Source organism: Salvelinus sp. IW2-2015, linkage group LG36 (genome assembly GCF_002910315.2).
Source record: "Salvelinus sp. IW2-2015 linkage group LG36, ASM291031v2, whole genome shotgun sequence".
Taxonomy (NCBI): Eukaryota; Metazoa; Chordata; class Actinopteri; order Salmoniformes; family Salmonidae; genus Salvelinus; species Salvelinus sp. IW2-2015.
In genome coordinates, this window is record NC_036875.1 from 32,077,468 (window position 1) to 32,204,965 (window position 127,498).

At 42.3% G+C, this 127,498-nt stretch overlaps 1 protein-coding gene across 1 annotated transcript; it reads right to left on the reverse strand.

Annotated features, from left to right (window-relative positions):
• Positions 1-73,539: 73,539 nt before the first annotated feature.
• Positions 73,540-121,668, reverse strand: LOC111959601 (ras-related protein Ral-B). Its single transcript, XM_023981285.1, has 5 exons — positions 121,515-121,668; positions 76,547-76,769; positions 75,980-76,188; positions 75,554-75,731; positions 73,540-75,379 (listed from the first exon to the last, which is right to left on the reverse strand). The coding sequence occupies exons 2-5, from the start codon at positions 76,658-76,660 to the stop codon at positions 75,254-75,256; spliced, it is 627 nt and encodes a 208-aa protein (XP_023837053.1). The 5' UTR covers positions 76,661-76,769; positions 121,515-121,668; the 3' UTR covers positions 73,540-75,253.
• Between the last annotated feature and the right edge of the window lie 5,830 nt (positions 121,669-127,498).

Here is a 127,498-nt window from a genome sequence, read left to right on the forward strand (position 1 = left end):
TCACCTATGTCAAGCAACATGGATGCAGTGGGCAGGGAAATTATCAAATCACAAAGTAACTAAAACACCATACATCACATGGTTTCACAAATTATTTGTTTATCCTGTTTGGTTATTTTAACGTAATCAATATCGCCACAATGTTAGCTATATAATGTAGCCCTAATAACCTTGTCAGCACTGTTTATCAAGCTAGCTAGATAAGTAATCTTAGGTCATTTCAGTTGAAAATTTACAGGGTGAGGTCATGGTACTTTTCATTAAGGGTACTTTTTCATTAAATATACAGCTCTGTGAGCTACCAAGTGGCTAGGAAAGGCAAACCCCATACTATTGTGGAAGACTTAATTCTTCCTGCTGCCGCGGATATGCCTGAGACAATGCTGGGGGAAAAGGCCCAAAAATATATACAGACAATTCCTTCATCAAACAACACTGTTTCACGACGCATCATTGACATGTTTTGAAACAATTACTGCTTCGCATACAATCCAGTGAATTATATGCATTACAGCTGGATGAGTTAAGAGATGTGGCGGGCCTGGCACAGCTCCTGGTATATGTCTGTTACGTTTATGGGGGGTCAATTAAGGAAGACATCCTCTTCTGAATTTGACAAGTCAGTTTGTCAAATTTTTGCCCTGCTAGAGTTGCCCTAGTCAACTGTAAGTGCTGTTATTGTGAAGTGGAAACGTCTAGGAGCAACAATGGCTAAGCCGTGAAGTGGTAGGCCACACAAGCTCACAGAACAAGACCGCAGAGTGCTGAAGCGCAAAGTGCATGAAAACCGTCTGTTCTCGGTTGCAACACTCACTACCGAGTTCCAAACTGCCTCTGGAAGCAAGGTCAGCACAATAACTGTTTGTCAGGAACTTCATGAAAATAGGTTTCCAAGGCAGAGCAGCCACACACACAAGTCTAAGATCACCATGCGCAATGCCAAACGTTGACTAGAGTGGTGTAAAGCTTGCTGCCATTGTACTCTGGAGCAGTGGAAACACGTTCTTTGGAGTGATGAATCACGCTTCACCATCTGGCAGCCCGAAGGACGAATCTGGATTTGCCGGATGCCCGGAAAACACTACCTGCCCCAATGCATAGTGCCAACTGTAAAGTTTGGTGAATGAGTAATAATGGTCTGGGGCTGTTTTTATGGGTTGGGCTAGGCCCCTTAGTTCCAGTGAAGGGAAATCTTAACATTACAGCATACATTCTACACGATTCTGTGCTTCCAACTTACTTTGTGGCAACAGTTTGGGGACAGCATTACAATGCCCCTGTGCACAAAGCGAGGTCCATACAGAAATGGTGTGTCAAGATCGGTGTGGAAGAACTTGACTGACCTGCACAGAGCCCTGACCTCAACACCATCAAACACATTTGGGATGAATTTGACTGCTAGCCAGGGCTAATCGCCCAACATCAGTGCCCGATCTCACAAATGCTCTTGTGGCTGAATGGAAGCATTGTACGGATCATGTCAACATCATACTTTCAAAATCTTAGCTAGCAAGCTAGCTAGCTAGATAAGCAGTCATCCTCCTGAATCATGCTGTCAATCTACTGGCAAATCCATTCAATCCTTGTGATATGAAGAGAAGTTAGAGATAAAACATCTCGATGCTCTTCCGTCATTGGACAAACATTACACAGAAAGTTGGATATCGCAAATTAAACATTGAGTGATTTGGAAGGAAGCAGTAGCTAACTGTGAGCGTCGCAAATCAATCAGTATTTTGCTTCCCCTGCCTGCTAGGTATTTTCAGGTGTATTTTTGAGCCCATGCATGAAGGAGATGACAGGCTACAAAGGCATTATGACGACCAACCCCTTTGCGAGGGCAGCCTACATCAAGCAAGATCCAAAACAAACACCCTTAAAATGATAAAAACCTTCTTACGCAACACCATGGACTAGAACAGGTTGAATGCATTGGCCATGCTGTCAATCCAGCATGACTTCAAATTCATCCAGAGAATGCCAAAGTAATGCCAAAGTAATTGAAAATTTGTCCACAAGAAGGACCTTGGCTCCACCTTCCTGTTCAAGTGAGCACAGCTCAACAATGGTGAGTCAAAAAATATGTCTTCTATGCTGCTGCATCTGTGACGTAATATGCCTGGGAGATTTGTATACTGCAGTAACACCAGTTGTATGTTGTGTAGTAAGCTGTGTCTCACCCTAATAATTTGGACCCTCTACCCCTCAGAACATAACCTACTGTTCTGACTTGGTAGTGCACATGTAGCCTAGAGAAATGTCATCATCGAATATTGTAAGAGCTTTCATTGCCTGCTTATGTGCCCTCGTTTAATTAGCCTACTGTTCTGCCTTGCCTTGGTGTACAGGCAGAATACTGTGAGAATGGCCCATGTTCTGAATTCTGTTGTGGTCCATTTCAAAAGTGCTGAACGAATAGGCGTATAGGCTACGTCTGTCTCAGCTCACGTCTTAATCGAAATTACGGCTTGCCATTTATCCACTCATTGTTCCCTTACGCCATAGTTTACATCTCCATTGTTACAGTATATTGCCATCTCATTAGTAACTTATTCATCATTTTAGGCAATGTTAGATTGATGGCGTTAATTGCTTACTTTTTGTATTACAGTTAGCTCATGTGCTTTTCTCCACAAGGAGCAGCTACTACAGTGCCCTCTGTAACTATTGGGACAGTGAAGCTTTTCTTCTTCTTTTGGCTCTATATACCAAGTTTGGATTTGAAATCAAATAATGACTATAGGGTTAACGTGCAGACTGTCAGCTTTAATTTGAGGGTATTTCCATCCATATGGGGTGAATGGTTTAGAAATTACAGCACTTATTGTACGTAGTCCCCCCATTTTAGGGGACCAAAAGAATTGGGACAACTTCACTTATATGTATATTAAAGTAGTAAAAAGTTAAGTATTTGGTCCCATATTGTCACGAGCGTCGTATGAGAGAGACCAAGGTGCAGCGTGGCATTCACAAAAACAACAAAATAAACTAACGAAACGTGAAGCTATACAAATAGTGCAGACAGGCAACTAAACATAGACAAGATCCCACAAACACAAAAGGACAATGGCTGCCTAAATAAGATCCCCAATCAGAGACAACGATAAACAGCTGCCTCTGATTGGGAACAATATCAGGCCACCATAGACATACAAATACACCTAGATAACCCACCCAAGTCACCATCACGCCCCAACCAAATGTGTCATTTTGGAGTAATTTTTATTGTAAATAAGCATATAATTTGTTTCAAAACACTTCTATATTTAATTTTGGATAATCCTGAATAATGATGAGTGAGAAAGTTACAGATGGCAAATATCATACCCCCAAGACATGCTAACCTCTCACCATTACAATAACAGGGCAGGTTGGCATTTTTAGATTTTTTGCGGGGTATGACATTTGTGCTTCTGTATCTTCTGGAATATAGAGCCAATAGTAGAAAAAAATGTCCCTGTCCCAATAATTACAGATGGCACTGTGTATAATGTTGTTGGGTCTTTAACCATGTTTGCCAGTGACAGTCTTCTCATTATTATATTTTTGTTACAGAAAAAGTTCAGTCATAGTTCATATTGTGAGGGTTGTATTGTTTGCTCAATGTGCTGTCTGTGCGTCGGTATATTGTGGATCCTCGTAATTGTATTTTCCTTCCTTTTTAGACCACACAATAAAATACTTAAAATTGTGGACTGAGTCTCTCCCTCTCGCTTACTCTCGCTCTCTCTGTGGTGACTTAAAGAGAGGTAAAGGTAAGGCCTCAAAATGTTGCTGAATTTCTATGAACTAACATCGATCTGCGTTTCTGCCGCTGTCCATTTTGAAAGTGCTGAACGAATGGGCCTATCTCATCGCAGCTCATTTGCTTGCACTTGCTTATACATGGAGCTAAGTGTTGATGATATTTGAACAAACATGAATTTACAGAACATAAATGTAATAATGTTTGTGTATGGTTCAAAATGTTTTACACTGTATTGCACATCACGTATAATATGTTTGTGGATTTATTTTGTTTCCTTACAACTACATTTTCTAAAGACATGTCGTGCAAGTACTTTTTCCCAGCATTGACACTGGTGACCAGTGACCACCATTGAGAGACCCTCATTATTTCAGAGATCACCTCGTGCATATTAAACATTTCCCTACTAGAGAAAACAATGAAACAAACTCTATCTGCTTGTCGTGTCAGCCCTAGATCCTAATTACCAACACTGTAACACCAATAGAATCATGTCAGCTTAGACATAGAGCCCTTATGCTAATAATGATGGCAGCCATGTCCTGGGAGGGCTTGCATCAGTCAATAAGTGTAACGCTCACTCCGGACCTGGCAGCCCTACACACACACACACGCGCGCACACACACACACATGTGCTTTTCTCCACAAGGAGCAGCTACTACAGTGCCCTCTGTAATTGGGACAGTGAAGCTTTTCTTCTTCTTTTGGCACTATATACCAAGTTTGGATTTGAAATCAAATAATGACTATAGGGTTAACGTGCAGACGTTAACGTGTCAGCTTTAATTTGAGGGTATTTCCATCCATATGGGGTGAATGGTTTAGAAATTACAGCACTTATTGTACGTAGTCCCCCCATTTTAGGGGACCAAAAGAATTGGGACAACTTCACTTATATGTATATTAAAGTAGTAAAAAGTTAAGTATTTGGTCCCATGTTTATACACACACACACACACACACACACACTTACACTTACGTGTTTGACATAATCATACTTGCATGACACACACACGCATGCACTCACACACACTGGACCTGGCGGCCTTGCTTTTAGAACTAGGCTTCAAGAAGGACACTAATCTTCCCCTCATGCATCACGTCACTCACTTGTCCTCCACCGACACACGCAGGGAGATGCACACAATCATGCAAACAACATGTCCCAAGGTCATAAATGATGGGGTTCACATAGAGATTAGTTATGCGTGGTTTCCAGTGCCTTTCTCAGGTGTCTTGAGGAATGTGCTGTATGCCATACCAAAACAACAGAACTTATTTTATGTAATGCGAATACTCATCTAACCTCTCACCCTTACCCAATAGAGTAGGCTAAACATAATTTGAGTCAGCAAAGTAACTTACAACATGAGTAGCTATTTACCCTTGACCCCTCCTGTCCTGGTTGTCTCCTGGTCTGGTTCATCATTGTCAGATTGCTATTCAGCCCAATTCTGCTCTTTTAAAAGAACTGGGGTTAAAAAATAGCATTTAAGTTTGCAGGACAAAAATGAACATAAAATTTTTTCAATTGTTTCTTGTTTATGTTGACACACATTTGATGGAAGAGGAGAGCATGGAATGGATGGGCAAGCAGGGTTACAAAGGTACTGTAACGATCGTCTAAGGGAGGAGACCAAAACGCAGCGTGGTAAGTGTTCATTTTAAATGTAATAAATAAACTGAACACTGAAACAACAAAAAACAACAAAGAGAGTGAACGAAACGAAACAGTCCTGTCTGGTGTAGACACAAAACAGAAAACAACTACCCACAACACACAGGTGGGAAAAGGCTACCTAAGTATGGTTCTCAGTCAGAGACAACGATAGACAGCTGCCTCTGATTGAGAACCACACCCGGCCAAACACATAGAAATAGACAAAAAAGAACAAAAACATAGAATGCCCACTCAACTCACGCCCTGACCAACCAAAATAGAGACATAAAAAGGCTCTCTAAGGTCAGGGCGTGACAGGTATCGAGGCCAGTGTTGTTGTGCTGTGCACACCAGTCCTACTGTAAACGGCAAAAAGTCCAGCATCCCACAGAGACAGAGAGACAGAGAGAGACATAGCGGGAGTGTCCTGACCTCACTCATGTCAGATTGAAATTAATTGGTATTTTCACTAGATGTGGCCAATACAAAACAACAGAGCAGGGACTGGTTGGCAACGCAAAGATGTTGAGAACAAAAGCAACGTCTCCATCGCCCTTTCAGTCATGCCTAAAAAATGCTTTTTGTGTGTGTGTGTGTGTGTGCGTACATGGTGAGGATAAGCCACTATCAAAATGATTTAAGGGTCTACACCCACACAGTTAGCCAAAATTATATTTATTTTTCATGTTCTCTCCAACATAGAAGTGCTGTTGAGGTGTCTTTGATTTTACAGTTTTGAAATGGAAAGCCATCCACAGAAATCCATTTTGATACAATCATCAAATTCAACAAAGACATGGACTTTTTGTGTCCATAAATGAATTTGACAGTTGCCTGACATTTTCCATTAATTTTGTCATCAAAGGAATTACATATGATTACATTTTATTACAAAATACTAATCTAATTTGCATAATTTGCAAAGCCTGGTGCAGTTGTTTTAAAACACAAAGCAATCTCAAGTTAATTAGATTGGTTTTAACAGAATAAGATGACAACCTCTCAATTTATTCAAGGAATGAGCCATAATATGTGTTTGGCAAGCAGAGCATACAGTATAAAGAGTTTGCCATGAATGTGACAGCATCTTACAGACAGCTCAGTGTTGGGTAGAATTCAGTATTTTGAATTAATACTGTAATATCAGTAAGGTATGAAAGCAAGCACTGTGTAATGACACACAGTACAATACCGTACAATTGAGTGTATTATACTGTAAAAACGTCAATGCTACCGTAATTGAATTAATAAATGAATGAATGAATGAATGAATGAAAGGATGAATGAATGAAATTCATTTGGGGAGGGTTTTGTATTTCACAGTATTTTACTGTAATTACAAGGAATTGGTGTAAGCATGCTGGCTGCTAGGTAAAGTGTTTACACATTACAGTATATTAATGAATATTGGATGATTTGATTAATATATTTTACATTTCTAAAGGCCTTAACAAAGGCTTCCAAACTAGAAGCAACTGCAGGACAAAACAGACCGAATGGACATGGCAAAACGCTCAACCATTAAAGGTTTGAGACTTGCTGCCATCACAATCTATCCACCATAAATGTTATCTTAATGGTAAACTATAACCACATTAAGTTAAATTGGTGCAGCATTCTCACTCACGGGTCCAACAAATATAGCCTCGTACAAGGCATGCTTCAAAATATGTTAATGAGCCAGAAACAACAATACCATGCACCCACTAGAGGTCAAAGGGTTTTTGGCACTCCAAAGATACGGTTTGGTATTGTATTCTGTGGGTTGGAATTACAGTACCATTCGAAATACAGCAATTTCCCCACAATGCACCATCATTTACAGTATGCTGCAGTAAAATAATTTACAGTATGCTGCAGATAATACCTAAGATTACCGTATAAATTACATTTTTCCATCACAGTAATGTAATATCAAACTACTGGAGCGCTACAGTACAACGGAACACTGAGTTAAGCCTTCACCTTTGAATACTCAAGCAATACTGCCATGGCGCATGCCCTCGATAACAGATACATACTGTACTACACGCATGCATGAACACAAACACACATAAGCTCCAACACATGCGCACGCACACGCATGCACGCACACACACACACACACACACACACACCACACACACTTGTTGCATGGTTGGAAATGCACTGTGAAATGTTTAACTTACTACTGCCATCTAGAGAACAAGAGACTTGCTCATTTGCAGCTCCTTATAATTATTTTAATATTAATGGTGGGGAATAAATTATTGTGCTAACAATAACAGTGACCCCCACAATTTTTTTGTAATTTTGTATTTGATATATTTTGAAAACAGATCACCAAAAATAAAATAGAGTAACATATTGAATTACCCTATGGTACACTGTATGAAGTTTGTTTGACCATGAAAAGACAACGACACATCGTTATACTTACTACCTACAGTATATCCACATGTTATGAGAACAAAACCAATGACTGTTTCCCTGCCTGGCTGGATCAGTTTAGGTCCCTCTCCCTCTCTCTCTCCCTCTCCAATAAGCCACCTGGGTCCCAGAAGAGCAGAGAACCAGAGGAGCAGAGCTCGCACAGATGGAGCCTCAAATACAGCTCTTTGTGGGGACACACTCTGACCAAATAATGAACACCATCTTAGCTCTGTCCTGCGGGGGTGGACGAGAGGGGGGAGTGAGGGGGAGTGGAAGTGAGGGAGTGGATGGATGGATCGGCTGCAGACACACAGTGAGGCACATAGACACACAGAAACAGACGCACTCGGCGCAAGCACACATACAGACAGGCACACATAACAGACAGGCACACATACAAACAGGCACACATACAGACAGGCACACATACAGACAGGCACACATACACACCCTGGGCGTTAGAGACCCTGCTGATTGACTTAAGAGAAGAGGAGTGATGCCGGGGGCTGAGAGGAGCAGGTTGCTGGAGTGATATCCTGGTAGGCAGGTTGCTCAGTGACCTCAGGGGGCCGTGTTTGTGTGAGTGTGTGGGTGGGTGGGTGTGTGTGTGTGTATGGGCATGTGTGTGTTTACTGGGTCGAGACCAGAAGAGCAGATAGAAGAGGAGGGGAGCGTATAGCCTCTGGACACCTAACTTATGAGTAATGACCACTGAGTTGAGATTAAGCGCTATTGATTGGCTTAGCTGGAGGTGTCAGCATCAGCACTGACAGTAAGTCAACCAACCAACCAACACTCCCCAGACTACAACCCTCTACACTGTTAAACCATGCAACATGTTTCTAACCTAAACGTCAGTATTTAAAACATTAGGCATTTAGATTTGCCAGTAAGTGTTCTCATCTTAAACACAGGTGTTTAGAACGCAAGATTAAACATGATAGTCCGTTTAGTCATTAGAATTTGATGTGACTTTACATGCCTTTTATTCAGATCAGTGTTAGGAATGTCTGTCACCTTACATACATTTCAGCACAACTGAATAGGACATTTGATTCAAGAAATCTTTCAGTCGTGTGGTGTTGTTAGTCGACTGTGTTGAGTTCATTTCAGTTAACTCTGAGTGAAAAAGAAGCTTGAGGGGCCTCATATTTCCGAGCATTCTTTGTTGCAGGTTTCCTCATGCACATTGACTGATTAATTGATCGTATACTATACAAAGATAAATAACTTACAGGGTTTGGACCTCTTTTTACCAGTTTAGATGGTTTAGGTATTCTTGTTTGTTCAGTTCTTCACCCTATCAGACATTCATGGTGCAGGTTGTGGGTGATAAAATATTGAAATTGTTGAGTATGCTCCACCTGGCTGGATTCCGATAGGAATTACTAATAATTTTACAAACCAGGATATTATGAATTGCAGGTCTGATGTGGCCAATGAGCTAAGTTTTTCAGACCACAGTGACGAGTAACGCTGGGCCATAACTTAAGGCCTTATGACATGTATAATATGTGGTCATAAAAGTCAATTTATTTGGTTGTTCCAAAATTTAATTATCAAATCAATTTGGTTAAAATTCAAAACAAACAATTCAAGCAGTAAGTAAGTAATCCAATTTAAGCTAATCATATCAAAATTAAACAAGAAAAAAACAAAATCATCAGTATCACATAATTTATATTTCTGAAAATACCAGGTAGTTACTAAGGAAGTACATGGTAAAAAGATAATGGCACAGTAATAACCTATATGAACTACTTGTTTCTTTCTTTAGGAACAATTTAAGTATTACCTGTCACATTATGCTGGCTTGCGAAGTAATGTGTAATTCCTTTTGAAATCCAGTCTGAGTGGGAATATCTAACCTTGTCACGTTCCTGACCTGTTTTCCTTTGTCTTGTATTTATTTTAGTTGGTCAGGGCGTGAGTTGGGTGGGTTTGTCTATGGTTGATTTTCTATGTTGGGATTTTTGTGTTCGGCCTGTTATGATTCTCAATCAGAGGCAGCTGTCAATCGTTGTACCTGATTGAGAATCATACTTAGGCAGCCTGGGTTTCACGTGTGTTTTGTGGGTGTTTGTTTCCGTGTTTGTGTTTTTCACCACACGGTAATGTATAGGTTTCTGCACTTCGTTTATTTGTTTTGTAATTCAGTGTTCAGTTTTGTTATATTAAATCATTATGAACACTAACCACTCCGCGTATTGGTCCGATCCGTCTCGCCTCTCCTCATCCGAGGAGGAGGAATATGACGACTACCGTTACAGAAAAACCCACCAACAAGGGACCAAGCGGAGTGGAAAAGGGCAGCGACAGCAGCAACAGAAGACACAGGACTCGTGAACCTGGGAAGAGATCCTGGACGGCAAAGGACCCTGGGTTCAGCCAGGGGAATATCGCCGTCCCAAGGCAGAGTTGGAGGCAGCGAAGGCAGAGAGGCGCTGGTATGAGGAGGCAGCGCGGCGACGCGGTTGGGAGCCCGAGAGTCAGACCCAAAAATTTCTTGGGGGGAGGCACACGCGGAGTGTGGCAAAGCCGGGTAGGATACCTGAGCCAACTCCCCGTGCTTACCGTGGAGTGAGAAGGCGTCGTACTGGTCAGACACCGTGTTATGCGGTAAAGCGCACGGTGTCCCCAGTACGCGTGCTTAGTCCAGTGCGGGCTATTCCACCTCGCCGCACTGGTAGGGTTAGGTTGGGCATCGAGCCGGGTGTCATGAAGCCGGCCCAACGCATCTGGCCTCCAGTGTGTCTCCTCGGGCCGGCGTACATGGCACCAGCCTTACAAATGGTGTCCCCGGTTCGCCAGCATAGCTCAGTGCGGGCTATTCCACCTCGCCGCACTGGCAGGGCTACGGGGATCATTCAACCTGGTAAGGTTGGGCAGGCTCGGTGCTCAAGAGCGCGTGTCCTCCTTCACGGTCCGGTATACCCGGTGCCACCTCCACGTACCAGTCCTCCGGTGGCAGCCCCCCGCACCAGGCTGTCTCTCCGGGTTCTCTCCCCAGTTGCTCCCACCTGTCCAGCGCTGTCAGAGCATTCCTCTTCTCCAGCGCAGCCAGAGTCTCTCATCTGCCCAGCACTGTCTGAGCTGCCTGCCTGCACAGCACCGTCAGAGCTGTCCGTCTGTCCCGAGCCGTCAGAGCTGCCCGTCTGTCCCGAGCCGTCAGAGCAGCAGCCAGGATCCGCCCCTCAGTCCGGTGCTGCCCCTCAGTCCGGTGCTGCCCCTCAGTCCGGTGCTGCCCCTCAGTCCGGAGCTGCCCCTCAGTCCGGTGCTGCGTACATGGAGGGTGGTTGTTAGGAGGAGGCCACGGGGGCGAGTAAGGAGGCGGACAAAGACATTGTTAAGGTGGGGACCACGACCAGCGCCAGAGCCGCCACCGTGGACAGACGCCCACCCAGACCCTCCCCTAGAGTTTATGGTGGTGCGCCCGGAGTTCACACCTTAAGGGGGGGGGGTTCTGTCACGTTCCTGACCTGTTTTCCTTTGTCTTGTATTTATTTTAGTTGGTCAGGGCGTGAGTTGGGTGGATTTGTCTATGGTTGATTTTCTATGTTGGGATTTTTGTGTTCAGCCTGGTATGATTCTCAATCAGAGGCAGCTGTCAATCGTTGTCCCTGATTGAGAATCATACTTAGGCAGCCTGGGTTTCACGTGTGTTTTGTGGGTGTTTGTTTCCGTGTTTGTGTTTTTCACCACACGGTACTGTATAGGTTTCTGCACTTCGTTTATTTGTTTTGTAATTCAGTGTTCAGTTTTGTTATATTATATCATTATGAACACTAACCACTCCGCGTATTGGTCCGATCCGTCTCGCCTCTCCTCGTCCGAGGAGGAGGAATATGACGACTACCGTTACAAACCTTCAGAATGTTTTATTATCCGCAACTTGCATTCAGATTGTCTGCCAGGGTTTTCCCCCGGGGCCAATGTATAGTATGGTTTAATGTGTTATTTGTTTATTTTCTCCAGTTAGGAGGCATCCCCTGTCTCTATCTCTCTCACACACGCGTGTGCACACGCACACACACACACACACCATGTCTAACTCATACTGACAGACCTCCTTCATGGAGCTGCCTTTCAAAGGGTGTGGCAGACGGCCAATTCCTACGCACCCAAACACACAGACACGCAAACACACACACACAGACACGCAAACACACAGACACGCAAACACACACACACAGACACGCAAACACACAGACACGCAAACACACACACACACACACGCACACACACACACACACACACACACACAGGGCTCTTCACCAGCAGCGAGGCTAGCTGTCTGGTTGAGATCTAAATAGGTAATTATCTGACTTGTGTGAGCCGGAGAGAGGCAGGAAGGCCCACGTGACCAGCCTTAAACTAAACCCTCCTCTCGGCACAGGAATATTAATTGCCTTTCCAAGTCAACAGCCATTTTGAGAGTGTAACATTTGTCCATACCCATTTAACCCTCAACAAGCCGCAATATGTTCTAGCAAAGTTAATTTTGGATAGATACTTACTGCAGTCTACTTGTTGTAGAGAACACAGTCAGTAATACCTAACGTAAATGCACAATTCACTGTCTGTGTCTCTTTGGAGGTTATGTGTTTGCAGTACTTGGAATTTTGCCATTCTGAGAGAGAAAGAGGGAGAGAGAGAAAGATATAGAAAAGAGAGAGAAAGCTCATTTTATTAGTTTTTTCCAAAATTGTAGATTTTTTTCAACCAATCAAATCAATTAATAATCAAGTTCAAATATTATTTTTCAAAACAATCAAAAGATTTTTAAAAATGCATTAACAAAATCAATTCTCATCATATGGCTGGTTTTATCATGTACGGTGTGAAAGGTCAGAAATTGTTTCCCCATAATCACTAAGGAGTAATTGTTTTTCCATAATCAAATGCATATGTTAGATAGAGATCTGGCCATTTCTACCACACAGCAAATTCCCCAGTGTTAAATTAACACTGAAAGTGTGGACCCGTATAGACACTGAACAGTCTTGAATTAACACATTACAATGTATTTCATAATGCCTTATATTGACAGCTTACACTCAAAAAAATACTGGGTTGTTTGGATGACCTAACTGCTGGGTTGCAGGAATTCTTTTAAAGAGCAAGGTTGGTTTGTTGATGCTAGGTTATTGCGATAAGAGAGAAAAGATGACTGGAGGCTTGGTTTGCTAGGGACGTGGCTTTTAGGAAGTTGTGTTTGGCCACCCATGTGAGTAAATATCATTCTGGTTAATCTGTTCTGTTGAATTGTTATTATTTGTTACGGTTGAACATGACACCTTTTAGGCTTTAATGAAGCGTACAACAGTGTATGAGTTCTTTAAAAGCCTATGCCAATCCCAAAGTGATACTTTATTGCAATATGTAAATAACAATGTTAATATTTAATCTGGGATACTTTTAAAGGGAGGAGAGAGGATGAGTTTTCAAGTGAGTACAGTAAATCCAATCCAACCATTGCCCTGGATAATATGCTAGCATCACACATGCAGACTGCCATAGTGAAGGAGGTTTACACAGTGCATCAAGTATACTATTATGAGTGGAGCTTACATCCCAGCCCTCTGGAGAGATCGCAGCTAGTTGGTCAGAAGGCTCTGGAGGTCCTTGGACCAGTCTGTCTCTGTAACACCCGGAGTGAGACAGATAGAGGTAGTGGTGAGTGTGCTTGAAAGAGAGAGCCCTCACCCCTGACCTACCACTGGTCCAGGGCCTCACAGTCTCTCTGACAGGTAGTTACTCCAGGAGTAGACAGTTGTATGGTACATAGGGCTTCTCCACTTCTTTTGAGTGTAGTATTAGCTCTTGAAATGGTATAATACAATGTAAAGGAGAACTTTGTTCTCCGTGTTCCTGCTGACAACATAGATCCCGTCTATTTCTAAAATGTATCTTCTTAAAATCTGATTTTAAACCTGAGCCTAACCTAAACACACTGATAACCTTATACCTAACTTTAAATTAAGACCAAAGCAAAAGTTTGTTTTCACTTAATTTTCCTTGACCAATTTAGACTTTGTGGCTCTGGTAAATAGTGGAAACGCAACAGAGCTGACAAAAAATATGCACGCCATTTTGTGATAATGGTTATGACAAAATATATGGAATCCATGTGAATTTGTAGCTAAGCTATTATTTATATTAATGGCACCGTATATAATTTCACTAACAATTGCTACCTCGACTTAGAGAGACATCATGCTCCTTATTTGACTGTATCAGATACAGCCTGTGATTGAGCCCAGGCAAATTTTGGAGCCAAACTACTTAAAATAGGGTGATTAGCCTAGGTAGCTAGCTAGCTAAATGATAACCCTATTAATTCTAGAAGTATCGACTCTATTGCTTAATTCGAAAGTAGGCTTCACCTCCGAGTTACATCTGTAGGCATTAGCTTGCTAGAGAGCTAACGTGATCTAGCTAAGGTGAGCTAGCTAGCCAACGTGCATTGTTTCTGACATGCAACGATCCTGTTTATTTTACATCTGACAGATATTTAGCTACTGTAGCTACTAATAATGGTTTATGATAATTGCTATTAGTTAATTATCTAGCTAACTATACTGAACAAAAATAAAAACGCAACATGTAAAGTGTTGGTCCCATGTTTCATGAGCTGAAAGAAAAGCTCCCAGAAATGTTCCATATGCACAAAAAGCTGATTTCTCTCAAATTTTGTGCACAAATTTGTTTACATCCCTGTTAGTGAGCATTTCTCCTTTGCCAAGATAATCCATCCACCTGACAGGTGTGGTTTGTCAAGAAGCTGATTAAACAGCATGGTCAGTACACAGGTGCACCTTGTGCTGGGGACAATAAAAGGTCACACTAAAATGTGCAGTTTTGTCACACAACAAAATTACAAAGATGTCTCAAGTTTTGACGGGTGCAGCAATATCCACCAGAGCTGTTGATAGAAAATGTAATGTCTATTTCTCTACCACAAGCCACATTAAAAGATGTTATAGAAAATTAGGCAGTAAGTCCAACCGGCCTCACAACTGCAGACCATGTGTAACCACGCCAAGTCAGGACCTCCACATCTGGATCCTTCACCTGCGGGATGTCTGATACCAACCCCCCTGTACAGCTGATGATAATGAGGAGTAATTATGTCTGTAATAAAGCCTGTGAGTAGGGAAAAACTCATTCTGATTGGCTAGGCCTGGCTCCCCAGGGAAGGCCCACCCATGGCTGCGACCCTGCCCAGTCATGTGAAATCCATAGATGAGGGCCTAATTAATTTATTTCAATTGACTGATTTCCTTATATGAACTGCAACACAGTAAAATCGTTGAAATTGTTGCATGTTGCATTTACATTTTTCTTCAGTTATAGATAGCTAAGTGTAAAACGCAGCTAGCTAGCTAGCTAACCGACTAGGCAGTTATCAAAGACAGTCACTCGGTAACGTGCCATACTTTTCTGACCAACTAGACATTACGACTCCTTCTTGCCTAATCCCGTCTGTAGGTCTTCCAGTTTCAAAACAATTTGGCTGCAGTCAGGTTCTTCATTGTCAAAATAAACCTACTCGCACACTGCCATCTGGTGCAGCCTGGCAGTCAATGACTCAGCTTTCCAAAAGTATTCACCTGAATCTAACCCTGGACAATGTTTTATTTCATATTTTTATGGTGCACGTGCAGCCCAGAAGTATATAATAGAACATATCGCCGATTTACAATGTCGGATTGAAAAGAAAAGGTGACATATCAGATTCATACATACAGTTGAAGTTGGAAGTTTACATACACTTAGGTTGGAGTCATTAAAACTTGTTTTTCAACCACTCCACAAATTTCTTGCTAACAAATTATAGTTTTGGCAAGTCGGTTAGGACATCTACTTTGTGCATGACACAAGTCATTTTTCCAACAATTGTTTACATACATATTATTTCACTTATAATTCACTGTATCACAATTCCAGTGGGTCAGAAGTTTACATACACTAAGTTGACTGTGCCTTTAAACAGCTTGCAAAATTCCAGAAAATGATGTCATGGCTTTAGAAGCTTCTGACATAATTTGAGTCAATTGGAGGTGTACATGTGGATGTATTTCAAGGCATACCTTCAAACTAAGTGCCTCTTTGCTTGACATCGTGGGAAAATCAAAAATAATCAGCCAAGACCTCAGAAAAAAATGGTAGACCTCCACAAGTCTGGTTCATCCTTGGGAGCAATTTCCAAACGCCTGAAGGTACCACATTCATCTGTACAAACAATAGTACGCAAGTTTAAACACCATGGGACCACACCCGTCAAACCGCTCAGAGATTAATGTACTTTGGTGCGAAAAGTGCAAACCAATCCCAGAACAAAAGCAAAGGACCTTGTGAAGATGCTGGAGGAAATAGGTACAAAAGTATCTATATCCACCGTAAAACAAGTCCTATATCAATATAACCTGAAAGGCCGCTCAGCAAGGACAAAGCCACTGCTCCAAAATCGCCAAAAAAAAGCCAGATTTCGGTTTGCAACTGCACATGGTAACAAAGATAGTACTTTTTGGAGAAATGTCCTCTGGTCTGATGAAACAAAAATAGAACTGTTTGGCCATAATGACCATCGTTATGTTTGGAGGAAAAAGGGGGAGGCTTGCAAGCCGAACATCTTCCCAACCGTGAAGCATGAGGGTGGCAGCATCATGTTGTGGGGGTGCTTTGCTGCAGGAGGGACTGGTGTACTTCACAAAATAGATGGCATCATGAGGTAGGAAATGTATGTGGATATATTGAAGCAACATCTCAAGACATCAGTCAGGACCCATATCGGTCTTCCAAATGGACAATGATCCCAAGCATATTTCCAAAGTTGTGGCAAAATGGCTTAAGGACAACAAAGTCAAGGTATTGGAGTAGCCATCACAAAGCCCTGACCTCAACCCTATAGATAATTCGTAGGCAGAACTGAAAAAGCGTGTGCGAGCAAGGAGGCCTACAAATCTGACTCAGTTATACCATCTCTGTCAGGAGGATTGGGCCACAATTCACCCAACTTATTTTGGGAATCTTATGGAAGGCTACTCAAAATGTTTGACCCAAGTTAAATAATTTAAAGGCAATGCTACCAAATACTAATTGTACATCTTTATGTAATACATGTATCACTAGCCACTTTAAACAATGCCACTTTTATATGTTTACAAACCCTACATTACTCATCTCATATGTATATACTGTACTCTATACCATCTACTGCACCTTGCCTATGCCGTTCTGTACCATCACTCATTCATATATTTTTATGTACATAATCTTCCTCCCTTTATACTTGTGTGTATAAGGTAGTTGTTATGAAATTGTTAGGTTAGATTACTCGTTGGTTATTACTGCATTGTCGGAACTAGAAGCACAAGCATTTCGCTTCACTCGCATTAACATCTGCTAACCATGTGTATGTGACAAATACAATTTGATTTGATTTGAAATATTAATTGAGTGTATGTAAACTTCTGACCCACCGGGAATGTGATGAAAGAAATAAAAGCTGAAATACAGCATTCTCTCTAATATTATTCTGACATTTCACATTCTTAAAATAAAGTGGTGATCCTAACTGACCTAAGACAGGGAATTTTTACTCGGATTAAATGTCAAGAATTGTGAGAAACTGAGTTTAAATGTATTTGGCTAAGGTCTATGTAAACTTCCGACTTCAACTGTATATACAAATTTTTCCAAAGAGAGGAACCACACAGAATCAAATAACATACATTTAATTTTTCTGCCTGCAAGCAGTGGATGTGACACGGTTTTGATCTGGATGTCGCTGTATTAATATGCAATGGTTTACATTGATGACTGCTTGCAGCTAGCGATCAATTCTGCAATCAACTTTACCTAAACTACATTTTGGGAAATGGGTGGTGGGGGTGGGGGGGGGGAGTGGATGTGTTTGTGTGTTTGTATGTGTGTTTGCGTGCGTGCGTGCGCACATGAGTCTGCATGGATGTGTGTGATCAAGCCAATAAATGCTGTAAAGCAAGATGAAAAGAAGGGAAGGGAATGTATGAATATAGAGCATTTCCTTCACTTCCTCATTGCAGTCCCTGATAGACAAATAGGTCAACTTCAACCAAAAGCTTTCACCTGATCAGTAAATATCCATATTTTGTTTACACAGAACCTAGTTTTGAGCACAATAGGCTGAGCATGATCCCACACTGGAGATACCACAATCCTGGCATGAAGAGTCAGTATTAGTACCACAGCATGCAGTGTGAATCGAGTCAGGGAGAGTCAATGTTTTTAGGTATAGGGCATGGCCACTGATTCTGCTTGCCAAATTTAGCTTGTTCATCAACTACTGTACTGTACTGTACTGTAGCACCGGCTCAGCCTTCCCAGCCTGCTCAATGTTCGTCCCCTTCTTTCTTCTATCCACAGTTTATCTTCTACACATGAATAGGACAGATAGTGTTTACGTAACCTGACACTTTGTGGTCGTAGCGTGCCACCCCTCTCATCTCGATGGCCTGTTATGATGGATGGAGTGAGGTTACAGAGTGGACTGTTTTTCTTCTCCTCTGTCCCGGTCTCACTGTAAGCAGCAATAACTCTCCTACCTACAGTCTGCAATGTTGTCGGCTCCAAAACAGCATTTGATGAATAATGTATTCCAGTATATGTTCAATTTTCCAGCCCAGTCAGACATCAATGTTGCAGGAGAGGTTGGTTGTGTGTTACAGTATGTGTGTTTAAGCACACTGTAGAATCCATCATGTAGCATAACTGTACGTTAGAAAGGTAACCTGCAAGAATATAACTTTTCCTCAAAGATATTGCTCCCCTATCTCTTTCGGTTATCAACTAGTATATTCACAGTCCATAAACCTGATACTCTCCCTCCATCAGACTGTCAGGTAGGTAAACACACACACATATATTTTCCTTCTGTGTCAGTGTGGTGTAGAGACACTGTCTGACTGGCAACAAATGATCCTGCTCCAGGCAGCTCAGCTCAGCTCACTGCAGCAACAGCACAGCTGAAATAGCCAGCATACACTCAGTGGCAGCATGGCTGCTATTCAAATAGATTACTGTTCAGTTACAGTGGAGGGAGACAACTTTAAGATAGATTTCCTCTGTCATTCTCCACTCAGGCATAGTTTCCACTTCCAGCTTTCAGTAGAAAAGGTTTCACTGTAACTGTAAGTTTGCTAATTAAGCATGCACTGTGTGCTGCTGTTGTCCAAGATGCTAGTGGGGCATAACCACCTGTCTAACAGCTCACTGTGAATCTCTTCTTAGGTGTTGTTTGGAACAGCATAATTAGCCAGCTAGAGTAAACAGTTGTGGCATTTGAAGTATGAAGTTCGTTGAGGGGGGGGGGGGGGGGGTTAGAAAATATTCATCCAATGTATTACTATTATTATCACTGTAAAATGGCACATATTGTTATCATACTTTTTGGAACACAGTCCTTCATGAAAAAGGGAGGGGATATTTTCTTAATGTTTAGAGCGATTTGCAATTCAGGTGCTGGGAGTCAGAGGTAGAAGTGCAGAGAGTGTTCCCACCAGTGGCATTTTAGCATGTAAATCTTGATGATGCAAACTCCCCAAATTTTGGGGGATGCATGCCTGCAAAGCCGCTACACAACACTAAACAATACATTAATTGCACTATAACGGTGCCAAACAGTGCCCACGAACTGTTAGGGCCTACATAAAGCTGTCCCAAATGAGACATGGAGTGGATCCTTACCACCGCTACACCTGGCTATCAGAGGAGCCTTATCTGGCAGCGAAACAGTTCATGCAGCCTCATTTACTGCCTTTTAAAAAAAGATAGTTGATATGGCTGACTTGCTTAAACAAATGTGGTTTATACTGATAATTGAGATGTACAAACTATGGCATAAGGGGACGACGAGCAGATAAGAGGCAATCTGTAATTTCGATTAAGACATTAATGAGCGAACTAGGACGGACTTAGTCAATATAACTATTTCTTAATCACTTTTGAAAATGTACAGTGACAGAATTCAGAACATGGGCAGTTCTTACAGTATTCTCCCTGTACACCAAGTCAGAACCGTAGGATAAATAAAATGGGCATATAAGCATTCAATGAAAGCTGTTACAATATTCGATGATTACATTTCTCTAAAACAGGCACCAACAAGTCAGAACAGTAGGCTAAGTAATTAGAGTGGGAAAGGGACCAAATTATTAGGGTGAGGCACATGGGCTACTAACAGCTTACTACACTTGGTATTACTTTCTTAGCTACAGTATACATATCTTCCTGGCATATTACATTATTTATGCAGCAGCATAGCAGACAATTTTGGACTCACCTTGTCGGGCTGTGCTCACTTGAACAGGAAGGTGGCTCAGCGTTCCTTCTTGTGGGCACATTTTGTCATCAAAGTCTGGCATTATCTGGATTTACGGTGCTTTAAAGACAACTGGGAACTTTAAAAAAACAAGGTTGAATCATGACGTCAGTGATTTTCAGGTCTGAGCTCTAGAAAGAGGCCAGAGATCCTGTCTTGGAATTCCGAGTTGGATGACCGTTCAAAACGTATTTTCCCAGTTGTGTTGAACTCACTGAAGTCTGAGATTTCCCAGTTCAGAGTTTCCAGTTGTTGGATTGACAGCATGGCCAATGTATTCAACCTTTTCTGGCCCACTGTGTTGAATGATTATCCTTTTAAGCTTGGAAATGTGACCTTTAAACCCAGACTTGGACCACACACCCACTCCACTGAAAAGCAGGATAGTGATTGCTTTGCAACGCTCGCAGTTAGCCACTGATTCCTTCCAAACCACTTAATGTTTAATTTGCGATTTCCAACTTTTTGTGTAATGTTTATGTCCAATGGCCGATGAGCACCTATACATTTTATCTATAATTTATCTTCATATGAAAAGGATTGAAAAGGATTTGCCAGTAGATTGTCGACTTGATTCATAATGATGCCTGGTTGTCTAGCTTGCTAGCTAAGATTTTAGAAGTATGATATTGACATGATCAGTCCAATCAAAGCTACGGTAGATATAACGTTATTTGACGAAATTTTATCTGTGGCCAATGACCTTGAGCCTTCTTGGATGGGCACTTCTAATGTAACTCTGAGGCAGCTTCCAAGGGGCTTGAATTTTCGAGCTCTCCCCGTAGATTTTGCGGCGACTTAGTGTCCCCATGAGTGACACAACACTGAGCCAATCACGGAGCAACTAGAGAACATTACCAACCCCTACTCTCCATATTTTCCACTGACTGCCCCACCACCACAGAAAGCACTGAGCTAGGCTGAAACACCTGCATTTTGGAGCTGCTTTACTCAAGAAAGCAAAAACGAGACCATGTTTATGTATGCGGCTTTATTAACTCAAAGATTATACTTTTTTAAAAACATTGTTTGCAAACTGATGTGAGAGAGAGAGAGGGAGGGAGGGATGGAGGGAGGGAGGGAGGGAGGGAGAAAGAGAGAGAGAGACCAGGTATCTCTGGATGGATCTGGGGTTATTTATCTTATAGATGAGTTAATCCTAAAGCCTCTAGTCTAGATGTCTAACTGTGAAGAAGTAAGACGGAGGGAGCTGCTGAGGTACTGCAGCTTCAGCTTCAGCTTCATAGCTCTGTTCTCTTCATAGCCCTGTTTGTGCACATACACTTACATTAGTTCAAAAAGACAGGTCCTCTACTGTCTACATCTCAAAGGACACTGCTGTAATCAAAGTTGATCCCCCTATGATTTAAATACGCCTTCTGTTTCCCTCTTGGCAATATATTCAGCTTCACACCACTATGATGTATGATAAAGTGTGAGCTGTACTGTTGGGGTTTTGCAGTTGAATATAAAACAATAAATAAATGAGGTTCAAACATTCGGGAGCTCTCTGGTGAACCACCTGTGCATTGTTTCATAATGAATTAGCTAATAAAAAGCTATTTTTTTAAAGAGAACCAGGGGCTTCCTGTAGTGATGTTATGTTTGATACTCCGAGGCATGCGTTGAAATCGCTAAGCAGTTTACTTCGAAGCTTGTATAACTGTATCAGAAGCACATGATCAATGACATCCAACGCTTTGTTTCGTTGAACAACCACCTGATTGTTTTGGCATTGGTTTCGGTAGAAGACAAAAAAGCTACACTGTGCATGCGCTAAGAAGTGTGGGACATCATCTATAATAATTTGTTAGCTCTACATTATTTTGACCAGCAGGTACCACTAGTGTACAGTGTGTAGATCAAAGCCTCGAACAATGAACCTATTTTCGACACAATTGGCTGGTAAACATTAAGGCTTCAGGAAGCTTTGTTTCCCCATCACTAGTTAGTAAAACAATGTATCTGGGCTGTTGTTCCAGGAAAACCTTGGAACCACAGGACATTATTAAGAATGCATTAGGTATCTATCTGTATGCTGTAAAAAAGTTTTGTCAAAAACAGAATTTTGTACAAATATTAAAATCCTTTCCATCTGAGCTTGGTCTTGGGCTTTCCACCAGGCCTGTAAAATGTGAATCTGTCGGTATAGTCCTGGGACAGTTGTCAGAACAAAATGTTTTAATGCAAAATAGATGCATCCCCTATGGTTTTGTTTAAAATAGAGGCGAACGCCATTACCACAGCAGCTAGGGTTCAGTCCAGGAGCCAAGCCAACCTAAGATCAAGGGAGTTAGCTAAGTTATCATCCATGCACTGACTGGCTGCATTCTCTCTGCATTAAATACACACGAGGCATGAACTAGCACTACCCAGTCCCATTGAAATACAGCATACTGTATAAAGGCAATTTGATGTGGACAAATTAAATATTGATTTGTCATTGAGATCCAGGTTGCCTGTGATATTTCTGAGTTCTGCAAGATGTAAGATGCAGACCTGGCATTCCAACTGATTATAAGCTACTAAAGCCAAAGACTTACTGCTGCGCCACAGAGTTCTGATAATCACACACACCACTACAATTTACCATGTCCATTTGGTCTGTTTTATCCTGTAGTCACTACCAGTTTGTAAGACTTTGTTAAGGCCTCTAGAAGTGGTGAAGACCATTGGACTGAAAAAGGATGAATGCCACATAAACGTCTCTGTCAATAACATACAATCGTGGGTGGTAACTAAAAGAATTACTTACAGACAAGGCACTCTGGGAAATATGTGAATAAGGCTTTACACCAGTGGTCACCAACCTTTTCTGAGTCAAGATCACTTTCTGAGTCAAAATGCATGCTGAGATCTACTGCTCTGATTTTTTATTAACAGGACTTAAAAAATGTAAGCCTACGCAACATTAACCAATTAAAAACAGTACTGTAGCAATGAGGTTTGTGCAGTAAGCTATATGCCCAGTACATTATCACCGCATACTGGCTTTGCTTGAATATATCTGCCAATGCATTGTTGTTCGAGACATTTTTTTTAATTATATTTCAAAATTTGAGGTAGGCTATATGATCACACCGGTAATAGATCCATTGTAGTATTACTTGTGAGGCACAGCTGAGTGGGCATACATTTAAATAATTAGCTTTTTATTTTACTGGGCTGATAGTGCCTGCATCTGATGTTCAGTCTCAGTGGAGGGAGAGAACAGCAGACTGAGGGTCCGTCTCTCAACATCCCTCCAACATCCACTCTCCCTTTCCTCCACTGACGGTGTCCCTTTTTGGTCACTGACACTGACCAAAAAGGGACACCTTCTTCCAGCTGATGGCGAAACTCGAGTCGCACCGTATTATTTCCGCCTCATGCACAAATGCATGTTGTTACTCCTATGAACAGAGAAAGTGAAATATTCCTTGATATTAAAAGACTCATTCCGCTAATAACAACAACAACGCAAACCTATAGATACACTTCCCTACTCATTCATTACTGCTGCACTGCTTGTTGTAGCGCTGAGTGGAAATAGGAAGAACGCACATTTTATGGCTTATAAAAGTGTTGAATACAAAGTCTTGGCAGTGCTGAGTAAGAACTTAAACATGAACTCACTCATAAAAACATCAGTTCTTTGCTGTATTCGTTGACAGTCTCTCTCTACTCATGGTTTTGAAATCTTACAGTATCAATTTTGCCATAGCTTTCTTTTATGCCTGCTACGTTACTGCAGAGTCGGTCATCTGAGCGATCTGATTGGCCAGCGGTAGAATGGTACACTTGATTTCCTCTCCAGGCCCACCGGYAAGGCAGAGTTTGTACCTTCAGACAGATGAAATAGCAACAGTTTGCCTACTCGGCGCGCAGGGCAGCTGAATTGGCGGCACCTACCACCAACAGCCCGAGACTAATAAAGAAAAATAGGAATACAAGGCTTTATCGTTGGGTTTTTCACAGAAATGTTTGGCAATCGACTAGAAATGCCTTAGAGATGGACAAGTTGATCGCGATCGACCGGTTGGTGACCACTGCTTTACACGAAGCAGTGTGTTAATATAACACTGTTCCGGTGTCTATATTGGTCCACAGACTCAACACTTTCACTGTTGATTTAACACTCTCAGAGGTTTTTTTCACACTGGAGAATTTGCTGTGAATAATTTTACTTGCCACCGAGCTGCCAGTAAGCTATTGTCAAATTCATGGTAACCCCTTTACAGTTCATTCATAGCAGCTTTAATCATTATCAGGGTTGCTGAGACAGCAAATTATGCTGTGCTCATTAACATATGACATTGTCCTGATTTCTATCCTGATTCGCAGGGAATGCACATAGGTATGGCATTGGACCAGCCTCTTATAGCACATTGCAGTTAATCTATTCTACAAACAATATTTGATTTTCAACTACAGAATTGCATTAAGGGTCCCACCCACTCTATTTACTGTAAATTAAGTAATGAATTATAAAGAAAAATGTTGTCAACTTAATGTATATAATTAGCAAACTGGAAGCACCTGCTTCCTGCCAATTAGAGGAGTTAAAACATTAGTTACTTCATACAGTATATCTAGCATGGTGACCACAACGAATGTACCATACTGTATGGACGTCTGACTTCCACACTACCCACACTGCCTCACTGCTGTGCGACCTTTTCCATGTGTATGAAGAGGGGCCGTCAAGGTCAACAGCCTATATCACTTCTAATCCCAGAGTGACCCCTACAGCTACCCGTAAAGCACTTGAGGGATCTCACTACGGTGGAAGCAATTTGTCATGTTCACGAAGTAACTCGGCAATTACCCTGGTTACATATAGGTATTATGCATCATTGACTTCAAGAAACCCATCCAAGAACCTCACGGTCCCCAAAAAGTACCAAATTCAGACTAGAGAAACAACACTGGGAATTTGACCTCAAATATGTAATTTTTTATGGAAAGCCAATGAGGAATCAGGTGAGAATTACACAGCTCAGGCAGATGTACTCTCTCGCTTCATACCTAAACCATATCCTTGATTATATAAAATAGTGCACTCAGCAACTTTATGATTATTCTCTTCATGTACAACAGTATTTTGATCCATTATTTGGTAATTCTGTAGGGTCAACAGAGAGCCTAGAGACAGCTTAAAGTGAGACAAGACATGATTGTGGTTGTCACAGTCGGCAAATACAGCTGACGACGCTAGCCCAGCATGAACTCCTTACTGAACTATAAACTGGTGGCTTAGAAATAGGGAAAAATAATGAGAAAGAGAGAATGATGTGCTTTACGTGTTAATAATCCTTTGACAATAAACTGTAGTAATTAAACGAAGTAGAAAAATCCACAGAAGCTTCCATTTATGCCCTCTCCCTCTCTCTCATCTCTCCCAGTTTCTAAAATTTTGGCTCAGACCTGGGTTCAAATACTATTTGAAATCTTTTAAACGCTTTTTAGCATTTGCTTTAGCCTGCTTGGAGTGCCAGATGGGCAGGGTTTGCCATTGTGTGAATATTCTACTGGTTCCAGGCAAGCTCAATCAATGTTTTCAAGTAGTGTTTGAACCCAGTACTTCTTTGGCTCTCCAACATTCATCACATCACACATCACCTTGATATACACAATCAAGGTGTTCCTCTGTCCAGTGTCTGGTTCTTTCGCCCATCTTAATCTTTTTATTGGCCAGTCTGAGATATGGCTTTTTCCTTGCAACTCTGCCTAGAAGGCGAGCATCCCGGAGTCGCCTTTTCACTGTTGACGTTGAGACTGGTGTTTTGCGGGTACTATTGAATGTAGCTGCCAGTTGAGGACTGTGATATGTCGGTTTCTCAAACTAGACACTCTAATGTACTTGTCCTCTTGCTCAGTTGTGAACCGGGGCCTCCCACTCCTTTTTCTATTCTGGTTACAGCCAGTTTGCGCTGTTCTGTGAAGGGAGTAGTACACAGTGTTGTACGAGATCTTCAGTTTCTTGGCAATTTCTCGCATGGAATAGCCTTCATTTCTCAGTAAAAGAATAGACTGACGAGTTTCAGAAGAAAGTTATTTGTTTCTGGCCATTTGGAGCCTGTAATCAAACCCCCAAATGCTGATGCTCCAGATACTCAACTGGTCTAAAGAAGGCCAGTTTTATTGCTTATTTAATCAGAACAACAGTTTTCAGTTTTGCTAACATAATTGCAAAAGCGTTTTTTAATGATAAATTAGCCTTTTAAAATGATTAACTTGGATTAGCTAACACAACATGCCATTGGAACAAAGGAGTGATGGTTGCTGATAATGAGCCTATATACTCCTATGTAGATATTCCATTAAAAAGTCAGCCGTTTCCAGCTACTCTTTAAAAAAACAAGGTTATTTCTATCGGTAGTGTAAAGTGGAAGTCGGAGGTTTACATACACCTTAGCAAAATACATTTAAACTCAGTTTRTCACAATTCCTGACATTTAATCCTAGTAAAAATTCTCTGTCTTAGGTCAGTTAGGATCACCACTTTATTTTAAGAAAGTGAAATGCCAGAATAATAGTTGAGAGAATGATCTATTTCAGCTTTTATTTCTTTCATCACATTCCCGGTGGGTCAGAAGTTTACATACACTCAATTAGTATTTGGTAACATTGCCTTTAAATTGTTTAACTTGGGTAAAAAGTTTTGGGTAGCCTGCCACAAGCTTCCCACAATAAGTTGGGTGAATTTTGGCCCATTCCTCCTGACAGAGCTGCTGTAACTGAGTCAAGTTTGTAAGCCTCCTTGCCCTCACGTGCTTTTTCAGTTCTGCCCACAAATTTTCTATAGGATTGAGGTCAGGGCTTTGTGATGGCCACTCCAATACCTTGACTTTGTTGTCCTTAAGCCATTTTGCCACAACTTTGGAAGTATCCTTGGGGTCATTGTCCATTTGGAAGACCCATTTGCGACCAAGCTTTAACTTTCTGACGGACGTCTTGAGATGTTGCTTCAATATATCCACATAATTATCCTTCCTCATGATGCCACCTACTTTGTGAAGTGCACCAGTCCCTCCTGCAGCAAAGCACCCCCACAGCATGATGCTGCCACCCCCGTGCTTCAAGGTTGGAATGGTGTTCTTCCGCTTGCAAGCATCCCCCTTTTTCCTCCAGACATAATGATGGTCATTATGGCCAAAAAGTAAAATTTTTGTTTCATCAGACCAGAGGACATTTCTCCAAAAAGTACAATCTTTGTCCCCATGTGCAGTTGCAAACCATAGTCTGGCTTTTTATGGCGGTTTGGGAGCAGTGGCTTCTTCCTTGCTGAGCAGCCTTTCAGGTTATGTCGATATTGGACTCGTTTTATGGTGGATATAGATACTTTTGTACCTATTTCCTCCAGCATCTTCACAAGGTCCTTTGCTGTTGTTCTGGGATTGGTTTGCACTTTTCGCACCAAAGTACGTTCCTCTCTAGGAGACAGAACATGTCTCCTTCCTGAGTGGTATGACGGCTCCGTGGTCCCATGGTGTTTGAACTTGCGTACTATTATTTGTACAGATGAACGTGGTACCTTCAGGCGTTTGGAAATTGCTCCCAAGGATGAATCAGACTTGTGGAGGTCTACAAATGTTTTTCTGAGGTCTTGGCTGATTTGTTTTGATTTTCTCATGATGGCAAGCAAAGAGGCACTGAGTTTGAAGGTCGGCCTTGAAATACATCCACAGGTACACCTACAATTGACTCAAATGATGTCAATTAGCCTAAAAGAAGCTTCTAAAGCCATGACATAATTTTGGGGAATTTTCCAAGCTGTTTAAAGGCACCGTCAACTTAGTGTATGTAAACTTCTGACCCACTGGAATTGTGATACAGTGAATTATAAGTTAAGTAATCTGTCTGTAAACAATTGTTGGAAAAATTACTTGTCATGCACAAAGTACATGTCCTAACCAACTTGCCAAAACTATAGTTTGTTCACAAGAAATTTGTTGAGTGGTTGAAAAACTAGTTTAAATGACTCCAACCTAAGTGTATGTAAACTTCCAACTTCAACTGTATGTCTAAAGTGGGAGCTCCCCAACTTCCCTTGTTGCCACATTGCTCAATGAAACACAGTCTCCATTTTCATCATTGTGTCGAAGTTCTTTGTTTTCCAGCCACAGTATTATCTCCCAAACAATGGCATTTCCACAAATATTTCCACGGGTCTCGACTAGCGGGTGGGTGTTTGCATTTGCATGGATTGGATATAATACCTGGCTGCAAACACAGGCTTAGCATCTGTGAGATGATTCACAAGTAGGCCTGTAATTCAAATTGCTTTATTTGTTGGTGATTTAAAACGTCCTGAAATTATATAACCGCTTTCTGGTTCTGGGAGAAAATTCCATGTTATTGAATCCAAGGTCTTGCATATGATGTAGCACCTTTTGATAACATTTAAGAAGATTTTACTAACAAGCAGGCCTTTTAAATTGTATGCAATAAAAATCGAATACAACATATGACAGGTACAGGGACGGACCTGGACCAGAAAGCAGCCCCAGGCATTTGTAAAACACCAGCCAATTTCTTTCCTTGAGGCCCCCACACCCATTATTAGCCAGTTAAAGATCATTTAACGCTAAAAAAAACAAGTTAGACAGACCCACTGGGCTAAAAATGGACCAGCCCATCTAGCATTTGCCCGAAATGCCAGATGGCCAGTCCACCACTGGACAGTTAAGCTTAGTGCAACTGAACAATATACTCTCCATCCAGTTCCAAGCCCCAGAAACCCACAATGACTATGCACTTCCTTTCTGTATTGACAATGGTTATGCTGAATTTAATGCTAAAAGAAGAAGCTGACTTGATTTCAATTGCAAATGTTCAACAGATGGTTCTGAATGTATTCATTACAAAAATCTACTGCCTTCTCTGAAAGGAATGGACTACATAAACCATTGTTTTTGTTGCATAGTTACAGTACGTGTATTAAAACTTTATTTTCTGAGGACAAACTCCCCCTGACAGCCTGTCCACTAAAGTAAATAGATTACTTTAATCCTGACTTTACTCTGCATCACTTCACCATTATCTTGCTGAGACAACATCAACTTCAAAGAGAAACCATTGAACAATATGGATATACATACTGTTAAGGATATGTATTTGTCTCTTCCTCCATGTAGGACTACAGACTTATCTCAATAGATGTTCAGGACTAAACAGTGTGACACCTCTCTCTCTAGCTCAGGGGTCTTGTTTTCTCCATGCACCATTCACAGGAGGGTACTTGTCTCCTTCCTGAAACACTTCACAGGATGTGACACGGGCCCTTTCTCCAGGACAGGGAGCCAATCAGATCCACAGGGGGAGACTCACCCCGAGGCCAGATTTATAACAGACATCTCATGATGCAATGGTAATACTTCTATACAATATCCTCCTCCAGTGAAGTGAATGCTTCCATGGGCAGTAGTTTGTCAACAAAGACACTGTTCTTCAGCATTGTTATGGCAGGTGATGTTTGATTGAATCTAGCCCCTAGAGAGAATAGCTAGACCAAACATTTTCAAAAGGATAGAGGCATCTTTCCAAATAAATACATGTATTTTGACCACCTTATAACAACTGGCTCCTGGTGACCTTTATCTGGTCATACTAATAAATAGCCTAAAGTCAGAGGTAACCTTTCTGGATGAAAACATGACACGATTCAAATAGTTATGTATTTCCTTAAATGGTGTCTGGGACACAGACAGATCTGTCCAAAGCTTTTCAGAGTTGACACTTTCTCTCGGCACTGTGCGTTCGGTTGACAGTTTATCAAAACGCTGTCTGAGACAATACAATCCTCCCCTTTCAGACTTGTCAGAACATGGTAAGTCGACCCTGTCCTGTTCTGTTTTGTTTTTTCTAAAGCCTTGATCTATTTTCAGAGGAGCTCAAAGCCTTGAATTTTCATCTCTGAACCGTCAAGATACTGGGGGAAAATCATTTCAGTTGATGTAAGTATTGCAGAAATAATTGGAAAGAAAAGTTGGATGAAGAATATCTTAGTTGAATAAAAACTGTATTGAGCATCTGCCCTCTCTTAGATGAACAATCCTACTCTCTACATAGGCTACTGCAGTTGCATAGTGTCATTTTTCCAACAGGTGGGGCTATTGTCAACACAACACGTGCACTGCTTACAAATATTGCTAGCTTACGCCCACATTTCCAAACGAAATAGCCTAACTCCTGTAAATATTCAACCTCAAAACATATTGGCTATACTCACAAGCATGTGGGAATGGATGTTAACAGAGGAAAACTGGTACCAGTTTCTATTTTAGCCAACATTAGTCATGAGCTGTGCTGAAACAGCTGATGGCCTCGACACTGAGATGTAGTATTACTGCAGCGCCGACGCCAGAACTAATCAGTTGGTTGGGCCTTTGATTTCCATAGGCAGGCAGATTTTTTCACGTGACCTCCTATGTGTGCACGTGCTTTCATGTTCACAATTTTTTAATGGGTGTAATAGTAAAGAAAATAGGTATCTCATGAGTTTCAAGTTTGTGGAAGCTTACAATTTATCCTACCATTTTTACCGATCTGCATGCCAGTTATGAATATTTTTATATGCGCATTTTGGAGGAACAGTTTTATTTCAATAATATTGTTTTTGTTTCTCAAAATCATTGTCACGTTGTTAGTCATAAAAATCTCAAGTACAATTATTAACTGGCAAGAGCACCAGCCTCTGCTATGTGGACACATTCATACACTGTGATCTATTGAAGGCTAAAGAAATGAGAGCATAGAACTAAGAGATAGCCTATAGGCCAATGCAGCAGTAGACTGGAGGTGTGGCTTAGTAGGGGTGTGGCATTCAAATCGTTTTTATTGGCCACCTGTGAGAGTAAATTTAATTCCAGTTCATGTTCTGTTGTATTGTCATTACATGTTGAGTACTGAGACTTGTGTAGCTTTTAATTTAATGCTTACACAAGTGGTAATGCATATCCCAATGTTGGGAGAGTTACTTTCTGTCCTGTTCCAACTGGCTGGATCAAAATATCCCAACGTATCCCAACGTGTTCTGTTCAACATTCACCCAAATTGGGTTGTTTTTATCCAAGCATTTCTTTGTGTGAATATGTATTTCATCATGTTTAATTTTGAGGGCTTAGTTTTACGCAGTACAGGGGCCTAAAACTCATACACATCTCTTTTAACCAAAATCATGCCCATCATTATGATAGTTCCCAGCAGGCTCTTTTGCAGGTAGATCTTTTGAATTGTTTATTTCAATATCTATGTTTGTGCATGCACATTGATTGATTAATTTTATGCTACACAAAGATAAATAGCATACATTTCTAAACTAATCCAATCAGTTTGTTAGATTTTTTTTACCCGTTACTGAAATGTTTGTTCCAGTTTAAATGCCTTAGAATCTTAGATCATTTTCATCCACACACTTTATATTATAACTCCATTGTTATTCAATTATAAAGCAATTTCCAAAGTCCTATGTAACAACTATGTTGCTATTGTAATAATCAAAGTTACTACACACGTGTAAGAACTTTATGTCAAGTGTTACTGCATTACCTTGTGTCTCACTGATTATGAAAATATATGTGTTACTTCATTTTGAAGCTGCGAAAGTGGTCTACTCTAATGTTGAGATGACTCCATGTCCCTAGTATTTAATTCTAGCTATAGGCTATATTAAGATTAATATCTCAGAGCCCTCCAAACCATGTGATTATGATCATATATTGAGACTAATTCAACTGTTGTAGTTTTTGATTCTTCATGAAATATGTGGCAGACATCAACTAAATAGTTATTAGTCTTTTCAAATAAATTGCATATATTCAAAAACCGTTTTCTAGGAGGTATTCAAAATACTTTCAAATATAATTCGTTTTTCTGAGACACCACATTTGGATATCAAAGAAAATAGTTGCCTTTTAGTTAACTCTATATAAACTATATTCGACTACCTTGAGTATTTGAAAAGTTTACATTTTCAAATAAACTACAAAATACAACTCTTTTCTGCCCAGGTATACTAGGCTGGGGCATAAACATGTTTAGTATTTCTTTTGTTATGAACTTTGAACTTTTCTGAACTTTTGATCCTAAACCTGCTGTATACGTTATTTGTTTATTTGACTAATTCCTCCTTTTTAGAAAAGAGTGAAACCAATCAAGGTAAGTTATATGTTTAGAAATGACATGTCTCCTCCACAACCCCATAACATTAGCTGTTAGTGAAGGGATACAGTGGGTCACTACAGTATTAATGTTTGGATCGCTGTGTACAAGGGTCTTGTTTTAGGGACAGCCACTTAATTCAAATTTTAGAGAGAAGTGTGAACGAAGTTAGTTGATTCTAAGCTAACTGAAGAGCCGTTGAACATTTTAATAATTTACATCTTTTGACCTCACCTTACATGTACTGTATGTAAATTAAGTAATCCATAAAAGGCAACTCAGTAAGTAATCTTGAGAGCACAGAAAGCTAGTCATAGTATCAAAAGATATAACTGGGGGGGAGGGGAGCAGGTAGCGGGAGCGACATCCATATTTAATAGTGATTGTACAATATTTATTCATTCTGAGAGAAGATTAAGATAATATTAACATGACAAGTGGTTAGCTGAAACAACAAGATTATTTCCCGTCAAACATTTTTTTTAACTATGCTTTACCAGAATGCATGAGACACTGATCTATTCCAGTTTGATTATTCTGAGTCATTCTCTGTCCTCTTCCTCTCTGTCACTCTCTATCTTTCTCTCTTTCTATCTGTCAATATGAGTTGTGTCTTCTGAGCTTCTCATCCTCATCGTAATGACCCCCTCAGGGACTTGTGGAGCTAGCTGGCTGGCTGGCTGGCTGGCTGGCTGGCTGTATGGCTGGCTGTATGTATGTATGTATGTATGTATGTATGTATGTATGTATGTATGTATGTATGTATGTAATGCTGCTGGCCTGTTTGCTGGAGGAGGAGTTCACCCCTTCATGTGGAACAATAAAGGATTGTAACATGGTGGAGTATGCTGACTGACCAGCCCCTTGTTTAAAAGCTCTGATCCCACAGCAGAGACCTCCACATTAGGATACATTATTACAAACACCCTGTACACTGGATGGATAGCAGGACAAATATCTGACAGTACTGTTTCTACACTGTAAAATGTGTCTGGTTCACAACTGAAATATTTTAGTATTACAATTTTGGAATATATCATTAGTCACCAAAACCGAGGGAAGTCCAAGGGCACATACACCATCCACAGATGATTAAACAATAGACCTGATAAATATGCATTGTACATATAGAGCTTCAGTCTCTCTCATTCTGAGCACACGTGAATCAAGAGGGACAATTTGTGACATGAAGCTTTTAGTTATCCAGCAGTCCTGAGAGCCACTGTATCCTCCATTAATGATATGTCACACACCACATGAGAGACACTTCTTGAGAGACATTAGATTATATTAAACACTGATGACTCTGAAACAGAACTGCATCCTCCAGTCCCTCTCCCCGCCTCTCCCCTCCCCTCCTCTCCTCTCCTCTCCTCTCTGTGGATTTCCATGTTGATTAAAAACACATCTAACAGAGTCATTGGAAACCATTAGAATAATGTCTGTCCTGTCATCTGTCTGCCTCTTGTAAACCCCCTCTGACATCCCTCCAGATTGGATAGTTTACATTATGGTAATAGAGTCATCTTGTTCAGTATAAGGTTATTACTAAAACTAGTCATTACTGTTCTATCAACAGAATCATGACAGGGTATCATATTTTTGCTTTGAGATACAGATCCTGTCCACATAAGAGATAAATCAATAAAGAGATAATACACAAGATGCTGTGGTATATGTATTGCAAATATTTAGCCTCATGCCAGGCAACTCCCCTCTAGCTATGACAGTATTCATGATATACAGTACAACAACCTTTTACTTTTCTTACTTTTATTTAACTAGGCAGGATCGAAACAGGGTCTGTAGTGACGCCTCTAGCGCTGAGATGCAGTGCCTTAGACCGCTGCGCCACTCAGGAGTCTCAAGTGCATGCAGCCTCAATGTCCAGTCTCAAGTGCATGCAGCCTCAATGTCCACTGTATTTTCATCACAGAAAAAATAATTTTGCTAAATAATTTTGATTGTTATGGGTCATTTTGTCTAGCAATATTGAATCAACGGTCACTGTGTGTTTGATAGTCACCACCAGCTAACTTCACCATTCACTGTACCATTGGATCAACACTGTCTATATTTCAAGGTCATTACTAGGGTAGTACACCTGGACTTATGTCTTTCATCTTATATTAGAGGATTCCTGCTTGGCCAATTATTCCTCATAATTACCAGTGCATCTCTAGTGTACCTCTAGCGCACCTCTATGGATAGATTAACAGGGCTGAGCTCCCAGAGCTGTAATCAGGATGTTACTCTCTTAGTTTTCCCAACAAAAGAGGACAGGATCATGAATATGCAGCAGTAGGATGAGAGAATCCCCTCCAGCCCAGAAAAAAAGACACCATAAACTCTGATAATCTTCTTCTGCTCAGACCAATAGACAGACATAATCACATTCTATAATATGTTCTTTATCATCCCACATGAAAACATACTAGTTTACTATAGAATACTACAGTAATTACTATAGAATTCTGTAGTAAACTGTAGAATACTGTACTACACACTGTAGTATCCCTCAATCGTGTAGCGCTTACTATAGAGTGTTGTAGTATACTGTAGAATACTATAATAAATACAAATTTTATCCGGGGGGAAAAACACTGTAGTAAATACTTCAGTAATGTCTGCCAAAACACTACAGTCTGTAAAAATACTACACCTTTTTTAAATATAGTAAATACTACAGTATTTAATTTGCATATACCCTGCAAATTCCTCTTCCCATGTCTCAATTTCTGCTACTCATAAGTGAGAAACCTACATAACAAGTATGGACAATATATTGTGTTCCCTACAGGGCCAATCTGTGGAGTGTCAAGCTCAACCCCCCTGAAAACCCAGTGTGTTCGCTTCTACAGGCACACCAAAAGAACCAAGAAAGTGAATCTTAAACTGTATGGTCAGGCACTCCAGAATACCCCAATGGTCAAGTTCCTTGGGGTCCCATTCCAATAAAACATGTCTGGGAGTGCCCACATAGAGTGCCTGGAGAAGGGGGGAAGGAAGCGCCCGAGGAAGAAAAGGAGGAGACACACCCAGAACAACCATCAGAGTGTACCCGAGCTACATCCAGACGCTCTGTGAGTCTTCTATAATATGCTATAGTGATGGGTAGTTCAGCTCTTTTTACTGACTCAGATCGTTTCGACTGGTTCAGTAAAAATAACAAATCTTTCAACTCACTTCATTCATTTGATTCAGTAATGCCCAAAGCACGCAGGACCCCCTACCAGCAAACGATGAACTGAAAACTTGAAAGAGTCATGATTCTACAAGCCTCTCATTCACGTCATTCACCATGAGAGGCTTATTGGAGCTTTCATTTGTGACTGATACGTGTAAATGTGTGTTTTAAACAATGTAGCCTACATTTCTTAATTGCTAGGCATACAAATTTGATTATTTCCTCATACATTTGAAATTAGGTCTAGTCGTGGCCGCAACCAGACTAGATTGTGAATGACCTCTTGGCGGAATGCATGCTTGACTACTGTGAGGGTGATAAGCACAATATCGTTCACGAACTGCATCACCCCAAATGATTCGTTCTCGAGTAAAAAAAAATTGAGCAGAGACTGAGTGTATGTTTTGATAATACAAAGCTGTGTCCATCATAACATTCAATAATCAATTGAATTGCATTTACTCGTATACAATGCAATCAATTAACAGTTCTAAAAATGGATTTTTCTTCTTTATGCTGTTAGTGGTTGGTCGGAGCACCTCTCTGGAGCCGCTGTGCCGGAGGAACTTGTACTAAAGCCAATGTGGTTAGGAGGCTCAGTACAGAGGGTGTGATGCAATTGTGGAGCCTCTGGAAGCCTGCGGAGGCCAAATCGAGCACTGTACAATGTGCCGTGTGTAACAGTGTTGCTTCCGTCCCTCTCCTCGCCCCTACCTGGGCTCAAACCAGGGACCCTCTGCACACATCGACAACCATCACCATCGAAGCACCGTTACCCATCGCTCCACAAAAGCTGCGGCCCTTGCAGAGCAAGGGAAACAACTACTTCAAGGTCTCAAAGCACGTGACATGACCGAATGAAACGCTAACTATTTCACACCGGTTACACTCACCCCGCTTTTGACCTCCTTTTTCGCAGCAACCAGTGATCCGGGTCAACAGCATCAATGTAACAGTCTTCCTTCCGTCCCTCTCCTCACCCCTACCTGGGCTCGAACCAGGATCCCTCTGCACACATCAACTGACACCCTCGAAGCATCAGTTACATATTGTGCCACAAAAGCCACGGCCCTTGCAGAGTAAGGGAAACTACTTAGTCTCAGAGCGAGTGACATCACCGAATGAAATACTTGTCACGAACCAGCTCGAAGTTCTTAACAAAAAAGGGAGACAACGTGGAGATAAGGAATAACAAAATATATTTATTAACTGAAGGAAACTCAATACATTTAACAATGGTGTGTGTAGTCAGTAGTGTGAGTGTTTGCATGCACAAATGTAATAATGAGGGGTGTTGAAAGATGCCAAAGCAAACAAACAAAACAGTCACAACAAAAAAATGTCACAACAAATATCTATCAGTGTGTCTGCATGGAGAGAGTCTCCTCAATAAATGGGAAAGTGGTGCATTTATCCTTGGACACACCCGAGCCCAGGTGTGTCCCATTTCGCTGAACACCCTCCCGGCTCCACCCACCAACATCCTATTAAGGAAAACAAGAGCTAAAAAGAAAGAATTCGGCAGACAGAGTGGGAGGGTCGTCACAGACGTAACATAGTAAATGTAAATCCGGAACACTCAAATTAGTATGATATGTTACGTTTGGTATGGTTGCATAAGACAGATGGTTACTTAAGGGGAAAATGAAAGTAGGGTGGATGGGTGGGCGTATAACGCAAACGTCTAGCAACCTAAAGGTTGCGAGTTCATATCTCATCATGGATAACTTTAGCTAATTAGCTACTTTACAACTACTTAGCATGTTAGCTAACCCCACCCCTAATCCTGTAACCTAACTCCTAAACTTAACCCTAACCTTAACTCCTAACTTTAACCCCTAGTCTATCTAACGTTAGCCACCTAGCTAGAATTCCTAACATATCATACATTTTGCAAATCCGTAACACATTGTATGTTTTGCAAATTTGTAACATATTGTACATTTTGCAAATTTCGAATTGTAATTAGTAATATATACAAAATGGGTGATGGACATCCACATATTAATACATATGTTATGTTTCATATTGTATCATACTAAATGGATTGTCTGGGATTTACTTACAGAATAATACGAAATGGATTTATGTAGAGAATAATACAAAATGCTCTGAGACCAGGTTGATTGCATATGGATGCCCCGAAGCCAAGAAGCAAGAATGCTTTATGGCCACTGCAAATGTCGGATTGACCATGCAGAGCCTTTAGTCCTGCTGTAGTCACTCAGAAAAACGAATCATGACTGTCGAGTCAGTATAAGAGTCTTTCAAAAGGAACGAATTGTTTGCGAACTGAGCTAGTGTGCTACGCAAGCCTGGTGTAACTTGGGGAGGTCTCCTGTCAGAAAACTTGAGACCATTCAAAACCTTACCATCAAGATGGCATAAAGACTCCCCATCTACACAAACACACACTACATACATTAACTTTCAGGACTGAGAACATTAGAGGAGAAGATGACTGGTCTGGGGGCGCAGGTTTACCCTCATTGCGGTGGACAACCCATCTCTGAAGTCCATGATTCAGGAGGAACAGGCTGACCCACCCAGATTTTTATCCAGCAGCCCCTCTCCGTGTTTCTGAAATATTGTGCAACACTTTTAAAAACATTTTAGAGTGGACATATGATACATTTTATTATGATTTATCCACTCTTATTCCCGCTGATATTTGAAAGTTTTAACAACTGGTTTTTAACCCCTGGACCTACTTTAAACCATTATACCCATTAAAACTCATCTGTCCAGGGCTCGGTTTCCAGATAGTGATGGAATTTAGGCTTAGGAGTGTTTTAACAATGTATCTTTCCTACAACGGCCGAAGATATAACTTGTGTTTTCCAAAATAACGAAGCAGAGAGAACATTCGCTAAGTTTGTCGTTGAGGCATGTGTTGATACTGATAGGATCGAAAGAAAGAAATCACTGCTCTCGGATCAGTGTTCTCCCTTTCCAATCTTACCTTAACATTAGTATTATTCCACAAAATTTGCCCAAGAACAGCCAGAAGCAGGGCCAACCACTCTTAAATTGCACCTGGGCCAGCACAGGTTAAACACCTTCCCACTAACAAGATGGCAACCAGCACAGGTGTAACACATACTGACTAATGAGGTGGCACCAATTGGTGCACCCTAGCGCTATACGTGCTGAAGTCTCAAAAAATAGATGGAAAAACAAAAACAGTCACATTCATTCTGAAGTTATCAGTGGTCACAGAAAGGCAGATAATCATGTTGATTTTTGTGTATAGCAGAGATCTTCTGTGCATAAAGTGACGTGGAAGGGGAAAAAAGCATCTAACAACGTACTTATCTGTTCTACGAGTGGTCTGAGGCAATCATTTAATAACGAGCGTTACCAACATTTGAATATAAAAAAATATTTGATCAAACAAATCTATGCTACGTTTTATCTCTGGGACCCTCAGGATGACAAATCAGAGCAAGATTACTGAATATAAGTACATGATTTACCTTCAGAGGTGAATGTATCAAACCAGTTGCCGTGATAAGTGTTTTGTTGTTGTGCACTATCCTCAAACAATAGCATGGTATTTTTTTAGCTCTAATAGCTACTGTAAATTGGGCACTGTAGTTAGATTAACAAGAATGTAAGCTTTCTGCCCATATAAGACATGTCTATGTCCCGGAATTGTTTAGGGACACCGATCCCGTAGAGGACGATACAAACATAAAAAAACATAAACAACAACAACCACAAGCATTCATCCCACCACTCAAAAATTACAAACCACCACCCCCTTCCCAGTATCCTGAAGAACAAGTTTCCATCTCATACTTAGTTAGTTATTTACCCCCTTCACTAACCCAAGCCCCTTACCCTAAACTGGGTATGTACCCTCTACCCAACCCCTCTTCCTCCATTTTATTTTGTATTTTCTTTACAGGTTATAGAACATGTGCTATTTTAATATACAGTGCATTTGGAAAAGTATTCAGACCCTTGACTTTTTCCATATTTTGTTACATTACAGCCTTATTCTAAAATTGATTCAATAAAAAAAAATCCTCATCAATCTATACACAATACCCCATAATGACAAAGGGAAAACAGGTTTTTCACATTTTTTGCACGTAAAAACAAAACTGAAATACCATATTTACATTACATGTACATATTCACATTTTGGGGCGGCAGGTAGCCTAGTGGTGAGAGCGTTGGGCCAGTAACTGAAAGGTTGCTAGATCGAATCCCTGAGTTGACAATCTGTCGTTCTGAACAAGGCAGTTAACCCACTGTTCCTAGGCCGTCATGGTAAATAAGAATTTGTTCTTAACTGACTTGCCTAGTTAAATAAAGGTTCAATAAAAAAAAAAAAATCTAAATAATTATATTCTCAGGGCAAAAACAAAGCCATGAGGTCGAAGGACTTGCCCATTTGCTCAAAAAAACTTGGAGTTTGCCAAAGGCACCTAAAGGACTCTCAGAACATAAGAAACAAGATTCTCTGGTCTGATGAAACCAAGATTGAACTCTTTAGCCAAGCATCACGTCTGGAGGAAACCTGGCTCCTAAGGTGAAGCATGGTGGTGGTAGCATCATGCTGTGGGGATGTAATTCAGCAGCAGGGCCTGGGAGACTAATCAGGATTGAGTGAAAGATGAACGGAGCAAAGTACAGACAGATCCTTGATGAAAACCTGTTCCAGAGCGCTCAGGAAGGTTCACCTTCCAACAGGACAATGACCCTAAGCACACAGCCAAGACAATGCAGCAGTGGCTTCGGGACAAGTCTCTGAATGTCCTTGAGTGGCCCAGCCAGAGCCCAGACTTGAAACCAATCGAACATCTCTGGAGTGACCTGAAAATAGCTGTGCAGCGACGCTCCCCATCTAACCTGACAGAGCTAGAGAGGATCTGCAGAGAAGAATGGGAGAAACTCCCCAAATACAGGTGTGCCAAGCTTGTAGCATCATACTCAAGAAGACTGGAGGCTGTAATCGCTGCCAAAGATGGTTCAACAAATTACTGAGTGAAGGGTCTGAATACGTACAGTGGCAAGAACAAGTATGTGAACCCTTTGGAAATACCTGGATTTCTGCATAAATTGGTCTTCATCTAAGTCACAACAATAGACAAACACATTGTGCTTAAACTAATAACACCAAATTATTGTGTTTTTCTTGTCTTTATTGAATACATCATTTAAACATTCAGTGTAGGTTGGAAAAAGTATGTGAACCCCAAGGCTAATGACTTCTCCAAAAGCTAATTGGAGTCAGCTAACCTGGAATCCAATCAATGAGACGAGATTGGAGATGTTGGGTAGAGCTGCCTTGCCCTATCAAAAACACACACTGAGTTTGCTATTCACAAGAAGCATTGCCTGATGTGAACCATGCCTAGAACAAAAGAGATCTCAGAAGACCTAAGATTAAGAATTGTTGACTTGCATAAAGCTGTAAAGTGCTGCAAAAGTATCTTTTAAAGCCTTGATGTTCATCAGTAAGACAAATTGTCTATAAATGGAGAAAGCACTGTTGCTACTCTCCCTAGGAGTGCCGTCCTGCAAAGATGACTGCAAGAGCACATCGCAGAATGCTCAATGAGGTTAAGAAGAATCCTAGAGTGTCAGCTAAACACTTACAGAAATCTCTGGAACATGCTAACATCTCTGTTGAATGGAAGAAGCCACTGCTGTCCAAAAAAAACATTGATGCATGTCTGAAGATTGCAAAAGTGCACCTGGATGTTCCACAGCACTACTGGCAAAATAATCTATGGACAGATGAAACTACAATTGAGTTGTTTGTAAAGTACACACGACACTATGTGTGGAGAAAAAAAGGCACAGCACACCAACATCAAAACCTCATCCCAACTGTAAAGTACGGTGGAGACAGCATCATGCTTTGGGGCTGCTTTGCTGCCTCAGGGCCTGGACAGCTTGTTATCATGGATGGAAAAATTATTCCCAAGTTTATCAAGACATTTTGCAGGAGAATGTTAGGCTATCTGTCCGCCAATTGAAGCTCAACAGAAGTTGGGTGATGCAACAGGACAGTGACCCAAAACACAGAAGTAAATCAACAGAATGGCTTCAACAGAAGGAAAATATGCCTTCTGGAGTGGCCCAGTCAGAGTCCTGACCTCATCCCAAATGAGATTTATGCAGAAAACCAGGTAATTCCAAAGGGTTCACATACTTCTTCTTGCCACTGTACGTAAATGTGATATTTCAGGTTTACATATTTGCCAAAAATTCAAAGAAATCTGTTTTTGCTTTGTCATTATGGGGTATTGTGTGTGGATTGTTGAGGGGGGGTGGGAAACAATTTAATCCATTTTAGAATAAGGCTGTAACGTAACAATATGTGGAAAAAGTGTCACGATCGTTACAAGGAGTGGACCAAGATGCAGCGTTGTATGTTTCCATCCTTTAATTTAGGAAAAGAAAACTACAAATCAACAAAACGAACAAACTAAACGTGAAGCTATAAATAATGCTCACAGGCAACTATACATAGACAAGATCCCACGAAACACAAAGGGGAAATGGCTGCCTAAATATGATCCCCAATCAGAGACAACGATAAACAGCTGTCTCTGATTGGGAACCATAACAGGCCAACATAGACATATAAACCCCTAGATGACCCACCCTAATCACACCACGACCTAACCAACATAGAGAATAACAAGCTCTCTATGGTCAGGGCGTGACAGTACTGCCCCCCCCAAAGGTGCGGACTCCGACCGCAAAACCTGACTCCATAGGAGAGGGTCCGGGTGGGCCTCTACCGTCGGGGGCGGCTCCGGTGCGGGGCGAAGTACCCACTCCGCTCGTGGACACGTCATCGGAGGAACCAGACCGTGGCTCGTCGACAGAAGAACCGGACCGTGGGTCGTCGCCAGAGGAACCGGACCGTGGGTCGTCGCCAGAGGAACCGGACCGTGAATCATCGCCGGATACTCCGGACCGTGAATCGTCGCCGTGGATCGTCGCCGGAGGAACCGGACCGTAGTTCGTCGACGGGGACTCCGGACCGTGGTTCGTCGCCGGAGGCTCCGGACTGGGAACCCCCGCAGGAGGCTCCGGACCGCAGACCGTCGCTGGAGGTTCCGGACCGCCGACCGTCTCAGGAGGTTCCGGACCGCCGACCGTCTCAGGAGGTTCCGGACCGCCGACCGTCTCAGGAGGTTCCGGACTGTGAAACATGCACTATATCTCCATTAGGTTTCCTCAAGGAGAAAGCCTGCACTTCTGTATTGAAGATGACAAAACAAAAACACTACAGTAATGTCTACAAAAACACTAGAGTAAATACTATAGTATATACTACAGTTATTTTACTACAGTATTCATACTATAGTTAACTGTAAATACTACAGTATACTACAGTAAATACTGTAGTATTCAGACTTTAATCTGCAAAAAACACCACAGTGAATACTACAGTAGAGTCAGCAAAACACTACATTAAATACTATAGTATTTGTACCACATTATAATGTAGTATGTTTTCATATGGGATCAGTTTCTATACAGGTTCTCTGGCTCTCTGAATCCTAGTAAAAAGTAGTGTACGATCATATTAATATATTACATTGAAGTGAAGTGAAGCCATTATGAGTCCAAACAACTCACTAGACTAGACTGTTTGAAGACTACATGAAGGCCTACATTTGATCAGGTTCATGATATTTCAACTCTTATACTGTTGATGCCACTCCCATCATGCTGATACCCTGCCCTCAGGGGTCAGCAGAGGCAATGAGCGGAATCCGACATCTGAAATAGAGTCCCGGTGAGTGGATGCAAGTCCCAACAGCAAACTGTGCCCCTGTCTCCCTCTGTGCATCCCAAATAGCACTCTATTACTTATACAGTTCTCTACTTTTGACCAGCGCTCTATGGGCACTATATAGGGAATAGGGTGCCATTTGGGACGCATCCCCCTGTCCAGGTGGGTGACAATCTTCTATCTGACTCCTCACTATCTCCCAGTCTCATTCCCCTGCTGCTGTCTCCATCTCTGCTGCTATCAGTTAATGAAGCCCATGCTGGGGCTTTGCACCTGTGGAGCTCTGCTCAACCAATCTGGAGGATAGAGGTCACCATGTGGTGGACGGAGAAGGGATTTAGGATTCCGCCACCATGGACAGGGATTCAGCTCAGCTATCATTCAGAGCATCAGGCTTAGTGAAATCTTACATTATGCCCCAGTGTGTGTCAAATTGAAATGGTAAATATTATGTAACTATTGATGACATTAAACTTTTTGTTTATTAAGCTTTTCTTAACCTTTTGACATCAACATATGCTTTTTATAGCTACAGGAATTCCTCTCTCGCTTCTCTTGAGTTGCCAAATACATACTATGAAAAACATTGAAGATGGCAGCCAGTCGATGCATTCCCTAAGGTGCAGTGTTCACGAAAAACAGTAAGCAACAGGCTGACCTCTGTGGGGGAAAGGGCAGGCAGTTAGTTGACGATTGCCCATTCAGGGCTGTCTAGGATTGAGTCCCAGATGGCACCCGATTCCCTATATCGAGCACTACCTTTAACCTACACTGTTAACCGTTTTTGTAATTTTATCAGTAACTTACTGTATTAATCAACTAATCAAGTATGATACTGGATAAACTGAATACAGTGGATTACCATAGAATGTAAACTCCCATACATTTGTTTTACAGCTCCCTGTAAGACCTTTCTGTAATTTCAACAGTAAAACACTGTAGAATGCACAGTAAAATACCGTAATTGTGTTTTACAGTATTAATTATGTTGTATTGTGGGAAAATGTTGTGGGCAGGGAGTCTCTGGCTCATTAATATATTTAAAGACGTGCCTTGTAAGAGGCTATATTTGTTGCATCTGTGAGTGAGAATGCTGTACTCCCACAGAATATGGTAATATACTGTGATTTAGGAATTCTACAAACGGCGGATCCTGGCTGGACGGCTCTTGTCCTGAAACTCTATAGTAACTTACTGACCATTTGCTGCCAGTGATTTACTGTAATTCAGAAAACAGTACCATACTGCAGTTTTAGAGTGCCAAAAACCTTTTGAACATTAGTGAACATGGTGTTGTTGTTTCTTACACATTGAGCTCTCGAGTGGCGCAGCGATCTAAGGCACTGCATCTCAGTGCTAGAGGTGTCACTAGTTTTTGAGCGAGTCGCAACAAAATGCACGGGCTTCTGCAGCCCACATGACTTTATTCTGGTTCGAATCCAGGCTGTATCACAACTGGCTGTGATTGGGAGTCCCATAGGGTGGCACCCAGTGTCGTCCGGGTTTGGCTGGTGTAGGCCGTCCTTGTAAATAAGAATGTTTTTAACCCTTATTTAACCAGGCAAGTCAGTTAAGAACAAATTCTTATTTACAATGACTGCCTAGGATCAGTGGGTTAATTGCCAGGTTCAGAACGACAGATTTTTAGCTTGTCAGCTCGGGGATTCAATCTAGCAACCTTTCGGTTACTGGCCCAACGCTCTAACCATTAGGCTACCTGCCGCCCCTAAATTAATGAATGTATTTTGAGGCGTGTCTTGTAAGCAGCTATATTTGTTGCACCTGTTAGTGAGAGTGCTGTACCAATTTAAGTGATATGTGGTAGTAGTTCCATGACAAGTATATTTATACAGGAAACAGCTAAGTTTGACAGCAAGTCGCAAACTTTCAATGGTTGAGTGTTTAACAATGTCATTTTCATTTGTTTTCCCCTGTAGTTACTGTCAAGTTAGGAGCCTTTGTTACGCCTTAAAGGGAAGTGATATTAAACACCATTATGAGTTGGTATGCTGTAATATGTAATGTATATTTACCATGAGCAATTGCAGATGTCATTTTCAATACAATTCAGCAATAAAGTACTGCATTGCTGTTTTGCTATATATTTACTTAAGTATATTGTAAATTATGGTGCATTGTGGAGAAATATTGTGGGAGGTGAAAGAATCGCTGGCTTATTAACATATTTTAAGTCGTGCCTTATAAGTGGTTATATTTATTGAATATCCTGTACCAATTTAATTTTTTTGTGGTAGTAGTTATCTAACAATTAAATGTATATAGCGAGTAGAGTGGTAGTGGGTCTTAAACCTTTCAAACCTTTCGACTCATGTGTAACGGTTGTCGAAGTCGTTCTCCTCCTCAGACGAGGAGGAGCATGGATCGGACCAACACGCAGCGAGGTATGTAGACATAATGAATTTTAATTATAATAACGAATACGAAAAATACAAGACAAACTACAAAACAACAAACGACGTCAACAGACCTGAACATGCGAACTAACATAAACACGAAGAACGCACGAACAGACTAAACAAAACGAAACAGTACCGTGTGGTGCACAAACACAGACACAGCAACAATCACCCACAAACAAACAGTGTGAACAGCCTACCTAAATATGGTTCTCAATCAGAGGAAACGTAAAACACCTGTCCCTGATTGAGAACCATATCAGGCTAGTTAACATGAACCCAACATAGAAACACATAACATAGAATGCCCACCCAACTCACGTCCTGACCCACTAAAACAAACAATTAACACAATAACTAGGGTCAGAACGTGACATCATGTCTGTTTTGCCCTGTAATCACGGCCAGTTTGGAAGCCTTTGTTTATGCCTCTAGAAGTACGAGTGACATGAAACACAGAATATTTATTAATGTGCTGTAATATCCAAATGCATACAGCCAATCTGCTTTCTCTTACCCCTTGTAATTCGCTCTGGCATCAAGTTGCTGTGAATATCTCAGTATTGTATTGGCCTTATCCAGAGATATATAATAAGATATCTTGTAATGAAAATTATTTTGAAGACCAATGTATCCTTAACTACAACAACATTTTCAGGAATGGTTACAGAAACGTTTTACTTGCTATGACTGTGATATGATTTGTTGTATCAAACTTGGTTGAATGCACTGACTGTAAGTTGCTAAGGACAAGAACGCTCACTAAATTACCTAAATGTAAATTAAAACTCACAAGAACACTGGGCAATATGTCGCTGCATTGGCAATTCCAGTGTTATACTGTAAATTAGATTACAGTAATATTTGTGGTAATGTAAATGGATTGCCGTAAAATGTATTACAGTAGCTGTATTGAAAATGTATTACAGAAGTACCTATAAGTACATCTCCAGAGAAGGGATCCTCCCGTCCAGACTGAAACTCAACTGGCATTGCATTATTTTCTCTTTCTGGCTAATTTGTAGCCCGCATAGCAATACATAAACTTCTACTGACATGGAGAGAAAATGGGAACATTTAACGGGCTTTGTTTGTTATCATCTGTCCAGGTAGATTTGTTACCATCAGACCAATTGGACCTTGGGGTATCCAGGCTGGTGTCAAAGTACTGTATATCTATTTCACTTTGGAAAGGAGGGGTTCGATGGAAAGGAGGGGTTCGATGGAAATGATTGGCATTTGGATCTATGGCACATAGTCATCCTCCTTGTCGACCACAAACTTTCTCCAGTTGCTACGGTCACTAGCGAGGTTTGTTATTTGATATAAGGCACAAAGTAATTCATACTTAAAGTGGGACCACTGATCCTGCTCTCACAGTAGGCATCAACTTCACTGAGACCATTACATCATGGGAATCAGATAGGAGTGACATTTCAACGTTTTTCAAACCCCAACATACACAACAATTCTGTACATACTGTAGTCACATAGTCCTATGCCAGCAATACTGCATAAATAGAGCCACAGAGGACTTAATGTATTCCTGGTATACACGCACATGACTCTATACTCGCCATAGTGAGGCTGTATAACTGGCAGGGTGGAGGAGAGGCGCACACACACACACACACACACACACGGGGAGTAGCTAATCTAACATGAGGGAAAATGCCAAGTGTCTTATTAGTGGCTCAGTAGAGGTGGCTGGGAATCGATTGCTGACCTACTGGTCACAACCACAGCTCTCCCAGAGACTCAAATCATGGTTCTCACTCTCTACTATCCATCATAAGAACACAATTATGTTCCTCTCCCCCTGAACTCAAAGAAAGTTGCTGTTAAGTGATCCAAAAGAATGGGACAAGGATGTCCCTAATCTAGTTTGTTCCGTAGAGAGCTGTCCCCTTCTAATGCATGTCCTAGTACTAACTATAAGGAAGTTTTATGTATTAAAAAGACATGAATACCCCCCCCCCTTCTATATGAATCATTAGAGAGTCAATCAGCTGTGGGCTAATGAGGTTCCTAGGGAAAGAGTGTGAATCTGCTTCCCTGACACCTGCAGACTGTTCCGAGTGCGTCCCAAATGCCACCCTATTCCTTAAATAGTGCACTACTTGTCACCTTTGCCCATACTATGTAGGGAATAGGGTGCCATTTGGAAATCACCCTCAGTGTTTTTCTTAGTGCTTAGACATGGTTTAGCTTCATCATTACTTCTTGATTTAGCTTTGTCCATACCTGCACTGAGACAGAAAATGAGCTCAGAGATGCTCAGGCAATGGCTGAAGTGCATTTAAAAAAGTGCTGTCTGTGGGTGAAATACCTGCCTATCAAAAGCTAAGCAGGATTCCAAGAGTCCATCCCAAATGACACCATCATCCCTATTTCATAGGGCTCTGGTCAAACAAAGTTCACTGTAGGGAATAGGGTGCCATTTGATAAGCAACCTAGTAGTATTCCCTATGAAGATAAAAAATCCTGGCTGCATCCACCACTTCATGAGGTATGAAGTGAGGAAAAATCCATGCACTTTTAGTGATCGTGTCTGTTCCAAATGGCACCCTGTTCCCTTTATGGTGTACTGCGTGCCATTTGGGATGCACAGTGCACCCTGTCTTCAGAATGTCAGTTGGTTCGTTCATCTAAAATAATGCCAAATAGAAATAAAAGAAAATTAGGTTTGAGTACTTTTTACATGCACACTAAAAATTCGATATTTAACTGATTGTCAGTGGGCCGAGTATGGAATTAGTCATGTAAACACCTTAATCGGAGTTCTAGCTGTGTATTTCATCTGCACATGTGCAGCCGAGGGAGCCTCTCTCTTTAGTGCGAGTAAAGTGAGTTCGGAACACCTGAAAGTATGCAACTTAGAAGAAGTTTTCACATACAAACATTATATGTCCCAACTCAGAATCAAATAGGCTTCGCAAAAATAACATGGTCGCTGTGGTAGAATGTTTATTTTGATTAAGCGATTTTCTGCATTTATCAGGCAGCCTCATTTCATATCAGTCAATTTAAACAGGCATATTAGGGAAATAGTTATTTTTGGAAAGAATGTAAACATTATAATTGAACCAACATATTTGACTATCCACGATAACTGTATTATTATGTGCATGTAAACCTTATTGTCTCTTGTTCTTATCTATCTGATGGCAATTATAGCCAAGAACAACTAACATGGTATTATGACAAATGAATACAGGTTCCTCTTTATGTTTTTTCCACAAAAACAAATGATATCTAATATCATCTAAATATAGTTTGTGTCTGGTATCCATCTTTTCCTTTCCTCTGTCTGTCCAAGTGTTAGTCTCAAACACACAGTTATCTATTTAAAACTTCTCCATCACACTTGGGGTTTAATTGACAGGCTAGGATAGTGACAGGAAAATGTGACCGATAAAAAGCTTTGTGCGTGGATGTTTGAATTATGGTAGTCTCAGCTACGCTGCAATGTTAGTGGTGCTGTGGGTCATTTATTTTTATTCTACACTGAACTTTATATTTACTTGTATTTCTTTTCAAAGGAAATGAGTACAGAGTGCAATGTGAGTAGTGAAGAGCAATGAAGGAGTTATTGCTTTAAAGGCTGTAGTGCACTACTTACTGTACTTTTGATCAGGCCCTACTTGTCACGATCGTCTTGTGAAGAGAGAGAGGACCAAAACGCAGCATGTGAAAAATAAGACATCTTCTTTTTATTTTAAGAAGGAAAAACGAAACAAAACACTTTACAAACTAACAAAACAACAAACGACCGTGAAGCTACAAAACGAAAGTGCCACACACAAAGCTACTAACGTTTAGACATAGACAATTACCCACAACCAGCTAAAGCCTATGGCTGCCTTAAATATGGCTCCCAATCAGAGACAACAATAACCAGCTGTCTCTAATTGAGAACCAATTCAGGCAACCATAGACTTTCCTAGACACCTACACTGAACACTAAACCATCTACTCTACTTAACCCCCTAAACCATACAACACCTAGACAATACAAAACACATACTACACCATGTCACACCCTGACCTAACTAAAATAATAATGAAAACAAAGATAACTAAGGCCAGGTGTGACATAACCCCCCCCTAAGGTGCGAACTCCGGACGCAACAGCATAAAGTCTAGGGGAGGGTCTGGGTGGGCGTCTGTCCACGGTGGCGGCTCTGGTACTGGTCGTGGTCCCCACCCCACCATAGTCACTACCCGCTTTCGTAGCCTCCTCCAATGACCACCCTCCAACTTAACCCCACTGGATTAAGGGGCAGCACGGACTAAGGGCAGCACCGGACTAAGGGGACGCACCGGACTAAGGGGCAGCACCGGACTGAATGGCGGATCCTGGCTGGACGGCTCTGGCGGATCCTGGCTGGACGGCTCTGGCGGATCCTGGCTGGACGGCTCTGGCGGATCCTGGCTGGACGGCTCTGGCGGTCCTGGCTGGACGGCTCTGGCGGATCCTGGCTGGACGGCTCATGGCTGCTGAGCGTCTGGCTGCTCATGGCTGGCTGACGGATCTGGCTGCTCATGGCTGGCTGACGGATCTGGCTGCTCATGGCTGGCTGACGGATCTGGCTGCTCATGGCTGGCTGACGGATCTGGCTGCTCATGGCTGGCTGACGGATCTGGCTGCTCATGGCTGGCTGACGGATCTGGCTGCTCATGGCTGGCTGACGGATATGGCTGCTCATGGCTGGCTGACGGATCTGGCTGCTCATGGCTGGCTGACGGATCTGGCTGCTCATGGCTGGCTGACGGATCTGGCTGTTCATGCTGGCTGACGGATCTGGCTGCTCATGGCTGGCTGACGGATCGGGCTGCTCATGTCTGGCTGACGGCTCTGGCTGATCCTGTCTGGCGGAAGGCTCTGGCTGATCCTGTCTGGCGGAAGGCTCTGGCTGCTCCTGTCTGGCGGAAGGCTCTGGCGGCTCCTGTCTGGCGGACGGCTCTGAAGGCTCATGGCAGACGGGCGGCTTTGCAGGCTCAGTACAGACGGGCGGCTCATTCGCGCTTGGCAGACGAACAGTTCAGACAGCGTTGGGCAGACGGGCAGTTCAGGCGACGTTGGGCAGACGGGCAGTTCAGGCGACGTTGGGCAGACGGGCAGTTCAAGCGCCGTTGGGCAGACGGGCAGTTCAAGCGCCGTTGGGCAGACGGGCAGTTCAAGCGCCGTTGGGCAGACGGGCAGTTCAAGCGCCGTGGGCAGACGGGCAGTTCAAGCGCCGTTGGGCAGACGGGCAGTTCAAGCGCCGTTGGGCAGACGGGCAATTCAGGCGCCGTTGGGCAGACGGGCAGTTCAGGCGCCGTTGGGCAGACGGGCATTCGGCGCGTGGCAGACGGGCAGTTCAGGCGCCGTTGGGCAGACGGCAGACTCTGGCCGGCTGAGACGCACTGTAGGCCTGGTGCGTGGTGCCGGAACTGGAGGTACCGGGCTAAAGACACGCACCTTCAGGCTAGTGCGGGGAGAAGGAACAGGGCATGCTGGACCCTGGGAGCGCACATTAGGCCTAGTGCGTGGTGCCGGAACTGGTGGTACCGGACTGGGGACACGCATCTCAGGGCTAGTGCGGGGAGCAGCAACAGGACGCACAGGACTCTGGGGACACACAGGAGGCTTGGTGCGTGGTGTAGGCACTGGTGGTAAAGGGCTGGAGACACGCACCATAGGGCTAGTGCGTGGAGGAGGCACTGGTGGTACTGGGTTGTGGCGGAGAGGTGGCGCCGGAAATACCGGCCGTGCAGGCGTACTGGCTCCCTTGAGCACCGAGCCTGCCCAACCTTACCTGTTGTATGCTCCCCGTCGCCCGACCAGTGCGGGGAGGTGGAATAACCCGCACCGGGCTATGTAGGCGAACCGGGGACACCATGCGTAAGGCTGGTGCCATGTAAGCCGGCCCGAGGAGATGCACTGGTGACCAGATGAGTTGGACCGGCTTCATGACATCCGGCTCAACGCTCAATCTAGCCCGGCCGATATGTGGAGCTGGAATGTACCGAACCGGGCTATGCACGCGTACAGGAGACACCATGCGCTCTACTGCGTAACACGGTATCTGCCCGTACTCTCGTCTCCACGGTAAGTACAGGGAGTAGGCGCAGGTCTCCTACCTGACTTCGCCACACTCCCTTTAAGGCCCCCCCCCAATAATTTTTGGGTTGTACTCCCGGGCTTCCAGCCTTGCTTCCGTGCTGCCTCCTCATATCGCCTCCTCTCGGCTTTAGCTGCCTCCAGCTCTTCACGAGGGAGGCGATATTCCCCCGGTTGTGCCCAAGGTCCCTTTCCATCCAGTATCTCCCTCCATGTCCATGAATCCTGTGTAGGTGGGTCCTGTTGCCGCTTGACACGCCGCTTGGTCCTAGATTGGTGGGTAATTCTGTCACGATCGTCTTGTGAAGAGAGAGAGGACAAAAACGCAGCATGTGAAAAATAAGACATCTTCTTTTTATTTTAAGAAGGAAAAACGAAACAAAACACTTTACAAACTAACAAACAACAACGACCGTGAAGCTACAAAACGAAAGTGCACACACAAGCTACTAACGTTTAGACATAGACAATTACCCACAACCAGCTAAAGCCTATGGCTGCCTTAAATATGGCTCCCAATCAGAGACAACAATAACCAGCTGTCTAATTGAGAACCATTCAGGCAACCATAGACTTTCCTAGACACCTACACTGAACACTAAACCATCTACTCTACTTAACCCCTAAACCATACAACACCCTAGACAATACAAAAACACATACTACACCATGTCACACCCTGACCTAACTAAAATAATAATGAAAACAAAGATAACTAAGGCCAGGGTGTGACATAACCCCCCCCTTAAGGTGCGAACTCCGGACGCAACAGCATAAAGTCTAGGGGAGGGTCTGGTGGGCGTCTGTCCACGGTGGCGGCTCTGGTACTGGTCGTGGTCCCACCCCACCATAGTCACTACCCGCTTTCGTAGCCTCCTCCAAATGACCACCCTCCAACTTAACCCACTGGATTAAGGGGCAGCACCGGACTAAGGGGCAGCACATTAGGCCTAGTGCGTGGTGCCGGAACTGTGGTACCGGACTGGGGACACGCATCTCAGGGCTAGTGCGGGGAGCAGCAACAGGACGCACAGGACTCTGGGGACACACAGGAGGCTTGGTGCGTGGTGTAGGCACTGGTGGTAAAGGGCTGGAGACACGCACCATAGGGCTAGTGCGTGGAGGAGGCACTGGTGGTACTGGTTGTGGCGAGGAGGTGGCGCCGGAAATACGGACCGTGCAGGCGTACTGGCCCTTGAGCACCGAGCCTGCAACCCTTACCTGGTTAATGCTCCCCGTCGCCCGACCAGTGCGGGGAGGTGGAATAACCCGCACCGGGCTATGTAGGCGAACCGGGGACACCATGCGTAAGGCTGGTGCCATGTAAGCCGGCCCGAGGAGATGCACTGGTGACCAGATGAGTTGACCGGCTTCATGGACATCCGGCTCAACGCTCAATCTAGCCCGGCGATATGTGGAGCTGGTGTACCGAACCGGGCTATGCACGCGTACAGGAGACACCATGCGCTCTACTGCGTAACACGGTATCTGCCCGTACTCTCGCTCTCCACGGTAAGTACAGGGAGTAGGCGCAGGTCTCCTACCTGACTTCGCCACACTCCCTTTAAGGCCCCCCCCCCAATAAATTTTGGGTTGTACTCACGGCTTCCAGCCTTGCTTCCGTGCTGCCTCCTCATATCGCCTCCTCTCGGCTTTAGCTGCCTCCAGCTCTTACGAGGGAGGCGATATTCTCCGTTGGTGCCCAAGGTCCCTTTCCATCCAGTATCTCCTCCCATGTCCATGAATCCTGTGTAGGTGGGCCTGTCCGCTTGACACGCCGCTTGGTCCTAGATTGGTGGTAATTCTGTCACGATCGTCTTGTGAAGAGAGAGAGGACCAAAACGCAGCATGTGAAAAATAAGACATCTTCTTTTATTTTAAGAAGGAAAAACGAAACAAAACACTTTACAAACTAACAAACAACAAACGCCCGTGAAGCTACAAAACGAAAGTGCACACACAAGCTACTAACGTTTAGACATAGACAATTACCACAACCAGCTAAAGCCTATGGCTGCCTTAAATATGGTCCCAATCAGAGACAACAATAACCAGCTGTCTCTAATTGAGAACCAATTCAGGCAACCATAGACTTTCCTAGACACCTACACTGAACACTAAACCATCTACTCTACTTAACCCCCTAAACCATACAACACCCTAGAAAAGACAAAAACACATACTACACCATGTCACACCCTGACCTAACTAAAATAATAATGAAAACAAAGATAACTAAGGCCAGGGTGTGACACTACTACAGGGTTCTTGTCAAACATGGTGCACTATATAGGGAGCCATTTGGGACACAGCCCAAGTGATCAGGTTGTGAGATGAGGCAGAATTGATCCTGTCTCCTAACTCACGTATGTTCACATGCCAGCTGTAAAAGCCACTACCTAAGTCTTCTGGGGCAGTGAGAGGACTTGTAACATTGAAGGATAGAGGGTTTAAATCCTGCTCATAACTACAACTTAATTCCACTGTATAATCAATACTCTGCAAAGGGCCGTTTCCACACAAATTCACTATTCTGTTCTGGTAATCTTTTAATGATCATTAAGCATCTCCAACGCAAAGCCTTTGGTCCTTTTCATGTTGGCTAAAGACATACAGTAGGACAGTCCCTGGCTTGTGTTATTGATCAACCCTACACATTGACAAAATGTTGGATCTAAGGAAACCACTTCAGTTTTTGCTTTGTGTGGACATGTGACAGTAGCATAGCGGGAATCTATGTTGTACTCTGAAGCCAAAGTGACACTATGAATGAGGAGCTGTTGCACTGTCAAATATTGTTTTTTACTTTAATAATTGCTTTTAGATGCGAGCCTGCATGTCATATCTGTAGAAAACATGAAAGCATTCATTTGTGTCTAAATGTCTGCCCCTTCATTTCGAGTCAAATGCCTTAAAGCAAAGCACCCTCTTGAACTCTATTGCCAAGTGAGCAAGAAAAATAAACATCTTTATTTTTCAAAATGCCCAGTAAATTAGTTGATGTTTCATTTTATTAAGTTACTGTTCTATTCATTTTGGGCTTCATGTAGATATTAATGTTCAGTACCAATTGAAACTGACAATTGTTGGTTCATGTCTAGATAATGTCATCTTTAAATCAGGTAAGAGTAAGTACCAGCATATTTTAAAGTAGCCATAGTCCTACCGATGTAGTTTCAAAGTATGTCTTACTTTTCAATATAACATTAGTTTTCTGTTTCCATTTAACTTTAGCTGGCGTCTGTCTTCCAAAAAACAGAAAGTCTATGAATCAGAACAATCTGCAACCATCCTTCATTCAAAAGTGACCCTTCAACTCTAGCCTTGATCCATGATATATGATATCACTAGTAGCAGTACATCAATCAAGAGCCAATCTCAAGTCTAATTAGTATACGCCATCCACTTATTTCATTTACTGTAGGCTTCATTCTTCCTCAAATAAGGTTATTTTTTAATAAACCTTCACCTCCGTCAGTCCAAATGCTTTTTAACTTGTCAAACGCCCACATTCCCTTAATTAGTGTTTTTCCAGATCAAATGAGGCATAAAGTAGTAACCGCTGTGTGTGTGTGTTGCTAATAGGCTATTTCCACTAAATGAGTAATTACAGACTATAATGTCTGAATAAAAAAAGCTGAATATACTTTCAGATAAGAGATTGCACTTTGAGAAGTCATGACACGGTTCTGAGGGGCGTCATCATTGCCCCTGGCTAGGCTTGAATGACAGCTAGCAGATTGCCAGAGAGTGACCTTTTTGCATCAAGACCTTTTCAGCAGGCAGCCCTTATTTTTGTATTTTTTTTATTTTACTTTTATTTAATCAGGGGGGCCTGTTGAGACAATGGTTTCATTTTCAATGGTGCCCTGAGGACAACAACACGAACGTTCCAATAAAACATTTATAAAAAGAATACAGGTTACAATTTCAAAAACAAACATTTCAACACCACAATACATTTTTACATTGAAATCAAAACAAATGCAATTCTCATTTAACAGCTCCTCAACTGCGCACACGGCACCAGGACATCAACAATTAGGGAGTTCTGCAGGTTATTCCAAAAATGGGGGGCATTGAACCTGAAGATGGATTTAATTTGGTGGAGACCCAAGGAACCTCAAGAGTTAACCAACCCTGTGAACAGGTTAGGTATCTCAGGTTTTTTATGCTTCACTAATGAAGTTAGGTAAGTCAGAAGCTTGTGTAGTAGGGATTCGTAAACAAAAAGGGAATAGGGAAGTGATCAATGGGACTTTAATGAGGACAAGACAATCTTTTGATTCAGGATGCAGTGATGCGTATTAAAACTGTCACCTGTGAAAAAGAAAAGGTCTATAGTAGACGGCATCCAAAGGTTTTAAGAGTAGTGGCTGTTGCATTCTGGTAAATGGTGTCACCATACTCAAGAACTAGAATGAAAGTTGACTGTACAATCTGCTTCCTCCTGTTAAGCACAATGTAAGATCTATTGTAAAAAAAAGAAGCCCACTTTAAATCTTTTTAATTAGCTCATCGGTATGTTTTTTAAATGATAAATCCTTGTCAATCCAAATTTACAGATACCTATAGATGTGAACTTGATCGATGGGAGAACCATTCAATTAACAAATATGCAGTCCATCTGAAAATATTTTGTGAGAATTAGAGAACTACAAACACTACCAGTCATTAGTTTGGACACATCTAGTCATTCAAGGGTTTTTCTTTATTTGTACTATTTTCTACATTGTAGAATAATTGTGAAGTCATCCAAACTATGAAATAACACATATGGAATCATGTAGTAACCCAAAAAGTGTTAAGCAAATCAAAATATATTTTATTTTTGAGATTCTTCAAAGTAGCCACCCTTTGCATTGATGACAGCTTTGCACACTCTTGGCAATCTCTCAATCAGCTTCATGAGGTAGTCACAGGTGTGCCTTGTTAAAAGTTAATTTGTGGAATTTCTTTCCTATTTAATGTGTTTGAGCCAATCAGTTGTGTTGCGATAAGGTAGGGGGGTATACAGAAGATAGCTCTATTTGATTAAAAAAACACCCATCTGGTGTGTCAACTTTCGACTGGTACTGTTTAATTAGTCTTGCCTACATTAAGTACAGGTACGAAACTAACCAGGGCTTTTTGTAAGGCAACAAATTCAGATAGCAGCTCAAACAGCGCCTGGTCTGCAGTTGGGGCAGTGACATACCTAACAGTATCATCTACATACAGATTAATATTGCAAGTTTTAACAGATAGACCAACAGTATTTATATAAATAGCAAAGAGAAGAGGCCCCAATACCTACCAATTACACCTTTTGTAATTTTCAGGAAACTAGAGTTAACACCATCAGAAATCAAACATTGTATCCTGTGTGACATAATTCTCAAACCACTTGCAAGAAGCCTGATCAGGCCTATTTCAGTCAACCTTTGAATGAGAATGTGATGGTCAACAGTGTCGAAGGCCTTGGAAATGTCTTCGACATGATTGATGATTATTATGATCTAAGCAATTTAACACATCCTCTAAAACAAGATGATTATCAGTGAATATCTATCTGTTCATCTCCATACAATATGAAATACTGCACTATAATAACATTCAATTGAAATAAAAAACAAAAACAACAAACTCATTTTGGAGAGTAAAGCACGAACCAGAGGAGAAGGAGTTTTTCTATAGTCTACATTACAGATGTAATTTGCCATGATAGATGTTAATATTATTTAAGTAACTGTATTGAATGTCTTATATTATGTATGGTCCTTACTAATATAATTGCCACCTACCTTTCCGGGAAGAGTCAATGAATGCATATGTAAATATCCCTGGTTTCTCTCAGTCCATCACTATACCCGTGTGCAAAAGGCCACACAACAGCAAAGCAAATGGAAATGGAATAGACTGCTTATTAGCATGGAGATAAAAAGTGATCTTGTGTCAGGCCAAAGTCCCAACGCTATCCCCAAGGGTGCTACTGGCACTGTCTACACCTCAAAGCATATATACTGTATGCTTAGCCAGTCACAGAGAGGGAATCAGAATATCACTGGTTTACATGTCTTAAATAGAACATGCTGATGCATACATTTGAATGTAAATGTATCTTTGAATGTAACCGGTCATCTCCTTCACTGGATGTTACTAAACTCAGCAAAAAAAGACACGTCCATTTTTCAGGACCCTGTCTTTCAAAGATAATTCATAAAAATGCAAATAACTTCACAGATCTTCATTGTAATGGGTTTAAACACTGTTTCCAATGCTTGTTCAGTGAACCATAAACAAATAATGAACATGCACCTGTGGAACGGTCTTTAAGACACTAATAGCTTACAGATGGTGGGCAATTAAGGTCACAGTTCTGAAAATTTAGAACACTAAAGAGGCCTTTCTACTGACTCTGAAGAACACCAAAGGAAAGATACCCAGGGTCCCTGCTGACCTCTGTGAAAGTGCCTTAGGCATGCTGCAAGGAGGCATGAGGACTGCAGATATGGCCAGGGCAATAAATTGCCATGTCTGTACTGTGAGACACCTAAGACAGTGCTACAGGGAGATAGGACAGACAGCTGATTGTCCTCGCAGTGGCAGACCACGTATAACAACACCTGCACAGGATCGGTACATCCGAACATCACACCTGCGGGACCGGTACAGGATGGCAACAACAACTGCCCGAGTTACACCGAGTTACACCAGGATACCTCAATCAGTGCTCAGACTGTCCGCAATAGGCTGAGAGAGGCTGGACTGAGGGCTTGTAGGCCTGTTGTAAGGCAGGTCCTCACCAGACATCATCGGCAACAACGTCGCCTATGGGCACAAACCCACCGTTGCTGGACCAGACAGGACTGGCAAAAAGTGCTCTTCACTGATGAGTCGCAGATTTGTCTCACCAGGGGTGATGGTCGGATTCGCGTTTATCGTCGAAGGAATGAGCGTTACATCGAGGCCTGTACTCTGGAGCGGGGTCGATTTGGAGGTGGAGGGTCCATCATGGTCTGGGGCAGTGTGTCACAGCATCATCGAACTGAGCTTGTTGTCATTGCAGGCAATCTCAACGCTGTGCGTTACAGGGAAGACATCCTCCTCACTCATGTGGTACCCTTCCTGCAGGCTCATCCTGACATGACCCTCCAGCATGGCAATGCCACCAGCCATACTACTCGTTCTGTGTGTGATTTCCTGCAAGACAGGAATGTCAGTGTTCTGCCATGGCCAGTGAAGAGCCCGGATCTCAATCCCATTGAGCACGTCTGGGACCTGTTGGATCGGAGGGTGAGGGCTATGGCCATTCCCCCCAGAAATGTCCGGGAACTTGCAGGTGCCTTGGTGGAAGAGTGGGGTAACATCTCACAGCAAGAACTGGCAAATCTGGTGCAGTCCATGAGGAGGAGATGCACTGCAGTACTTAATGCAGCTGGTGGCCACACCCGATACTGACTGTTACTTTTGATTTTGACCCCCCCTTTGATCAGGGAAACATTATTCCATTTCTGTTAGTCACATGTCTGTGGAACTTGTTCAGTTTATGTCTCAGTTGTTGAATCTAGTTATGTTCATACAAATATTTACACATGTTAAGTTTTCTGAAAATAAACGCAGTTGACAGTGAGAGGACGTTTATTTTTTTGCTGAGTTTATGTACCACCAGCGTACTGTACAAGATCCTTCCTCAGTAAAAGTATTAGTCAGTTGTTACAAATAGCAGATCAGAATCACAATCAATCATTCGTTTCGGCCATATCTCATCTTTATGTCGAAACACAATATTATTTCACACGTTACTCATTTTGTTAGAGGATTTCCATCAATTCACCCCTCAATTCACTGCACTCTCTGGTTCATTCCCTACTTTATAGCTCTATCCAGACAAAGCACACTGAATTCCTGATGCAATCATTGCACACAGCTCATGCAGATCAATGCAGATAGTAGGATAGGATAGTATTCCTATGCCTCCTGCCATTGTTCTCATTCTCACTGCCCTGCAGTCTACCATGACTTAGAGGTTTCCTCTCTCACCTTCCATGCTGAGTCCCTTCCATCACAAAGCCCTCTGACACCCAGGGTCAAACGCATAATCATAAATAAATTGTTGCCCTATACAACATCCCAGCTACGTCCCAATTATCTCTCCTTCTGCCGAAAGTGTACAGAAAAAATGGTTTACTTCCCTTCACTGATTTGAAAGGAAATGACTGGTATAAGGAATTTGATGAAAGCTTTTAGGTATGTGTACACTTAGGAGAAAGGAGATATTATTGGGACACACCCCTCATCTGATGACTATTTAAAAAGTAGGCTGTCATGGCCGAGTATGATTAGAAATGTAATTATGCTGTCAGGATAATTTTTTACACTTCACACATATAAATGATGCCTAATTAATTATAAATTAGGCCTAATACCTTGACAAGTGTGATCATGCTGTTTACTTTTTCCTTCTTTACCCTCTCTCTCCTCCAGGCTGTCCTTGTACTAAGTGTCCACAAAGATGATCTATTATATTGACAAGATAGCAAGTGACCGCTGTAACAACTGAAATGCACGTCCTCAATGAGTGAACACAAGTGAAGTCAAGTGGGACCATTCTAGCCGTGAACAACAGGCACAACTAAGCTGCTTTTCTCAAAATGTCTGGAATACCACATGCATCCACTTATATCAGTACATTTGTAACAGCCAAAACATTACAAAACTTCTATTTGATCAAATAAGCCTCACGTAATTCGACACTCTCTCATAGACCTCCATACAAAAGAGGGCTTATCCCATGCGAACAGATTTTGGGCAGAGTAAATTCTCTCACCCCGCCTCTTCCTCTCTGGTGTCCAACAGTGTTCTATAAGTAGAGGTTGTGGAAATAGTTCATGTCAGGTATGGTGATAAACAATACAGGTTCATGAACTTCAGCAGATCATGATGGTAAACACATAATAAAACTTACACTCAGTGTACAAAACATCAGGAACACCTTCCTAATATTGAGTTGCACCCCCCTTTGCCCGAAGAACAGCATCAATGCGTTGTGGTATGGACTTGACAAGGTGTCGAAAGCATTCCAAAGGGATGCATGTTGACTCCAATGCTTCCCACAGTTGTGTCAAGTTGGCTGGATGTCGATTGGGTGGTGGACCATTCTTGATACAAACGGGAAACTGTTGAGTGTGAAAAACCCAGCAGCGATGCAATTCTTGACACACTCAAACCGGTGTGCCTGGCACCTACTAACATACCCCATTCAAGGGCACATAAATATTTTGTCTTCCCCATTCACCCTCTGAATGGCACACATAGACAATACTATTGCCTCAAGGCTTAAAAATCGTTCTTTAACATGTCTCCTCCCCTTCATCTACACTGATTGAAGTGGATTTAACAAGTGACATCAATAAGGGATCATAGCTTTCAGCTGGATTCACCTGGTCAGTCTATGTCTTGTAAAGAGCAGGTGTTCCCTAATGTTTTGTACACTGTGTATATGAATTCTCTCTTCACTGCATCTGCAAAGTATTGAAGTATTAGCTCTGATGAAAAAATATAGTTTGAACTCTGTATGGTATGTATTGTTCTCTAGACCTACAGGGTTGTTGAAAGGTGAGGCCAGATACTGTCTGAGATGCTGTTGAATTTGAATCATCAAGTGGCCTATTTAACATTTCCCAGTGCAGTGTACTCCCCTTGGCTCTGTTCAGCCATTTAGAAAGACAATTACACTGATCTTTAAGGTGGCATCTCTCTCTGGGTCATCTATTGTGATACAATGGAGACCTTTATGGTCCCAAATCCCCTCTCCCTGATGGCTACACAACAGGACAGCAATTATAATGGACTGGTTTTACAGACCTAGATTAAGCCTACTCAAATCACATTTTATTCGGCACATGCTTCGTAAACAACAGATGTGGACTAACAGTGAAATGCTAACGTACGGCCCTTCCCAACAATGCAAAGAGAGAAAAAATAGAGAAATAATAAAGTAAAACACGTAATAATAGATACACAATGCATGACGATAACTTGGCTATGTACAAGAGGTACCAGTACCGAGTTGATGTGCAGGGGTACAAGGTAATTGAGGTAAACAGTAGCAGCTACGTATGTGATGAGTCAAAAAGTTAGTACAGGTAGCTATTTGGTTTAATATTTAACTAACTATTTAGCAGTCTTATGGCTTGGGGGTAGAAGCTGTTCAGGGTCCTGTTGGTTCCAGACTTGGTGCATCAGTACTGCTTGCCATGAGAGAAGAGTCTATGACTTGGGTGGCTGGAGTCTTTGATCATTTTTAGGACCTTCCTCCGACACCGCCTGGTACAGAGGTCCTGGATGGCAGGGAGCTTTGCCCCAGTGATGTAATGGGCCATACACACTGCACTCTGTAGCGCCTTGCGGTCAGATGCCAAGCAGTTGCCATATCCAAGCAGTGATGCAGCAAGTCAAGATGCTCTCAATGGTGCAGCTTTATAACTTTTTGAGGATCTGAGGGCCCATGCCACATTTTTTAGCCTCCTCTGGGGTAAGAGGCATTGTTGTGCCCTCTTCATGACTGTGTCGATGTGTTTGGACCATGATAGATCCTTAGTGATGTGGACACTGAGGAACTTGAAGCTCTTGACCTGCTCCACTACAGCTCCATCGATGTGAATGGGGGCGTGCTCGGACCACCGTTTCCTGTAGTCCATGATCAGCTCCTTTGTCTTGCTGACTTTGAGGAAGAGGTTGTTGTCCTGGCACCAAACTCCGGGCTATCTGGGTCTATTAAACCAGCCATATAAGGTACTAAAATGATAGGCCTACTCTCAAGCAAGGTGTAGGATCTTAATTTGAGCCAATTTGCTAGAGTAGGAAAATAATCCTGCAGCAACAGGAAATGTGAATTATTATGTAGATTCTAATTTATGGACATTTCTGTAGAGGTTCATACATTTTTCATAAGGAAAAATCTAATCTGAAATTTCAAAGTGAAAATTACAAACTTCTGAAGCCTTTTTAAAACTCAAATACACTCCCACGTTTTTAATTTCCTGCATTACAGGAAAGTTCTCCTGCAACAGGGTGATAAAATGAAGATCCTACGTCTGTATATAAAGCCTCACTTACTTAAACCTCTGCCACCGCCATTTCGCTCATATCTCCTTTAGTCTATCCCATCTCACTATGTGGATCCAGGCCTTTACACAATGTGGGGTTTGTTTGCGTGGGGATCCACCATACATCATCAGTCATCTACAAAGAGACAATTACTCAAATAGAAATTTGTCTTACTGACAAGAGTCTCTTGTACTGTGCAATCAAACATAATTTACTGGCTATATGAAAAGGGCGAATCAGCGGTATGGACACGTCCATCCTATTATCAGGACTAGAAGAGAACATTGAATACAAACAGACATGTAAAGTTATTAATGGTGTGACCGCCACCTTGTGGCCAACAACTATACCCCCCCCCAACATCCAATAGTAGGCCGATAGTGGGGTGCCCTAATAAAATGTCCTTTTATGTCCATTATATTTATGTTTTGTTCCAGAGCAATTACACTGAGTCTGTTTCTCTTTCTGTGTAGTAAAATGACTGAGGGTGCTTTATCACTGACCATTACTCATCCCCAACATTAGCTTAAATATAACGAGGGTTATAGAGGACGAGCCACTCTGTGGAATGATAAAAGGCTTTGGAGTGTGCTGATGACACTGCATTGGTCATTAGCCTTCCTCAGTTTGCCCTTTTCATACATTTCTAAATAAGTAAGCTTTGAGTTTAACATAACACCTAATCTGTGTGCTTAAGAGGGGCATAAGAAAAATATGTATCAGAGCTGGATGTCAGGGAGGGTAATAAGCCTAGAGCCACCTAAACTAATCAGCCACCAGACAATATGAAAATGCATTCTCAGTCAACTTACTTGGTTAAATAAAATAAACACAAGTCTACTGGTAAAACCAGCATTCACATTACCAGTGATGGGGAGTATTTCTGTTATAGGTATTTGAAATGTGGATATGAATTACTTCAGGGAAATGTATTTTCACTCCAATCAATTTTTTTTTGTATTTTCAAAACACTATAATTAGTATTTTCAAAATACCTTTTCATACCATTTTATCAAGATGTTCACATTTTGTGGCCTCCCTTTCACCCTACACTGGTATCAGCAGTCTGATCGCACTATGGTGTGATAAGAGCATCTGCTAAATTAACTATACATAAATGTAACATATTTTGATAAATACTTTGTTGGGTTAAAATGTACTTGATGCGATGTTGTTTCACCTAGCTAGCTTGAGATGAATGCACTTATTTGTAAGTGGTAACCTCTTCTCTACGGTTTTAACCACCAAATCACAAAACTCCCCTTCTAACTCACCCAAGCTCCCTTCAATCACTTTAATTGTAAGATAATTTGCTAAATGACTAAAATGTGAATGTAAAAATGTACAACTGCAAAGCATGCTGAGTATAATTCTAATGAGCTCTGCCCAGAAAACAAGGCCAATAATAATACCCAGTGTATTTTGCAGTTCATTTTGGTATGTTCTTTTTCACATATAAATGTATATTTCGGTCATTTAGCAGACACACTTATCCAGAGTGACTTGCTCAACTAAGGTAGTTAAACAACATCACAGTCATAGCAAGTAAAACATTTTTGTAACTGTTACTGAGAATGGTGTTGCTGTTCGGAAAACCTAAATCAGAAAATACAATATGTATTTTGTTTATTTTGATACTGTACATTGATCTTTATGGTATTGTTTTATTTTGCACATCCCTGCTGAACAGCAGGATGAATCTGGATGTCAGTTTTCAAAGAGTAGAAAAGAGCGCTACTGGATGTATAGCCCTCATAAATAGGTCAAATTTTTAACTAAACTAACCTGAACAAAATTATAAATGTTACATGTAAAGTGTTGGTCCCATGTTTCATGAACTGAAATAAAAGATCCCAGAATTTCCATATGCACAAAAAGCTGATTTCTCTCACATTTTGTGCAAACATTTGTTTACGTCCCTGTTAATGAGCATTTCTGCTTTGCCAAGATAATCCATCCACCTGACAGGTGTGGCATATCAAGAAGCTGATTAAACAGCATGATCATTATACAGGTGCACCTTGTGCTGGGGACAATAAAAGGTCACTATAAAATGTGCAGTTTTGTCACAACACAATGCCACAGATGTGTCAAGTTCTGAGGGAGCGTACAATTGGCATGCTGACTGCAGGAATGTCTACCAGAGCTGTTGCCAGAGAATTGAATGTTCATTTCCCTACCATAAGCTGACTCCAACTTCATTTTAGAGAATTTGGCAGTACGTCCAACCGACCTCACAACCGCAGACCACGTGTAACCACACCAGCTCAGGACCTCCACACCAGCTGGATTGTCTGAGACCAGCCAGCCGGACAGCTAATGAAACTGAGGAGCATTTCTGTCTGTAATAAAGCACTTTTGTGGGCAAAAACTCATTCTGATTGGCTGGGCCTGGCAACCGAGTGGGTTGGCCTATGCCCTCCCAGGCCCACCCCTGGCTGCGTCCCTGCCCAGTCATGTTAACTCAATAGATTAGGGCCTAATGAATTTATTTCAATTGGTTGATTTCTTTATATGAACTGTAACTCAGAACACCTTCCTAATATTGAGTTGCACCCCACTCCCCTTTTGCCCTCAGAACAGCCTCAATCCGTCGGGTCATGGACTCTACAAGGTGTCGAAAGCTTTCCACAGGGATGCTGGCCCATGTTGACTCCAATGTTTCCCACAGTTGTGTCAAGTTGGCTGGATTTCATTTGGGTGGTGGACCATTCTTGATACACACGGGAAACTGTTGAGTGTGAAAAAACCCAGCAACGTCGCAGTTCTTGACACACTCAAACTGGTGTGCCTGCCACCTACTATCATACCCGGTTCAAAGGCACTTATCTTTTGTCTTACCCATTCACCCTCTGAATGGCACACAAACACAATCCATGTCTCAATTGCCTCAAGGCTTAAAAATGGTAGTAGACATCAATAAAGATCATAGCTTTCACCTGGTCAGTCTATACAAATTCAAAAAGGCACTCGCACATCTGAGCAATCTTATTTGCAGGTGCATGACATAGACTGACCAGGTGAAGGAAAAAGGAAACCGCACACTGCTCTTGATAGTATCACCGATATTTAATAAGCTTACGTATCGGCCACACGGCCTTCGTCAGAGCTTTTGGGATTTTTTGAAAGTTMCACCCTTATGTAGACCTGGCCCCACCCACATCCGTTCTACACATCGAAGGGGGTTGGAGGCAAAGGAAAATAAATAAGTGCTACCAAATATAACAATGTGCATTTCATAAATATTACAAAAGTGTATAAATAAGGCGTATTGAACACTTCTGTATAATCTCAATGAGGACATAGCAAGTTCATTAGTCATTGGGTACATCATATGAAAAACGTCAGAATAATCTACAAGAGACACACATTTCATGTTCCAATTCACAGCATAACATACAAAGGCATTTCATCATTAAGTCCTTTTGGAAACAATGTCGAGATGAACTGCTACAAAAAAGACCCGCTAAAGCTACAGAACACTCCGTAATGTTCACAACTTTATACACTTTTGTAATATTTATGAAATGCACATTGTTATATTTGGTAGCACTTATTTATTTTCCTTTGCCTCCAACCCCCTTCGATGTGTAGAACGGATGTGGGTGGGGCCAGGTCTACATAAGGGTGKAACTTTCAAAAAATCCCAAAAGCTCTGACGAAGGCCGTGTGGCCGATACGTAAGCTTATTAAATATCGGTGATACTATCAAGAGCAGTGTGCGGTTTCCTTTTTCCTTCACCTGGTCAGTCTATGTCATGGAAAGAGCAGGTGTTCTTAATGTTTTGTATACTCAGTGTGTATATAACCACCTCTTCCTCTCTTACTAACAATAAAACTGTGTAAGTTGCAATTTTATTCTCATATGTTTAGGAAAATTACCAAAGTCTTGGGGTTCAAAGTCCAGTATTTATTATGTTTGAAATTCCGGATGTAGCTAGCAAAACTTGTGTTTTCAAACCAGCTAGCTAGCCCACGAGTTGTCGCGCCGTCCGGTCACTTTTTTGAGTCGGCAATGTGAACGTGGAAGGCAAGAAGGAGCGCTATAACGCCTAGCCAGTTAACCTTCTGGTGTTCAAAGTTTCATGGAAATATGCTCAGTTGTTACAATATTATCCACATGTGCATGGCTTACATGTGAGGTTGAGATGAAATATCCTTTAACAGATCATCCGAGCAGCCCAAGCACCCGCTATTTTCCCCAATCCTCTCCTCCTTCACATGTTCGAATATGCCCAAAACTAGAACGGAATTTATCAGGGAGCGAGCGAACTAGCCGGTAAGAGAAAGAAAAAAGATCCACCGGTCCCGAAATATTGGTAAAATTGAGAAGATACCGTATCTGAATAAATGTTTGTTAAAACATCTCCCGAAATGAATGCACTTTTATTTACCAACATAATCATTCAAATTGATATATATAAGCAAGCTAGCTAGCTAGACAGCGCATGCCAGTCTAAAGCCAGCTAAATCCGAATAAAAATAAGTATTAGTTAATAAAAAATTCACCTGAAAATCTTAACAATATAACCATCAAAATCTAGATAGACTTGGTTGGAATATCAAGCTAGCTATTGATATAGAGCTGTAAGGCTTGCAGTCTTAGGGGTATTGAGCTGTCAAGCCAAGGGCCCTAATAACTCTTTCTGTTAACTCCGGGGCAATATCTTAATAACATCTGTATGCTTTATGACTGTAATGAAACAAGCAAGTATAAACTAACATAACATAAATGCTTAATGGCTACAATATTTTCAGCATTTAAAGAGATTATTTGGTACTCTTGTATACTTTTTAGCCAGTTCTGAAAGTAGCACTCACGAGACAAAAGTGGTCCCCGACAATTGCATACTACGTCACATATGTGCAGAAATGTCCACCATGTCATTGGGCTCTCTGCTTTGTCCACTGAGCCGTTGGGCCCGCCCTACAACTTCATTTTTATTTTATTTTTTTATTTCACCTTTATTTAACCAGGTAGGCTAGTTGAGAACAAGTTCTCATTTGCAACTGCGACCTGGCCAAGATAAAGCATAGCAGTGTGAACAGACAACACAGAGTTACACATGGAGTAAACAATAAACAAGTCAATAACATGGTAGAAAAAAAAGACAATCTATATACAATGTGTGCAAAAGGCATGAGGTAGGCAATAAATCGAATAATTACAATTTAGCAGATTAACACTGGAGTGATAAATCATCAGATGATCATGTGCAAGAAGAGATACTGGTGTGGCAAAAGAGCAGAAAAGTAAATAAATAAAAGCAGTATGGGGGGTGAGGTAGGTAAATTGGTGGGGTAGTTTACAGATGGACTATGTACAGCTGCAGCGATCGGTTAGCTGCTCGGATAGCAGATTTTTAAAGTTGTTGAGGGAGATAAAAGTCTCCAACTTCAGAGATTTTTGCAATTCGTTCCAGTCGCAGGCAGCAGAGAACTGGAAGGAAAGGCGTCCAAATGAGGTTTTGGCTTTAGGGATGATCAGTGAGATACACCTGCTGGAGCGCGTGTTGCGGTGGGTGTAGCCATCGTGACAGTGAACTGAGATAAGGCGGCACTTTACCTAGCATAGCCTGTAGATGACCTGGAGCCAGTGGGTCTGACGACGAACATGTAGCGAGGGCCAGCCGACTAGGGCATACAGGTCGCAGTGGTGGGCGTATAAGTGCTTTAGTAACAAAACGAATGGCACTGTGATAAACTGCATCCAGTTTGCTGAGTAGAGTATTGGAAGCTATTTTGTAGATGACATCGCCGAAGTCGAGGATCGGTAGGATAGTCAGTTTTACTAGGGTAAGTTTGGCGGCGTGAGTGAAGGAGGCTTTGTTGCGGAATAGAAAGCCGATTCTTGCTTTGATTTTGGATTGGAGATGTTTGATATGAGTCTGGAAGGGAGTTTGCAGTCTGCCAGACACCTAGGTACTTATAGATGTCCACATATTCTAGGTCGGAACCGTCCAGGGTGGTGATGCTAGTCGGGCGTGCGGGTGCAGGCAGCGAACGGTTGAAAAGCATGCATTTGGTTTTACTAGCGTTTAAGAGCAGTTGGAGGCCACGGAAGGAGTGTTGTATGGCATTGAAGCTCGTTTGGAGGTTAGATAGCACAGTGTCCAAGGAAGGGCCGGAAGTATATAGAATGGTGTCGTCTGCGTAGAGGTGGATCAGGGAATCGCCCGCAGCAAGAGCAACATCATTGATGTATACAGAGAAAAGAGTCGGCCCGAGAATTGAACCCTGTGGTACCCCCATAGAGACTGCCAGAGGACCGGACAACATGCCCTCCGATTTGACACACTGAACTCTGTCTGCAAAGTAGTTGGTGAACCAGGCAAGGCAGTCATTAGAAAAACCGAGGCTACTGAGTCTGCCGATAAGAATATGGTGATTGACAGAGTCGAAAGCCTTGGCCAGGTCGATGAAGACGGCTGCACAGTAATGTCTTTTATCGATGGCGGTTATGATATCGTTTAGTACCTTGAGCGTGGCTGAGGTGCACCCGTGACCGGCTCGGAAACCGGATTGCACAGCGGAGAAGGTACGGTGGGATTCGAGATGTCAGTGATCTGTTTGTTGACTTGGCTTTCGAAGACCTTAGATAGGCAGGGCAGGATGGATATAGGTCTGTAACAGTTTGGGTCCAGGGTGTCTCCCCCTTTGAAGAGGGGATGACCGCGGCAGCTTTCCAATCCTTGGGGATCTCAGATGATACGAAGGAGAGGTTGAACAGGCTGGTAATAGGGGTGCGACAATGGCGGCGGACAGTTTCAGAAATAGGGGGTCAGATTGTCAAGCCCAGCTGATTTGTATGGGTCCAGGTTTTCCAGCTCTTTCAGAACATCTGCTATCTGAATAGGGTAAAGGAGAAGCTGGGGAGGCTTGGGCGAGTAGCAGCGGGGGGGGCGGGGCTGTTGGCCAAGGTTGGAGTCGCCAGGAGGAAGGCATGGCCAGCCATTGAGAAATGTTTGTTGAAGTTTTCGATTATCACGGACTTATCAGTGGTGACCGTGTTACCTAGCCTCAGTGCAGTGGGCAGCTGGGAGGAGGTGCTCTTGTTTTCCATGGACTTACAGTATCCCAGAACTTTTGGAGTTAGAGCTACAGGATGCAAATTTCTGCTTGAAAAAGCTGGCCTTTGCTTTCCTGACTGACTGCTGTGTATTGGTTCCTGACTTCCCTGAACAGTTGCATATCGCGGGGGCTCTTCGATGCTATTGCAGTTCGCCACAGGATGTTTTTGTGCTGGTCGAGGCAGTCAGGTCTGGAGTGAACCAAGGGCTATATCTGTTCTTGGTTCTGCATTTTTTGAACGGAGCATGCTTGTCTAATATGGTGAGGAAGTAACTTTTAAAAGATGACCAGGCATCCTCAACTGACGGGATGAGGTCAATATCCTTCCAGGGTACCCGGGCCAGGTCGATTAGAAAGGCCTGCTCGCAGAAGTGTTTTAGGGAGCGTTTGACAGTGATGAGGGGTGGTCGTTTGACCGCGGACCCGTGGCGGATACAGGCAATGAGGCAGTGATCGCTGAGATCTTGATTGAAGACAGCAGAGGTGTATTTGGAGGGCAGGTTGGTCAGGATAATGTCTATTAGGGTGCCCATGTTTACGGATTTAGGGTTGTACCTGGTGGGTTCCTTGATGATTTGTGTGAGATTGAGGCATCAAGCTTGGATTGTAGGACTGCCGGGGTGTTAAGCATATCCCAGTTTAGGTCACCTAACAGAACAAACTCTGAAGCTAGATGGGAGTGATCAATTCACAGATGGTGTCCAGGGCACAGCTGGGAGCTGAGGGGGGTCGGTAGCAGGCGGCAACAGTGAGAGACTTATTTCTGGAGAGATTAATTTTTAAAATTAGAAGTTCGAACTGTTTGGGCATAGACCTGGAAAGTATGACAGAACTTTGCAGGCTATCTCTGCAGTAGATTGCAACTCCTCCCCTTTGGCAGTTCTATCTTGACGGAAAGTGTTATAGTTGGGTATGGAAATCCCAGAATTTTTGGTGGCCTTCCTAAGCCAGGATTCGGACACGGCAAGGACATCAGGGTTGGCAGAGTGTGCTAAAGCGGTGAGTAAGGCAAACTTAGGGAGGAGGCTTCTGATGTTGACATGCATGAGGCCAAGGCTTTTTCGATCACAGAAGTCAACAAATGAGGGTGACTGGGGACATGCAGGGCCTGGGTTTACCTCCACATCACCCGAGAACAGAGGAGTAGTAGGATGAGGGTGCGGCTAAAGGCTATCAAAACTGGTCGCCTAGAGCGTTGGGACAAAGAATAAAGGAGCAGATTTATGGGCGTGGTAGAATAGATTCTGGGCATAATGTGCAGACAGGGGTATGGTGGGGCACGGGTACAGCGGATGCAAGCCCAGGCACTGGGTGATGATAAGAGAGGTTGTATCTTGGACATGCTGGTCTCAATGGGTGAGGTCACCGCATGTGTGGGGGGTGGACAAAGGAGGTATCAGAGGTACGGAGAGTGGAACTACGGGGTCCATTGCAAACCAAACAATGATAATGATAACTAGCCTGAACAACAGTATGCAAGGCATATTGATATTTGAGAGAGACATACAATAAGGCATAAAGTGATTGCAGGTCTTGATTGGGAGAGCTAGCTAAAAACAGGTAAGATAACAGCAGCAATAACAGGGTGCTAGTCTAACACCAGCAACAACAGGTAAAAATGGCGACGACTAGGCAGAGAGGGTCGGATTAACTACACACAGATCCTGAGTTAAAGCACAGAGCCGACAGATAAAACACAATAAACAGAATGGAGTACCGTGAATTAATGGACAGTCAAGCAGCATCAGCTATGAAGCCAAGGATCATAGTGTCCAGGGGGCAGCCGTAGATGGAGCAGGGAGGCCTCCACTAAGCTAGCACGCGGCGTTTAAAGTTAGTAGCCCGGGGGGTGGTCTGCTCAGACGGAGGGGGTCTGCTCAGACGTGGTCGTGTCGACAGGGAATCCAAGCCGGATGGCGATGGCGAAAGAGAGGTTGTGAATTGTAGAATTGTGTTTGCTAACTGGTGCTAGCTTCGTGGCAGTGGCGCTAGCTGCGCTAGCTGCAAGCTAGCTGTGAGGATCAGAAGTAGTGGCTCAGGGATTACGGCAGGAATCCGGCGTTGTTGTCGAGAGACAGTCCGATGCTGGTAAATTGGTGAGTAATATCCCAGGCTAAATACACAGGGCTGGTGTCTGTGCAGAAGGTAAAAGCTGCTAGCAGGGCAAAAAATGGCTAAATTAGCTTGTAGCTGATTTAGACCAGTTGTGATGGATTGGCAGGGCTCTGTGTCGGCAAAAAAAGGTCCAGTCCAATTGGCAAAAGAGGATTGTAGCCCAAGAATTCGCTGGTAGACCCTTTCGGCTAGCCGGCAGATGGGCCTAGCTCGAGGCTAGCTCAAGGCTAACTGGTGCTTGCTTCGGACAGAGGTGTTAGCCAATATAGCCACTCGGTTGCAGCTAGCTAGCTGTGATGATACGGTGTAATTGTCCAGACTGCGTCAGGAATCCGGTGATGTGGTAGAGAAAAAGCAGTCCTATATGCTCTGGGTTGATATCGCGCTTGCAGACTGGCAGGTATTGGCCCGAGCTGAAGCTGGCTGTGTCCGAGTTAAGGGTGAAGACCGCAGCAGTGGCTAACTGACTACTAGCTAGTAGCTAGTTATCTGGCTAGCTTCTGATTGGGGTTCGTTCTAAAGTATAAAAAATAGCAGGTCCGTACCACATTGGGTGAGGCGGAATGTAGGAATGTAATTCAGTTCCTAGATGGAAAGTGAAATTAAAATATATACGAAATGTATACGAAAAATACGAGGACTATTTACACGGGACAAGACAAGACAAACACACGTCCGACTGCTACGCCATCTTGGGTAACACTGGGCAGGCCTCTTGCTAGCTGTCACTCAAATGCGAGAGGCTGAAGCTCATTGGCTCAAGCTTGTTGGCTTCCCCGTGGGGGGAAATGTAGGGAAAATGGCACGACACAGCTTTAAGAAAACAGTCACTTTCAAACTAAGGATTTCATGGCTAATTGAGGTACAACAGTAATTCTACTCATAAATTAAACAAGTATGAACTACACATTGACACGTCCAGCCCAAAGTGGGAGGTTAAAAAAATTACTTTCTTAGTCACCAAAGTACCGGAGCATGCCAGGGCTCTCTGGCCCCCGTTCGTGGAGCGCTAACCTCCTGTAGGTTTTCAATCCAACCCCAGGTGTAACTAACCAGATTCAGTTTATCAACCAGCTAATTATTCAAATCAGGTTTGCTAGATTAGCCCTGTTTTTTTTGCACCATCATAACACGTGACATGTATCCATCGAAATAACAGCAAATTACCAGCTAAGGACACCCACCGTATGGTATTTTTGCTTCCCTGGTCCATGACGACATGATGCAAACCATTACTTTACTTACACTAGGAGGGTAACTGTAGGCTACTGCACATGCATGCAATCAGAAACACAGTTGAGAGGTTTATCAAGTACTGGAATACTAGTATGCATTTCCAAATATACATAAAAAAAAAGTACATCAAAAGGAAATATTGTCTACTCCCATTTGGTTAAATCAAATACATTTTACACACTGTATTGGCAATTTTACTTTAAGAGGACCACACCAATATTACAAAGAAAAAAGCATTTATTTGGCAACATTTTGAAGTCTTTTTTTTTTTCAGAAGACAGTGAAAAACCTAGCAATAGTAGACTAGCTTTAAAACAACAGAAGAGGACACACATTTTTATAAAAGAGCAGAACAGTTAGGACAGTTGTTGAAAATATTACTTTACTGTTGTAGGGTAGAACAGAGTGACTGATCCAACAATAACAGCAAACAAACTGTGTCCCTCACCAGAGTGGCGTTCATTAGGGCACAATGTTTTTCAGCAACAACAAAAAAGTCCCTTCCTGTTTGTCAATTTTCTTCCATTTTGTGCCAAATAACATGACCCAGGTTTCATTCACACGTACACAAAGGAACCAGAAGTATCAACTGTAGTCTGATGCACATACATTCACTCAGTTAATTAACAAACATTATTTATATAGAGAGGAGTGATTAGTTGGTAGGCGATATCATGTTATCCTTGTGTTGATGGCACAAACTGCTTTAGCATTCTCTAGCTTGGGAACTCTGAACAGTTATTTTTTTAAGGTATTGGCAACAATGTAGTGCACTTTCTACAAAAAAAGCATTTGAATAAAACCCCAAATAAGTTAAAATATTAATACCCCAAAGCTGAAGGTGACTGGCTGATAGTTATGGTGCCAACTCTTATGGTGCCAACTGACCCATATCTAAAGGACTAATGGATGTGGCGGCAGTTCCATTTTTAGTTCCTGTATTTACCAAGGAATGCCAGCAGGGGGCTCCAGAAACACTGCCTGTCCATTACCACAGGACCTCTGGTTAGTAAACTCTTACAACTTCACACTTCAACATCCATCCTACTTAGACCAGGGCCAGGAGTTTTTCCTGACAATGTAAACTGACTGGCCCTAATAATATCACATGTGCTTCGAATCATAAGACGATGAGCCTTCTTGATTGACAATTGCTTTATCCTATTGTAGAGGAAACAATGACACGTTCAGTCCTAGTCCCTCTTACTAACTAGTAAATATACTTTTTTTGTTCATTAACAAACAAAGCTTAGTCTGATGTCCATACCACATAAACAGACATCAGTGAAAAGCATTGAATAGAGTTTCGCTACATTTCTGTCCTTGACTGAACCTATCCCCATTCACATTCTAGATTAAAATCCCCATGCACGTTCTAGACTAAAATAAATGGCATGACCATATGTTGATCATAAAGGACAGATATATTGAGATAGACAGAACAAGATCCAAGCAGACTGAAGTTAGTGTTTGGGGCAGTTTGGTAATTGGGTTGTCATCAGGGGAGAGGTCAAGCATTGCAGTCCAAGTCGCAGAACAGTGGTCACCTTCCATTAAAAACAATAAACAGTCAGAATATCTATCAAAGCTTAAGTTTTAGATGCAAAAACAGTGGTTGAGAATGTGGTAAACACCTGGTTTGGGAAAAAAAATCCATTTCACTTCAAGTAAACTGAAATGCCAAATTCCAATTTTCTGTATTGAAAAGCAATGAGCAAAATTGCAATTGGAATATTAGTTAACTTCTGGAATTGACAGTTTAAATAGAACTGACCCCAAACCTGCTAAACAACACTAATATGGCCAGATTCAATACTAACAGACACATATTTCAACTCAACGTGAGGATGGATGCTCTGTGATTCTGATCAAGTTGGTTCCTCAGCGTAACGATAGATTGTGGTGTTTTGTGTTGTAAAGGTCCATGTTGCGTTCAGAGTAAACAGCATCGCTCTTTGAAACTCTTCTTGTTCTTATTCTTGTGCTTCCCCTTGCCGTTTTTGTCCTTGTTTTCCGACATCTTCTTTCCCCGCACCTCCCGCATCAGGTCAAAGAATACCTTGAGAATGAAAAGGAACCATGTTACCACACACATTTACCTGAACAGACAATTACTCAAGTGATAGTCCACCACTATTTCTGAATCACTTGACCACCTTGAAAATTACATATAGAAGAGAATTGTCTGCAATATGTAATTATAAACACACCCATACACACACAGTGACTGTACCTTGTCGACGTTGGCTCGCGTCTTGGCTGATGTCTCCACGTACTGCACCCCCCACTCCTCTGCCTTGGCTCGGGCCTCGTCTACAGASACCTGTCTGCGGTCCTCCAAGTCAGACTTGTTCCCCACCACCAACAGAGGAATCTTATCCTCTTCCGCTTTCACACGCAGGATCTGCTCCCTAGAAAACACATTATAAAGACTTATTAGGATTGTAGATCCACAAACAAGCATTTAAGGTACACAGGTCCTAGATGCATGTACCTCTTCTTGCAAGTAGGAAATCATAGAAACACAGGCAAACACACACACACTAATCACAGCTTGGGTCTTCTATCGTTACTGTCATCATTGTGACTCTCCAATCTGACTCACCGCCATATGACTGTCATCACTGCCATACATGCTAACTAATGAAGGATCACCAACCTGAACTCTGCAGTGGCTGTGAAAGACTCGTGTTCTGTGATGGAGAAGACTAGCAGGAAGCCCTCTCCACTCCTGAAGTAGTTGTCTCTGATAGCAGCATAGTCCTCCTGTCCAGCCGTGTCCAGGATATCGATCTGGACCTCCTCTCCATCCAGCACTACCTTCTTCCTGTAGCTGTCTGCCTTGGTGGGCTCGTAGTCCTCTACGAACTAGGAGGAGGAAACCACAGAACCGTCAGAATGTCTGCAGCAGAAAAGACTACGTTAGGCAGATAGTATGTAGCTGTCTGCCTTGGTGTCTCCACAAACTGGACAGAGGACCAAGACGAACACCTCAACCACACAGTCATTGTGTCACAGTACTTAACGGGAAACAGTTGAACTTTGGGTAATGTGAATTTTTATTTAATTCTTGTCAAGTTAGATAACAGGGTTCAACACAATGTAACAATGATGTATGACAGACTAGCAAACATGGAATGCTCAGTTTGTGTGAGCATGAACAGTGTCAATACTGCTGTAGCTATGCAATGAGTTGAGCTAAGTGTGTGTGTGCGCATGTTCTCACCTCGTCGTACATGAACTGCAGTGTGAGTGCAGACTTGCCCACACCACCACTGCCCACCATGATGACCTTGTGCAGGGCCAGAGAACTCTGGGTCTTATTCTTACTGGCAGCCATCGCTGGTCTCTGTCTCACACACACACACCGTCACATACACACACACCGTCACACACACACACACACACACACACACCGTCACTATGCTCAAAACACTCACTGACACCACCTGTGGACACAGAGGGCACACCAGTTAGACAGTGAGTAAAACACAAACAAACAATACTGATATTACACACAGTACTACAAACAAGCCCCAGTCAACAGTCTACAAGGCTTGGGCGGTATATTGTATATACCGTATACTGTGGTATCTGGAAAAAGACACAGGATGGTTTTTCAATACCATCAAAACTATTTCTCTGAAGTTCTCTGAAAATGACATTCGGTAGCTACTGGCTATGCTCGTATAACTATATAAACTGGATTTGCCTGTCTTTGCAATTTTGTTTATTTTCGCTTTTGCTCGTTAGCATTTGTGATTTCGCTATTAGTTTGTTCTAATTGTGTTAGCATTCTGGTAATCTAGGCCCAATGGGCATTTCTTGCCTTTTTAGCACCCCCTTGTATGCTATGCTGGTAATACTGTAAATCCCGGGATGAAAGACGGTATGATGATATGAAAATCTGTATGATGATATGAAGCCATCATGCCTACTACTGTTGGGTGTCATTTTGAAATACGATAAATCCCTCTTAAGGACAGCCTAACTCATAGAAAACCTCAGAAAGAGACAGACACCTTTAGGGCAGGGCAATAGCTTTGCATACACAGAACACTGTGCAGTTGCTGTCAGGTGACTTTTAGTGCCAAGAGACATTATGTCAAACTAGTTCAGTGGGTGAAATTATAATATGCTCTGGCCAACTGATATCCCTTGACAAGGCTGTTTAATAACATATCGTCTGCCATATATATTAACAATCATGGCCTTTGAGCTTCAGTGAGAACAGTTTCAGAAATTCTTATAGCAGTGTCAAACTGGGAGTTATCAATAGAAAGAGTCATGGAAATAGTTGATTAAACTTTTTTTTTTAGGCAACTCTCCTACACACATTGACCAAGCACAAGTGAAGTAATCTCCAAATGTTTCAACAACTACTCTCATACAGAGTCATACCCTCATACAGCATCATAGCCCCACCCCCCCAACAACACATTGTCTCAGCTCCCCCGCCCTCCTCCCCCAGCAAGGGCGTCATGTGGGTAGGCAACAACAACAAAAAGTATACAAAAAAAATTCCAATCACGATTTAAGATTCAATGGCTGTTTACCGTATTGGCTGACTTTAGGACCATGCGGAGCATTGCTGCCAGCCTGTGCCCCTTTTCTGTCACTTTTAGAGGGCAGAGACAGTTCCATTTGATTTACTGGTTTAGAGGTTTAGGCAGTGTGCCAATTGCTTTGAATTTGATGTCAGCATTTGAACTAGCCAGGGGTTAATTTAACTGGGAAGTGGGGAGCCCTCCTTTTTGGTGACCATTCAAAACCAAACGCTGTTTAATTTGCTATTAAAATATAGGTTGTGATAGCTGTGAGCCTAATTGTTATTTTAATTTATTCACCCAATGAGCTACTGCAACCTAAGCCTATTGGTATGAAAATAAACTGAACAACTTGCTATTTAGAACATTTCCCCAAAATACATGTCTTGTTTTTGGCTTCAAAGACAATAACAATTTTAGGCTATAACAAATGTGCATTCCCATGCAGTGACAGAATGATAATTGAGAATGCAAACAATGAATGATTACCTAACTTTTTTTAACTTCTTGCTGTAGGCCTACGTCATCATCCCTACATGTACAGTGGCAAGAAAAGTATGTGAACCCTTTGGAAGTACATACAGCCCCAACAGATCCACAGATGATGCAATCTCTATTGCACTCCACACTGTCCTTTCCCACCTTGACAAAAGGAACACCTATGTGAGAATGCTATTCATTGACTACAGATCAGTGTTCAACACCATAGTGCCCTCAATGCCCATCAATAAGCTAAGGACCCTGGGACTAAACACCTCCCTCTGCAACTGGATCCTGGACTTCCTGAGGGGCCGCCCCCAGGTGGTAAGGGTAGGTAACAACACATCCGCCACGCTGATCCTCAACACAGGGGCCCCCAGGGGTACGTGCTCAGTCCCCTCCTGTACTTCCTGTTCACTCATGAATGCACGGCCAGGCACGACTCCAACACCATCAATACATTTGCCGTTGACACAACAGTAGTAGGCCTGATCACCGACAACGAAGAGACAGCCTATAGGGAGGTGGTCAGACACCTGAACGTGTGGAGCCAGAACAACAACCTCTCCCTCAACCTGATCAAGACAAAGGAGATGATTGTGGACTACAGGAAAAGGAGGACCGAGCACGCCCCCATTCTCATCGACGGGGCTGCAGTGGAGCAGGTTGAGAGCTTCAAGTTCCTTTCGTGTCCACATCACCAACAAACTAACATGGTCCAAGCACACCAAGACAGTCGTGAAGAGGGCACAACAAAACGTATTCCACCTCAAGAGACTGAAAAGATTTGGCATGGGTCCTGAGATCCTCAAAAGGTTCTACAGCTGCACCATTGAGAGCATCCTGACTGGTTGCATCACTGCCTGGTATGGCAACTGCTCGGCATCCGACTGCAAGGCACTACAGAGGGTAGTGCGTACGGCCCAGTACATCACTGGGGCCAAGCTTCTTGCCATCCAGGACCTCTATACCAGGCGGTGTCAGAGGAAGGCCCTAAAATTGACAGACTCCAGCCACCCTAGTCATGGACTGTTCTCTCTGCTACCTCACGGCAAGCGGTACCGGAGTGCCAAGTCTAGGTCCAAGAGGCTTCTAAACAGCTTCTACCCCCAAGCCATAAGACTCCTGAACATCTAGTCAACTGGCTACCCAGACTATTTGCAGTGCCCCCCCTCACCCCCTCTTTAAACGACTGCTACTCTCTGTTGTCATCTATGCATAGTCACTTTAATAACTCTACCTACATGTACATACTTCCTCAACTAACTAGTGTCCCCGCACATTGACTCTGTATCGGTACCCCCCTGTATATAGTCTCGCTATTGTTATTTTACTGCTGCTCTTTAATTACTTTTAGTTACTTTTATTTTTTTGAAACTGCATTGTTGGTTAGGGGCTCGTAAGTAAGTATGGTCTACACCTGTTGTATTCGGCGCATGTGACTAATACAATTTTATTTGATTTCTGCATAAATTGGTCATCAAATCTGATCTGCAGTCACAACAAGAGACAGTTTGCTTAACTTCACTAGGGTAGGGGGCAGCATTCGGAATTTTGGATGAAATGCATGCCCAAATTAAACTGCCTGCTTCTCGGGCCCAGAAGATATGATATGCATATAACCGGTAGATTTGGATAGAAAACACTCTAAAGTTTCCACAACTGTTAAAATAGTTTCTGTGAGTATAACAGAACTGATTTGGCAGGCGAAAACCTGAGGAAAATCCATTCAGGAAGTAGTTTTTATTTTTATTTTGTAGTTTTATATTCAATGCCATTACAGTATCCATTGACTTAGGACTCAAATTGCAGTTTCTATGCCTTCCACTAGATGTCAACAGTCTTTAGAAATTGTTTCAGGCTTGTATTCTGAAAAATGAAGAAGTAAGAGCAGTCGGAATGAGTGGACCCTAAAGCGTCACAGAGCTTTTTCATGCGCGAGACCGAGTGCCTTTCTTGTTTACCTTTTAAATTGACAACGTTATTGTCCGGTTGAAATATTATCGATTATTTAGGCTAAAAACAACCTGAGGCTTGAATATAAACATCATTTGACATGTTTCTATGAACTTTACGGATACAATTTGGATTTTTTCTTCCTGTTCTTCCTGTTTTGACTGCGTTTTAGCCTGTGGATTACTGAAGAAACGAGTGAGGTTTTTGGATAGAAAGAGACTTTATCGAACAAAAGGAACATTTATTGAGTAAATGAATGTCTGCTGAGTGCAACCATATGAAGATCATCAAAGGTAAGGGATGAATTTTATCTCTATTTCTGACATGTATAACTGTTCTACTTGGCTGGCTACTGTTTGTAATGATTTTTTGTTGTTGAAGAGGTGTGACGAGGTGTGACGCTACCGTCTCACGTGCCCAAGAGAGGTTAAACTAATAACACACATTATTGTATTTTTCTTGTCTATATTGAATACATCATTTAAACATTCACAGTGTAGGTTGGAAAAAGTATGTGAACCCCTAGGCTAATGACTTCTCCAAAAGCTAATTGGAGTCAGGAGTCAGCTAACCTGGAGTTTAATCAATGAGACGAGATTGGAGATGTTGGTTAGAGCTGCCTTGCCCTATAGAAAACATTCACAGAATTTGAGTTTGCTATTCACAAGAAGCATTGCCTGATGTGAACCATGCCTAGAACAAAAAAGATCTCAGAAGACCTAAGATAAAGAATTGTTGACTTGCATAAAGCTGGAAAGGGTTACAAAAGTATCTCTAAAAGCCTTGATGTTCATCGGTCCACGAGAACACAAATTGTCTATCAATAAAGAAAGTGGAGCACTGTTGCTACTCTCCCTAGGAGTGGCCGTCCTGCAATTATGGCTGCAAGAGCACAGCGCAGAATGCTCAATGAGGTTAAGAAGAATTCTAGAGTGTCAGCTAAAGACTTACAGAAATCTCTGGAACATGCTAACATCTCTGTTGACGAGTCTACGATATGTAAAACACTAAACAAGAATGGTGTTCATGGGAGGACACCATGGAAAAAGACACTGCTGTCTAAAAAAAACATTGCTGCACGTCTGAAGTTTGCAAAAGTGCACCTGGATGTTCCACAGTGCAACTGGCAAAATATTCTGTGGACAGATGAAACTACAGTTGAGTTGTTTGGAAGGAACACACAACACTGTGGAACATGTGGAGAGAAAAAGGCACAATACGCCAACATCAAAACCTCATCCCAACTGTAAAGTATGGTGGAGGGAGCATCATGGTTTGGGGCTGCTTTGCTGCCTCAAGTCCTGGACAGCTTGCTATCATCGATGGAAAAATTTATTCCCAGGTTTATCAAGACATTTTGCAGGAGAATGTTAGGCGATCTGTACGCCAATTGAAGCGCAACAGGACAACGACCCCAAACACAGAAGTAAATCAACAACAGAATGGCTTTAACAGAAGAAATGCCTCCCTAAGTGGCCCAGTCAGAGTCCTGACCTCAACCCGATTGAGATGCTGTGGCATGACCTCAAGAGAGCAGTTCACACCAGACATCCCAAGAATATCGCTGAACTGAAACAGTTTTGTAAAGAGGTATGGTCCAAAATTCCTCCTGACTGTCGTGCAGGTCTGATCCGCAACTACAGAAAACATTTGTTTGAGGTTATTGTTGCCAAAGGAGGGTCAACCAGTTATAAATCCAAGGTTTCACATACTTTTCCTACCTTGCACTGTGAATGTTTACACGGTGTGTTCAATAAAGACATGACAACGTATAATTGTTTGTGTGTTATTAGTTTAAGCAGACTGTGTTTGTCTATTGTTGTGACTTAGATGAAGATCAGATTTTATGACTAATTTATGCAGAATTCCAGGTATTTCAAAGGGTTCACATACTTTTTCTTGCCACTGTAGTATACCTGCCTCTGGTATAATGCATTTCCACCTCTTAGTCTCGCTTGTCCATCTTCCTGAATTAAAATGAGATATTCTAACAGATCAATCTTGCTGGCAAAATGTCATTAAACATAATTTAGCTATAGTGTGGATGTAGGGCTTTTTTGTATATAGTGAGCGCCCAGATGCTGTGTAGGTAACACAATACTATCAGAAAGAGACAAACTGCCTCTGCGTTGGCTACTATGTTGCAATATTAATATTCTCGGAGTGGTCTTGTTGATACAAATGTTTCAATATTCTCTGAGCCGCCTTGTTCCTTTATACAATGTTTCAATATTCTCATAATGTTTCCCTTTTCTAGTGAATAATGCAGACAGGAAAATACAAAAATGAACTGGGAGCACACATTATAATGAAATTCTCTGAATGCAGAACAACAATTTTGGTGGGAAGCGCACGAGACAATTACACTTGTCATAGTACACTGTATGCACCGTTCCACAAGGGTGACTTCATATAGCAGGGGGTCTGCAACTTACAATTGATCCTACCATTTCTAAAGATGTGTGCAGTCAGGATTTTCATATGAAACATTGTAGGCTACTCAACTGTGCCCAGAAAATGTCTAATTGCCCACAAACTGAATAGCCTAATTCTTGCTGGGTACTAGACAGAGACACTGTCCATTCAGCCACACCCCACGGAGCTCCACTATGCCTACCTGTACCGAGGCGCTGTCCATTCTGAGGGACTGAATCACGGGTGCGGCCTTAATGTGTAGATTTGTCTTCATTCCTTGGTCGAGTTTGTTTGTCTTGTCGTTGTCAATTGTAGGCCTTAGTCATTCCTTTTGATGTATGCCTTATTTCAATGCATGTGTAGGATTTATCTGGCATAGTTTGCATTTGCAGTCAGCTGTTTTATGCTCTGGTTACTTTTACATTGACGTCGGTATTTGATGTCGGCCTTGATAGCGAGTATTATGCATCTATTTCATGTTGCATTGTATGCACTGTTCCACAAGTAGTCAATGTAGCCTCTGTATGACGAGGTTGAGTAGTACATTGTACACACCATTCCACAGACCTTTAAACCTAATATACTGTAAACCTAATACTACTGTGATACTCTCTGGGGGACCTTTTTTGGTTGTGTTTTTGCTGTTCTCCAAATAGCATTTTAGAGCAAAACAAACACAGCACCCCCACCCCAAACTACTTCCAGCGGCTATGTACAGAGTCACTGTAATGATGATAAATTGGATCTGGAAAATTAACTGCAACCTGTAACAACTCCCTTCACACTGTTGTGAAGGCCTTGTCAAGGAAGGGACCAAGCCCTGTCCTTCCTGCTTCTGTGTAGCATAGCCTACTGAGACACATCTTTCTCTCTCCACTCTACCCCTCCCTCCCTCCAGGCATGGCCACAGCCAAGCGTAGCTGGTTACCATGACAACCCTCACCCCACCCCAGTACAGGTAATGTCTTGTTGACACATGCACATAACATAAATGGTTGTAGCATCTGTCGACCGACTGTGTGATGCAAGACTAAGGAACTTTGTTCCAGTACGCTGATTTTGTCACTGATCATTTCAAGGGGACATTTAGCCCATTGACTTGTCCCAAACTGGCAGAAATGTTTCCGTTTAGAGGGGTGGAGACTTCACTAGTCTCATTAGTACATTTTCTAACACATCTTCCCGAAGAATTTAATCGAACATCTGACACAATTATGCAAAACATTTTGTTCTGGGTATACAGGTAAACACATGAACTGTAACTGCTGTAAAATTGATGCCCGGTTTACATTGTGACGCATTTCATTAGGCCGTACATCATCACAAATTCTTGCCCCGCTACTGAACGAACAAGTGTAGTGTTTGTAAAACAAGATGGAGGTGAGCCCATGTCTCGTCAGAGATCGCATTTATATTGGGAGATTGCAAAATACAACCTTTTTATTCAAGTTGGCCCAGTGTCGTCCAGGTTAGGGGAAGGTTTGGCCGGCCTGGATGTCCTTGTCCCATCGCGCTCTAGCGACTCCTTGTTGCGGGCCGGGCGCCTGCAAACTGGCTTCGGTCGCCAGTTGTACGGTGTTTCCTGTGACACATTGGTACGGCTGGCTTCCGGGTTAAGTGAACAGTGTATCAAGAAGCCGCGCAGCTTGGCAGGGTCGTGTTTCGGAGGACGCATGGCTCTCAACCTTAGCCTCTCCCGAGTCCGTACAGGAGTTGCAGCGATGGGTAAAGACTTTAACTACCAATTGGATATTAGGGAGAAAACAAGTGAGGCAACAGTTATAATGTAATTGGCTTAACAACCAAAGTGTATTATTTAATACTACTATTAATATAGTACTCACTTGTAGCAATGGGTAATTGTTAACAAGTTGCTAGCTATCCCATTAAGCCTTCACCGAAAACCACATTTACATCTTCTTCTGTGGTTTGGTAACTTCCTGTTCTTCGACAGACTCTGGCTGGACTGAAGACAACGTAAATTTTTTTGGGGAAATATATGGAGTCCGTCTCGCAACGGATCCTTCAAACGCAAGGGGGCATTGCAATTCCACTCGGTTGTGGACGTCCCCATTTGAAATGCATGACATCCGGCGCAACGTAATTGAGTGCTTATGGGTAATGTGCAGGCTTGACATGACACTTTGCTACTACAGCTTGGTTTCTGAGTAAAGGCTCACACACATCGCACTGAATGTGGATCTAGCGTTCTTCTGCCGATTGTTCAGCGCTCTGTGTTTTAGGGACCACCCACTGCAGACTTGTTGGCTGACTGCCAAACATGATTCCACATCATGAAATCGGTGCCCACTCGGTTCGCAAATTACGTTCAGAGGTGCTAAGTACTCTCGGCCAGCAAATGCTACTGGTGTGTCTGAGCCCTAAAGACAGACATTTCCATTCAAAAACTGAGCACACTACCCGCACATGACAGACAGACAGAAGAAAAGAACAACAGGAATCAATTCATCATACAGTCAGCACACAGAGATAAGAAACAACTGTCCCTGTTAAGGCAGAGCAGTAAGCCAGTCTTAAGTCTATTTCCAAAGCCTCTGCATGTCACCCGACCCACTTTGTCATATCTTTACCCCTCCCCATCCCCCCTCTCTTCTCTGTCCTGCCTCGGGGGATTTCAGTCACATCTTTCGCAGCTTCATGTGAATGTCTCCAGCAAACATGTCAGCGCAACATAAACAAACACAAACACTATTTCACTAAACTGTGCATATTACTGTTTGACTAGCTGCCAGAATTTTAAATCCAAATGGTGAAAATGACACAAAACAAATGTTTCATTACTGTTGCGTATATTGATTAACATGCATCTGTTTTCATGCACACTTGGCCACAGTTAAATTATAACTTATCTACAGCAGAAAACGAATAACTCCATTAGGTTAGTTGATTATTACCAAAGTGATACATGAGAAACACTGACACACACAGGCTCCATAATAAATTGATTAGAGCAGATGTATTGCTGTGGGGCATCACAGTCAGCTACGGGCTACGGTCAGCTGGGCCTAGGCTATACTGCTGGGACATGTAGGCCTAATGTCAAGGTAAAACTCCACTGACTCGGGGGCTAGGGCAGAAGTAGAGTTCTTTTCAAATCAAATTTTATTTGACTGGTTGGGGTATGTACGTACAGCCACTGTTGGGACGACGTCATCAATGCACTTATTGATGATGCCAGTGACTGATGTATTGTACTCCTCAATGCCATCGGAGGAATCCCGGAACATATTCCAGTCTGTGCTAGTAAAATAGTCCTGTAACTAAGCATCTGTGTCATCTGACCGTGTCACTGGTGTTTCCTTCTTGATTTTTTTGTATTACTTTAAGCAGGAATCAGCAGGATAGAATTATGGTCAGATTTGCCAAATGGAGAGCTTTGTACACGTCTCTGTGTGTGGAGTAAAGGTGGTCTAGAGTTTTTTCCCCCTCTGGTTGCACATTTAACATGCTGGTAGAAATTTGGTAAAACGGATGAGTTTCCCTGCATTAAAGTCCCCGGCCACTATGAGCGCCGCCTCTGGATGAGCGTTTTCCTGTTTGCTTATAGCCGTATACAGCTTATTGAGTGCGGTCTTAGTGCCAGCATCGGTTTGTGGTGGTAAATAGACAGCTACGAAGAATATAGATAACTTGCTTGGTAAATAGTGTGGTCTACAGCTTATCATGAGATACTCTACCTCAGGCGAGCAAAACCTTAAGACTTCCTGACTATTAGATTTCATGCACCAGCTGTTTACAAATATACACAGACCACCACCCCTTGCCATACCGGAGGCGGCTGTTCTATCTTGCCGATGCAGCGTAAAACCCACCAGCTGTATGTTATTGATGTTGTCGTTCAGCCACGACTCTGTGAAACATAAGATATTATTATTTTAATGTCCCGTTGGTAGGATATTGTGATTGTAGTTTGTCTATTTTGTTATCCAATGATTGTACGTTGGCTAATAGTACTGATGGTAGAGGCAGATTACCCACTCGCCGTCAGATCCATACCCCGACGTACGTCCCCGATATCTCCATCTCATCTGAATCACGGGGATTTGAGCCTTGTCGGGTGTCTGAAGTAAATCCTTCACGTCCGACTCATTAAAGAAAAAATATTCTTCCAGTATGAGGTGAGTAATCGCTGTCCTGATATCTAGAAGCTCTTTTCGTTCATAAGAGACGGTGGCAGAAACATGTACAAAATAAGTTACAAATAAAGCGAAAAAACACACAATAGCACAATTGGTTAGGAGACCGTAAAGCGGCAGCCATCTCCTATGGTGCCATTATTACATTTATCGGATGTAACTTATTTTACCCCCGTGTAACGTCGTCTTTGTTTCTAGTAACCGTGGCAACGTGGAGGCCGACTGACAGAGGCAGCCCTGAACTGACAGGAAGGACACACCCCGGCTGGCAGCAGTAATCAGGCCCTTCTGGCTGACTGCAGAACTCAGCACTTTTAAACAGGAGGTACATGTGTTATTAACTTCCATCCAACACACAATAAGACAGGGAAAGAGAAGCGGACCTGCTACACTACAACTCAACCTAGTTTATCACTCATTCACTTTCAGTTAGGTCTCAGTTTAAAATGTTGTACCAATACAATGCTACTGCCTAATCTACATTACAGTACTTTAATAGTATCATTACGGATAATGTTATTGTAGGCTCATTGAAGAACAAACCCTGAATCGCTTGTGAATGAGTCAGAGTCATGGGATCCCTTCATCATGTCCTCTAACTTCACAGCCAGTCAGTGAAAGTCTCAGCTAAGTTTAAAATGGAGGGCGGTCCCTCGTGCCAGGCCCCAGCAGAAATAACTGCCTTCTACTTGACCTATATATACAGCCTAGTACAGTACAGGGCTGTAAGGATGTACTAGGCCTATCTGACTGGTCGGTCTGTGTCTGGCAGCTAGAGACTGTGGAAATATAAATGACCGGAGTGTACAGCCAGGCTAGAGGAATTCATTAGGATTCCCTAGACCAGGTATTCCCAAACTGGGGTACACGTACCCCCAGGGGTTCGCGCAATGCCATCAGGGATACGCCCCCAAAAAATGTGATTAACATTTTTTTAAATGAGTATTCTCGTTTCACTGCCAAAGATAAAACTAAACCATCTAGTGTTCAGCGAAATAACAACACAATGAATTCCACTAATAGCCAAACGTAGCTGCTGCTCATTCCGTTTGCTTGAAAATGGATGGTTAAAAAAAAGTAAGGGCCGCGTCCAACTGCTACTACCAGCAGTACTACACTGGCACCTGTCAACGACACAAGTTGTTCTGCTTCCACGGGCACATCCAATGGTAGCATCAGTAATTCTACATTTGTTGTTAGCTCACCTAGCATGGACACTGACAGTTGTGAATCTGATGCAGCCAAAGAGCTACTGCCCCCTTACCGGGGAAAGCACCGAACAACAGACAGGGACATTGGACCATCGACGAGGCGCAAATATGATGAGAACTACATTGATTTGGGGTTCACTTATATTGGGAGTAGTGCCTTTCCTCAGCCAGTGTGTTATACAGTAGTTCCTCCTTTAAAAGTGGCAAGCTTACACCGCGGGACTTAAAAGTCCCCAGCGTCACAGCTTCATTGCTCCAGACCACCGCAAGGGGGAGTTAGAGCACTCATTATGCATTTGAGTCCCAAGGTTTTTATATGACCAATCATATCGAGAGGTTCCAATGACTAATTTGACGCGGGCCATGAGTCCCTGGTGACTTTCTTCAGCAAAGATGGCTGACAAAACATTACAGTGGAAGCAAATGTAAGCAGTTATAACGTCATAATGAGTCAAGCAAAACATTTACAATTGAGAGGAATATGTTAGTTAATGTAGAGACAAACAATTGTGCATTTTTTTGTCATAAAGTTAATTTATGAAAATCGCTATTTAGCAAGTTAGCTGACTAGCTAACACTAGCTAGCTAGTGTTATGACATTAGTATGGATTTGTAATTCGTGTTGTTTATTGTTTTAGGGACTCCTGAGAAAACCAGCAAACCAGGCTGTCGTCTTGTGAAACAGTGGATGAAAAGATTCTAGCTAGTTAAAGCATTTACTGCAAATTGAATGTACAATTGTGTTGGCATGCCTTGCTTACATTTGCCATGCAATGCAGCTGAAGTAACATAGCTAGCTAACTATTTATTTGCTTATTGTGTAGTGGAGAATAAAAAATAACTGTATGCCTATGGATGTGTAGCTAGCTACAGTATGTAGCCGATCTGTGTATGGACCCTAAAAATGTTGGTATGAATATTAGTTCAGAACCTATCTATGAACCTCAGCTATCATAGTTGTTGTATCGACTTCAAATCTGAATGGCATTAAGGAAGCCTATGGATTGAGTAGAATATAATAACTTTATTGTGCCAAGGATGCAAGTCCTATATACATGTACTGTAGTTATTCCCACGCATGAGATGCCCACATTGTAGCCTGTACATTGAATATATTCACTGATCATGTACTCTTCTTTGGCAAATAAAGGTGCGGTTCAGGTATGAATCTCTGTGAGACATTCTTTTTCAGTCATATCCAATACCAGGTGTATAAAACTCCATTCTTTGAATGATGCTGTGTATACATGTATGTATTACAATTATACAATTCAACAGTGTTTACCATTCCTGCTCCTGGGACATCAATGATTACACATTGTAACTTGTAAGAGTGATGTAATCCTGCATTAATCTGAGGACACAGAATAGGTGTATTATTCTAATGAGATACTTAATTTCAACCAGTGGAGAATGTGAAATGCTTTATTGAAAGTTCATTATCCAGGTGTTATAAATACATTAATTATAAATATTATTATTGTAATATTCTAAATACAATTTCAATCTGTACTTCAATGCACATATGGTGTGCATTATAAAAAAAGAGGAAGAAAGGTGGGGAGAGAGGTGTAGAAGACAGAAAAGGAAAGAGATAAAACAGAGGAGCAGGGAAGACAGCATATGATTAATGAATTACAGTGCTACCCTAATATTCTCTCAGTTCATCACAATTCCACAGTGTCTCTAGCGGTGTCTCCTAATCAGCCTTGGGCTCCCAGTCGGCCCGAATCTTAAGAGTGGGTAAGGTGGCGATGACGGGACTGGCTTCCTCTCTCACATCAAAACATACCTGTAGACAAGAGACAGACGGATAGAGATAGAGCGCATGAATAGGCTTCTTTTTTTTTTATTCTAACACGGTCAGTCATCATAATCATCAGGAGGTGAAATGCAAAACATTTTTTATTTTGTGCGCATGTAGATCAATTTTTTTGAAAATCTCTTTGTTTACAATAAAGCAGGTCCTCCGGCTGCTGAATCTGGAATGCTCAAGAGAAACAAATCTGTATTAGTGGCAATAAATTTGGCAGCAACAGGGGCTTGATAGTCCAGTGACAATTACAATGTTTATGTGGTGTAAATCTTAAAATTAGCAGCTGACATCTTAAGGTTTTTTTAATTAATGCATGTGAGACAGGTTCCATGTACAACAAGACAGGCAGAGAGGAAAAGAGAAAAAGAAAACAGAACAGTTTAATTACCTCTGGTTATGGACACTTTTGTCAGAAATAAAGCTTCCACAACCTGTTCCTCGGACAGTGAACATCTGGCAATATCTACATTTCCGACCCCTTGATCAGCACACACTCTGAAAGTAAAGAAAATCGCTTATTTTTTGTAGATATCTCAGTTATTGTTTTCATATGACCATTCGATCTAAAGGAGCAGATGTCATTTTCAGGATACGTCAATACAACACAGAAAGCAATCTTACGAGGTTTGATGAGGAAGATGTCAAGGGTTTTTATACAGAAATTAACTCCTCACAAGATGTTACAATATGCATAATACAAGTAATAATTTTTTTCATTCTACTATATCAATATTTACCTTGAAGGCCATCCATTGCTGCAGACTCCATCCATAAAGTATCCAAAAGCAGTTGCTGCTGTTATTGGCCGCAGTGTCCAGATAGAACATCTATACAAGAGTTAGCCTGTGCTTAACACCAGACTGGTATTGTGGTTGTTCATTAGGTGATGGGAAATATGCATACAAAATAATATACTTACCTTCCTTGAAAATCGATCTATACCGCCAAAGATGACAATGTTGTATCTTGAAAAAAAAGCATTGGAATTAAAAGTGAAATGTTTAACGTATTAACCTGCTTCATTATTTATGTATTACCAGTTGATGACGATCAACTCCAATACATCATTGAACATTTGTCTACGAATAACTACGAATAAAAAAAGTTTAAATAACTTCTTAGATTTTATGGAGATATTATACATCTTAGTACGTTATCAATTTATGACTTGTATCAATGTGGACGAGAGGCAGGGGAGCAGGCACAGAGTATCTTTGCCGAGCAATGCAACGAAGCTGGATCATTCTGGCAATGATACCTGCACCATCTACACGCTGCAAAGACTCCCTAACTCTTCGCCATTGTACACAATGGCCCATGGCTTGGATACTTCCTTTGACCATTCTAAAGCCTGCATGGGGCATCTTTGCCTAATGGCTCTGACTTTCTGGTCTAACTCTTCATCTGACATATCAGAATAGCATTCCCGACAGACATATTGTGTTCTTTCATCCTTCTGTAAAAAAAAGCTAACCGTTACACTGTCATGAAATATGATTATATATCGACTATGAAACAAATAGGACATGGCCTGCTTATGAGTTGCAAGAAAGCTAGATGAATTCAACTGAAAATGGTGAGAACAGGCATTCGTAGCTAAAATGTTTTTGGTTAGCTTGAGAATAATAATTGCATGATTTATCATTCTAAGGTATGTATGTATGTATGTATGTAATATAGTAGAATGTTATGAACCGGGCACTGAATCGTAGGAGCTAACTACTAGCTATATAGAAGTTGGATGGAAGAACGCCCAGTGCTGCTTACCTGAGATGCCATCATCACACAGTCTTTCGTAGGTGTCCGCTATGACTTCCTTTGTGTTGGTAAGAAAGGCTGAACAGTATTGGTTGTAGCCAAACCGACACTCAAATTGCCAAAATGGAGGGTGGTTGATAGCGAAATTAAATTGGAGTTTTGTTTTCAAATAAATGTTTTGTTCTCAAAATATATAAATGCATAACATTTTGCGCTCTATTACAAAATATTTGATTGCAATATTTTTTTTTTACTTTGAAGCCTCGTTTTTCCTTTCAGAACAATTATTTTTGATTGAAAATAAGACACAAATGTACTTACATAGCATATAACAACTTGCCCGTGAATAACCAGACCTTCATACAAACTTGCTATGCAGAATTCTTGACGCACAATCGAAGATGCTGCCATTTCCTGCCAGCACAGGCACAAGCGAGCCACTCAGGCGGAGAATGACGCGTGGAAGAGGGCAAGGACAAGATGGGAGTAACAACAATTTGTTGCAAGTTGGGGAGGGGGGCTAATAGCTGAACAATAGACTATTCAACCTTACTAAAGAATAGTCTAAATAGCCGAGCTAGTTGTGAAAAACCCCTCTCCTATCACAGACCAGATTTGCCCTAACGACCAAGGGGGAGTTAGAGCACTGATTATGCTTTTGGGTCCCAAGGCACTACTGTGTCTCTAACTGACAATGAATGGGAAATACACTGCTCAAAAAAATAAAGGGAACACTTAAACATCACAATGTAACTCCAAGTCAATCACACTTCTGTGAAATCAAACTGTCCACTTAGGAAGCAACACTGATTGACAATAAATTTCACATGCTGTTGTGCAAATGGAATAGACAAAAGGTGGAAATTATAGGCAATTAGTAAGACACCCCCAAAAAAGGAATGGTTCTGCAGGTGGTGACCACACACCACTTCTCAGTTCCTATGCTTCCTGGCTGATGTTTTGGTCACTTTTGAATGCTGGCGGTGCTTTCACTCTAGTGGTAGCATGAGACTGAGTCTACAACACACACAAGTGGCTCAGGTAGTGCAGTTCATCCAGGATGGCACATCAATGCGAGCTGTGGCAAAAAGGTTTGCTGTGTCTGTCAGCGTAGTGTCCAGAGCATGGAGGTAGACTCCGTCTCATGCTACCACTAGAGTGAAAGCACCGCCAGCGTTCAACAAGTGACCAAAACATCAGCCAGGAAGAATAGGAACTGAGAAGTGGTGTGTGGTCACCACCGTCAGAACCATTCCTTTTTTGGGGTGTCTTACTAATTGCCTATAATTTCCACCTTTTGTCTATTCCATTTGCACAAACAGCATGTGAAATTTATTGTCAATCAGTGTTGCTTCCTAAGTGGACAGTTTGATTTCACAGAAGTGTATTGACTTGGAGTTACATTGTGTTGTTTAACATTTACATTTAAGTCATTTAGCAGACGCTCTTATCCAGAGCGACTTACAAATTGGTGCATTCACCTTATGATATCCAGTGGAACAACCTTTACAATAGTGCTCTACTCTTTTAAGGGGGAGGGGGGGTTGAAGGATACTTTATCCTATCCTAGGTATTCCTTAAAGAGGTGGGGTTTCAGGTGTCTCCGGAAGGTGGTGATTGACTCCGCTGACCTGGCGTCGTGAGGGAGTTTGTTCCACCATTGGGTGCCAGAGCAGCGAACAGTTTTGACTGGGCTGAGAGGGAACTGTACTTCCTCAGAGTTAGGGAGGCGAGCAGGCCGAGGTGGATGAACGCAGTGCCCTTGTTTGGGTGTAGGGCCTGATCAGAGCCTGAAGGTACGGAGGTGCCGTTCCCCTCACAGCTCCGTAGGCAAGCACCATGGTCTTGTAGCGGAGCGAGCTTCAACTGGAAGCCAGTGGAGAGAGCGGAGGAGCGGGGTGACGTGAGAGAACTTGGGAAGGTTGAACACCAGACGGGCTGCGGCGTTCTGGATGAGTTGTAGGGGTTTTAATGGCACAGGCAGGGAGCCCAGCAACAGCGAGTTGCAGTAATCCAGACGGGAGATGACAAGTGCCTGGATTAGGACCTGCGCCGCTTCCTGTGTGACGAGGTCGTACTCTGCGAATGTTGTAGAGCATGAACCTACAGGAACGGGTCACCGCCTTGATGTGAGTTGAAAACGACAGGGTGTGTCCAGGATCACGCCAAGGTTCTTAGCACTCTGGGAGGAGGACACAATGGAGTTTGTCAACCGTGATGGCGAGATCATGGAACGGGCAGTCCTTCCCCGGAGGAAGAGCAGCTCCGTCTTGCCGAGGTTCAGCTTGAGGTGGTGATCCGTCATCCACACTGATATGTCTGCCAGACATGCAGAGAGTGCGATTCGCCACCTGGTTATCAGAGGGGGGAGGGAAGATTAATTGTGTGTCGTCTGCATAGCAATGATAGGAGAGACCATGTGAGGATATGACAGAGCCAAGTGACTTGGTGTATAGCGGAATAGGAGAGGGCCTAGAACAGAGCCCTGGGGACACCAGTGGTGAGAGCACGTGGTGCGGAGACAGATTCTCGCCACGCACCTGGTAGGAGCGACCTGTCAGGTAGGACGCAATCCAAGCGTGGGCCGCGCCGTAGATGCCAGCTCGGAGAGGGTGGAGAGGAGTCTGATGGTTCACAGTATCAAAGGCAGCCGATAGGTCTAGAAGGATGAGAGCAGAGGAGAGAGAGTTAGCTTTAGCAGTGCGGAGCGCCTCCGTGACACAGAGAAGGCAGTCTCAGTTGAATGACTAGTCTTGAAAACCTGACTGATTTGGATCAAGAAGGTCATTCGAGAGAGATAGCAGGAGAGCTGGCCAAGGACGGCACGTTCAAGAGTTTTGGAGAGAAAAGAAAGAAGGGATACTGGTCTGTAGTTGTTGACATCGGAGGGATCGAGTGTAGGTTTTTTCAGAAGGGGTGCAACTCTCGCTCTCTTGAAGACGGAAGGGACGTAGCCAGCGGTCAAGGATGAGTTGATGAGCGAGGTGAGGTAAGGGAGAAGGTCTCCGGAAATGGTCTGGAGAAGAGAGGAGGGGATAGGGTCAAGCGGGCAGGTTGTTGGGCGCGGCCGTCACAAGACGCGAGATTTCATCTGGAAGAGAGAGGGAGAAAGAGGTCAAAGCACAGGGTAGGGCAGTGTGAGCAGAACCAGCGGTGTCGTTTGACTTAGCAAACGAGGATCGGATGTCGTCGACCTTCTTTTCAAAATGGTTGACGAAGTCATCCGCAGAGAGGGAGGAGGAGGGGGAGGAGGATTCAGGAGGGAGGAGAAGGTGGCAAAGAGCTTCCTAGGGTTAGAGGCAGATGCTTGGAATTTAGAGTGGTAGAAAGTGGCTTTAGCAGCAGAGACAGAAGAGGAGAATGTAGAGAGGAGGGAGTGAAAGGATGCCAGGTCCGCAGGGAGGCGAGTTTTCCTCCATTTCCGCTCGGCTGCCCGGAGCCCTGTTCTGTGAGCTCGCAYTGAGTCGTCGAGCCACGGAGCAGGAGGGGAGGACCGAGCCGGCCTGGAGGATAGGGGACATAGAGAGTCAAAGGACGTTTAAGTGTTCCCTTTATTTTTTTGAGCAGTGTATAAACCAAATAATAAATTGATAATTGTGCATGACTTCAAATGAAACAAGTAGGGAGCAGGTTTCGAACCCTCAACCTTCTTGCACGAAGTCCAGCGCGCTATCGACTGTGCACCAAAAGCATGCTCAAGCCGCAGAGTTGATAGAGCGCGTCCTCGCGGTAGCTTGCTACTCAATGTAATAAAGAAATGACTTTTCAAACAAGTTACCTTACACATTATGTTGGCTGACAATGTTAGCTATGCTGTCCTTACGAACCATGTAGCATATCATTACAGCAGTATGTACCGGTATGTTAGCTATCTACCTAACGTTAGTAGTTATGCATCAAACTTGACAGTATATTAACTATAGGCTAACTACCCAATGTTTATTGACTTGATTATTCCCGTCATTCTTAGCTTAGCTAAATGGTATAGTCGTTGTGCATTCTCAATGGACATTTGGGTGCTTTCGTAAATCCGCTCTGGCTATCTACTCTGATTTCAGAGCACTCTCCTCTGAGTGTACCAGAGAGCAGAATAATGAATTTATACACCCGTTGAATATGGCTGGTGTCAGTAAACGTCACAAACGCTCTGGTTAACAGGGCAAGTAAAATGGTCAGAGTGGCCTCATTTGTGTCTGGAAGTAGCTAGCAAGCTAGCCAACGTTAGCTTGGGTGATTGACTGCAGTTGTAAGGCCAGAATGCTCAAATCAACACTACTCCTCGGCTTGAACGTCCAGTGTGCACTCCAAGAGCGAAACGGTCTGAATTCACAAACTGACAATGCTCTGACTTTGAGCGCAGGCACGCCAGATTGAATTTAACTAGACAAGTCAGTTAAGAACATATTCTTATTTACAAGGACAGCCTACTCCTTCCTCCCCATCGGGGAATTGAATCCCGGTCTTCTGCGTGCCCTGCCCGCACGACACAGGGATTCTTTAGCGAAATAGCTCAGTAATGTACTGCCGACCACCACGTTGTACAGCGCCATATTTTCCATTCCATCCTAACAGAAACCCAGAGGGTTTTTCATGGAATAGAAACACCATAATATTAATCAAATTAATTAAGCAAATACCAGTCAAAAGTTTGGACACACCTACTCATTCCAGTATTTTTCTTTAGTTTTACTATTTTCTACATTGTAGAATAATAGTGAAGACATCACAACTATGAAATAACACATATGGAAGCAGTTAAGAACAGTTTATTATTTACAAAGCCTACTCCTTCCTCCCCGTCAGGGATTTGAACCCCAGTCTCCTGCGTGCCTGCATTTTGTAGTACAGACATGGCCTGCTCTCCCTTATGTAAGGAATTTTCCCATGTTTACTACAGTATGTATTGTAGGCTATGTTTACTTGTCAGACTGCACAGTAGCCTAATAAACAAATGCAGGTGGCTTATCTTCAAAATGCTTTTAATATCACTGATTTACAGAAATATTGGAACAAAGTTGTCTAATGAAGGCAAACAATTTAGAATCCCCCAATCCTCTTATGCTGTAGCCTACTCCCGACCGTCACACTGTATAGCGTCATATTTTCCATTCCATCCTAACGGAAACCCAGAGGGTTTCGTTTTTCTCGGAATAGAAACACCATAATATTAATGAAATTAATCAAGACAAATTTCTTAAAATCAATCCCATATACTATGTTGTTATAAAAAAGGTTTTAAATTCTCTTGTAATGCCAATATGGAAGACTATCAAATGCTTCTCAAAGATGCCCTCTGGTGGTCAAACTAGCTCTAACTCACATTAACAGAAAAAATGCCTGACAATTAGATAACGTGCCACAGAATGCTGCAGCACCCCGCAAAGTGTGCTGCAGCATGAAGCAACTTTTAAAGGAGCAACCACTGTCTGTGCAAAAGTACTATCTCACAACTCGATGAAACCGTCACTCTTGCGCAGACATTTAGAAACAAAACATGCCAATTTGAAAAATAAGCCACGGAAGTTTTTGGAGCGAGAATGAAGACGACTTTCGAGTAGTAAGACATGTATAAAAGCAACAGATACCATTAATAAGAAGGGGCTAGAAGAGTCTTATATGGTGAGCTACCGAGTGACTAGGACATGCAAACCTCATACTATTGGGGAGGACTTAATTTTTCCTGCTACCAGATATGGCTGGGACAATGATGGGGGGAAAGGCCCAAAAAAAACTATACAGACAACGTCTTCATCAAACAACACTGTTTCACGATGCATCAGTGGCATGGGAGAAGATGTTTTGAAACAATTACTGCTTCGCATACAAGCCAGTGAATTCTATGCATTTCACTTGTCTGACTGCTTGCATGATGACTAGTTTCTCACACGACTGGCGTATCTGGGTGATATTTTTTCCTCACCTGAATGATCTGAATCTAGGATTACAGGGACTCTCCGCAACGATATTCAATGTGCGGGACAAAATTGAGGCTATGATTAAGAAGTTGGAGCTCTTCTCTGTCTGCATTAACAAGGACAACACAGGTCTTTCCATCATTGTATGATTTTTGTGTGTGCAAATGAACAATCTTATGGACAATGTCAAATGTGATATAGCGAAGCACCCTAGTGAGTTGGGTGCACAATTACGCAGGTACTTTCCCGAAACGGATGACTCAAACAACTGGATTCATTATCCCTTTCATGCCCTGCCTCCATTCCACCGATATCTGAACAAGCGAGCCTCATCGAAATTGCAACAAGCGGTTCTGTGAAAATTGAATTTAAAATCAGAAGCCACTGCTAGATTTCTGGATTGGGCTGCGCTCAGAGTATCCTGCCTTGGCAAATCGCGGTGTTAAGCCACTGATTCTCTTTGCAACCACGTACCTATGTGAGAGTGGATTCTCGGCCCTCACTAGCATTAAAACTAAATAAAGGCAGACTGTGTGGAACATTATTCAAGACTGAGACTCTCTCCAATACAACCCAAAACTGCAGAGTTATGTGCATCCTTTCAAGCACATCCTTCTCAATAACCTGTGGTGAGTTATTCACAATTTGATGAACAAATAAAGTTTTATATGTAAGATGGCTAAATAAAACAGCAAAATTATGAATTATTATTATTTGTGCCCTGGTCCTATAAGAGCTCTTTGTCACTTCCCACGAGCCGGGTTGTGACAAAAAAACTCACACTCATTCTTATGTTTAATAAATATATTGTATAGTATGTGTGTGGCAGGCTTACAATGATGGCAAAAAACAACATTTGAGAGTACGCTGACCCTGGTGCTAGAGGGGGTACACAGCTGGAGGTTGAATGCTTGAAGGGGTACGGGACTAACAAGTTTGGGAACCACTGCCCTAGATGAAAAAGTGAGTCCATATAGCAGTTAGGAGAAAGCCCATGTTCTCTACACAGATGATACAGTGAGCCCATACATCACAGCCTAGCGCAGGGCCAGGCAGCCAGTGTTCTCCACTGCCTTCCCCCCTTCCACATCACATACATACAACAGATAGCACAGTGAGTCCATATAGCAGCATAGAAGAGCCAGGCAGCCCATCTTCTCTAGTACACTGTCTTCCTCCCTGACACCTGGAATAGCCTACCAGACAGTGAGACACACATGTTCACTCTTCAACAGCGACAGGGGTTTCATACATTCAAAGCAGGGTGATGATTAATGAATCTGATATATTGAGACAAGATGGGCCTACACACTAATGTACACAGGATTTACAGTCATGTCAGTCGAAGACACACCTCACAAATGGGGAAAGTCCTTATTAATCAAGCCTGCCAAGGCAAAGTTATTTTTAATCAAGCAGAAAGTGAATATATATGCTAAATATGTAAAACTCCCAAGCCTAGCCATAGTCTTCCACAGCCAGTCCCTGTAGGCCTATTTATTAGTGTAATATGCAGAGTAGTATCAGCATATAAAACATGTCTCAGTCAGCATTCATTTGCATGTGTACTACACTGTACACTATTTATTTTATTTTATTTAACCTATATTTAACTAGGCAAGTGAGTTAACTTATTTGGGGTACCCCCCCTTCTTCTCAATTTCCGCCTAAAGACATACCCTAATCTAACTGCCTGTAGCTCAGGCCCAGAAGCAAGGATATGCAGGTCCTGGAGTGGCCTAGCCAGTCTCCAGACCTGAACCCAATAGATAATCTTTGGAGGGAGCTGAAAGTCCGTATTGGCAAGCGACAGCCCCGAAACCTGAAGGATCTGGAGAAGGTCTGTATGGAGGAGTGGGCCAAAATCCCTGCTGCAGTGTGGTCAAGAACTACAGGAAACGTATGATCTCTGTACCAAATATTAAGTTCTGCTTTTCTGATGTATCAAATACTTATGTCATGCAATAAAATGCAAATGAATTACTTAAAAATCATACAATGTGATTTTCTGGATTTTTGATTCCGTCTCTCACAGTTGAAGTGTACCTATGATAAAAATTACAGACCTCTACATGCTTTGTAAGTAGGAAAACCTGCAAAATCGGCAGTGTATCAAATACTTGTTCTCCCCACTGTATATATTATATCTCCGTAATCTAGCATGGGTAGGATGGCAATCTGAATCAGGGTTAGTTTGGCAGCTGGGGTGAAAGAGGAGCGATTACAATAGAGGAAACCAAGTCTAGATTTAACTTTAGCCTGCAGCTTTGATATGTGCTGAGGTGTTCAGAACAAGGTTAAGGGTAGAGAAAGCTTGTTGGACACTAAGAAAGCTTTGTCGTAGAGCATTTAACACAAAATCCAGGGGCCAGCTAAGTAGAAGACTGTATCATCTGCATATAAATGGATGAGAGAGCTTCCTACTGCCTGAGCTATGTTGTTGATGTAAATTGAGAAGAGCGTGGGGCCTAGGATTGAGCCTTGGGGTACTCCCTTGGTGACAGGCAGTGGCTGAGACAGCAGATGTTCTGACTTTATACACTGCACTCTTTGAGAGAGGTAGTTAGCAAACCATGCCAAAGACCCATCAGAGACACCAATACTCCACTACTAAATGCTTATCTCTGGATCTGTGCATGGTTGGATGAGAGGTGCTTGAACAGGGTGACCTCACACCCTCTCCATAGCAGAGAGGAGATAAGGGGGAGGGCTGGGGCCGATCAAGGCACATGTCAGGACAGGAGCTCAGCCCAGGACACTGGGGGGGAGGAAGGGGTGCAGGAAGAGGAGGAGCAGAGCAGGTGACTGCTGCTGGAGACATGCCAAGTTAGATCGGCGAAGGTAAAGTCAGGCAGCAGGCACCATGCTGTTTACTGGTTACTGCACTCATGACACATAGTACAGCCTAGCAAGTGGCACATAAGCTACTGTGGTGTTTGATACAAATTAAACAGCAGTCAACCGAATAGAACATGAAGTACTATATTTTAACAAACCTAACCCAATTGTAAATCTAAGCCCTGACAGTAGCACTATAGATCCGGGGGTGTGTCAGAAATTATTTTCACAGCCGTTATTATGAGCACAATAGCTGGTGGTGGCGCAAAATGTTGGGGTTTTGATGAATGATCAACTTTTAGGTGTGACAAGGGCTTGGACACTCACTGACCAATCAAGGCATTCCATGGCTTAATACTAGAGGTTGACCGATTAATCGGAATGGCCGATTAATTAGGGTCGATTTAAAGTTCTCATAACAATCGGAAATCGTTAATTTTGGACGCCGATTTTGCAGAAAAAGAAAAAAAAATGTTTTTAACACCTTTATTTAACTGGCAAGTCAATTAAGAACACATTCTTATTTTCAATGACGGCATAGGAATGGTGGGTTAACTGCCTTGTTCAGGGGCAGAACGACAGATTTTTACCTTGTCAGCTCAGGGATTCAATCTTGCAACCTTACGGTTAACTAGTCCAACGCTCTAACCACCTCACCTCACCTCACAACCGCCTCACGAGGAGCCTGCCTGTTACGCGAATGCAGTAAGAAGCCAAGGTAAGTTGCTAGCTAGCATTAAACGTATCTCATTAAAAAAAAATCTATCATAATCACTAGTTATAACTACACAACGTTGATGACATTACAAGTTTATCTAGCGTGTCCTGCGTTGCATATAATCGATGCAGTGCGCATTCGCGAAAAAGGACTGTCGTTGCTCCAACGTGTACCTAACCATAAACATCAATGCCTTTCTTAAAATCAATACACAGAAGTATATATTTTTAAACCTCCATATTTAGCTAAAAGAAATCCAGATTAGCAGGCAATATTAACCAGGTGAAATTCTGTCACTTCTCTTGCTTTCATTGCACGCAGAGTCAGGGTATATGCAACAGTTTGGGCCGCCTGGCTCATTGCCGAACTAATTTGACAGATAATTTTACCGTATATTATGACATAACATTGAAGGTTGTGCAAAGTAACAGGAATATTTAGACTGATATGGATGCCATCCGTTAGATAAAACACGGAACGGTTCGTATTTCACTGAAGAATAAATGTTTTGTTTTCGAGATGATAGTTTCCATATTAATGACCTAAGGCTCGTAATTTCGTGTGTAGTATGTTATAATATAGTCTATGATTTGATAGAGCAGTCTGACTGAGCGATGGTGGGCACCAGCAGGCTCGAACGCATTCATTCAAACAGCACTTTTGTGCGTTTTGCCACAGCTCTGCTGTTTATGAATTCAAAGCCTATCAACTCCGAGATTAGGCTGGTGTAACCGATTGAAATGGCTAGCTAGTTAGCGGGGTGCGCGCTAATAGCGTTTCAAACGTCACTCGCTCTGAGACTTGGGTAGTTGTTCCCTTGCTCTGCATGGTAACGCTGCTTCGAGGGTGGCTGTTGTCGATGTGTTCCTGTTCGAGCCCAGGTAGCGGCGAGGAGAGGGATGGAAGCAATACTGTACACTGGCAATACTAAAGTGCCTTTAAGAACAACCAATAGTCAAGGTATATGAAATACAAATCGTAGAGAGAGAAATAGTCTATAATTCCTATAATAACTACAACCTAAAACTTCTTACCTGGGAATATTGAAGACTCATGTTAAAAGGACCACCAAGCTTTCATATGTTCTCATGTTCTGAGCAAGGAACTTAAACGTTAGCTTTCTTACATGGCACATATTGCACTTTTACTTTCTTCTCCAACACTTTGTTTTTGCATTATTTAAGCCAAATTGAACATGTTTCATTATTTATTTGAGGCTAAATTGATTTGATTGATGTATTGTATTAAGTTAAAATAAGTTTTCATTCAGTATTGTTGTAATTGTCATTATTACAAATACATTAAACAAAAATCGGCCGATTAATCGGTATCGGCTTTTTTTGGTACTCCAATAAAATCGGTATCGGTATCGGCGTTGAAAAATCATAATCGGTCGACCTCTACTTAATACTGCACTAGTTTGTCTCAAATTTTGTAGATTAACTCCAATTCAGCTGGGGGCACATAATATTCTCGTCCTAGTCCATTGTGGACTGATACTACAGTTTATTAAGTAACATAAAATACTGTAACAAGCGATAGCAACTGTAAAAAAAAATATATAATAATAACATCCAGTGTTTGCTCCATATGTTTGGAGTGTTGACAGTCAACATTGGTGTAACTGGCTTTAATGAATATTAACCGGACATGAGGCGCTCTTGGGAAATGGGGATGGGTACAAGCCGAATGGAGTATGTACTGCAGGTAGGTCTATGTGAATTGGGAATAATGCAGAAGCCTCACAAGTAGACCATTTAGAAATATTTTATGGATAGGATACTTGGGTAATGCATGGCTAGGATAAGAAAGACTCATTGCTGTTGAACCAGCTTTCGTTATAGGCTACTGTAAGGGCTTGTTTTCTAATCAAACAAACAGAAAACAAGCAATTGTTAAAGGAAAATAATTTAAATGTTTCTAAATATGAGCATCACCGGATTATCCAATCTCTCGTTCCATAGCCTTCATGTATTTTTTTAAATGTTTAAAACGCACATCCGAAATAATAACAGGAGCTGGCTAAAATAATGTAATTGCCTACATAGATAAAACGGTGATGTCTGCTCACTGTTTTGCTGTTGCCAAACTTGATCTTTTAATTAAGCTTATTTTCAAAGCAGTCTCAGGCGCCAAACCCTTTATTGATAGTCTTGACTAGTTAGCGAATGCATTGGGCAGGACAAAAAAAACTGCCTTCACAGAGGGGAGGCTATTTGTTTTTTATGTTTCTAAATACGAGGTTTACGGGCACAAAAACCACATCTCTTGTGCTTTTTGTGCATCATGGCTGGATAGGCTGCACTTCCGTGGAAAAAACTCCATGCAATAACCAACGCATTACCACTAAGCCCAGTTTCCGGTTGGTCTTAAAATATCCCCACCAGTGCATACTGAAATTGGCACCTTGGAGCACGTTTAAGGAAACACCTCAGATATTGCTTGCCTACATTTTACTCCCACCTATGTTTAATATAACACACACAACTTTAAGTCTGGTTGCCTATCCTGGCGTGAAGTTTGTTGTATAGAAAGTATTTGACTCTAGCCACAAAATTAAGGAAATTAGAAGGGGGGGGGGGGGATTTTGGGAGGCATAAAATGGTCTTGCCGAAATCCCCCCCCCCCTTCTAATTTCCTTAATTTTGTGGCTAGAGTCAAATACTTTCTGTGGCACACACCCTCTACAACCACTGTGATTATTATTATTTGACCCTGCTGGTCATCTATGAACATCTTGGTCATGTTCTTATAATCTCCACCCGGCACAGCCAGAAGAGGGCTGGCCACCTCATAGCCTGGTTCCTCTAGGTTTCTGCCTAGGTTTCGGCCTTTCTAGGGAGTTTTTCCTACCCACCGTGCTTCTACACCTACATTGCTTGCTGTTTTGGGTTTTAGGCTGGGTTCCTGTACAGCACTTTGTGACATCAGCTGATGTAAGAAGGGCTTTATAAATAAATGTGATTGATTGAGAGATGACGAATTTTGGCAAAGAGATTTATTTATAGCCTAATACACTTGAAACAAATAGCCAAACCAAAAACTGCAGACATTACTAGTGCCCCCCCCCCCCCCTGTTCTAGATATGAGTAATGAATCTACAGGAAACCAGATGACTCTCCCTGCCTTCACCTCAGAGGCCAGTTGGGGACTCCCTGAAAAATTTTGTGGGGAATTACAGGCCCAGAAAACATCCACCAGCTAGGAGGCCTCTCTTCCCTTCAACTTTCTGAAAACCCTGGCTCTCACTCCAAGCTACAGTATGCATTTGCTCTGGGTGAGCTCACATCATTCCAGAACAATACCAGGACTAGCCAGTTCCTCATCACCTGTTCAGTATACCATGCACTAGGGGCACAGGACTGTCAACCAGGATACTGCACTGATGAGAGTTTCTTGTTCTCTTTTGTCCTATTTCAACACAGTGAATGGTACTAGCAGGAAGTTCCCTTCTAGTCTTTCTCTACAATAAGTATCGTAGATAGCTTATGGACTAGTGTTATATTGATTGTAGTCAGAGTGGGCTACAGTTGAAGCCACAAGGCAGGTGTTTAGGGGAAAGGGGATTCCATTTGTTACCTAAGCAGCACCCTGTACAGAGAGACTCTGGCTTTTCCCCAATTATCTCCCCTTCCTTCAAAAGTGTACACTACCCTGATTTGAAAGGGAATGACTGGTATAAGAAATATGGTGGAAATGTCCATGCTTTTAGATTTGTATGAAGTAGTGGATTAGTGCACACATCAGGAGAAGTAGGGCTCCCCCCCCAAAAAAAAAAAATCTTGGTCGACCGAGAGCGATGGAATTTGAAAACGAGTATTTTTCTAAATATAGACACCATGTTTTCTTCATTAAAAATGAAGACAAATTACTAAAAAGAGGGAGCCAGAGATCATATAGCCTAACCAGAAGAAAAAAAACCTGTGACCCTCCTCCCCACTGCCCTCTGCTGCTAGCCTTGTTAAGCTCCTGAAGTTAACGGTAGTAAGTTACACCAGTGGTCTGTAACATTTTTTCCATTTGGAGTGCCAAGATTTTCATATGTATATTTTCGTGGAAGTTGAGTTTCATTTATAATAGTCTTCATATCTCAAAATCAATGTCATGTGGTTAATAAAAATTATATCTAAATGAAAATGATACAAATCTAAAAGTAACTTCTATTGCCAATATGTAAATATAGCCTACATAAAACCAACAAATAAAAACATTGCAGCCCACAGGTAGAAAATATCCTGATAAAAATATATATCCTTTAAATCACATTGGCTATGCATGGTCTGTCTGCAAGGAACTTGAAACATTGTATCAACTATTAACTTGGTACAGTCTGCTCATGCTAGCAAACTTGCAACAATATGTAAAATATTCTTGGACCTCATAGTTTCCTGCACCAGTGAGTACCGGACAGACAAACACAGCTGTAGGCTATTTGCGCAACAGATAAGAAGTAATCGGGTAGGCAATTTTATGACGTTTCGACAGGATCAGAGCATTACATTTTTTTTCTCGCTTTCATGCAAAATCCTGGTCGACCAACAGCCCATCGACCAAACAAATCGACCAGTGGACTAAATGGGGTCAGCCCTAAGGAGAAGATAAACTATTATTGGGATACACCCCTTGTTTATCATCATGGAGTAGGTATTAATAATGTAGGAGAGAAAAGGGTTTTACTTTTACATTAATTGCATATTTGTCAACGTTTACTTTCTTTAAAGATCATGTTTGAAACAGTACGTAAGGTCCATTCGGTTAAAATACAGATTCTGTAGCTAGTTTGTGCCGCCCGACACCCCACAATGCATACTAACCATCTTCAGCAGAGGGACACACAAAGGACTCTTTGACAAATTTTGGCAGCAGGATGCTAAACTTTGTCTCTCTTTCAAACCTGAGCCAACCACCCTAGTCGCTTAATAGTAGATTCACTCTTCCGAATTCTGAACACCCCTAATTCACTTCATTCATAAATTCCCTTGTTAAGTGCCTTCCCTCGTATTTAAATTGAGGGAATAGATAAGGGCTGATCTAACACACTTGCACATATATGTCTTAGAGCAGCGGTGGGCAACTCCAGTCCGAGGACCTGATTGGTGTCACACTTTTTCTCCATCCCTAGCAAACACAGCTGATTAATCAAACTGCATTCTAAACTGAAGATCATGATTAGGTGATTATTAGAGGCAGGTGTGTTAGCTGGGGCTGGGAAAAAACTGTGACACCAATCAGGCCCTCAAGGACTGGAATTGCCCAACCCTGTCTTAGAGGAAGATATAGTAAATGCACAAAGTTCTGGAATATATAGAGCAAAAACACCATGTGATGACATTAGAGTGGAGTAGTCGTTCAGCTGGGGGCCAGTATTAGAGAAAGGGTTCTTCTGAGTCATCTGGAAATGATTAAGGGAGTTACTAAGAGGGGGATACAAGGAACCTCCCAATGACTAACACTCTCCTACATTCCCGAACACTCACCCCCACCCAATTCCAAACTACTGTCACACACTGCCACACACTCATCCTCCCAAGTAGGGATGGGCATTTGAAATTATTTTACTATTCGAATAATAGGACTTTTTTTCAGATTTCCCCCAAAAACAAAAAAAACGTGCTTAAACTCTTGCCTAATCAGAATGGCACAAATCCACATGGCAGAGGTAAACATCGGACAGGCTGCTTGCTTTTCTCTGGTAATTTGGCCAACAGTAACAGCGAAAGAAAAGTCTGATTTCCGCTATGATAGAACTGATTCTGTATTTGCCATTTGAACTGGGGAATAAACAATAGGGCTTAAATGCACAGCAGTAGCTCCACGCACCGTGGTAAAAATTTCACAAGTATCAATTGAATTGAAACAAAGCTTTTTCATTGTTAAAATAGGCCTACAATTTTTATTCTCCAAAAATGAACACTCAAATACTAACGTCCGTCCGGATGTATTCAATTAGCACTCCCTCTTTCCTTTCATTAGAGACCCAGGATACATTTCTTGCGCTCTTGTACACATTTACAGCTCCCTCTCCATGATTTCCAACAAAGAAACTGCTTCCTACTCTCCTAGTTCTCATGAGGCCAACACTCAGTCAAGGCTCTAATCTGCTAATAGTTGTAGGACTAATCTGTAGGCCCAATCTGTAGGCCCAATCCAACAGACAAACCAAAGCAATCAGAGTGATGGCAACAATCATATCTGACAAACGAAGAGGTGTAATGGGTTCGCACTCAAATGTTGCATAAAGCTTCATTAATCAATGTTTCAATTTTTTACTGCATTGAGGATAGCGTACACAGACATTTTGGCTTTACAGGTCGCGTTTCGGAGGACGCATGGCTCTCGGCCTTCGCCTCTCCCGAGTCCATAAGGGAGTTACAGTCTTGTCTCATCGCTGCAACTACCAATTGGATACCACGAAATTGGGGAGAAAGTTTATTAATTGAATAGTACCCACACACAAAAAAAACTGTCTCAACGTCAACAGTGAAGAGACGACTCCGGGGCGCTGGCCTTCTAGGCAGAGTTCCTCTGTCCAGTGTCTGTGTTCTTTTACCAATCCTTTATTTTTATTGGCCAGTCTGAGATATGGCTTTTTCTTTGCAACTATGCCTAGAAGGCCAGCATCCCAGAGTCACCTCTTCACTGTTGACGTTGAGACTGGTGTTTTGAGGGTACTATTTAATGATACTGCCAGTTGAGGACTTGTGAGGCATCTGTTCCTCAAACTAGACACTAATGTAATTGTCCTCTTGCTCAGTTGTGCACCGGGGCCTCCCCTGTTTCTATTCTGGCTAGAGACAGTTTGCCCTGTTCTGTGAAGGGAATAGTACACAGCGTTGTACGAGAGCTTCAGTTTCTTGGCAATTTCTCGCATGGAATAGCCTTCATTTCTCAGAACAAGAATAGACTGACGAGTTTCAGAAGAAAGGTATTTGTTTCTGGCCATTTTGAGCCTGTAATCGCACCAACAAATGCTGATGCTCCAGATACTCAACTAGTCTAAAGAAGGCCAGTTGTATTGCTTCTTTAAATCAGGACAAAGGTTTTCAGCTGTGCTAACATTATTGCAAATGGGTTTTCTAATGATCAATTAGCCTTTTAAAATTATAAACTTGGATTAGCTAACACAACGTGCCATTGGAACACAGGAGTGATGGTTGCTGATAATGGGCCTCTGTACGCCCGTGTAGATATTCCATAAAATAATCTGCCGTTTCCAGCTACAATAGTCATTTACAACATTAACAATGTCTACACTGTATTTCTGATCAATTTGATGTTAGTTTAAAAATGGACAAAAAAAATGTGCTTTTCTTTCAAAAACAAGGAATTTTCTAAGGAACCACAAACTTTTGAATGGTAGTGTATATCCACATGGCTTCTCTTTGGAGTAATTTGTTGTCAAAGTCACCTCCTCTACGTGGTGGTTGAACTTTTTCGATCCTGACGCAACGCAATTAATTAATAGAATGATTTTGTTCTTTAAAGTGTCTCGCAACTGGCGAAGGGTGATATCTTGACATCAAAAAGTGAATTTATCCTCTCCAAGACGTACGTTCAAGGCGCTGGATGTTTTTCCCAATATAAATCTTATTACAAGAATACTGTAACATATAAATAATTCCGTTAGTAGTGTAAGTTATACATGACTACTCATAGGTCCTAGAAGTCTGAGGACATACAAAGTTACATTTCCTAATGGTGCTACAAGATCTACAGGGGAAGCATCATTTTATGAATGCCAGTTCTCTCTCTAACCACATCTGATTGTGACACTCAAATCTATCCCACACATCCCACTCACTCAGATGCTATGTGGCCATAGTGGCTTGAAATCAAACCATCCCAGACATATCAGCCCCACATCCCACTGACACAGCCGGGGATCTCATAGCACTGAGCAGACTCCAGACCCCTGGCTCTCTGTCTGGGCTCTCATAGCACTGAGCAGACTCCAGACCCCTGGCTCTCTGTCTGGGCTCTCATAGCACTGAGCAGACTCCAGACCACTGGCTCTCTGTCTGGGCTTCATAGCACTGAGCAGACTCCAGACCTGTCTCCTGTGTGGGCTTTCTATAGCACTGAGCAGACTCCAGACCCCTGGCTCTCTGTGTGGGGATCTCATAGCACTGAGCAGATCCAGACCCCTGGCTCTCTGTCTGGGCTCTCATAGCACTGAGCAGACTCCAGACCCCTGGCTCTCTGTGTGGGATCTCATAGCACTGAGCAGACTCCAGACCCTGGCTCTCTGTCTGGGCTCTCATAGCACTGAGCAGACCCAGACCCCTGGCTCTCTGTCTGGGCTCTCATAGCACTGAGCAGACTCCAGACCCTGGCTCTCTGTGGGATCTCATAGCACTGAGCAGACTCCAGACCCTGGCTCTCTGTCTGGGCTCTCATAGCACTGAGGCAGACTCCAGACCCTTTCCTCTCTGTGTGGATTCATAGCACTGAGCAGGACTCCAGACCCTGGTCTCTGTGCTGGGCTCTCATAGCACTGGAGCAGACTCAGATACCTGGCTCTCTGTCTGGGCTCTCATAGCACTGAGCAGACTCCAGATCCCTGGCTCTCTGTGTGGGATCTCATAGCACTGAGCAGACTCCAGACTCCTGGCTCCTGGTTCTCTGTCTGGGCTCTCATAGCACTGAGCAGACTCCAGACTCCTGGCTCCTGGTTCTCTGTCTGGGCTCTCATAGCACTGAGCAGGATCCAGACCCCTTTGTCTCTGTCTGTCTCCCACTACTGCTTTATAACACGCTGCTAGTGCAGCTCTGGCACCATAAACCACAGTTCCATTATCATGATAGAGAGAGGGGCCGCTGGCGCTCGACATGACCGGGAGAATGTCACACATCTGCAGTGGCATGTACTGTAATCAGCCTGAGAGGCACTCGAGCAGCGTCTCCCGGCACAAGCAGGCACAGAGACATTGATACACAGCCAGAGTCAGTCAAATGGGATTCAGGCCAACTACCTCAACAGAGCACAGGCAGGCACAGAGACACTACCATACAAAGCAGGCACAAATAGAGACAGTCTAACATACAAATGTGATTGAGGCCTACCTCAACAAAGCACACAGTCAGGGACAGACTGATGGCAGAGGACAGAGGAATGGCTCCCGTGTGGCTCACTCAGTAGAGCATGGCACTTGCAACACCAGGGTTGTGGGTTCGATTCCCATGGTGGACCAGTATGGAAATGTATGCACTCACCACTGTAAGTCACTCTGGATAACAGCATCTGCTAAATGACTAAAACGTAAAGGTGGCCCTAGGCTATGTGACATTGTTGTTCATTGAGAAATTAGAATGTAGCATGGTAGAGCTAGCCTTGTTTCACAATGACGTTTCTGCACCGACCTACGTCAAAATACGTCCCTGTTTGCTTTTTAGTAATTTTGCTTGGTGTTAAAATGAAAATAATCACAAAAAGGTTACATTGGATTCCACACCATTTAGGCCTAAGGAGGACATGTCTGATTCTTGTCGAAGCCTGTACCTATGGTAGTGAGCCTATGCTTAGACTTAACGTTCTGTGTTAGGAGCACTGCCTCAGGGGGACCAGCCACCTCCTAGGGCTTGCTGGGACACGCAGTGAGAAAACAAGCATTTTGTGAATACATCCCCAGCTTCAGTCAGAGAGATATACATGGAAGGAAAGAAAATGAGAGAGAGAGACATAATATGTATATAGACATATGACATTTGAAATGTCTCTATTCCTTTGGAACTTTTGTGAGTGTAGTGTTTACTGTTCATTTGTATTGTTTATCTATTTCACTTGCTTTGGCAATGTAAACATATGTTTCCCATGCCAATAAAGTGTTGAAATTGAATTGCGTCAACAGCAACCTTGGGAAAATCCTCTGTATTATCCTTAACAACAGACTCATACATTTCCTCAGCGAAAACAATGTACTGAGCAAATGTCAAATTGGCTTTTTACCAAATGACTTTACAACAGACCACGTATTCACCCTGCACACCCAAATTGACAAACAAACAAACCACAGAAAAGGCAAAGTCTTCTAATGCTTTGTTGATTTAAAAAAAAAGCTTTCGACTCAATTTGGCACAAGGGCCTTACAAATTGATGGGAAGTGGTGTTGGGGGAAAAACATACAACATTATGAAATCTATGTACACAAACAACAAGTGTGCGGTTAAAATTGGCACTAACCCCCCACTAATTTCTTTCCACAGGGCCGGTGGGTGAGACAGGGATACAGCTTAAGCCCCACCCTCTTCAACATATATATCAACGAATTGGCGAGGGCACTAGAACAGTCTGCAGGACCCGGCCTCACCCTACTGGAATCTGAAGTCAAATGTCTACTGTTTGATGATGATCTGGTGCTTCTGTCACCAACCAAGGAGGGCCTACAGCAGCACCTAGATCTTCTGCACAGATTATGTCAGACCTGGGCCCTGACAGTAAATCTCAGTAAGACAGAAATAATGGTGTTCCAAAAAAGGTCCAGTTCCCAGGACTACGAATAAAAATTCCATCTGGACACAATCTGAGAGACAAGGCAAGAAGGGCCTTCTATGCCATCAAAAGGAACATAAAATTTGACATACCAATTAGGATCTGGCTAAAAATACTTGAATCAGTTATAGAACCCATTGCCCTTTATGCTTGTAAGGTCTGGGGTCCGCTCACCAACCAAGAATTCACAAAATGGGACAAACACCAAATTGAGACTCTGCATGCAGAATTCTGCAAAAATATCCTCCTTGTACAAATGTAAAACACCAAATGCATGCAGAGCAGCATTAGGCCGATACTCGCTAATGATCAAAATCCAGAAAAGAGCCTCATAGCTCTCATAGCATTCTACACCCACCTAAACGGAAACAACTCCCAAACCTTCCATAACAAAGCAATCACCTACAGAGATAAAGCTGGAGAGGAGCCCCCTAAGCAAGCTGGTCCTGGTGCTCTGTTCACAAACAGATCCCACAGAGCCCCAGGACGGCAACACAATTACACCTAACCAAATTATAAGAACACACAAATAACTATTTGACACATTGGAAAGAATTTACAAAAAAACTGAGAACTAGAATACTATTTGGCCCTAAACAGAGAATACACAGTGGCAGAATACCTGACCACTGTGACTGACCCAAACTTAAAGAGATCTTTGATTATGTACAGACTCAGTGAGCATAGCCTTACTATTGAGAAAGGCCACCGTAGGCAGACCTGGCTCTCAAGAGAAGACAGGCTATGTGCACACTGCCCACAAAATGAGGTGGAAACTGAGCTGCACTTCCTAACCTCCTGTCAAATGTATGACCATATTAGAGACACATATTTCCCTCAGATAACACAGACCCACAAAGAATTTGAAAACAAATCAAATTTTGATAAACTCCCATATCTATTGGGTAAAATACCACAGTGTGCAATCACAGCAGCAAGATGTGTGAACTGTTGCCACAACAAAAGTGCAACCAGTGAAGAACAAACACCATTGTAAATACAACCTATATTTGTTTATTTATTGTCCCTTTCTTATTTTAACTATTTGCACATCATTAAAACACTGTTCACAGTTCACACATTTGAAATGTCTTTATTATTTTGGAACTTTTGTAAGTAATGTTTACTGTTAATTGTTTGTTTATTTCACTTTTGTTTTACCTATTTCACTTGCTTTGGCAATGTAAACATACATTTCCCATGCCAATAAAGCCCTTAATCTGAAATTGAATTGAAAACAAGCATTTTGTGAAGAGATTCTCAGCTTCACCCAGAGAGAGAGAAAGATGTGAAATGAAGGAGAGAAGGGAGAGAAGGGAGAGGGGGAAAGAAGGCAAGATGGATACAGAAACTACAAAGTAGCTGGCAGATAAGTTAAGCAGGGCCAAAAAGACAAGTTAGAAGAACCCTTTTTCCTCATGTAGACCTACTTTTTCCTTGTCAAAGTCACCCGACCATGATTGGTCTGGGTTCTAGGTGAATTTGAGCAGAGCTAGAGGAGAAGTGGAGGAGCTGACTAGGTGACAGACAGGGGTACGTTATAGGGAGAGGAGAGTCTGCCTCAGCCCAGCCTCCCTAGAGAGGCTCTGCTAGTAGACATGTTTATGGGCCCGAGAGAGTGAAGGGCTGGTACCAACTAGAGGTCGACCAATTAATCGGAATGGCCGATATCAAGTTTTCATAACAATCGGTAATCGGCATTTTTGGAAACCGATTGTGGCCGATTACATTGCACTCCACGAGGAGACTGCGTGCCAGGCTAACTACCTGTTACGCGAGTGCAGCAAGGAGCCAAGGTAAGTTGCTAGCTAGCATTAAACTTATCTGAAAACAATCAATCTTAACATAATCACTAGTTAACTACACATGGTTGATGATATTACTAGTTTATCTAGCTTGTCCTGCGTTGCAAATAATCGATGCAGTGCCTGTTAATTTCTCATCGAATCACAGCCTACTTTGCCAAATGGGTGATGATTTAACATTCGCGTTCGCGAAAAAAGCACTGTCATTGCACCAATGTGTACCTAACCATAAACATCAATGCCTTTCTTTAAAATCAATACACAAGTATATATTTTTAAACCTGCATATTAAGTTAATATTGCCTGCTAACATGAATTATTTTAACTAGGGAAATTGTGTCACTTCTCTTGCGTTCCGTGCAAGCAGAGTCAGGGTATATGCAGCAGTTTGGGCCGCCTGGCTCGTTGCGAACTGTGTGAAGACCATTTCTTCCTAACAAAGACCGTAATTAATTTGCCAGAATTGTACATAATTATGACATAACATTGAAGGTTGTGCAATGTAACAGGAATATTTAGACTTATGGATGCCACCCGTTAGATAAAATACGGAACGGGTCCGTATTTCACTGAAAGAAGAAACGTTTTGTTTTTCGAAATGATAGTTTCCGGATTTTACCATATTAATGACCTAAGGCTTGTATTTCTGTGTGTTATTATGTTATAATTAAGTCTATGATTGATAGAGCAGACTGAGCGGTGGTAGGCAGCATCAGGCTCGTAAGCATTCATTCAAACAGCACTTTCGTGCATTTGCCAGCAGCTCTTCGCTGTGCTTCAAGCATTGAGCTGTTTATGACTTCAAGCCTATCAACTCCCGAGATTAGGCTGGTGTAACCGATGTGAAATGGTTGTTGCTTGCTCTGCAAGGGCCACAGCTTTTATGGAACGATGGGTAACGATGCTTCGAGGGTGGCTGTTGTCGATGTGTCCCTGGTTCGAGCCCAGGTAGGGGCGAGGAGAAGGACGGAATCTATACTGTTACACTGGCAATACTATAGTGCCTATAAGAACATCCAATAGTGAAAGGTATATGAAATACAAATGGTATAGAGAGAAATAGTCCTATAATTCCTACAACCTAAAACTTCTTACCTGGGAATATTGAAGACTCATGTTAAAAGGAACCACCAGCTTTCATATGTTCTCATGTTCTGAGCAAGGAACTTAAACGTTAGCTTTCTTACATGGCACATGTTGCACTTTTACTTTCTTCTCCAACACCTTTTTTTTGCATTATTTAAACCAAATTGAACATGTTTCATTATTTATTTGAGGCTAAATTGATTTGATTGATGTATTATATTAAGTTAAAATAAAAGTTTTCATTCAGTATTGTTGTAATTGTCATTATTACAAATAACTAAATACAAAAAAAAATTGTTTTTTAATTTAATTTATTTATTTGTTTTTAAAATCGTCCGATTAATCGGTATCGGCTTTTTTTGATCCTCCAATAATCAGTATCGGCGTTGAAAAATCATAATCGGTCGACCTCTAGTACCATCTAAGACCCAGACCTGGGGTCAATTTATATTTGAAATCATTTAAAACACTGAGCGTTTGCTTTAGTCTACCTGGAGTACCAGGCGGTTTGGTTACATTTCACCAAGCTCAAGCCAAATCGAACACAGCTAATGTATTTTGAATTTCAAATAGTATTTGCACCCAGGTGTAGAGGATACCCACAAGACCCCTATCTCTCCAGTAGGCACAAGGGGCAGCCAACAGGGCATTAATCACCAGGTCACTGATAGGAGCTGACACTCCTGCAGAGAGAATATACAGCATTCCCTCCGACCAGAGCAGTAGATTGATGGCATAATGATCGGTCTCTTTCTGAATCAGTCTCTGAAAAATGGAGCTCATCCCAAGATGTCATAAAATACCTGTATATCGGTGCCAGTATAACCCAACCTTCAATGCCAAGACCATTAGCAGATGGTCTTCTAACTCAGATGACATTACATTCTGAATGATTTTTTAGAAAACAGGCCAGAGTAAGCTATCTAACGTCCCTAGGAAGATTGTTAAAAGTGCATGAGGTTCCTGGTCTCGAATCGGAGCTAAATGAACCGTGGTTAGGTTAAACTGGAAAGAAAGCACCCTGGAGGAAACCTATCGTTTTGGCTCTCCTGCTACTTGTATATCAGATAATACTCCTCATATTCTTTCTGCTTTAACAGAAAGTAACCATAGGGATTACATTAGAAAGTAACATTCTAAACGAAAGAGCATCGAGTAACTGAGAGACAGTGAAAATAAACATCCAGTAACTGAGTTAGTGCCTTGGGGTCCAGGGGAAGAGAAGAAATTCAGGGCCAGTCGAGTCCCATTCTCAGGACCTTTCTCCACCTCTTAAAAACAGAGATGCAGCCAGTCCTTCACAAGCAGTCAGCTAAATAAAGCGGCTTCTCTGAGATAGAACAGCAGCAGAATGTCAAGTCCGAATTCTTGACAGTTTCTCTTCTGAAAAAGTAATTCCTTTCTGACAACCATGCCATACCCAAGGCCATTACCAATTCATAATCCTTGTCATAAGACATTCATAATCCTTTAACTTTAATGGGATGTAAACAAAACTGTATATTCAGGTAGGGACAAACAAACCTAGCACGAACACTCCAGCTGTGGGAATGAGAATGTGAATGCTTTGTCAGACTGGTTGTCTGAAGTTACTCCAAAAGATGTGAATTAAGACTAGACACGACACCTGCTGTAAAAAGATGTGTTATCTTGTTAAGAGGACTTAAATGAGGATCTGATAGTGCAGCCTCTACACTCCGCCTTCAAAGACAGATGAATGCTCAGAATGCAACCTTATTTTGGGTGCTTTCTGAAACCTAGAGAACACAAGGAAGGGAAAGCACAAGACGACACCAGCTGTACAAATATACTGAACAAAAATATAAAACGCAACATATAAAAAGTATTGATCCCATGTTTCATGAGCTGAAATAAAAGATCCCAGAAATGTTCCATATGCATAAAAAGCTTATTTCTCTCAAATGTTGTGCACAAACTTGTTTACATCCCAGTTAGTGAGAATTTCTCCTTTGCTAAGATAATCCATCCACTTGACAGGTGTGGCATATCAAGTAGCTGATTAAACATGATCATTACACAGGTGCACCTTCTGCTGGGGGCAATAAAAGGCCACTAAAATGTGCAATTTTGTCACACAATTTTGTCACACAACACAGATGTCTCAAGTTCTGAGGGAGCGTGCAATTGGCAAAATCGTTGAAATTGTTGAACGTTGAGTTTATGTGTGTTCAGGCCTGTTTACATATGCAATATCTAGCCAGATACACTTCTTATTTCTTTAATTTCATTGTGATTCCTTTGACTTCCTTGATTTTGTCATGATTATTTCCTACACTATTAATAGTATTTTTTATTTTTCTAGGCAAGTCAGTTAAGAACAAATTCTTATTTACAATGACAGCCTACCCCGGCCAAACCCGGACGACGCTGGGCCAATTGTGTGCCACCCTATGGGACTCCCAATCACGGCCGGATGCGATGCAGCCTGAATTCGAACCAGGTACTGCAGTGACATCTCTTGCACTGAGATGCAGTGTCTTAGACCACTGCGCTACTCGGGAGCCCGAAGGAGGTGCCTATGAATATTTATGCATATTACATATTCTAATATTATATTAATATTGCTGATTACATACAGTAATAGTGGTAAATTTTCCATATTTGAGATTTGCATAGGCTCTTGAGGAACTCGTACATCTCTGTTAGCCTCATTGAAGCTACAAAACTGTCAGTGTTCAAACTTAAGATCTTCTTCTTCGATGAGGTTTAACGGCGGTTGGCATCCGATAAATTAAATGTTGCATTATCACCACAAACTAGACTGGAGTATAACTCCCTTATACTTGTGATCAATATTGATTTATTATTATTTATTTTTTCACATCTAGGAACCTCCCAACTACAGACTGCTGTCACATCCACATAAGCTTGACACCTGTAACAACAATGTGTTCGGCTCAAAAGCTCGTACAGGATAGCTGAAATATCCTAACATCCCTTTGTCAGGCAAAGAACCAACATCAAAACTCAAAAGAACAGACATTGACTCTTCTGTTTCACCACTCACGACACCCTGTATGCGTCGCACCAAACGACGAGCATCACAAACACAGGGAATCTTTCCCTTCAGTTGGTCCGCTTTCACATTTACCACTACCCCAGTAATCACTCCTTTAAATGGCGCCCTTTTCTTGAGAGCAAAACAAGTCACATCCCGTCCCAATTCGTTTAGCGCAGAGCGCCTGCTCCCTCTGACCAGCAGAAACACAAACAATTATCACAGGACCATTTCGGGTTACCTTCTCCGATTCCACTGCACCGAATTCCAACCCTGAAACCAAAAATGGATCAGCTAGCTGAAAGGCAAGGGTCCAATTTCTCCAAAAATTGCACTCCTACCATCACAGACTCATCTTCATAACTTAAACATGTGATGACAATAGAACAGAACAACAGGAATTACATTTACTCTAATGGGCAGCCAAAAAAAGATCTATCTTAAAGCCATGCCTCAGCTTAGCAATGGTTTCTTTAGTAACTCCGGGGGTTCCTTGAGGATCTCCAGAGTTCCTCGAGTCACCACAAAAAAATGCAACACTGTCAGCAAAACGCATCACATGGGGATGATTTCTGTATTTTAAAAGTTACATATCTTGAAAACTTGATTGCTGACAAGCAAGATATTTTGGGACTATATATATATATATATACACTGCTCAAAAAAATAAAGGGACACTTAAACAACACAATGTAACTCCAAGTCAATCACACTTCTGTGAAATCAAACTGTCCACTTAGGAAGCAACACTGATTGACAATACATTTCACATGCTGTTGTGCAAATGGAATAGACAACAGGTGGAAATGATAGGCAATTAGCAAGACACCCCCAATAAAGGAGTGGTTCTGGCAGGTGGTGACCACAGACCACTTCTCAGTTCCTATGCTTCCTGGCTGATGTTTTGGTCACTTTTGAATGCTGGCGTGCTTTCACTCTAGTGGTAGCATGAGACGGAGTCTACAACCCACACTAGTGGCTCAGGTAGTGAAGCTCATCCAGGATGGCACATCAATGCGAGCTGTGGCAAGAAGGTTTGCTGTGTCTGTCAGCGTAGTGTCCAGAGCATGGAGGCGCTACCAGGACAGGCCAGTACATCAGGAGACGTGGAGGAGGCCGTAGGAGGGCAACAACCCAGCAGCAGGACCGCTACCTCCGCCTTTGTTGAAGGAGGAGCACTGCCAGAGCCCTGAAAAATGACCTCCAGCAGGCCACAAATGTGCATGTGTCTGCTCAAACGGTCAGAACAGACTCCATGAGGGTGGTATGAGGGCCCGACGTCCACAGGTGGGGGTTGTGCTTACAGCCCAACACCGTGCAGGACGTTTGGCATTTGCCAGAGAACACCAAGATTGGCAAATTCGCCACTGGCGCCCTGTGCTCTTCACAGATGAAAGCAGGTTCACACTGAGCACATGTGACAGACGTGACAGAGTCTGGAGACGCCGTGGAGAACGTTCTGCTGCCTGCAACATCCTCCAGCATGACCGGTTTGGCGGTGGGTCAGTCATGGTGTGGGGTGGCATTTCTATTAGGTACGGAGATGAGATCCTCAGACCCCTTGTGAGACCATATGCTGGTGCGGTTGGCCCTGGGTTCCTCCTAATGCAAGACAATGCTAGACCTCATGTGGCTGGAGTGTGTCAGCAGTTCCTGCAAGAGGAAGGCATTGATGCTATGGACTGGCCGCGCCGTTCCCAGACCTGATCCAATTGAGCACATCTGGAACATCATGTCTCGCTCCATCCACCAAGCCACGTTGCACCACTGACTGTCCAGGAGTTGGTGGATGCTTTAGTCCAGGTCTGGGAGGAGATCCCTCAGGAGACCATCCGCCACCTCATCAGGAGCATGCCCAGGCGTTGTAGGGAGGTCATACAGGCACGTGGAGGCCACACACACTACTGAGCCTCATTTTGACTTGTTTTAAGGACATTACATCAAAGTTGGATCAGCCTGTAGTGTGGTTTTCCACTTTAATTTTGAGTGCGACTCCAAATCCAGACCTCCATGGGTTGATAAATTTGATTTACATTGATCATTTTTGTGTGATTTTGTTGTCAGCACATTCAACTATGTAAAGAAAAAAGTATTTAATAAGAATATTTCATTCATTCAGATCTAGGATGTGTTATTTTTGTGTTCCCTTTATTTTTTTGAGCAGTGTATATAGTCCCAAAATATCTTGCTTTTGGGGTGGAGTATCCTTTAAGGTTGCTGCGCTCCAGAGTCCAATGTGACACTAGCACATGAGAGAACAGAGGAACACATAACCTAGTAAAAATGTCTGGGTCTTTTCCAGGCTGTATTCCTTCAGGGACCAAATTAAACTTTCTCCACTTTGAGCCACAGAGAGCTTCATAGGGAATGTTACTATTACACAGCTCAGTGTCTTATATTACCATATCACAGTAAGGTGTGTGTGTGTGTGTGTGTGTGTGTGTGTGTGTGTGTGTGTGTGTGTGTGCCCCTCTCACACCCTGGTGTGGTGTTCAACACCATACGGTCCCTCAGACTGTCATGTCATGTGATAAAGGCCACATGTAAAGGTTACACTCAACCCTAACAACAACAGTAACAAGCAGCCGCAAAATAACACACATGCACTGATCAAAACACAACAAAAAAGCAATATTGAAGTAATTTCTAAACTTCCTAAAGGTTACATGACATGATTGTTGTTGAGCATACCCAGGAAGGATCTGTGTTATTATTAGCCTACATACTTTCAACACCTAACATAATTCACCATTAGGACCATAAAAACTCTGCATCGATTTCAGTACCAAATTAAAATGCCATTACTTAAAGGGCCTAAGTAGCCTTGCTCTGTTGGCCTGGTGACATATTTTGACCAGGCAGTACACATCATTCCTTTTCAGAGAGCCAAGATACTAAGCCATGATTAATAGGTGTGTCCTAACATACAGACAAGATGAGCAAAATAGAGTTTTGCTGACTGGTCAGATTTCACTAAACACACATGCATGTGAGCTACCTTGGGTGTGTCCACCTCATTAGACATGGGTAAAATCAATGTATGCATGATACAAACCATGTCGGCAGCACAGTGTTTACGTGCATAAGGCAAATAAGGAACAAGCTGTGAAGTGTCCACTTCTACAGATTCTCGGGTAGATGCAGTCAGAGTATTCCTAAATAAATGTTAACAGTGTTTATCTACAGCATGGTCAGTTAAAATCATCCATGGTAGACCCTAGGAGAGATGAATGAAATATTTTATCTGGGGAAGTCATCACAGATAGAATTGCCTAACACACTGTTACTGTATCTAATGTGTAGCCTAGTTAATAGGCCTACTGCATCTGTTACCGTAGGCTATTTAAAGGAAAAAATATCAGTGACCTCTACAGGATGAAGGCTGTATTGGCCACAGAGCGTCACTGGGAAAGCATCAATCTACATAACATTTGTAGACTATGATTAATATGATTTGTTAGTTGAGGTTATTAAAACAGCTGACTACCAGACAAAAAAATAAACATAAGAAAATATTGCAGTGATAGAGTAACCTACCCATCAATGATCGTTGTTTAGGCCTTGTGACAAGAGCAATATTATAGCAATATTGTTCGCTTTAGTTCATAATACCGCCGACTGCAACAATGTATCAAAATACAAGAACATATTGGCTGTCTCCAAAGAACGTATATTATACTCGTGCCACATATCCGTTACCGCCTGCCTCGGGGAGTGTGCTTTCAGTTGGATCAGTGCAACTGGGAAAGGCCCTACCACTATTTTGAATTATTGTATTTTCTTCGTTTCAAAGAGCAGTCACAAATACGAACATGTATTATATAGTCTGTAAATCAAAAGATTTTCAGATTTCAATCTAGGCAGATCTTCCTTCCCTCCCTTCCTTCCCTCTCACTCTGTAAGTACAGAGAAGTAGCCAAAGCCTATGGCTAAATAAATATACTGTAATAAATATATATTTATGAGATATTTATGAAAGCTTACCAAAGCAGGATTTTGACCTCTCCCCTTTCTTGCGGCTATCTTGATAAGCGCGTTAATGGTGCATACCGTGGCATAGGGCTGCTAAGTACCACTGATTTAACACAGAATGACTAACTGTCCGCTACAACACAAAACCCCACCTTCCGGACGTGCACGGAGGAAGAAACCCGACAGGATATGATGTAGAGAGCCCATCGTCGTCAGTAGTTACCACAGTCACAAAGTCATAAACCCCGCCTATTTTCACAATTTATCTTGTTAAAATGTGATTTTAATCCTAACCCTAACCTTAACTACACTGCTAAACTTAAGCCTAACCCTAACCTTAACCCTAATCAAAAACGTAATTTTAGTTTTCTTGAATTTTTACGATATACCCAATTTTGTGGCTGTGGTAACTACTGGAAACCAGCTCTCAGGCGCTGGCGTTCTCCAAATGGGCCCGTTTCAATACAATTAGATACATCCTTCCTTCCCTAATTACTTGAAGTAGTACGGTTATCTCTGATCGGGCGTGACATGGATGGGTCAAGGCTATGGGTTAAATCTCTCATTTCACCAATCTATCTATTTTATGGAAGTGAGGGTTGTGTTTGAAAGCGTTTGAATAGGCACACAGCACTCTGTTGTATGAATATTGATATTAGTTATCTTTCGTGTGTGTATAACTAATTCTGCACATATTTTTGTGTGTTCTAAAATGATTGGTTATATTTTGTCTGTCTTTCTTTATGGATTACATAAGGTAGATGATTGAATAAGATGTGTAGGATGTCTCTGCTGAGATAGCCTAGGCAAGGGCTCTCCAACCCTGTTTCTGGAGAGCTACCCTCCTTTAGATTTTGAAGGAGAGTTGAAGAGCCCTGGCCAAGGCCTATACGTTTGTATTATAGTGCCACCTGTTGATAAGAATAGAATAGGATCGAATCTTAGAATAGAATCTTAGAATACAATATTAGAATAGAACAGAGTAGAATAGACTGACATGTCAAAGGAAATTAGACAAAAATGCCATGACCTATTAAGGGGAATAATAAAAATAAATTATCACACTCTATCCCTCCAAGAAAATAATGTGTTATAATTATTTAACATTGCATTAAGCAGCTCTTTGTCTCTAATTGGTATATTTACACAAATTATAGGGGCAAAATAAACTGCATTGTTGGTTAGGGGCTTTCACTGTTGTATTCGGCGCATGTGACGAATCAAATTTGATTTGAATTCAAGTTATGGAGATGACAGATAAGATTTGACTAATTATTTTAGAAATATTTATTTTTGATAGTTTTACAATGACAGAAGATATTCGACTGAAATTTGATTGACTGGTGATTTGATAAGGAACATGAATCAGAGTAGCATAATTGTCATTTAGTTATTTTTATAGTGTCAAGGCCGATGTTGAATGGAATATTTCAGTATCGTAAATAATCACGCTTATCACAGTGTTTAAACTGTTTAATGTCCAGATGGATTGGCTAAAAGCCTATGTTGTCTTTTTCCTTTTATGTCATGGACATATTTTTACTATAGCCTATATAGTCATAAAGTGAATTACACTTACAGGCAACATTTCCATTTGACTATATGCAACTGTAAATTGTAGGCTATCACATGCTTTTTAGTGTTGGGAAATGGTTTCTCATTATCAATTGAGAGACACCCACCCTTCCTGCTCAAACTACAACATGCCTGTCACGTCCTGACCTTAGAGATCCTTTTTATGTCTCTGTTTTGGTTGGTCAGGGCGTGAGTTTGGGTGGGCATTCTATGTCTGGTGTTCTATGTTGTCCTTGTGTTGTATTTCTATGTCTGGCCTGATATGGTTCTCAATGAGAGGCAGCTGTCATTCATTGTCTCTGAGAATCATATTTAGGTAGCCTGTTCCCACCTGTGTTTGTGGGTGGTTGTTTCCGGTTTAGTGTTTGTTTGTACCTTTCTGGACTGTTAGTTTGTCATTTTTGTTATTTGTATTTCATTTAAAGTAATTATGAGTACTTACCACGCTGCACCTTGGTCCTCTTCTTCTCCTCCAGACGACAAGCTTTACAATGCCCCTCCTTCTGAAATGTTCTAAAAGCCTTTGCTGCTCACAGAAGAGCAGCAAAACCTAACGAAGAGGAACAGATGGGATATCAAATCTGTAAGTATGCTCTCTATTATGTAACTTAAAACTAAGTATCAATGTATAGGTTATTCAACGATGCAGTAAGTGGGTTCAGCTTGGGCTGTGTAGCTGTAATGAACAGGAGGGGAGACAGAGAGCTGGTTTCAAGCGCAGCAGGTTTTTATTGCAAAGGACCACAGGAGGAGGAGGCAGGTAGATGGATCCAAGGGCAGGCAGAAGGACATACACAGGCAATAGGCAATAGGTAGATAACAGGAAATCCAATAGGCTAAAGTACAGGCAGGCAATAGGTGCCGTTAGTTTTTGCCTGCTTCACTATCATACAGGGGAGGAGTGCATCACAGGAAACCCAGCACTCTAAAAGCAGTGTGCCACAAAACAAGCCATGCCCCCACAGTAATGGGGTGCAAAGAACTGAACTAAATAGTGTGTGATAATGACATACAGGTGTGTGAACAGGTGATCAGAATTCAGGTGATTGGGATCTGGAGAGTGAGCTGCGTTCAGGGGATCTATGTGTTTGAGAGTGAGTTGGAAGCAGACGTTACAGTAGCCTAGGCTATGTAAAATGTAGCCTAAAATGTAATATGTTTTTATTAGGCTATTGCAATTGTGGTGTTTAGTAAACTATTTTAAAATCATAATATATGACGACATTATAAAGCAAAAATTATTGCATTGTAATGAGTAGGCAATGCAAATCATCTCTTGATCTCATCTTGAACTGTGAAAAGTTTCTGGTACTCACACTGTTGCTCAACTTTAGTCACTTTTGGGTTTCACTTCGGTAAAATGCACTTACTATAATGTAGTAGCCTGTTGGCAAAGGAGATTTGAACAGTAAGTAGCCTATCCTTCAACTTGAGATTTTACTGACTAGGTTATAGTACTGATGTAGTAGGGAAATGTACACTGTATTGGAAAACATGTCAATTACAGTGGGGAGAACAAGTATTTGATACACTGCCGATTTTGCAGGTTTTCCTACTTACAAAGCATGTAGAGGTCTGTAATTTTTTATCATAGGTACACTTCTACTGTGAGAGACGGAATCTAAAACAAAAATCCAGAAAATCACATTGTATGATTTTTAAGTAATTCATTTGCATTTTATTGCATGACATAAGTATTTGATCACCTACCAACCAGTAAGAATTCCGGCTCTCACAGACCTGTTAAATACAAAATAACAAAGTAACCTAACCGAAACAGTCCCGTGTGGCATGAACACAGACACAGGAAACAAACACCCACAAACCAACAGTGAAAACAGGCAACCTAAATATGGTTCCCAATCAGAGACAATGCAAAACAGCTGTCTCTGATTGAGAACCATATCAGGCCAGTTGACAAACCTAAACATAGAAACACATAACATAGACTGCCCATCCAACTCCACCTGACCATACTAACTAAAGACAAAACAAAGGAAATAAAGGTCAGAACGTGACAGCCAGAAACACTACCATGCACACAGTAGTGGTCAAAAGGTTTTTGCCATCCAACAATATGGTACGGTACTGTATTCTCTAGGTTGGAATTGTAGTACAATTTGAAATACAGCAATTACTTTCCCCGCCCACAACGTTTTCACACAATGCACCAGAATTTACAGTATGCTGCAGTAAAATGTATTTATAGTTGATAATACCCAAAATGACTGTATACAGTGGGGAGAACAAGTATTTGATACACTGCCGATTTTGCAGGTTTTCCTACTTACAAAGCATGTAGAGGTCTGTAATTTTTATCATAGGTACTCTTCAACTGTGAGAGACGGAATCTAAACAAAAAATCCAGAAAATCACATTGTATGATTTTTAACTAATTCCTTTGCATTTTATTGCATGACATAAGTATTTGATACATCAGAAAAGCAGAACCTAATATTTGGTACAGAAACCTTTGTTTGCAATTACAGAGATCATACGTTTCCTGTAGTTCTTGACCAGGTTTGCACACACTGCAGCAGGGATTTTGGCCCACTCCTCCATACAGACCTTCTCCAGATCCTTCAGGTTTCGGGCTGTCGCTGGCAATACGGAATTCAGTCCCTCAAAAGATTTTCTATTGGATTCAGGTCTGGAGACTGGCTAGACCACTCCAGGATTGAGATGCTTCTACGGAACTCCTTAGTTGCCCTGGCTGTGTGTTTCGGGTCGTTGTCATGCTGGAAGACCCAGCCACGACCCATCTTCAATGCTCTTACTGAGGGAAGGAGGTTGTTGGTCAAGATCTCGCGATACATGGCCCATCCATCCTCCCTCAATACGGTGCAGTCGTCCTGTCCCCTTTGCAGAAAAGCAGCCCCAAAGAATGATGTTTCCACCTCCATGCTTCACGTTTGGGATGGGTTCTTGGGTTTGTACTCATCCTTCTTCTTCTCCAAACACAGCGAGTGGAGTTTAGACAAAAAGTTATTTTTTTGTCTCATCAGACCAATGACTTCTCCATTCCTCCTTCTGGATCATCAGATGGTCATTGGCAAACTTAAGACGGGCTGGCCATGCGCTGGCTTGAGCAGGGGACCTTGCGTGCGCTGCAGGATTTTAATCCATGACGGCGTAGTGTGTTCTAATGGTTTTCTTTGAGACTGTGGTCCCAGCTTCTTCAGGTCATTGCCCCAGGTCCTGCCGTGTAGTTCTGGGCTGATCCCTCACCTTCCTCATGATCATGATGTCCCCACGAGGTGATATCTTGCATGAGCCCCAGACCGAGGGTGATTGACCGTCATCTGAACTTCTTCCATTTTCTAATAATTGCGCCAACAGTTGTTGCCTTCTCACCAAGCTGCTTGCCTATTGTCCTGTAGCCCATCCCAGCCTTGTGCAGGTCTACAATTTTATCCCTGATGTCCTTACACAGCTCTCTGGTCTTGGCCATTGTGGAGAGGTTGGAGTCTGTTTGATTGAGCGTGTGGACAGGTGTCTTTTATACAGGTAACGAGTTCAAACAGGTGCAGTTAATACAGGTAATGAGTGGAGAACAGGAGGACTTCTTAAAGAAAAACTAACAGGTCTGTGAGAGCCGGAATTCTTACTGGTTGGTAGGTGATCAAATACTTATGTCATGCAATAAAATGCAAATGAATTCCTTAAAAATCATACAATGTGATTTTCTGGATTTTTGTTTTAGATTCCGTCTCTCACAGTAGAAGTGTACCTATGATAAAAAATTACAGACCTCTACATGCTTTGTAAGTAGGAAAACCTGCAAAATCGGCAGTGTATCAAATACTTGTTCTCCCCACTGTAATTGACATGTTTTCCAATACAGTGTACATTTCCCTACTACATCAGTACTATAACCTAGTCAGTAAAATCTCAAGTTGAAGGATAGGCTACTTACTGTTCAAATCTCCTTTGCACAACAGGCTACTACATTATAGTAAGTGCATTTTACCGAAGTGAAACCCAAAAGTGACTAAAGTTGAGCAACAGTGTGGTACCAGAAACTTTTCACAGTTCAAGATGAGATCAAGAGATGATTTGCATTGCCTACTCATTACAATGCAATAATTTTTGCTTTATAATGTCGTCATATATTATGATTTTAAAATAGTTTACTAAACACCACAATTGCAATAGCCTAATAAAAACTAATTACATTTTAGGCTACATTTTACAATAGCCTAGGCTCCTGTAACGTCTGCTTCCAACTCACTCTCAAACACATAGATCCCCTGAACGCAGCTCACTCTCCAGATCCAATCACCTGAATTCTGATCACTGTTCACACACCTGTATGTCATTATCACACACTATTTAGTTCAGTTCTTTGCACCCCATTACTGTGGGGGCATGGCTTGTTTTGTGGGCACACTGCTTTTAGAGTGCTGGGTTTCCTGTGATGC